Here is a 144179-nt window from a genome sequence, read left to right as displayed (position 1 = left end):
ACTATGAACAAAGATGTTCATAGTAACAAATATATCACTAAAGATAAAGAAAAGTGGTTCAGGATACTGGGAGCCAAAAACCTGAAGTTCACAATGAGTACTCCCAAGTCAAATTATTTCTGTATCTGAAACCAGCATTCAAAATTTCTAGTACGTGTTAATTTACATATGAAAAATGGTGGAAAATATTTACTAAGAGAGCACTTGCTAGTAAACCTGGGTTTATGCCTAGCTGCTATGTGGAGAACTTGGTCAATTCATCAAACTTCTTTAGAACTTGATAATATCTATAACATGTTAAGCCATCCCTCAGAGATTGCTACATTAGGGAACAGAATATGTCAGAGGAAGTTTGAACTCTTTGGAAGATGGCAAAAAATTAAAGATGGTGGTTAATGAACTCCTAGGCAATTCATAGCTTTCCGTAAGGTAGTAGTACACAAGCTGGTAGTACACAATACATCACAGTCTCAAACTCTCAAAGACACAAAAGAGCCACAGACTCACCTTACAAACTGATCTCGTCCACCCACTGCAAACTGGTGGGTATTGGCAGGATTCACATAGATTGTATACAGCCCCACCTTCTTCTCCTTTTCTTTTGTCACCACCAGTTTCCTTCAAGAGTAGAAAAGTATAAAAGTTATATTCTCCAAAAGATCCAGATAGTCATGGCAAGTGAGAATAAAGACAGTAACACACACACAGCTAATAAGAAACCAAACAGATTCTCACTTGGAAAGAAAGAAAGAAGTGGTTTTCTTTGTTTGTACATTGGAACAAGAATAAAAAACAAAACCCACCACCATATATATTTACTAAATGCTACTTTGGAGATGGAAAAAACATGTAGTAATTTTCTGGTGTTCCTCAAGAAGTATAAATTAAAGGTGTATGTAAGTATTGCTCCTCATTAGCCTTAGCTTGAGTCTAATATGATGACAACCAATCATTAAAGAGACAATACTACCCACATCTTCCTATCCTTTACTTGTAAGTACATCTTCCCAATCATCTGGGAGCAGGGAGTGAGGGAAGGATGAATCACAGAAACAGTGGATAGAAAAGACCTTAAGGGGGACTTCCCTGGTAGTCCAGTGGGTAAAACTCTGTGCTCCCAATGCAGGGGACCTGGGTTCGATCCCTGGTCAGGGAACTAGATCCCGCAGGCATGCCACAACTAAGGAGTCAGCATGCCACAACTAAGGAGTCAGCATGCCACAACTAAAAAGTCCAAACGCTGCAACAAAGATCCCACGTGCTGCAACTAAGACCCCGCGCAGCCAAAATAAATAAAAATCAAACATTAAAAAAAAAAAGGAAAAGACCTTAAGGTCAGAATCTATCTCCCAGATTCCAGAGAAGTGTCATTTAAAACCCAGCTTTAAAAATGCACGATGAAAAACAACAAGCAACGGTTAATACAAAGGAAAACAGTATTAGTCTTCCCTTATTTGAAGCATATTAGGAGCAGAGGTTCTTGTCAAGACAGCTGTTTTTAATGCTGAAAAATTATTTCTAAAGTATTCTTCTGGTTGTACCACAAAAAAGGGTGATTCTTAGGAGGGCATGGGACCCCGAGGAAACCTTTAAAATTTCAGAGTTTTAGCCAGAAGATTTTGGCCAAAGAGCCATAGTTTTGTCCCACCTTAAGGGTGGCCCTATTAATACTCCTCCCAGATTGAAGCGTTCATCCTGTCAAATATGACATCATAAAGATTAGTAAATTTATAGAAAAAGGAAGACAGGAAAGGAAGGGACTGGGCTTTAGCTTGCTTGCTTTTTTTTTTTTTTTAACTGCTGAATAATATTCCATTATCTGGATATACCACAGTATATCCATTCAGCTACTGAAGTACATCTTGGTTGCTTCCAAGTTTTGGCGATTATGAATAACAGCTTTCATTTTTAATTCTAAGCTTTTGCTCATTTCTGGTGCTTACAGAAAATGAAAAGAACTATAACTATGACAATAAGTTTCTTTGTAAATGATGTTAGCATCCTCTCTGAATGGTCAAAGTCACTCCATCCTAGACTGCTCTAGGCAAAGGAGAAATTTAATTTTAAAATCTCTGCAGCCTTCCGTTAAAAGAATAGTGTACAAAGGTCATTAAAAATAAATGTCATTAGGGAAAACACAAATACACACATACCCAAAACACAAGGCAGAAAACAAGTCAAAAAAAAGTTTCAGGAACAAAACTAGCAATGGAGAAGAGGCAGCTCTAATTTGGGCTTTAGATATAGAAGAGGAATAGGAGCAGCTGCTGCTCTTTTTCAGAGAAACATCTCATTTCCTCAACAATTTGGATTTTTAGGAGAGGGTCAGACAAACATAACAGTTACCATGCAGAAGCAAAATGAAGAAAGTGAGGGGATAGATTATGAAGTACTGGCTCCACTGTCATCTAATCCTGACAAAGAACTCAATCTTCTATGCCTCCATTTATTCACCTAAAACAAACAATTCTCTCTCCTAATGCATAAATGCACAGAGCACCTTGAGCCCTATGGGGAAAATGCAGAGGTGCTATAAAAATGATTGATAGGGCTTCCCTGGTGGCACAGTGGTTGAGAGTCCGCCTGCTGATGCAGGGGACACGGGTACGTGCCCCGGTCCGGGAAGATCCCACATGCCGCAGAGCGGCTGGGCCCGTGAGCCATGGCCGCTGAGCCTGCGCGTCCGGAACCTGTGCCCTGCAACGGGAGAGGCCACAACAGTGAGAGGCCTGCGTACCACAAAAAAAAAAAAAAAAAGATTGATAATGGCAGCAGGAAAAAAAAAGTTTTGACACCAGAGCAAGGCAGCGCACAAAGCCATATGAAACAAATTTACCAAATTCTGCCTTAAAATTTGCAGTCTTTAGCGGGCTGGTATGTTCCAGGAAAAAGGGAAAAACAATTACAGATCAAACCAACGGATTCCTCTGAAGAATATCTCAAACTAGCTTCCGCTGGCTAAATGAATATCCCACCCACAGCTCCAAATCCAACTCCTCCTATGATGTTAGCCAATATCACCAGATTCCAGAATCTCAGCTATTATGTACATACAAAAGAAAAATTCCCCTATGCCAACTTCACACACAAAAGTGTCTCTGATATAAGCAGATGTTCAGGCACCAGCTTAACACATACGGATACACATTCTAGCCATGACCTTCACATTCAGTCCTCATTCTAGCCTTCCACTAATTCAACCCCTAAAGCAAAAACTTTCTTAAGGCCAGAATCTGGACCTCCTCCTACTCTAAGTTTCTCCTATGTTCCCCCTTTTAGTTTCTATCCCACCTATTACTGCTTGCACCTAGATCCACTGATCAACTCTCAGCCAGACTTTCTGCTTACACCTTTTCATTACACATTCAGTAATCTGCCAGTCATGTGTACTCTGCCCATTACTTGAACCAGATTCCCAATTTCTTGTGGCCTAACAGTAGTTTTCCTCTGAACCTGATCCATAGGATCTCATTCAGCTTCACAACACTGTACCAGAGCAGACCAAACAAACTCATATCATTTTTTCCATCTCAGCCCTTCCACTCCACTCTGGAAAACTTGCTGATGTTCCATTATCAGCACAGAATCATGGAACTTGAGAACTGAAAATAACAAACATCATTCAGTTTAAGAGATTAAATGATTTTCTCAAAGCTATATAACTGCAGGCTAGTACTAGAAGGCAGATCCCTTGTCACCCAGGCCTGTTCACTTTCCAGGAGAAATCCATTCATTATCTCTCAATCTTCATCCTCTTAAGTTTTATATAAATAACCAGTATATCCTTTCCACAAGCCAAAAACATTTGCATCCTTTAACCACTATTTTAAATTCTTCACTTTCTAGACAACTTTTTGCATACTTATCTCTCTAAAAATAAAAGTCTAATAATAATCAGCCTTAAGATTATATTCCCTATATCAACTTATATTTTACTTGTATGCTATGTAAATTAGGGACACCCCTTACTCAATATTGGTATTGACATGTAAGATTTAAGATAATTTTTAAGGGGGGAGAGTTCTGAAAAGTTGAAATCTTGAGTTCTTCCTCACTTTGTGATCCTAGAATAAACTTCCAGAATCGCATATTAAAAAAAAAAAAAGATAGTTTTTAAGACTAACAATACAATAAATAATATAGATAATCTATCAACTAGGCAGTCGTTAAACAAACTGTGGTACACCAATGCTATGACACAGATGTCATGGTTAAAATTGAGGTAGGCCATAGGGACTTCTCTGGCGGTCCATGGTTAATTAAGACTTTGCCTTCCAACGCAGGGGGCATGGGTTCAATCCCTGGTCAGGGAGCTAAGATCCCACATGCCTCTTGGCCAAAAAACCAAAACATAAAACAGAAGCAACACTGCAACAAATTCAATAAAGACTTTAAAAATGGTCCACATAAAAATAAATAAAATGTTTACAAAGAAAAAATTAGGTAGGCCTTTTTGGTCTGATGTAGAAAGCTCTCCAAAATACATCATAATGTGAAAAAAGTAAATTGCAGGAACATATGTGTATGTAAGTTTATATACACGTACAATTATCCCATGTTGGAGGGAAGAGTGTACATGTATATAGTAAGACACATAAATGTATACAAAAAGGATTGAAAAGGTATTCAAAATTTTTAACAATGGTTATCAATAGCTAGAAAAGTGGTGGGCAGGGGAGGTATACATGAGGGAGCATTTACATTTTGTCCATATACTTCATTATTTGAGTTTTTAAAACAAGATATATTTGTTTATTATAAGAGCAATAAAAATGAAAAAAGAAAACTGAAATAATTAGTAGCTACAATTCAATAAGTTCCAACCATGGTGCCAGACACTATGCTGAGGTATCAAACACATTTATCAATAATCCTCACAGAAACGAGAAAAAGAGAGAATAAGACTGACTGATTATACCCATAGTGAGGCTGAAGAAACTGAAGTTCAGAAAGGTTATATAGGTCATTACTAGTAGTGCCCAAGTTGAGATTTGATCTAGGTCTGCCTGGATCCAAATAAGATGCTATGCTCTTTCTATGATATCACATAGCTAAAAGGGGATATAATTTATCTATGAATCTCTGATTCAAGTAAAAATGAGCTGTGATATGATAGAGTTCTACTACAATTACCAATATTTTTGTTCAAGAATTATCATTTAATTTTTACATTTCTACACAAAATTCAAGTGAAAACTACATAGGAGCATATCTCTAAGTTGCTAGGAACATGCTTCTTGTGGGGAAGCTGAGTGGCACCCAAGTGAATGGAGAGTGGAAGATCATCCAGTTATTAAAGCCCACATATAATAAGATAACTGAACCCTGCTTTAGAAATGAAGACAGGCGAATAGTATTTTACTGCTGAGAAAGAGACAACAACAAAGAAATAAGGAATTGCCCTAAACTCATCTGTTTCTTATCATAAATACAAAGGAACCATTCTGATGGACCAGAGAGTTGAGCATTACCTAGGACACATGCAATATTTTCAAAGCCAAGAAATCCAGTTCTGTAAAAATACTATTGCTATACTTACGAAGCTGGCCGGTCTTGTCTGAGGTCAATGGTGAAGACAACTGCATCTTCACCTGCAGATAGGAACGTACAGGGAGAGTCTGGTTCCAGGGCCAACTGAAGGAGAAAAAAGGGAAAGCATGAGGTTTCTAAAGATTAAAATTAGAGGTTGTCTAACTCATTCCTTTATCTTTACAAAGGGCTGCATTTAAAATGTCTCAGCAAGAGAAACATCTGCCCTTTTTGTTGTAAAATCCCAGGAAAGAAGATAATTTAATAAGCCCATTCTCTCTTGCTCTGTGTGAATTATTCACAGCTTGTTTATTCTATACAAGTCAAAAGGACAGGTGATTTGCTATTTTAATTAAGTCTCCAAGGGATCTGAACAGTGATACCAAAGGAAAACACCGCCATTAGGGCTCATCCTCAAAATCAATTCCACACTCTCAGGTGGGGAGAGAAATGGCACCCAAGTTTCATTCCCTACAGCTTAGTTCTAAAAGTTAGTTATCTAGTGGGTTGGGGGTAGTCTTAAGAATCAAAGAAATAGTAATTTTCATATTTCTTGAGCCATGGGGGAGGAAAGCATACTCCAGGTCCACCTACATATTTGCTTAGGGTTTGTAAAAAAAAAAAAAAAAAAAAAGAGGACCATCCTCCTTCCACGGCATGGAAGAAAACAGTGCCTACTCTGAGACTAGGCAGTTCTTGGCTCCTCACTGGCTGCCATCATGATTATTTGGCCTATATTCCCAGCTCTAAATAGGGCTTCCAGAAATAGTACTGTTTATGCACTGAGAGTTGTGAGCAGAAAAGCTGGAGCTCTCACATATGAGAAGCCAACAGCTAGCACCTTAGAGCTGTTAAAATGTTCTAAATACAATAGGAGTAAATTTTAAAGGTTTGGAAGGCACAGGAGACCTCAAGGATCTCCAAACCAACCATGGCTCAGCTTAGGAGTTAAGTATTATCAGGTGAATGTTGCATGTGCAAGATCTAGAGATCTCTCAAATACTTGCCTTCTGAGAAGTTTAGTGTGGCTGCTTTTTCTCCCATCTTACCTACAAATCCTAGGACTGAAAGAAGTGATGGAGGTGACCACAACAAAGGGGACACAATGGACAGAGATACTGGAGGGCTTTGGCTGAGATCCACAGAGGAGCTGAACTGCACAACCTTTGGGGCAAGGGCTTACTTACCTTGTGGGATGCTCCCTTGTGCTGGGCCACACGCTTTGTATTCTTGCAGCACTGTGTAGCAGACAACTCTGCTACCCGAACCTGCCCATCACGGGCACACATGGCCAGGGTGGAATCGCCACTGTTAGGAAGGAACTTGGCCTGGGATGTTAAGAATAAAAAAAAGGGACAAGAGAAATTGAAGAGGTGAATTTGAGAGGGAAAAACATGATGACAACCCCAAATCATCCACTTTTGCTACACAACAGCTGGAAACTTAGACCTCCTGCTCTTATACAGTTGGCTCAAGTCCAATTTCTTCCAAGGGTTAAAGGAGAGGAAAAGAAAAAATTTCTGATATGAGAGGATTTCTGTTGCTTCTAGAAGGCTGAACTGGTATGAGTGCTAAGGTGAACTAGGACTATACCCAGTAAGAAAGAAAGGTAAGGGAAAAAGGAGAAAATCTTCCTTGACTCAGGAAGTAAACATAAACTTGCTACAAAGAAAAAGGAAACTAGAGGGGATATTGGGGAAGGAAAGAGAACATGCTTAGGGATAAATGGCTAGTACCATATGATGGATGGGGCTGGTAAGTAAAACTTCCAGAGAATAACAATATTAACAATATTTATCAAACGTTTATTAAGTACCAGGCACGGTTCTAACTGCTTAGCTTCTACTGTTATTTAATCCTCATAATCCTGTATGTTATTAGCCCTATACTATAGGTAAATAAACTGAAGACAGAGGTTAAATAAGCTTGCCCAAGATCACACAGCTAGTTAAGGGGTTGGACCAAGATTTAAACTCAACTAGATTGGTTCAAGAGCCTCTGCTCTTGTATTATAACGCCTCCTAGCACGGCACTTAGTGCCTTCCTGATGATTTCCAAGCACCCTTTCTATTATAATGAGGCTTCTAACAGTCTCTGTGCTCAAGGAAACAAAAGGGTGCCGTGAGTCTTTCAGTGTATTTAACTCCTCTAAGTCATTATGGGAGCCAAGGAAGGACCGAGTCCTGATATCTAAATCCTACCACAACTCACTATCACTCCTACTCCAGGCAGCAGCTCAGGTTTGTCTAACTCGTGCCTGATTTTCTCAGTTGCCAATCTGCTCCCTTGCCTCACCTGGAAGACATTGCTTTTGTGGCCGCTCTCAAAGTCCAATACTGGCTGTCGCCGTACCCAGTCCCAAACCACCACTTTCAGGTCATCGCTGCCACTGGCCAGCCAGGTGCCGCGCTGGTTAAAGTGCAGGGTATTAACACAACCAGTATGGCCCTCAAGCCCGTGCTGCAGGCGGAAACGCTGCACAAAGACTCTTGCCCCACAAGCCTCATACACAAAGCGGGCACTTGAACCCAGCTCCCGCTCCCGAAGGGCAGGAAGGGCTTGCCAGCGAGGTCGGGGCAGGACTGAGGTCTCCGAGGACACCCAGTCCTCCAGGGCCCGCTCATCATCTGATGAGTCCTGGTCACGGTTTGCCCGCTTGCGCTGTACACGACGACGAGGATGCTCTTCTTCCTCCTCTTCTTCATCCTCTTCTTCCTCTGAGCGGTCATGGACTTGGTTTTCATCATTGATGGAGTAATGGCCAGTGTCCTCCATGCTGTCAGAGTCCTTGTCTTCACCTGAGCTCTCTGTATCTGTGCCTCGACTTTCTGTGCTGGTGCGGTTGGGGCCACCATCATCCCCGGTCAAGCTCAAGCTCAGGTCTGAGGCCTCCACTTCAATGCCTGAGGATGTCTCCCTCCCCTCCTCAGCACCAGACATCTCCTCTGGACTGCTAGACAGGCTTCCTGCATGTTAGTGAGGAATGGGTAGGTGAGGGGGAAAAATAAGGAAATAAGATAGTGACCAGAAGGATTCCCACTCCTTAGTCTAAAAAATCATCACACCAAAAGACCCAGAAACCAACTTTGGTCAAAATGTTTTCATTACATATGCTTATAAACAGTACCTTCTGAGAGGGAATCTTGAAAAGATTAAAACCAAAGTCACACACAAATAAAGAACTGCAGGACAACCAAAGATTATAATAAATTCTCAAGAAGCAAAGCACTGGCAGATTTTATAAAAGTATGCCTGATACAACTACCTTAGGCTCTATTTTGCTAGATGGGCATCCATTAGTTATAGCACATAATTAAGCTGAACATAAGAAAAAAGAACAGCCATCCCTGAGCTTCCCTGGTGGCACAGTGGTTAAGAATCCGCTTGCGAATGCAGGGGACACGGGTTCAAGCCCTGGTCCAGGAAGATCCCACATGCCGCGTAGCAACTAAGCCCTTGTGCCGCAACTACTGAGCCTGCACTCCAGAGCCCGCGAGCCACAACTACCTAAGCCCGCACACCGCAACTACTGAAGCCCGTGCGCCTAGAGCCCATGCTCCGCAACAAGAGAAGCCACCCAATGAGAAGCCCGTGTGCCGCAACGAACAGCAGCCCCTGCTCGCCACACCTGGAGAAAAGCCCGCACGCAGCAACAAATACCCAACGCAGCCATAAATAAAAATAAATAAATTAAAAAAGAACAGCCATCCCCAGCAAGAGTTGGACTATTTACCACTTCGAGAAAGCACCACTACCTCCCACCTCTTAAACCCTACAGTTTCTTCCCCCAAGGATCCAGAAGGAAGTGCAAGGGACAAGTGGAAATTGTGACCATTTGAGTGGCTTCTTGCTCTCTTTTTTGCTGATAAATGTATTCTGCCTTACTTCCATTAATTTAATAATCGTATTACTAGTTTTAGATATAGGAATTCTAGTGAGACAAAGTTTTATCAGGAAGCATAAATAAAATTGATAAAAAGCAGGGCTACTACAGCAGGACCTGAAAAGAAAAGTTCATATTCTAGGTCTGCCATATTGGTAGTTATAAAATAACTGGGTCACTTTGAGCAATATAATCCCCAAAATTAGATACCGAATTCTCCTATCTAACAGCCAAATCATATTCTAGTGAGCACTTTGGCAATTATCTAGGGCCAAAAGGACCACAACTTCCAAACTAAGGTCAAGATGTAAAGAAAGGAAGGAGGTGAATGAGGATTTTAAACCTGCTCATGGCCTCCTTTCCTCAGATGACAATAAATTTTATCTTGCCAGAAGTAAAGGCTATTAGGTAGGAAAGGCTGACCAGCTATGTGTGACTGGTATAAGCTATTCAACTCCAATACCACATTGATGTTTAAGGATTCAAAATGGGAATATCTTCTTGCTTAGTCATCTGGATTAGAGCAGTAATTTCTGAAGATCTTTGAAGCAATGGAACCTCTTTTCAATGAACTCTTAGGCAAAGCCCAATAAAGAAAACAGATAAACAATACACACACTTTTTGGTTCAAGTAGTGACAGAAGGTTGGGAGACACACACAAACAGCTCTTTTCAAATAGCACCTCAACTAAGAGCACAGTGTGAAAACGACTAGGAACTGGAAGAAAAAGGGGAAAAGTGCAGCAATTTGCTCCCAGGAACTACATTTGCTGAGGCTGCTGTATATGCTGAGAAAGATTAATAATTGTGGTTTTTGAAATGAAATTGAGTTTGAGATTGGGAGTGGTGAGAAGGGATAAAATATCACACCCATCACTTCTGTGAAGAAGAAAAAAAAATGAAACATCAAAACTCCTAGCATTTATTGTTAAAATTAAGATGACTTTGGGGGCCCTACCACATTAAGATAAGGGCCAGAGCGTATCACAAACTCAGCAAGAGGACACTAACAGTCAATGACCAAGATAATAGCTAGGGGTTGGCAAATTTTTTCTGTAAAGGGCCAGATAACAAAAAGTTTAGGCCTCTAAACTTTGGACCATATGGATGTATGGCACAACTACTCAACTCTACTGCTGTAGCACAAAAGTAACCATAAATACTATGTAAATAAATGCAGCATGACTGAGTTCCAGTAAACTACAAAAACAGCAGCCTGCAGGCCTGTGGATTTAGCCTGCAGGCCATAATTTGCCAATCCCTGATCTAGCTAATGGCCAAACTCCAAATCAATTGTATACCTCCAACCCCTCTAGAATCCTGTGCCTTTCAACTAAGCCTAGTGAAAAATCTGAATCACTCTCCTTTAGAGAAGATAAATGAACACCAGTGGTAAGAAAAGAACAAAGGGGCAGTAAAACATCATGCTGAAAATCTCCCTTTCCCTTACTCACTTCATTGCTCTACCAAACACGTCAACTAGAATTTAGACGATAATCTTAAAACTACAAGGTGCTGAGGAATGCTGAACACTATACTGCCCAACTATATCCATTTGAAGGACCTTCTCTAGTTTGGAAGTTGGCTCAGAGTGGATGCACTGGTCAAATAACCCAGGTAGTAGCTATACTTTACCAGAATCATGATATTCTGCCTTCAAATCTGCAGTAGACCCAGTGATTTAATACTTGGTAGCACTGGTGGAAGGAAGGAAAGGAAGCAGGGAGGGAGGGAGGGAAGGAGGAAGGGAGGGAAGGAGGGAGGGAAAGAAAGAAAGGAAGGAAGGAAAGGAAAAAAAGGAAGAAAGAGAAGAAAAGAAAAAGAAAGAAAAAAGCCCCAACTGCAGCTATTTATAACTTCATCTCTTATCTAATTATCTCTACTGAACTATGATCTACTGTGAAAAGAGACCTCTCCTTATAACTGGGGAGCCTTGCCTTCCCAACAACTCCCTTGGTTCCACCACCAACTGGATCTTCTTTTTCTCCTTTATTAAGAGCATCTCCTAGGTTTTGTCCACCCTTACAAAATTCCAAACCACTTGACCTCTTAGAGGGACAACTCTATTATTGATCTTCTGAAAACAATCAGATAAAAGCTGAAGGAGCAAAAGTACCAGGTAGTCCAAGGTGTTTCCTGTGTAGTTTCCTACACTCAAAACAACACAGGAAGAGTTCATTCTTTTTTTTTTTTTTTTTTACATCTTTATTGGAGTATAATTGCTTTACAATGGTGTGTTAGTTTCTGCTTTATAACAAAGTGAATCAGTTATACATATACGTATGTTCCCATATCTCTTCCCTCTTGCGTCTCCCTCCAAGAGTTCATTCTTAGGAAAGATTTCCTTCCCTCTGCTAAAATCCAAGTCTCCACTCTCTTTGCAGGAGGAGGAGAACCTCAGTCGATAGCAAAAATAGCTTCACCTTCATTATGGCCCCTTACCATTAGCTAAGTCTGTTTTGCCATCTGTGCTGCTCCCTTTGCTGGACATCTTGAATGATGTTTACTGCAGCCAGCCTGGATCGAGAAGAGTAAGAAAATGAAACAATTAGGAAACAATCTGGGAAAGATGATAAAAGGCACCAGGAGATTTAACAATGTACAGCCTTTGTCATTTTTACAAAATTGATTTTTTTGTGTGTTCTCAGCAGGGCTTCTCAGCTGCTGAAAATTATGCCAGATATTATCCCCCCATGTCTAAATTCCATAAAGAGACATATCTTTGGGAGGCTAACTGCCATTTCTTCTCACTGAGTAACTGGCAGTGATTTTTCAGATGGGAAAGAAGGAACTGAAATAAATCCTGGAACAGCAGGTCTATATCAAGTGACATGTATTGCAAGCAAGCAGAGTCTTAATTCAAAAAGCTAGCTTCAGCACTACCCTCTAAGGCAAAAACTTTCTGTTGTAAATAATCATCGTATGTATCCACAAACTCTATGAAACACTTGCCTTCACAACATGAAGAGGAAGGTCAGACTCTGAATATCATTTCACACACAGAACAGCAGAGATAGAAGAAATTGAGCTCTTGGGATAACAGCCTGAGCTTTATGGTCATTCAGATGCCCAGCTTCAAACATACAGGCACAGATATTAACTAAGGATTATAAGAAGCAGAGTCAAATTAGAACTCAGGAGTATCCTACCCCCTAAAAAAGAACCTAAAAGGTTTTTTCTTCCCTTTTATGACTAGTAAGTCAGTCACCAAGTGCAAAGCTGGAAAAGAAAGTGCAACATTTCCATTAAAACCATCTCAGTCCATTTCATACAATGGCAAGCACTATTTCACCTAGTTCCACCAACTTTCACCAGGTTTGTCTGTTTAGCAAAGCCCTAACTAGGAGTTGGGGTACCTAGCTTTATTCCTTTTATACCACTATAATACAGTCATTATTTTTTCAGGGCCTCACTCCCACCTCAAGCAAAGTCCAAAGAGCAAAGAATAATATTATTCAGACCAGAATTTTGTTAAGCCCTTTCAGTGCCTTGGACAAAAGGCACTGAAAAGACAAAGTATGATTATGACTCCAGTCCTTGTACCCAGGCACACTGGCCTCTAATCTTTCAACAGTCCTTTCATTCCCATAACAATTATCCCAGAAGCAGCCCCATCCTTATCTTTACCCGCTTCTCTCCTCTACAAAAATCCAAGTTGCTTCAAAAAATTTTTTTAAAGTGTCCTCTGCCAAGAGACAGCTGCCCAAAGCTTGCTCACATTAGGCCAGGGTGGGGGAGTAGAAATAATGCAAGAGCAGGACTGAGGCTGAATTTGAGGGAGGGACACCTGGAAGGGTGATGATGAAAGACAATGCCAACAAAAAACAGATTTGTGAAGCCACATAAAGAAAAACAGTGAAGAGCTGTTTGCAGAGCAGGCTGTTTTCCTCCTCCTACTTCAATGATGTATTTTTGTACAGCACTGCTCACACAACACTTGTTTTTTTCCTCTCAGTAGTCCCTGTTTATATTCTTCAGTAGCTCAGCAATATCTTCTTCCTCACCTAGGGTTTAAATTAATTACATTAATTGCAAAAGTTCTATGAAGCAGGGAAAACAACTGTACTACTTTAAGATTTAAAACTAAGGTCATAGGCATACCTTATGGTCAACTGAGAAGAGAACTGATGCCTTCTCACCTCCACAATCAAGACCGTCAACCACACCATACTTCCCATCTCACTGTTATCCACTCCTAGAGAAGAAGTATTGAGCAGCTCCAGAGACCGTTTCTCAAAACTGAATCTCATCAACTTCTACAGAAGCCCAGACTGCCTGAACTTTAGACTCATAGTGGCTCTAGAAAACACATTTGCTAGGCAGGAGGTGCCAAATGCCTAATGCTTACCTAGCTCTGAGAACCACTTCTCAGAAAAGGAGAGCCATGAGGTTGAACCTATACCCAGAGGTTGTAAAGCTCATCTTCTGGGACACTGGTTTAAGGTTCTTGCAAGAAGCGATCTTTTCTTTGAGGAAAAAAGTTCACAGAATTTATTCCTAAATTCAGAAACAGAACAAAACCTATGAATGCTTATGTCAACTCTGTTTAATCACCAAGCTGATAGGCAGAGAGCTTCTAAAAGTCACATTTTAGGGGCCACAGAGTTTAGTATAAGTAGTCCTAGGCTGAAAATTTGAAGTCCAGGGTTCTAGTACTAGCTTAAGTTATTAACAAACTTTGTGATGTGACCTTGGATGTGCTGCTTAATCTTCTCTGGGCTTCATTTTCTTCTTTTGTAAAACAGTATTAGTAATTCCAGAGATGGTACAGTTAAACAAAATTATATGTTAAAACTTCTGCAGAAGGACACTCAGAGCAGTGATCTCAAAACTGATTATGAACTTCTATCAGTGAAAACTCTGAGCATGAATCCACATTTAATCAATTCACATTAAATATTAAGCTTGATTTTTCTAGAAAAAGCTTAAAATTTCAACATTCCCTCCCTATAAACCACTGGATCATCTTCCATATCCCTTGGAGTACATACATTCCCATTTTCGGGGATCACGTCTCTAAAAAGCCAAGAAACTTCGATGACACTGATAAAATACAATTACTTTGGGGATGAGTTGTTATCATATAAATGTCTGTCAAAATGAAGAAACTTAAAACCATCTCAATTCTGGGGTAGAAGTTAGAGTAAGTGCCCAAATTAAAGCAGGCTAAGGTGCTATGACTGTGCCCTAGGTCTTAAGTACAGGAGTCACTCTAGAATTTCTTCCATCACCAAAGAATACAACCTTATAAATCTGAGGTAGGGACCATATCTGATCCCAAACTTAAATTACCTTCTTCACTCTTTAATGCACTCCATTCCCAACAAATCCACTGTTTTTACCTTGATCAATTTCCATGTAAAATCCAGTCCAGAGCAAACCAATCTGAGCTTGGAAGAGCTGATGAGCTCACTGCCCCAGGTAGCTGGGGGAGTTTAATTAGATTAGCTCTACTGCCTGTACTCTAAAAATAACCATAACCCCTGCCAAAGTGAAGGTTAAAGAGTAAACTATTGGAGGATGGGGAAAAAAGACCCAGGTGTCATTTTAATTTCTACCTAAGAAATTCCAGTGACCTAGATTCCTCCTGTCTTAATAAGAAAAAGGCCTTAAATTTTAAACCAAATACATGACAAAATATTAACTAAAAATCAAGCAGAGGGGGAGTTAAAACAGGATGTAAGAGTACTTTGTGGAAGAGGCACCAAACATCTCTTGTTTAAAACCAATGGGGCTGCTTTCTTATCCTAATATTGATGAAAGATTTATACAAGAAACCGGGTATACTAGAACAACAGGACATCCAAATTTAAAAAAAAGAAACTCGACTTGGACATTGTACAATATACAAAAAGTAACTAACTCAAAATGGATCACAGACCTAAATGTAAAAGCTAAAATAATACAACTTCCAGAAGAAAAACAAAATAGATAATCTTTGTGACATCAGGTTAGGCAAATATTTCTTTTTTTTTGGCCACACCGTGAGGAATGTGGGAGCTTAAGTCTCCTGACCAGGAAACGAACACGCGCCCCCTGCATTGGAAGTACAGAGTCTTAACCACTGGATCGCCAGGGAAGTCCCCTAGGAAAATATTTCTTAAGATAGAATGCAAAAAAGCACAAACCATGAAAGAAACAATTAATTAACTGGACATATCAAAATTAAAAATCTAGTCTTCAAGAGACACATAAAAAAACGAAAAGACAAGCAATGAACTAGAAGAAAATATCTGCAAAAGACATATTTGAGGGCTTCCCTGGTGGTGCAGTGGTTGAGAGTCCGCCTGCCGATGCAGGGGACGTGGGTTCGTGCCCTGGTCCGGGAAGATCCCACACGCCGCGGAGCGGCTGGGCCCGTGAGCCATGGCCGCTGAGCCTGCGCGTCCGGAGCCTGTGCTCCGCAACGGGAGAGGCCACAACAGTGAGAGGCCCGCGTACCGCAAAAAAAAAAAAGACATATTTGACAGCAATCGGAATATATTTAATTTCTCTCACAACTAAATAACAATCACTTGAAAAAGATGATCAACATTATTAGTCATTAGGAAAATACAAATTAAAACCACAATGAGAATCCTCTACACACCTATTAGAAGTTAAACATTTTTAAATAATAATAATGAAAGTTTACTTTATCAAGTGCTTACAAGGAGTAGAGCAACTAATGTCTCACACACTGCTCAGAGAAAGGTAAAATGGTAGGTAGTCACTTTGGAAAACCGTTCGGCAGTTTTTTTTTTAATAAAGTTAAACATACACTTACCATACAACCCAGGAATCCTACCCAGGTATGTACTCAAGAAAAATGAAACTACATATCCACCTAAAAATCTAAATGTAAGTGTTTTAGTGGCTTTACTTAGATGCATCAAAAACTAGAAGCAAGTGGTTTTCAGCCAGGTCATGGATAAAAATTGTGGTCCATCACACAATGAACTACTGACATATACAGCAACATGAATGGATCTCAAATGTGTTATGCTAAGTGAAAGAAGCAAGACTCTAACAGCTACATAACATGACTCCATTTGTAGAATGTTCCAGAAAAGATAAACTATAGGGACAGAGAGCAAATCAGTCCTTTCTGGGATTTGGGGGAAAGGAACTAACTACAAACAGTCATGAGAAAACCTGCTGGAATGATTAAAATGTTCTATGCCTCCATCACGGTGGTGTTACATGACTATGCATTTGTTAGAATCCAAAGAATGGGTCAGTGAAACAAAAGGTAAATTTTACTGTATGTAAATTATCAATCAATCAATCAATCTGGCCAGAAAAGAGAATGAGAGAGTGGGGGGAGGGGGGGAGAGAATCATGCAAAGTGTTAAATGACAGATACAACCCAACAATTAAAAATACTAGATTCTCAAGCCTGTGACTATTAATAGAAGTTAGCTAACACTGGTCAATAGGCCACAATAAAAGAGAGCAAAATGTCTGGTCTTCTTGCTTGAAAATTAAAATGTGGAATAATTTTTGCTGCAAACAAAGCTGCCTTATCAGAACCACATTAAAGGCAAGATGAATCCTGAACTCATAAAAAGTCTTCAACCCTACTGTCTAGGTGACAACTAAGAATATCAGAAGCTTAAAGTAGTCCAAAGTAGTTCTAACGGTTGTACTATTAATTTGTATACATACGCTTTTTATTTTTATTTTTTAAATTTCTCTCAAGTTCACTTTAACTCCTTTGGACTCTAGGGTCTATGGAAACTGGTCTGATAACTCTACCTTACCTCAGGTTCAATGGAAACATCAACTTGTAAATAATATTTCTGTCCTTGATCCCTTTACTAAGACCTGAACTCATGCTCAGTGAGTTCCCTTGAGTTACATAATCTCAGCATTCTCTTGGGTCAGTCCAGCTGGGTCAGTCCAGCTGCCTCGTTTGGCATGTCTCATTCTGCAACTGAAGTGCCCAACTCTCTTACACAGACACCCATGTTTAAATGAGACAAGGTTTCAGAATTTCCTCTTAAAGTGAAAGGTGATGGTAGAAACTACTTCAATTATTAGTAAGATATATCTGAGAGCCACACAATCCCTGGTTCCTCTTGGGAGGATAGATGTCCCACACCACTCGTGACTGAACAGCTGTTCAGGGTTGATCTCCATCCAAAGTACAAATTTGCTTTTCAGTCTTAGGTCCCACAGTCCATCTGGAATCAACCAGTCCTATTTTCTCCATCCCCAGTTTTTGCTTTTAAGCTGAAATGGCTCAATTTAAATTCATTCTGCTTACCTTACTGTTTTTCTACTTCACAATAAACACTTCTCCAAGCCAACTTGCCCAACTCCTGCTGCCAGCCCCACTCTAATAGTACAGTGTTTATTAATCAGAGAACTTCAGACACTGAATTCGAAGGATGACCCCAAGGAAGCTGAAACTCATACTGTATAAACATGTTTACAGGGGGGCAGGCCTTTAGTTCTGGGCTACTCTCTATTAAAGTACTCGGAGGAGTTAAATATACTACACTGTCTCCTCTGGTAAACGGGACAGAGGAGCAGAGACTATAAACGTTTCTGGATCAGGGAAATTAATCTCTATTCCTATCTTGCAGAAGATGTAACAGCACTGGGTAGCCCAACTGTATAGCAGCTCCAGCCTCCCTTTTTTCTCTAAATTATAGGCCTCTGGCACCACCCAGTGGCCCATTTGTACAGAGACATGCTAGTAATGCAACAATGTACAAGGCAATACAGGATCTACAAATATAAATAAGGCAGTCATAATACCTTTTGTAGCCAATAAGCAATTAGGAAAACAGGTATACAACTATGATACAAGAGACACAAGTGTCAGTACCATCTTAAAAAAAAAAAAGGAATCTCCTAGCAGTCCAGTGGTTAGGACTCAGCTCTTTCACTCCCATGGCCCGGGTTCAATCCCTAGTCAGGGAGCTAAGATATTGCAAGCCGAGTGGCATAGCCAAAAAAGGAAAAAAAAAAAAGAAAATATAAACAGAATGTTGTTGTAGTTCAACAGAGTAAAGGATTATGTTTAGTCAGGGAGAAAGGAAAAGCTTCTATGGAGAAATTAGCTTCTAAACTGGACTTTGAAGGAAGGAGAGGATTTCAATGGGTAGAACTGAGGAAGCTATCCCATCAGGACCACCATGAGAAAAGACATGGAAGATGAAAAACCTGATTATGTTCAACAAAATACATGGGTAGTCTGGCTTGGCTAGATGCTGGGGTACAGTTCATTAGTTAAGAAGTACAGTAGAAGGGGTGTGTGTGTGTGTGTGTGTGTGTGAAGTATAGTAGAAGGGGTGTGTGTGTGTGTGTGTGTGTGTGTGTGTGTCATCAGGAAGATTTTGTTAAGGATAATAAGATGGACTGAAATGTACAGTTGCCAAAGTTAAGAAGCAATGAGATCCTGTCTTAGGCTGATGGCAGAGGAAATTAAAAGAATGGGGTCAACGTGTGAAACACTGTAGAGGCAGAATTGATAGAATTTGGCTCAATAAGCAGTAACAAAGCTCAAAAAATAAAAAAGACAAGTTTGAGTCTGGGTGCACAGAGGAAATCTAGTGCCATAAACGAGAGACTGGCATGTGGGGGAAGAGAGGAATTTGATTTTGATTACGTTTAAAATCCAAGTTGACATGTCAGGAAAGTAAGTGGAAAATCAATGTATGTCTGAAATCTGAGAAATAAATTAGGGCCAGAGATACAGGCTTGAGAATTATTTGTACAGATAAGCTTCAAAATCAAATCCCTTGTAAATTATACCTCACTAAAAAGCAAAAATAAATTAAGGACTCAAGAAAGGAAAAAAATCTTGGGAAATACCTATCCTTCAAAAAAAGAAAGAGGGAGAGAAATGCTCAGGGAAGTTGAAAGAGTAACAGTTTTAAATGACTTGGAAGTCAAGAGAGGAAAAGGTTTCAAGAAAGTGGGGATGGTTCTTGTTTCAAATGCTACAGAGTACAGAAAGGTGCAAACTGAGAAAAGGCTGTAAGACTCAGAACTGCTTTTCCATGGAATTACCTCAGGAATGGATGCTGGTTTTCTCCCTATTCAAGTATCATAAAATAAAAGGATTCAGCTATCTCTTCAGTTAAGTCCATTAAAATTATTTCCATAAAAAACTTATTAGGCTACCAATTAATCATAACCTGAGACCCATGTTTAAACAATTCAAAAATGTGTTCATTCATATTGTCATTTGGACAGACCTTTTATACTTTAAATACACTTTTATAAGAAGTACTGATGGACTTCCCTGGTGGCACAGTGGTTAAGAATCCGCCTGCCAATGCAGGGAACACGGGTTTGAGCCCCGGTCCGGGAAGATCCCACATGCCGCAACTAAGCCCGTGCGCCACAACTACTGAGCCCGTATGCCACAACTACTGAAGCCTGCGTGCCTAAAGCCCACGCTCTGCAACAAGAGAAGCCACTGCAATGAGAAGCCTGTGCACCGCAACGAAGAGTAGCCCCTGCTCGCCGCAACTAGAGAAAGCCCATGCGCAGCAACGAACATCCAACACAGCCAAAAATAAACAATAAATTAATTAAAATAAAAGTACTGATCTACCTTTCAGCTCAATTTGCTTCATCACTTGGCACTGAAGAGCCCTGGTTTTTTTTTTTTTTTTTTTTGGCGGTACGTGATCCTCTCACTGCTGTGGCCTCTCCCGTTGTGGAGCACAGGCTCTGGACACGCAGGCTCAGCGGCCATGGCTCACGGGCCCAGCCGCCCCGCGGCTTGTGGGATCCTCCCAGACCGGGGCACGAACCCGCGTCCCCTGCATCGGCAGGCAGACTCTCAACCACTGCGCCACCAGGGAAGCCCTAGCCCTGGTTTTTAAAGACAGCATATGGTATAATGGAAAAAAAAGAGCTTTGGTGTCCGTCAGACCTCAGTTTGAATTCTACTTCAACCATCTACCCTTGAGTTTGTTTCTTCTTTTGTAAAATGGGACAATATCATTACCCTGAAGGAGCTGGTTTAGAGGATTAAACACAACATTTGCAACTGGCTGTCTGTACGCGGTAGGCATCTATATTATTTTTCTAGCTTCTCATCTCTGATTTCAGACTGCATTTCCTAGAGAAGCCTGGGCTTCTTCACCACTCAACAATGATTCTCCAAACATTGTACACAAATCAACACACAGCTCCAAGTCTATAAAATCTGCTTACCTACTCTCACTGGCCTTTTAAAGAATTCAGAGAACTCCGTTAATACCTTCTTTTGAGCACATTCATGTTCTATGAACTGGGGTAAAGCAATATACACAGGAGCCCACAGCATAAGTCTCTTTAAGTCTTCTCCCTTTCTAAGGTTCAGAAGATAGCCAAGATGAGAACTTCAAAGCAATCATCACAAATGATGATAAGGAAGGTAAGAATTTCTACATCAACTATACTACAAGCAAGGAGCTCTGTTCCTCCATTGGATGAATGCCTTCTCTCCCTGTCGGTAACACCAAATGCCCTGTGTTTATAGTTTATTGGCTTTAATTCTACTAACAGTATTTCAGAGTATGTTAGGAATGCACTAAGTGCTATCTCTAGCAACAGAGCTAAGGAATGTTTTATAATAACATTTAAGCACATTCATCTCAATTTAAATCATTTTAAGGAAAACCCACTTCTTAGGAAATTTCATTGTGTTTCCACTATGAAATGATTTATATTTACATCAGAATCCAGTCCCCATTACCAGTTTTTGCCATTCACATTTCAAATTTTTCTTAAATTGTCTGAAAGGACACTACAGAGATGAAAGGGTACACTTATGATAAAACAATAAAGAAAGAGAGGCTAAAAACATCAAGAAGTGCCCTCCTATCTGCACGAGACTAGAGAACAGAGTATAATGTGGGTCCTAAGTAAGGTTAAAAACATACCTGATAATGTGGCAATGCTTAAAGTGCACCAGAGGAATATAGCCTCTTGGCTACCACTAGAGGTAAATCCTATAATAGCTTTCAAGATGGCTAACAAAAAAAAAAAAAAAAAAAAAAAGATGTGAGGCAAGCATGGATGCTTCACATTAGAACTTGCCCAGACCTCCTTAAATAGTATCCTCAGAGGATAAGAGCAAATATCTAACCTCTCAGATACAATGAAGAAAATTTTTGCAATAACCCAATCCATTTAGACACACTACGATTCACTAATAAGATGCCATCTTTGTCAAATTAATCATTCACCATGCCCTGTTTGCAAACTCAGGGCAGCCTTAATTCATTAGTTTATCTTTGGCATACACATTCCTTGGGTTAAGGCAGTACTTGAGAAACTGGGCTTCTGGCCCAGAAACTACGTCCTGTAGAGGTAGAGATAAAGACTGCTATAAAGAAGTGACCAATTCATAAAATGTATCACACTCTAATTTTTAAAGACCTTTCAAGGACTTTCTTCTCACTCCAAGAATAACTGAATCAGTAAACAAGAACAGGTAGCCCCTTTTTCTGACCAATTTTAACAGTGATGAAGTTTCTTGGATATACTCACAAAAATGAAAGATGAAAAGCTTTCAATATTACTGTAAAGCTAATCTAAAATCACCAGCATTTGGCTCTGAAACTAAGATATACATAGTCACTACTTCCATGACTGTTGCTGATTCAATTCTTTCAGTTGCCTGGGTTCCAAATGGCTGAGGGTAAATAACAGATTACCTTGGCTCACTGATAATCTGCTTTAAAACAAAAAAACTAATTCAATCTTAAAAACTAACACCAATGTGATGCAATAAAAAGCTGTCTGGATAACTCTGTATTTTATAATCTGGACACTTCCTAGACATGTTTAGAATAACTTTTCTACAGTAGAAATAAACCAGAAATAAATCTATCTACTGAAAACAAAGGTCAACCCGTCACTTCATGATTTTTAAAGCCTGTAACTCACCTGATAGAATACAGGACCTAGACCATGAAACTCTGAAGATCTCAGTCTCCCACAACAGGGCATACTTCTATAGAACGTCTTCTATTGGAGTCCGTTTGCTTTTGAAATGCCAGTATTGTTTTAAACTGGCAACAAAAAGACATTTCTTTTAGCTTTCTCTGAAGACAAGCTTCTGTCTTAGGTTGATCCTAGTCAAAACTAAGGATCATAGCACTGAGGCTGATTCTTATACATTTAACAGGCTGCTGAATAAAATGCCCTGTCAGGTTGGTGGTGGGAACTAAGGTCATAAGCATACCTAGCCTCCCACTGCAGCCACGGTAGGAAATACTTCTTAGCAAGGTGCAACAATTCTTATGCAACACCCTGAAATATAAAATATCTTCAGAAATATAAGAATTTTACAGTTGTGGTCTAAAGACTAAAAATATTGATTCACTGTATACACAGGTGTCACCTGGAGCATAAAATGTGAAGCCCTTCTTGGGAGTGGTGATGGTGGGAGTGGGTTCTTACCCAGCACATACAGTAATAAGGAACAGTCAAAATTATGCCTCTTTCAACATACTGCCTTTTCTCCTCCCACACCCACTCTCGCCCTGCTGAACACAGAACTCTAGACCTCATAAATAACACAAATAATAAAATGCACCTCACTACCCTCCACCCCAAGAGTCTTTACCTTTGAACAGAGAGAATTTAGACCCTAGATGGTGGTAATGAAAGTTGGTCAACTCTAAGTTGATCACTGGCCTGAATGAACACAGTTGCTTTCATAGCAATGTTATTATCAACAACTTTCTTAATTTTCATGTGCCCTTACCTCCCTCAAAAAGATGTGAAAGAAAAACCAACAAGAGGTTAAAAACTTTTTATCTGTGCTGTCATATTATTAAGATGGTCCAGCTGGGGAGATGAAATAAAAAACTCTGCATTCCTAACTCCCTAGCCCAGATTTATTTCAGAAAGAAAGGAGACCTTTTCATGGTCTAGTTCTTTGATTAGCTATTGATGAGGACCACTGCAGAGCCCAACAGCTTGGAAAAAAAATGTATTCCTTCTATGGCAAAAAGGAAAAGGCATAAGAAGTAGCTGGAGCTGAGGTGGTGAACAACACTGAAGCTGGAAGGAAAGGAATTACAATACTTAGGTCAACTCTGATTAGGTGAGCTAAAAGAGAGACCAAGAGGCAGGAGCAAAGAACAAAGGAAACTTATTGATGTTTAATTTAAGAATGCAGTTAGAAATATACATACATCAACATCTAATATTCCTGTCCTCTGGTCTTGAACTCCCACCAGACTAAACTGAATCATGTTCAGAAGACAACCCTAGGTGGGCACCTACAAAGAACACATCTAAGCTGACCAATTAAAAATGAATCTGAAGGGCTTCCCTGGTGGCGCAGTGGTTAAGAAGATCCCTGGTCCGGGAAGATCCCAAATCCCGCGGAGCAACTAAGCCCGTGTGCCACAACTACTGAAGCCAGCGCACCTAGAGCCCATGCTCCGCAACAAGAGAAGCCACTGCAATGAGAAGCCCGTGCACCACAACAAAGAGTAGCCCCCGCTCGCCACAACTAAAGAAAGCCCACACACAGCGACAAAGACCCAACGCAGCCAAAAATAAAAATCAATTAATTTAAAAAAAATGAATCTGAAAAATTAACCAGAAAAACGTGTTCAAAAGCAAAATGCAAAGAAGTGTAAACTAACGTATAACTTATTCAAAGCTATATCAATGATGTGCAAAGAAAAGAGAAAGTATTTTTTTTAGTGTCCATCTTGGGCTAGGCATAATTTAAGACCTTTATATAAGCTTCCTCATACAATACTGACAATGACACTAGGACATAAGCAGTATTATCCCACTTTTACAGATGTGGAAATTAAGACTCAGAAAAGTTTAAGTAACTTGCCCAAGGTCACATGGCTAATAAATCTTAGTACAGTATTTAAACCCAGACCTACCCAGTTCTAAAGACTGGATTTTCCCCTTTTTATCTTATTGATACACACACATACTGCCAATAATAATCTTATTCTAGTTCATAATGAGCAATTTCTAGTCAGAACACTGTGTGGAATAAAACTCACCAATGTCACACTCAAACTCTTCCTACTACAAATCATAAAGATATTAAGAATCAGCCAGGCCTACCTCCCAGAGCCACTCAGCTCTCCCGTCACAGCCTATGAAACTCAACCACAGCACTATTCTCTGCTACCAGAAATCCAACACCCTTACAAAAATTACGTTTACAAGTATGTCCTAACTCCCTCTGTGGCACTGGCCCATGCTGCTGAATGCACAGGATGATTCCTCTGCTAACCAAGAATTCTTCAGACCAGATATAAAAGAGCACCACTACTTCTTTTTTTTTTACCCAAAATTTATCACTGTGTCCTGAAAAGTTGGAATTCTGAGGTAGATTGGACACAGTCACCAACTAAAGGCAGCACCACTCATCACTCACTAGTTTTTAGTTAAAAGCAGCTAAATATTCTCCATAGCAAGAAATGACAATCTAAAGTCCTGAGAGGCAAAGAGACTTGATTTGACAAAAAGCTAAACAGAACTCAGGCAAACTAGTTCCCAGCTTTTAACAGTGTAAGAAACACGATCCGCACAAAGGCAAAACACAAGGCAAATGAATAAAGAAAGAGGGAGATACATTCACTTCTAGGCTTAACTGTAGTCATGTGAAGATATACAGCAATAGTTTAGGACAGAAAGTCAAGAGGCGCAGAGCCAATTAAACTTGTAAAAGTAATTTAACCAGAGCTGGAACAAAGCCAAGAACAATACCCGACTCTTTGGGAAACTGTGGTAGGAATTTTATGACTAGTGGTCAGCACTTGAGCACCAGGGTAGGGTCTGTCTTGCACTCAGGAATTTAAATGCCTTCAACTCCTACTCACCTTTCCTCCTTTATCACTGAAGTAGGGCCAGGCTGAGCTCCTGAGAAAATAGGTCTGTAGATTCACTGAAGGACTGAGAAAAGTTAAAGTTTAAATGGCAAAGGTGTCTCTTCTACTAAACATAATAAAAAATATGTATGAATACGTGTTAGTATTTTTTAGACCTCCTCAGAACTATTCAGAACCACCGTAATTTATCTAATTCTGACTACTGTACAAATAACTTACACTGTTACAGAAATTAAAGGAACCAGGCAAGTAATCTCCCAGCTCCACTAAAACGTATAAGTCATTTAAAAGGAAAACCTGAATCTTTTCAACGCTAACCCCTAACCAAACCTCTCAACAAGAAGCCACAGAGCAGGGGGGAAATCCCGGAGAGAACGTGATAGCGCTAACGCCGGTTTGTTTACAGAGACTCCAGCAACAATCATATGAGTCAGAAACTCAAGCCACCAGATGCTTTCCAACTAACAGGGACCAAATGGGACCGTTCTACGGTGTCCTGAAAGATTTAGGGGTGAGGGGAAGCAGGCTACGAGAATTACATTACAAAAGGTACAGGAACAGACAGCAACAACTGACTGCGGGGTAATCTTGGACCTCGGCCTTCCGTACAAGGTGCTGGGCCCGAGAACTCGGGATGGGGGAGGGGGCACACTGCGCGGTGGTCCTGAGGTGACGGGGAAACGCAGGGGAAGCCGCGTCCCCCAATCTAAAGGGGAGAAAAGCGCACACAAATGGGTCACCCGACGAGGCAAGACGTCCCTGTAGATTGCGGGGCAGGCTCCTGAGGTCAACCCTGGGGCTGACCTGAGGGAAAGGCAGCCAATCCTCCCGGCGGTGACTCAGGTCAGGGGAAGAAGCCCTGAGCCCTGGGAGCTTGGGAAAGGAGTCAAACCTATCTTGAAGAGGAGTGGGCCAGGGGAGAGGGGGGCAGGCCAAGCCGGAACGAGACACGGACCGGGTAGGTCAAAGGGGGGGTGTCCGGCTGGGGCAGTTACAAGCACGGAAGCCGGCGAGGCTCAGCAGCCTGCTTCCTGTCTTGGGTCATCCTTCTGCCAGAGGCTGCTCCGACTCTTCCACGCCCAGCCGCCCCGTCCACTGCCGCCACCACCGCCGCCGCCATCTTACACTGGCCAGCGGCCGCCACCACCACCGCCTCCGCTCTCTGCGCTTGCGCCTGCGCCGCCACGCTTTCCGGCCCCGTTTGCGACGATGTGCTGGAGAAGACTGGGGGAAGAGCGGTCGCGCGAGCTCTCCGCTCCCAACCCTCCTCGAAGGACGCACAGGGGGCGGGGCTTAAGACCAATGGAAAACGGAGCGAGGGGCGCGTGCGCAATACTGAGGAGGCAAAGAAGTTGTTTTCGCAGTGTTTCGGGCGGCTGACTTTGATGCTGAAAAGAAATACGAATTAGACGTCTCCCGGAATTGTGGTGGAAATCAGCTTCATTTCTAACAGGCTGGCAGGCAACCTCCTGGGCGACCTCCATTTTTGCCCTGTTTTTTTATACTGAGAACAAGCAGTTCTCTCCAGAAGATTTCTTCTGAAAACCCCATTTCCTTTGGGGTTGACCTTGTTAAGTGGTTTCTATGCCCACGAGAACCATTTACCCCCGAGACCTCCATTTTCCTTTTTTTTTTTTTTGCGGTACGCGGGCCTCACTGTTGTGGCCTCTCCCGTTGCGGAGCACAGTCTCCGGACGCGCAGGCTCAGCGGCCATGGCTCACGGGCCCAGCGGCATGTGGGATCTTCCCGGACCGGGGCCCGAACCCGAGTTCTCTGCATCGGCAGGGAGATTCTCAACCACTGCGCCACCAGAGAAGCCCATTTTCCCATTTTTTAATAAGGGATTCAGAAGCCTGAGGTGTAGCTGAGCTGTTCAGGAGGTTCTTTCCTCTGAAGGGGGGTAGTGTGTTGAAGTTGCCCAGAAATTGGACGGGGTATGTACACTCTGCCTCGTTCTGACACCTGAAGGAAGAGTGCAGAAGGCCCCTGAAAAGGTTACTCCCAGCTGCCAGGCCAGGGGGTTTCTAACCAGTAGCCCAGGGTGAAAGGCTCCTTGTCACCTCTTCTACCGCTACCCTCCTATTATAAGTCATTATATATTACCTAGACTGTTGCAATAGACGCCTAGCTGGTTTGTGTACTTCCATTATTGCCCTGCTAGTTAAATAAAGGCAGCCAGAGTGATCTTTTAAAATGTAAGCCAGGTCATATTATTGCCCGCTCAAAACCTCCAAAAGCTTCCCATCACACAGTAAAAATCAAAATGATCAAAAGGGCCTCCAAGGAAGGCCCTACATGATGTGGCACCTATTTCTCTGATTTTATTTTCTCCCATACTACCTAGCTCTGCTCTAGCCCTTTTGGCCTTCTTGTTGTCACTCCAACCAAAGCATGGACAGCCCCAGGGCTTTTGCACTTGTTCCCTCTTCTTAAAATGTTCATCTGCCATATCTTTACTAGACTTGTTCTGTCCACTTAATCAGATATCTACCCAAATGCTACTTCCTCAGAGACACAGCTCTTAACTATTCCAACTAAAATTGTACACTACCATCTTCCTCTGTTCTCTCACTCTGCATTTTTTCATACCATTTTTTACCTATAACACTTAACCTATAATATATTTGTAATCTGACAATACTATTAGAATATAAGCTCTATAAGGGCAGGGGCTATGTCTTTTTTCATCTTTTTAACCCCAGCACCTAGGAGGGCTAGGACACAAACTATCTATTGCCCTACCATTCTATTCATTCTTTCATTTACTCCATCAACAACTATTGGATTCCTGCTACGTGTAAGGCCCTCTTCTAGGTACTGAGGCTGCAGCAGTGAACAAAACAAACCAAGATTCCTGCATTCATGGAACTTATTTATTTGCACAAGGGTTGGGAGTGTAGGGGGAGGAGAGGGGCACACAGACAATATTAAATTACGAAGAGTACTGTAAAGGAAAATAAAGCAGGGTAAAAGTGGGTAACCTGAGTAGGTGTGCTCTTTTACATACGGGGTTCAGGGAAGGCCCCTCTGCTGAGGTGACATTTAAATAGCGATTTGAAGTGAGAGAATAAGTCATACACACTAGGGAAAGAATCTTCCAGGTAGAGGAAACAGTAAGGTAAAAAGACTTGAAGCTTGAGTGTATGGTGTATTCAAAGAACAGCAAGAAAGCTAATGTGGCAAAAGAGCAGGTAGGAAATTAGTTTGGAGAAACACAATGGGAGCCAGATCACTTACGGAGTTATAGGCCGAGAAGGGGACTTTGGATTTTATCCTAAGAGTACTAGAAAGCCATGGAGGGTTTTGAGTAAGAGTGACATGATCTGATTTATAAATGAAGAGATTCATTCTGGTTGATTCTTTGAGAACTACCGGCAGGGAGGCAAAATAGAAGCTGAAAGACCAGTTAGGAAGCTATTGCAGAAGACCTGCAAGACTACTGCTGCAGTTGAAGTGGTAGGAAGTGGTTGGATTCAGGATGTACTTTGAAGGTGGCAGAGGTGATCTGCTAATAGATTGAATATGGGGTACAAGAGAAAGAGTCGAGATATCTCAGGTTTTTTGACTTAAGCAACAGGACAAATAGTAATGCCATTTACTGACATAGAGCTCAGGGTGGGGGTGGGGGTTCAGAAGGAGAGTTTTTTGGGGAAAATGTCCAGTTCTATCTTAAACTGGTTAAACTGGAGATGCCTATTAGATTTCCAAATGGAGCTACTGAGTAAACAATTGAAATATGAATCTGAAGCTCATAGGAAAAGAGACAATTGGTGGTATAAATTGGGGAGCTATTAAGGTATAAATGGCATAGATAAGCACTAGATGGGGAACATTCACTTAGTTAATGTGGAAGAAAAGAGAAGCAGTCTATAGACTAAGCCCTCTAATCCTGAGGCACTCCAACTAGTAGGGGTCAGACAGAAAACCCAGCAAAATTTATTTAAAAGGAGCAGCAAGGAAATAGAATTTAAAAACCAAGAGAACAAGGGATCTTAGAAAACAAAATTTTTAAATGTTTCAAGAAGGGCACTATAAACTGTCATTCCTGTTTGAGAGTTTGAGGCTAAGATGACTGAAAATCGACCGCTGGATTTGGAAACATGGAGATTATTTAAGAGGGACTAAAGTGGAGCTGTGGAGATAAAAGACTCCCCCTCTGTGGTGTGCTTTCTGCGCTCGCTGCTTTGATAGGCACCATTGCTATTACCATTAAATCAATTGCTATTACCAACTCTTCTTTTTCTTATTTTGGGCTTTCCTATTGCGTTTGAGGTTGTGATAATCATTACCCCTTCTAGATATTCAATCCCACTGATTTCTGTGACACTACATTCCATACTTCTATTTATATCTCTCTGACCATTTATTTCATGAGATTCTCTTCCTCTTCATTCTACATTTTTTTCCAAAGTGATCTTATCCATTCTTACAGTCCAAACTACTATCCACATAATGATGACTCCTACGCCTTTATTTCCAAATCAGGATTCTCCTTCAAGCTTTAGACTGGCATACCTGATAGCCAATGGCACTTTCTAAAAAACAGCTTTGGGGGACTTCCCTGGTGGCGCAGTGGTTAAGAATCCGCCTGCCGGGCTTCCCTGGTGGCGCAGTGGTTGAGAGTCCACCTGCCGATGCAGGGGACACGGATTCTTGCCCCGGTCCGGGAAGATCCCACATGCCGTGGAGCGGCTGGGCCCGTGAGCCATGGCCGCTGAGCCTGCGCGTCCGGAGCCTGTGCTCCGCAACGGGAGAGGCCACAACAGTGAGAGGCCCGCATAACGCAAAAAAAAAAAAAAAAAAAAAGAATCCGCCTGCCAATGCAGGGGACACGGGTTTGATTCCTGGCCCAGGAAGATCCCACATGCTGCGGAGCAACTAAGCCCGTGCGCCACAACTACCGAGCCTGCGCTCTAGAGCCCAAGAGCCACAACTACTGAGCCTGCGTGCCACAACTACTGAAGCCCGCACGCCTAGAGCCTGTACTCTGCAACGAGAGAAGCCACCGCAATATGCAATGAGAAACGTGCACCGCAAGGAAGAGTAGCCCCCACTCGCCACAACTAGAGAAAGCCAGTGCGCAGCAACGAAGACCCAACGCAGCCGAAAATAAATAAAATAAAATAAATAAAAAACAGCTTTGTTGAGATGAAATTCACATACCATACAATTCATCCATTTAAAGTGTACAATTGAATGGCTTTTGGTACATTCACAGATATGTGCAACCATCACCACAGTCAATTTTCAATCATTTTCATCTCCTCAAAAAGAAACCCAGTCCCCTTTAGGTATCACCCCCCCCCCCCATTTTCCCATCCCCCACCAGCCCTAAGAAACTAGTAATCTACTTTGTCTCTATGGATCTCCTTATTCTGGACTTTCATATGAATGGAATCATATAGTATGTGGCCTTTTGTGATGGGCTTATTTCACTTAGCGTGCTTTCGAAGTTCATCCATTTTGCAGCATGTATCAGTACTTCATTCTTTTTCAGAGCCAAATATTATTCCATTGTATGTGTTCATCCGTTTATCTGTTGATGGACCTTAGGGTTGTTTCTGCCTTTCGGCTATTATGAAAAATGCTGCTGTAAACGTTTATGTATACGTTTCTGTGTGGACATAAGTTTCATTTCATTTCTCTTGGGTATATACTTAGGAATGAAATTGCTGGGTCATATGGTTAACTCTACGTTTAATCACCTGAGGAACTGACAGACTGCTTTTCAAAGCAGTTTTACCATTTTACATTCACACCAGCAGTGTATAAAGGTTCCAGTTTCTCCCCATCTTTGCCAATGTTTTTTAAGTTTTTGACTCTAGACATCCTAATGGGTGTGAAGCGGTATCTCACTGTGGTTTTGATTTGCACTTTCCTGATGACTACCAATGTCAAGCATCTTTTCATGTGTTTATTGGACGTTTCTGTCTTCTTTGGAGAAATGTCTATTCAAATCCTTTACTCATTTTTAAATTGGGTTGTCTTTTTATTATGGAGTTATAAGAGTATATATTCTAGATACAAATCCTTTATCAGTTACATGATTTGCAAATATTTTGTCCCATTCTGTGGGTTGTCTTTGCAATTTTTTGATGGTGTCCTTTGAAGCACAAACTTTTTAATTTCGATGGGGTCCAATTTATTTATTTTTTTCTTTTGTTGCTCATGCTTTCGGTGTCCTATCTAATAATTCTTAGCCAAATCCAGAATTATGAAGGCTTTATCCCTATGTGTTATTCTAAGATCTTTATGGTTTTAGTTATTACTTTTAGGTGTTTAAATTATTTTGAGTTAATTTTTGCCTATGGTGTGAAGTAAGGATTGAACTCATTCTTTTCCATGTGGTTACCTAGCTGTCCCAGCACAATTGTTGAAAAGAATATTCTTTCCTCATTGGATGGTTTTGGCACCTTTGTGAAAACTCAGTTGACCATAGATGTATGGGTTTATTTCTGGACTCTGAATTATACTCCACTGGTATCTATGTCTATTCTAGCTATGTGCCATCACCACATTGTTTTGATTACCATTGCTTTTTTCAGGATTATTTTCTTATCCTGAGTCCACTGTGATTCCATATGAATTTTAGGATTAGCTAGTCAATTTCCACAAAGGATTCAGCTGGGGTTCTGATAAGGGTTGCATTGAGTATGGAGATAGGGAGTACAGACAGTCCCCAACTGACAATGGTTTGACTTACAATCTTTTTACTTTATGGTGGTGTGTAAGTGTTAAACATTCAGTAAAAACTGTATTTTGACTTTTGATCTTTTCCTGGGTTAGCAGTATGATCCTCTCTCATGACGCAGGGCAGCAGCAGTGGGCCACAGCTCCCAGTCAGCCACGCGATCACGAGGGTAAACAACCAATACACTTGCAACCATTCTTTTTCACTTTCAGTACAGTATTCAATAAATTACATGAGATATTCAGCACCTTATTATAAAACAGGCTTTGTGTTAGCTGGTTTTGCCCAACTGCAGGCTAATGTAAGTATTCTTAGCATGTTTAAAGTAGACTAGGCTAAGCTATAATGTTTGGTAGGTTAAGAGTATTAAATGTATTGGCTTAAGATATTTTCAATTTATGATGGGTTTATCAGGACGTAATCCCATTATAAGTCGAGGAAGACCTGTATGGACATTTTAACAATGGCAAGTCTTGTGCTCCATGAACATGGGGTGTTTTTCCATTTATTTACATCTTCCTTCTTCCAACAATGTTTTGTAGTTTTAACAGTATAGTTTTGCACTTCTTTTGTTAAATGTATTCCTATTCTCCCCCTCTCCCAAGTATTCCATTTTTTAAAAAAAATTAATAAATTAGTTTATTTTGGCTGCGCCGGGTCTTAGTTGCGGCACGTGGGATCTTCCTTGTGGCATGCGGGATTATTAGTTGTGGCACGTGAACTCTTTGTTACAGCATGCAAACGTTTTGTTGCAGCACGCGTATGGGATCTAGTTCCCTGACCAGGGATTGAACCAGGGCCCCCTGCATTGGGAGCGTGGAGTCTTACCCACTGGATCACCAGGGAAGTCCCCTCCCCCAAGTACTCTTTTTGATGCTTTTGTGAATGGATGTTTTCTTAATCTCACTTTTGGATTGTTCACTGCAAATGCATAGGAATATAATTAATTTCTGTATATTGAACTTAAGTCCTGCAACCTCGCTGAACTCATTAGTTCTAATAGCTTTTTAGTGGCTTCCTTAGGATTTCCTATATCATGACATCTGCAAATATAGTTTCATTTTTTTTCCCCTTTCCAATCGCCATGTCTTTTATTTCTTTTTCTTGCCTAATTGTCCTGGCCAAAACCTCTGGCATAATGTTCACTAGAAGAGCTGATATCCTTGTATTGTTCCTGATCTTTAAGTATGATGTTAGCTGTAGATCTTTTGTGGTTGCACTTTATCAGGCTGAGGATATTCCCTTCTGTTCCAGCCAATGGCACCTTAACATTCCTAAATTGAACTCACCTTTGCTCTTTGCTCTACCTTCTGTCAAACTCAAATCTCTTAGTTGCCGCCACTATTCTCCTGTCTTGGGCTGGATTCCCTAGAAGCAGAGTCCAAGAAAGGAATTCTGTGGTCTGAAGTGGTCTATTGAGGGAGTGCTCTCAAGTAAAAGCTGGAATAAAGTGAGTGAAGCAAGATAGGAGAGGGGGCAAGTTAGGCAAAGATATGGGTTCAGCAGATAAGTTTAGCCTCCACTGGGAACTCTTTGCACATAAATGGCACATTTGTCCCACCCTGAGGAAAGCAAGAAGGAATTCTGTACCCCAGTATCATTTGCTGATAACACAATTACTGATTACATATCATCACTGATAATGCAATCCCTATCAGAATCCCATCTGACTTCTTTGCAGAAACTGACATCATTCCATTGGCTGTGGTGTTATCCCTGGGAAGGCACAACCTTCCAGGAGTTTCCAGAAGTTGGTCCTGTTGGCAGAGGGTGATTCTAAAGAAAATGCAGCAGTGAGCTATTAGCAGCTGACACTCACTTCCTGGTAAAGGGGATCTGGACAGGGTACCAACAATGTCTACTACAGTTCACCTCTAGCACCGCTCAGATCCATTTGCTTTGTACATTAAGTTCACTCTCTCTACGCAGTTTCTCCAGCAATCAAGTTAGTCACAATTTCTGGAAACACAAGACGAGTTGCTGCAGTTGGTCCAGAAACTGCAAATGATATTCACCATCTCCCTTCTATGCCACCCATTCCAGATTCATCTCCCTCTTGACTACAACTTCTGTTAGTCTAGATGGCTTACCTAATGGGGTGATCCAGACCTTCATCCCTGAGGGTTCTGAGCCCCTGGAGATCATGCCCTATCAGGCCATAATTGTTTACTTATTCGCAGTTAAAACTGAGTATAGTAGGACCAAAAGACAACCCAGGGATCACATGTGCATCAAACACTTTCCTCCTTGCATTCATAATGTAGCAGCAATCCTACCTCCTCATAACAGAGTTAATTATCCCAGACAGTATGGCAACTTCTTTCTTTGCCTGATAGTTTGCTGACATTAGGAGCCCAGAGTGACCAGATGACAGCCATACCTTTAAGTTTATTGAGATTCTTATGCGGTGCCTGGTAGAAGCATCCCCACTCTGAGAAACAGGACCTCCAGACCCACAGAATTTAAAGTTGCAGGGACTCCTAGGAAGTACAAATTCCTCAAGTGGATCACTGGAAGTGATGTTGAATAGGGTCACTCCTATTTCCACCCCTTGGTTGCAGAGCCCATGAATTCTACCTCTTGGGGATAAAGCACCCTATTATGGTCATATAGGTTTATACTGTATTGTGAAGGACAGCACTCCATCCCTGCTGGCACCACAAATGCACCTTCAAAAGGCCATCTCACTACTGTACCAGGTCAGAGGCTTCTGGGTGATAAGGTATTTGGTAGGAACAGTGGATCCCACTGTCATGTGCCTGTTGCTGTACCTGCTTTGCCATTAAGTGGGTACCTTGTTCCAAGGCATTATTATGTAGGACCCAGTGCTGGTAAATCAAACATCTCTGAGTCCTTGGATGGTAGTACTGGCTCAGGCACTTATAAGCAAAGCAAAATATATATCAGTCCTGATCAGAATACACTGTTGTCTTTTCCAGAATGGAAAAGGTTTGATGTAACCAACTTGCCACCAAATGGCAGGCTGTTCTCCTTGAGTAGTGGTACTTAACGAGGGGATCAGCATTGTTCTTTGATGCTGACAAGATGGACATTTAGAAATAGCAGAGCTAAGTCAGCCTCGGCTAAGAGAAGAGTCCATGTTAATAGGCCAAAAAACAGCCTCCACCTCTGCCACCGTGGTGATTCTATTTATAAACACACTGTGCAAGAACTGGGATAGCTGAAATTTTCCTAACTAAATTATCCTATCCATAGTTATAATTTAGCACCCTTCTGGTGAATACTTTCATAAGTCCCCCTCTCATAAATCCACCCAAAGGCTCTTCACCAGACCCCATTTTCCTATCTTGCTCCTTCTGGGCCTCTGACCAACCAGCCCACTGACTGTGAGTTCATGTATATACTTGCCTCCAGCCACTACTCTCTCCAAAGCAGATGGTCAAGTAAATTGCCTAAAGCCCTACTCATTGAGAGAATTTCCCCTCATCACTGTCTTTCAGGACCACTCAGGAAGAGGCGGTTGAGAAGCAGTAGTCCATACTTGGCTTGCCCTAACATGATCAAGACAAAGCATCCACAAACCAGACCTGGATTTTTTCCTCCTCTGTCAAATGGTTGAAGGAATTCTTATGTTGCCATAGGCATGAGCTAAGAGAAAGGTATTAGTGCAACAGATGCAGGTAATATGGAGGCCCGGGGCCCTTTGTTCAATTTAACTTACTTGTGCCAAATTTGCTTGGGCTTCTTCCAAACTGTACAATTTCCATTTTAATATGTATTGCTATTGTATCCACCCAATCTTATGATTTGAAACATCTGACAATAACAGGCTGTTTATATGGGCAACTGGTCACATAGTCACTTGATATTTCGTGGTTAGGCACTGAATCTCTATCAGGACCTAACAGTATGCCAGGAGATGCTTTGCAATGGTAAAACTTTCTCTACTGCAGGAAGCATCACCTTACTCCAGAACCCAAGAGGTCTGTGCTGGAACTCTCCTACTGTGGATTGCCAGAGAATCCACACACATATTTTCCTACCACAGATACCTCTAGTACCATGGAATTTTCTGGGTCTTATGGCCCAAGCAGCAGGACTGCTTGCATCATAGGCTGGACCTGCTGTAGAGGCCTTTCTTGCATTCCCAAGTTCAAAAATCTGCTGCCTCCAAAACTGGAATATGCCTACCAAGGTATTTTGCTACTTTCTTATGGTAAAAGACACAAGATACAATAACTTACCTTTACTAGAGAGGATGTCCCAGAATGCTCCAGATCACTGGACACCTGAAAACCTAACCAACATGGCAGGGCCCTGCATCTTTTGAAGAATTTCTCTCTCACCCTCTGGAGTGTATGTGTCTTACCAAGGAATCCAGAATACTTGACACTGCTTGTTCCTCAGATCTGATTAGCATATCCTTAATACCTGAGTAGCATAAGCTTAATAAAGCAAACAAATGTGATATTCTACAGAATATCCAGGTCCTTTTGGACTATACTGTGAAAGAGAGAAAAATTAACATAGCTCTAGATCAAAACCATGAACATAGGGACTTCCCTGGTGGCACAGTGGTTAAGACTCCGAGCTCCCAATGCAGGGGGCCCGGGTTTGATCCCTGGTCGGGGAACTAGATCCCGCATGCATGCCGCAACTAAGGAGCTGGCAAGCCACAACTAAGGAGCCCGCCTGCCACAACTAAGACCTAGCACAACCAAATAAATAAATAAAATATTTTTAAAAAAAGAACTGTGAACATATACTGTTGCCCATCACTTGCGATTCCAACTGCTTCTGATTCTTCCTTATTAGTATTGAAAGAATATATTCACTAGATCAGGAAACTTGCTGTAAAAAAGGCCAGATGGTACATATTAATAGCCACATAATATATCAGAGGCTGCGTCACTCTCCAGTAAAGAAAATACATCTGGCCTCTTGCCTTCTGAGATGGCCCACACTCTTGTCTGTGAAGTGTGTTTCTCTAAATATATCCACTTTTTACCTATCACTTTCTCTCACTGAATTCTTTCTGTGATGAGACATCAAGAACTTGAGCTTCCTTAAGTCCTGACACCAGGAAAGAGAGCTGATGTTTTCTCAGACTGAGTGTGGACTCAACATGTGTTTGCAGGTGAAGTGTCTCGTTAACTACACAGGCCAGAGATGAAGCTTGTCTGATGTAAAATTGGTTGTGTTCAACAGAAAAATATCAAGACCTACTTGTAAGGGCCAGAACAGCTCCTGCTTGCCAGTGGCTGCTTTTCTATTCTATTTCTCAGAATAAATGTATAAAATCATATTATGAAGTTACAATGCAAAAAAAAAAAAGTAAGAAAAAAAGAAAATACATCCATCACAGTACTACAATCAGGACTACTAACTGCTTAAGTTTACAGCAGTCCATTGTAGTCCATTACATCCCACCCAATGTTTGCAAGGACCAGAATGGTGAAACTAAATGAGGATATGATGGGGACCAACATCCCTGCACCCTTTTAAGTTTTTAAGAGTGTAACGAATTGCTGCCATTTCCCCCAGAATGCAATATTACTTTTTATTTACTATTTTGGCAGAGGTGCGGGTGCAGTTTCAGGGACTTCTACTTGGGCTCTCTGCCAACTACCAAATATGTCCATTCTGATTATCTAGGGAAACTGGAAAAATGACCATAAAGTGGATTTTGGGACCCACTGTGAGACAGACCTAGGCAAGCACTCCATTTATTATCTGACCCTATATTTTCCTACTGTAATTGGGGTGAGGTGGGGCAGGGGGAATGCAGGAATGGGAGGTACTGTGATGGTGCTCTGGGTCCCTGGTATCAGTGTAACGCAGACCCCGTATCCCTGGTTTTCCAACTCAAAAATTTTGGGTAGTCTTCTTTCCCTAGTGTATGATTAACTAAGTAAATTGTGCATTCAATTGATAGATTGAGTCCGACAACTGTCTCAGGCCTATAAACTAGGCAAGGAATTGTGACTTTTCATTGAAGTTACTGACCTCAGCCTTCTGTTCAACCATTCTTGGTCACTCTTAATTATATGTAAATCAATACCCTACTTGACTGTCCATCTATATGGTCCCTAAGACCACCCACGTTCCATTAGCCACCTCCACCTTGACCGTGCTGCCCTTATGGAAATTCACCCACCCTGCTTCTGAGAGTTAAGTGTTGCCATTTGGCCTCTGCTATCAGGGCCCAATGCTAGGATCCTATTAGCCCCACCACTACCAAGGAAACCAGTTCTTAAACATCCTCTTCCATCAGCCTCCACCCACAGAGACAACCACTTCTTAACTTCTCAAACATGCTGGTGACCCCTTCATTAGTGCCTTTCTTTTATACAAAATTTTCCTGAGGCCTTCCTGAGAAACATAGTCAGCAGGTGGGTTTTCCAGTGAAATATACATTCATTCTTTCATGCACACTTCCTCTAAGCCTTTTGATCATTTTTCATATGGTCTGTCATCTCTACTTCATTTACTGTGGGCCATCGTTTCTCCCAAGCTCCCAAAAAGCCATCTCAACAGCACATTATAAGCACCTCATGGGGCCCCTGCCAGGATGTTCCAGAATCATAGGAACATGATTATCACAGTACTAACTTGATTCTTAATTAAACCATCCAAACAATTACAAATTTGTTTTCTAATGTACAGAATTTTGGAACAAAGGGGCACTTCCTTTAAAGTTTGAGAGCAGCATAAACACTCTACAGCTTAAACCTAAGCTTTGTGATGGTTATTTTAAGCAGCAAAGGAAGGCTAGAAAAATACTAGAAACGTCCTTATAGCGACACATTCTTGCTGAAGAAAAGGTTCAGTAGAAGCAACCCTCACATGGAACAAGTATAGAAATGTATCCCTTTGGCTGATGCAACTGTGGAGAGACTGAGGAGGGCCCTAGAGCAGTGTTACTCAGGTGGTTGGAAATTTGTGCTGGTCTGTGAACAGTTTTTCACCAGTCTGCGACAAGAATGAGTTAGAAATTAAATGTGTTCAGAAACCTTTTAGCATTTTGTTTTTTATTTTTATTTATTTATTTATTTATTTGGCCGCGTCATGGGGCATGCGGGATCTTAGTTCCCCAACCAGGGATTGAACCCATCCATGACCCCTGCAGTGGAAGCTCAGAGTCCTAACCACTGGATTGCCAGGGAAGTCCCTAGCATTTTGACTGCTATAATATCCAAATGCATCATCAGTGGCCTTATCCTGCGGAAGAGGTCTGTCAGTTTGGTGTTGTCAAACTTGTGTGGTGGGTAGCCCACAGTGTGAACTGCACATATGGAACACATATTGGTGGACAAAGGACAGGATACTTATAAAACAAAAAACCTGGTCCTTTACCACAGTTTGAGAAGGACCGCTCCATCTTTCCACAAGTCCTAGAATAATTCAAATAGTATTTTTGGAACAGAGAGTAACCTGAGGTCAATTTGTTCATGTTCAATCAAAATCAAAATGAAAATGAATGGCCTGGGAACAAAACTAAGGTGGCATCTGTTTAGGTTCCTGGCGTAAGCCCTGGCCAGGCCAGCAGAAGTGAGAATGTGTAAAGGAAAACTGGCACATAGCTCAAGGTGCAAGGCCCTTTCGTTCTTCCCTCCTTTTTCTCTTTCCTCATCCAGTTTTTGCTAGTTATAAGGAGAGAATTTTGGCCATTCACGTCCTGTGACCATCATCACAACTCTGCCTGCACTTTCCCATCTCTTGCAGAGGAGAGGAGTCTCAGATTCAGACCCGGGCTCTTCTGTACTTTAAGGTACAGTAGCTGGACCTTCCCAAACAACCTCAGGCCTTAAGAACATTTCCTTCCTCGCCAATACCACAGAATGTGTGGGATATTAAGGGGTGAAAAGTCTTAATCCAAGGGAAAGTGACATGTCAGGAGCTCAAAGTGCCACAAATGGTAAGTACAAATTTGCTCTGGAAGTTATTTTCTCAGTGCTGAACCAGGACAGCCAGCTGGTCTGATCAGAGTATCCACCAATATGTGGCAGCCAAGGTCTACAGATTCACTGGTTCCCACAGAGAAAAGCAAGGTCAGCTCAAAGAAAAATAATTTAGTAAACATGTTAACAATGTATTACTAACATTAATAATAATACTGTGAAATGTTAAAATACAATACCAATCGAAGGGCTTCCCAAATTGAAATATTCAGAGAAAATGAGGAAATATGGCCATTCAGTCTCCTTTGCCAACTGAGGTGCAGACTGAGCTGGGGAAGGGAAGTGGTGGTAGAACCCAGTAATGCAATGGTATGCTAACATTCCTCACACGGCAGCTTAGAGAAGCTGAGGAAGATTAGGAAAAGACTTGGATGAAAAACAGGCTCAATCCCTCACTCAGAATATTTATTAGTCAGGAAAAAGGACCCAGGCTGCATCCCACCCCCCCTTTCCCAAGCTACCTCCCTGAATCAATGAACAGGATTCAAAGGAATCAGATGTCTCAAATAAGCCAAAATGTATCTGGGGAAGAACAGTAATTCATTTCCTAGACCTGACACTATAATTATATACATTTGCCAGGGAGACAGGGGGGCCAGTGAGGGTGGTGGATAGACTAGATGAGGGGAAACAGGATGGGCCCTTCTTTGTCACAGTTTGGGCTCAGAGAAGGGTTGGAATAAAGAGGTATTTAAAATAGAGAGATGAGAGGAGAGGCAGGGGGTAAAGGAAGGTCAAGGGCTGAGTTCACCCAGATCACATAGCATTATAGAAAGAACAGGGCAGCTACTTGAGTTCTCAGGCTGGAACAGGCAATTGAGGACTCTGTACCTGGAGAGAGGAGAATCCCAGGGCTTCTCTTTCAACCTACTGTGAAAGAGTAGCACTTTTAGATGCAAAAGCCCCCCCACTTACTTTCCCTTCAGAGAATTCAGGACAGTCTGAAGGCAAGAGGGTGTGGTGACAGACCTAAACCCCCAGCCTAGGCTAAGTTTCTCCCCATTCATTCCCACAGGTGCTGCCCAAGAGAACTATAGAAATATAGAGTCCTAGGACTCTGTCCCTGCTCCCCAGGTCCAAGACAGGGAGTAGACACAAGGCACGAAGACCCTGGGTACAAAAGTAACTCAGTGTGGCCCTGTATAACATTATTTTGGGAGAGGAAAGAAGGTGCATGCCCCAAAAGGGACACCTTCCTTCACCTGGTAGGTAGCTGGGCCTTTGCTAGCAGCAGAAACCACAATGGAAAGGGTTCACAGAAATGATCTGCAGAACAGGCCTTATTCCTAGAAAGACAGAGAAAAAGCCTCCGCTGGTATGGCACAATCTTGGGTGGGATGACAGATGGCAGTGGGCAGACCACTCCTGTAGACGACACTCCTGCCTCAGCTCCCAGTGGTTCTGCTGACTCCAGACGTTCCCCCACGGCTGGGAATCAGGGAAGAAAGCATGTTGTGTTTCACATGATCAGACACTGTTCGCCATTGGCACCTGGTGGGCCCGAGAGATTGAGGGCATCCAGGTCAAAGTTGAGGCCAGGAGGCTGGAGAAGAGATGAAGGGACTCAAATAACTCCTCCTATTTCAGAAAGTTAGAGCTTTTGAAGGTCCATCCCCAGCAGCCACAATTATCACCTTAGGTGAAATCATTAAAGGTTACAAAATACTGGAAACCGGGGCTAAGATTAAAGTATATGAGAAGGTATACTCACCATCTCCCCAGCAAGCTCTTTTGGAGGATGGCCCAAATCCTGTAGCTGGAAAATAAGGAAAGAGGAACAAGAGATAAGACCATGCTATGTGGCCTCTCCTGTGTTCCCTCCTCCACCTTGGCTGGGCAGGGAGGCATCCTTCCAGGACACCTCCTCCACTGAACACGCAAGCAGATAGCAGCAGCGGGCAGACGGCAAGAGGAGGCCTTACCTGCTGCATGAGATCCAGCACCACCTCAAAACGAGCCTTTTGAGTGGCCTCACTATCTGTGGGGGTTTCTGCCTCAAACTGCTCACATATTTTGCCCATGACACTGTGTTGTTCCTGATATTTTTCAAACTGCTCTGGAGGTAGAGATTCTCGGTGAGTCTGCAACCATTCTGGATACTAAGCAAAGAGAGAATGGGTGGGGAGGAAGTAAGTGAACAATGAATAAGTAAGGGCAATAAAATATGAGGAAGAGTAAAACATGAAGGGGACAGGAACATAGGAGAAGGAAAAGCTAAATCAGCGAGTTCAGCATGAGAAGTAGCACTCACTTCAATCAGATCACCTGGCTGTGCTAGCATTTACGGTCACCAGAGGACAGTAAACATTTCTGTGAAGAGCCAGATAGTAAATATTTGAGGCTTTAAGGGCCACATATGATCTCTGTCACATATCCCTTCTTTTTTGTTTGTTTTAACAACCTTTAAAAATCTCTTCAGTGACACTATAAGCTCTGTGATGGCAGAGACCATCATTTAAACTACTCTTAAAAATTGTTAACAGCATAAAGCCAGTAAATCCTCAGTGAAACCTTATTGGAGAAATTAATGAAGTTGGAAATGCAAGAAAGGTTTATCAGACAACAACAGAGACTTAGACCAATTTACAGAAAACTAGAGCTGAAGGATTTCCCCTTTTCCTTAAACATCCTCAGTATGGTAGCTTTATTCTCTTGGAGATGCAACTCCTCCCTAACTCTCCCCCTCCAAATAAATAAAGGAGAAAAAAATAGATGAACCTGTACACTAGAGTTACTCTATCTCTGCAGGCTCTAAATAGACAAAGCAGCTCACAGGAGCTGATACAATGGGGAACAAAGAGGAAAAGCATAAATAGAAGTTCACAAACCTTTTCTGTGATCTCCTTCAGTGACGGGTACAGCACATCCTTGGACAGGAGGTTCTGCATGATACTCTGCATGATGGGGAGGATGGTCCCTTCCCCATCTCCTTCGTCCATGCCCAGCCCTTCCATGGCCTTGGTCAGCTCCTCTTCTGACATGCCAGAGTTCTAGAAAGGACAGGAGGGAGGTGAGCAAGTATACTACCTTCTTGGGATGCTCACCAACCTTTCAGGTGGGAAAGAACTATTTAAACTTGCCTGTAGCAAAGTAGTCAGGCAGGGACAGACTTGAGATGATACCCAAGAGTCTGCCTTTTGAGACTCTGCTGGTCAAGTGTCTAGGAGTGGGCCCCCTGTGGTTCCCTATCTCTTCCCCCTCACCTGAAGGTCAGTGGCATTCTTGGCTAGTCCACTTAATGTCTCCTTTAGGCAAGAAGTGAATTCTTGTTGGGAAGTCGCATCACTGCCTAGGAGAGATGAAAAGAGCCAAGGTCATTTAGGATTTTAACTGTTTGCTTGCCTAGACTGACCTGGTTACCAGCTTGGATATGGAGCATTTATTAGGGAATCACTAGCACTCCACATCTTTGAATACTCTATGGTTATCTTCATAGTTATTTTCATAAAACTACATGAACTGTGTGTCAGTTTGTTCTCCACAATGACACCCACATTAACACTGTGACCTTTAAAATGGTCACTTTTTAATAATCTTTTCTGTTACTTTCCAACTTATCTCATGCTTTTCATTAAACAGGGTCTCATGCCTCCTCCCATCTCCTCCCCCATCCCATGGCAGTGGTATCATAATTGCTGTCAACTTTACAAAGTTTGGTGTCCTCAAGCAACAATGACCTAGGAGGTTTGCGCAGACATTTTCAGTTGTCTGGGGTCCCCTCCTCACCTACTCTCCCAGCAGCCTCTGAGAGCTTTTGGAACTGCTCTACCAGGTGGGGCTCTTCCTCAGCCAACTCCTTCATTGCTTTCTCGAACTCTGCAGTGGCTTGGGAAGCCAGCTCGCTGTCAAACAGTTCCTGGAAAAACTTCTCTTGGGAGGCGAAGAGGGCATCCTGCAGAGGAGAACGTGGCCTAAGTGCATCTCTTACTTGGCACTCCACTGCACATGGCCTCTGACAAAAGTCACAGGCAGTGGCTCTGGGAAATGCAGTGCTTCCCTCCTACCCACCTCCACTGGACATTCTGACTACCTCTCTTACTAAGAGCAGCAAAAAGGTATCTGGCCACTGAGGGAACGGTATGGAGTGTCACTCCCAATCCAACCATTTAAATCTGCTCTTTTCTTAAAGAACTTCCTTGAGATCCCTCTACTCAATCTGAAGTCCCTGTTTCACAAGGACTAAGGCCTGCAAGAGCACTCAGCAATGTGAGGCCAAGGCACCTCCCCCCAACTCCCCTCTGGCCTACAGGGGCCTGCCCAACCTCTGCTCAGAGCTGCATGCCCATTGCCCGCCCCCCCATCCCTTAAGTGGGTGGAACGTATACTTTGGCAGTGTCTCCCGGCGATCTCTTCTGGGACCCCGAAGCATCAGGGGCTGTGGCGGTAGGAGGGGGTGCTGGAGAGGGTTTGGCCTTATCAAAATCATCAAGAGCACCTTCAGAAACAAGAAACACGGCGTGTATTCGGGGATTGATGAGGATGCAAGGCTGGGGAGTTTCTGGGCAAAGCATTAAGAGGACAATCTTTCAAACTGTCAACTTTCCTAAATTTTCTCCTTTTTTTGAGTCTCCCTTTCCTGACCCACCCCTCAATAAGCCTCCCACTTCCCACCCCATTACCTAATTTATTGTCATCAAAGGGGAAGAAATCTCTTAAGGTGGAACAAGCATCTCTCTCAGAGCTGGGAGAAGAGAGTTAAAACTTCTGCAGAGACATCTCCATCTATACAGTGCCTTCCTTGCCATTCTTTAATGACTCCTAGAAATCCCGTACAGATATCCAAGGGGAGCAGAGAACACAGATGTCCTTAACCCCCTGAATTCATTCTGGAGCCCTAAAGGGAATAATCTTTGGCAAGAAAGCTGAAGCCACAAGATGTTTCACCTAGCTCCCCATGGGTCCTGGTACTAGTATGAACTGAGGGACTCCATATTACACTCCATAGGAGTGCACTGAACTCCCTTATCTTCCAGTTTCACTCTCCCTCCCCAAAGCTCTTAGAGCTCCCTCTGGCCTCCTCTCTGCAGACTCACACAGTCACTTAGCACTTCTCACAATTTCTGTTCATCTTTCCGCCTGCCCACTCTGTCTGTGACTGAGCAAGAAACAAAAAAATATTCACCTCTTGCCTGAAAAGCCTCTGTCCTCACCACCATTCTGCTGGCCAGACTCTAAGTGTCAGGGGAGGGCAGCGGCCCCACTCTGGGCAAGAAACAGGGCTACGGAGGAAAAGTACAGCCACCCTCCTTTAAGAGGGTGAATTGTCTTCCCCAGAGGCCGTCTCACCCTGTTTTTCAAAATAATGGGAAGGGAGTGTGTTTGAGCTCTGACATGATGAAAGAACTGGAAAGGGGCCTGGTGAGAGAAAGGTGAAAGGACTGGGAGAAGGAAAGGCGTGTCTTCTGTGTTAAGGAGAACAGGACAGTGCACAGAAGGACGCACTTCGGGCTCGCTAAGAGTTAATGGAAGCGATCCGTGGATGTCCGGTTCGCGGCCCACCGAGGACCGAAGGCTGCTGCCGGCGGGGAGAAAGTCAGACTTTAAGAACTTGCTAATCTAAAAAGTAAGGGGAGTTTGGAGTGGGATCGTGAAACATCGTCCTCTGGGTTAGTTTCCCCTCCAGCAAGGAGATCAACGGTCCGGGCCGCTCAGGGACCCAAAGCGAGCTCCTCAGCTCCCGCCGCGAAGGAGAGGGTGACCCAGAGATTATCTCGGGGGTCGCAGACTCTCCGCCGCCGACCAACCTTTGGAGAACCTCTCCTGCTCCGCCCCAAATACCTCAGGTTCACCTAACCCCCTGAAGGGATCCTTACGCCCGCCCCCTTCGGGCCTTTCCCATTACGGGTTCTTACTTTCCAGAAGCTCTTCCAATTCCCGGTCGGCTTCAGCCGCAACACCACCGTCCTCCTCGGCCGCGGCCATCTTGCCACCTCCGCCGTGCCGTAGGAGGCAGGACTCTGCGCCCCACCCCCCGCGCCCTCCCCCTCTGCCTCGTGCAGCCAATGGCATTGTTGGCCCGTGCCGGGCCGCCATTTTTAAAGGGACAGGAAGCTTCGATTCTTTTTCTTTTTTTTTTTTTTCTTCCACTCTTTCTCTAGGAACGTAGAACCAACAGAGGGGAATTTACTGTTACCTTCTGCCAGGTTTCTTACTGGCTTGGCTTCCTTTCTTTCAACTGCCCGCATTACCTGGCTTATTATTCCTTCCTGAACTGTGGGTAGGCCAAATTGGGACAAACTGCCTATGAACAACCAGAAGCTGTGCGTGTGTAATCAATAACGATAGTTAACGGCATACCCAACATGCTAGTTTCCTCTCACTTCCCTCAGTATTTTACTCAAACGTCATCTTCTCTGAAATGCCTTATTTGGCCTCACTAAATACAATTGCAACCCCTCCCACACACACATATACACTTCCTATCCACTTTTCCTCTTTATTTTTCTCAACACTTACCACTATCTGACATACTATATATTTTATTTATTTATCGTTATCTCCTCTCAAGCCCCTTGGAATTTAAGCACCATGATAGCAAGGATTTTCATCTGTCGTGTTCACTGCTGCATCCCCAGCTCCTAGGCTAGGGACTAAAACTTGGGCACTCATTGGCTGCTCTTTGCTCTCCCAGGCCCTGATGAGGCATGTTTCTCTGCAGAATCTAGTGGATATCTCTGATTTCCCTGCACCCCATTAAAACGGTCACAGTGCCAATAACTTAGAACTCAATGTTGGTTAATTAAATCAGGCCGAAAAAGCGACTCTTGGACCTTGGACTAAGCAAGGAGGCAATTGGAATGTAGTGGTAATAGACCTGCCTTCCCTGACCTATCTCCTTTTCTCTTCGCAGAACTCAGTCGAGTGTAGTTGGAGGACACTCAGATAGACAACTCCAGACATCCCTTCCCTCCTCTGGAATTGTGCTATTCAGATCTGTGAGAATGCATCAACTGCCTGACAAACCTATCTCAGCCCTTGGAAGGCATCTGCTGTTGTTTAATATCCTATGCTGGGCACAGTGGAGGGCAGAGAGAGAAATCAGGACCAGCCCTTGCTGTAAGGTAGTTGACTGGGGATTAGGCTGGAGGTAGGATTAGACATACACACAGTAAGTATGGCACAAGGTTAAGTGTCTTATAAGAAGTAAGGATAAAGTACCATAAAGTTTAAAAGGGAGAAATCACACTAAATGAAAAAAGTTACATCATGACTTTCATCCTTAGCTTCCAAAACACACACTTGAGTACTTGTGTCAAGCACCAGTTTAGGTACTTACTCTTTCCTTGACATACAGGGCACAGACTTTTAAAATCATACCTGTGCAAAACCTACTGTGTTCTTCCAGGCACAAGTACTGTGATTTGGGAGAAAACACTCTGGAGTCAGAAGACCTAAATTCCAGTCCCAACTCTTAAATTGCTTTGTTCAAAACCCTTCACCACTCTAGGATTCATATTACAAATATGTAACATTACATTTGGGACTCTAAGGTCCTTCCCTGATTAATCTCTTTCTCCCAAACATCTGTAACATCTATTCCAGGTTAACTTTCTCATTCAACTCCAAACTGCTTACATGTGTAATCTCTAATATGACTATATCAAGCACACATTACAGGTATTTATATTGGCTTTACATTAATATGGTAATATCAGTATGTTAATAAGGAAAACATCAGATGGTAAATAAAAGAATTAAGATGGAGTTGAAAATAAGCACGATTCTTCCTTTGCACTATTTCTTAAACTTCCTTTACTGTTGATAAGCCTAACACCTCATCTCAGTATTTACTCACCTCCCACCTTTCATGTATAGTGAACACTGTTGCAAAACAGTATTTTACAATATTTTCTTTATATCACTCTCTCAAGTAAGGACTTAATGGCTCTCCACTGTTTATTAACCAACTTCAAATTCTTTCCTGGTATTTAATTATTTCACATGTATCCATTTTGTTTCCCCAATTACATAAGCTTCATGAGGACTGTCCACTTTTTTCATATCCCTCAGTTCAGAATGTTTATGTTGGTATGCAAAATTAATTTTATAATTTATTTTAAATTTACAGAAAATTTTGCCAAATTTTTCATCAACTTGCCTATGGTTACAGAAAGAATGTTTATAACTTGAGAAAGTGTTATGAAAATAGTGTGCAAATTTTTGAGAGGGCAGGCTTAATTTGGGGATTCTGTTTAAGAAAGTATCTTTTAAAGCTAAAAAGATACAAAGCCCTGCCCTCTTTGACAGCAGGAATTACACTTATAGTTTATCCTCAGATTCACTTTCCACAGCTGTCCAATGTATGTTCAAGTTGCTCACTGCAGCACTGTATATAATATCCAAAGAATGGAAATAACTCACATATCCATGAATAACAAGGCAACTTAAAATCATTAGTATGCTTCCATTTAGGTATAACAGGGGGATAGGGAAGAACATATTCATAACTGCTTGTTTATACATCAAAAAATCTCTGGCAGGATATAAGGAAGTTAACAATGGCAGTTACCTGTTTTGGGGAAAGCGATAGGAACTAGGTGGCTGACGAAAGAGGTGGGAGGAAGATGTTACAGAATAGCTTTTTACATTTACTGATTTCTGAACTATATGAATGTATTGTTTATTGAAAACATGAATTTAAAATGAAAAAAAGTATATATTTTAATCAAAGGCACAGTACATCACTCTATGGAATTAATCTTAGTACATGACAAGCAAAATTCTGTATTGCCATTGTAATTGCTGTACTATATACAATGTATTACTAATTAATCACATATATATCACATAAAACATCTAGAACAGTACCAAGTACATGGCAGGTGCTCAATGAATACACTCTATAATTAGCAATAAATGGAAGGTTGCAGTCAATAATGGAATAGGGGAACTACTTGCTTTCTACCATTCTCACAGCAATTCACTATATCCTATGAAAAATATGTACTTTAAAAAACATATAGGTATTTATTACCTTTGTAATTAAAAATAATTTTTGAAGGAAAGGTATCTGCTTTGATGGGGCAGCTACATGGAGTAAGTAGGAATATGACAGTATCCAGGAAACAAATGGCAAGCCACAAAACTCTCGTAGAAATTTATTTATTTAGTGTGAGAAACAAAATACAAGAACAATCTTTGTAAAGAACAAGTCAACAAAAAGTGATGTCCATTTCTGGAAAATCAAATAGTTTCTTCTCAGACTTTAAGTTTCTGGCCACACAGAAGATATCTGCCTCGGAGTTTAAATGCCCAAGGAAAACGGGGATGGCTGACAGCTTGTTATGACTGAGTAAAAGATGCTATCTTATTTATTACATCTCATTCCTTTCTAACAAAAAGTACACAAAGGTGGTGGGGAGGGAAGGAATAAATATAGCAGGAATTTATTTCACAAATGTTCATCACAAATGTTCTTTGAAAGATCTAAGCTGGGAAGGCAAGGCCAGTCATGACCACAAGTGTAGTTACCTTGAGATGAGAGGTCCTCAGAGGCAAAAAAAAAAAAAGTCAGGTTTAGACATTTTGATTAGCCATAGAAGAAGAGAAAAGGACATTAGGTTTTAGGGTAGAGAGAGCTAAACATCAATAATATGAAGGGTAGTTGAGGAAGAAGGAGTTAGAAGGATATAAAGACTAACTGCGGGAAACCACGGTGCTTAACCCTACACACATGAAGCAGGCCTTAGCGAAACTGCAGAGGGCTGATCCTTAAACCAATCACATCTTTGCCAATCTCTGTCACCTATGGAAGAAGAAATAGAAGAAAGTTAGGGATTTGTGAGGGTGAGAAGCCTAGAAAGCCTACTCCCTCCACACCTCAATGAGCACAGTAGAGTGGTTTGTTATTGTTACTGACTGGAAGGAGCAGTGGGAAGTTCTACCCTCCTCCAGTGTCACTGCCTCAAGGTGTGAGGGGGAAATACAGGAGACAAAAAGGACCAACATGCTAGTTGGTCCTTCCCTCAAGACAGAATTCTAGATGTATTTCTCAAGGACAGTACTTACTGTAGTGACCCTGCAGATCTGACCCTTAAACTCAGGCGAATAGCAGGCCCCACTGAGTGGACATTTCTCCACTGGCTTTCCACGGTAGATGGGCCGATAAGATGCAGCACAGATGTCAAAAGGGTTGTGCATGTCATAATTGAGCTGGTAGGCATCTGTGGGGTTCTTCTCACAGGCAGACAGGATTTTGCGGGTCTAAAAGAGTGAAGGAATATTTTATTTACAAGGACTGATAGCTGCACACCACAACTCAAATGATCTCATCACCATGGTTTAGTAGTTTCTTTGACGTAGATGCAATTGTACTGAATGAATACAGAATACGTCCTCTGTATAGGTCATATGTGAAGGGGTAACAGTTGCCATTCCTGTTGTATCAGGCTTTCTCCTTCTCTATCCCAAAGTGGCTCCATGGATCTAGACCCATACTCCTCCACTAAGTCTGAGAATTCTCAGGGTTAGCCCTGAAAGGGTTAAAACTGGCTTTCACTGCACAAATAGAAAACTTTTGGAAAACACAAGTAATGGGACATGTATATGGAGGCTAGTGGTGGTGGTGAGGGGAAATCTAGAACTTAAGGACAGGACTGGGTTGATTTTCAGGTACAGAGGACCTGTTCCATATTGCAGGTCACACTCTCACAGTGGTACCATGTCTGAGTAAGATATTAGTTCAGTTTCCAGGAACAAAAGGAGGTCCCCATGCCATTAAGTAGAGGATGGTATTTTGTTGGCTCTTTTTGTTGAATGCTGTTATACAGCACTTTGTTTCAGAGACAAGGACCTTGGTCTTCGACTCCCTCCATGTAAGAGCAGATCTAGTTCCCCTACGCTCACTAAAGGAGTTCCCATATACCTGTTGAGCCACCTCTGGTTTGGGCCCAAGTTCCAACAGGCGCCGAGCAAAGGTGGCAGCAGTCTTAAAGTTCTTGAGCTTGAAGAAGAGGTTGAGGGCTGTACGCAGCACCAGGATCATGTGCACTGGCTGCAGGTTTGAGTGGGTGAAATAGGCTGCCATCTGGTGGACAGAAGGAGGAACACATGCCATGCTGATGCTAAAGCTGGGATAGGTCATTTATAAGGGGTCACATATGCATTAGAAACACGGCAAAACAACCAAATAAAAACAGGACTGGCTATACAGCAGAGAAATCTTCTGCCTCCTAGTTATGGAGGACTGATGAGATGAGGAAGACAGGTGGAGAAATATATCCTTTCCTCACAGAAATGGGCCCAAATTTCTCTTACTCCCCATATTGAGACCTAAAGAATTCAGACCTAATAGTGGGTAAAAGGGAAGACGCCTCTGTACTGCTTAGAGGCCCAGAGGTCTTACCTCACAGATGCGCTTCTGCTGTTCTAGAGACTCTTTGGGCAGCTTCTTCCTTTCTATCTCCATGGACAAACCCACAATGTACTCACGGCAAATGGTGATGAGCTGCTGAGCCTGGAGAGGGGGCAAAAGAAGGTCATGGTACAGAGGCAAGAAGGTGGGGGTGCCCAGCACTATGACAAGTGTGACTATGACACTATGACTGCTCTTACCTCTGCAGTCTCCTGTTTATTGTCCACAACAAGAAGTGGCACACTGAGTAAAATGGAACGGAATTTTTCCACAGCCTCCTCAAACTTGCCCACTGTGGTGAGCTGGTAGCACAGTTGCAACCGTTGGATGAGGTCATTAAGCTTCAGGCCCACAGCTGGTACACCATTCTTCAGCCCTGCATCCTTCCTGAAAGGGAAAGAAGACAGGATAATCAGGAGCCCACTAGGACTTAACCTCTTCTTCTGGCAACATGATCACAACACCCTACTGTGAAAGAAGCTAGGGAAATGGATGCAGCAGGTGTAAACCAAACCTGACAGAGTGCCAAGCCAAAGATCTTTTCCTACTAGGAAACCTCAGCTCTGGGACAATTCTGTCTCTGAGGTTACCATCTGAAATATCTACCCTAAGTTGGAACAGAGAGAAGCCAGCAGCAAGGGACCTTACCAATTGCGATTAGGGTAGCCATACATGGAGGGCAGGCAGGGCAGAGCCTGATAGGTGGTACGGCCTCGGACATAGGTCTGCAGGAACAGTTGCTTGTAGGGGCCAAACTGGGTTACCCCTACTTGGTCATGAAGGAGCTGGAATACAAGAGGAAAGAAACATAAGATTTGGGCTCTGCTACTTAAAAACTAGTTGACAGTGGGCAAGGTACTTAACTTCTCTGTACTTGTTTCCTCATCAGTAAATTATATTTAATTATAGGATCTACCTCATTTAATAATACCCATAAAGCATTTATGATAATGCCCGGCACACAGTCAACACTGAATGTTAGTGGCTGTTGCAGTTGTGGTTGTTTTTGTTATTGCTACGATAGCAGATGGCTTAGTGTTCAAAAACTACACCTGTTCATTAAGGGGTGCTCACTTCACTGATATGAGCCAGAAAGCACGCTATAAATGGGTGGAAGATGGCTGGAAGAATCCACCTTACGAGATTACTAAGTCAGACTGAAAGCATGTAAGAGGAAGGCCTTATGAGGCAAGTTTCCTTAGGCAAGACCAAAGACTTCCACGTTAAATATACACCTCTGCCCTTGTGGGTATAATAATTTCCATTTGGTTAAGATGAATCAATCATCCCCCTGGGACCCTAGGCAAGGCACACTCAACAAAAGCCAAGGTAGCTTTAAGACTTACCCGCATGGCTGTTTCAAAAGAGCCTGCCAGGATGTGATCAACTGGAAGCTGAGAGTTATTGCACCAGATCTAACAAGAAACAGAAAACCCAAGATAAGTGAAATTTTGGTCTTTCTCTTCCCAACAGTCCTACTCTATATCTGTAATAGAAGAGTGTCGATATTCTTTACACATTAATCAAGTATAGCCAGCTCAGAAACACTTATCCCTACAGGACTGTTTCCCTGCTTACCTGAGTTGGGCTGGTTCCCTTAGTGGGGGGCACAAAGAACCCATCCTCAGCCCCACCAGCTACACCAGGGGGTATATCCTAGGGGAAAAACAAAGAGTGAGTCATTTTTTAAGCCATTCAAGCAATTTGCCCTGATAAATCTGAACACAACTCTACCTTATTCCCAGCCTCTGTTGGGGAGGAGGGGTGGTGGTTGTGGAAGATGACTCTCAAAATAGGAGAAGCTTTCCCAGTAACAAAACGATACACCAAAAGCCCCAATCAGGCAAAAAAGCTTGCTGCCTTTTCATCAGATGACACTGGCACAACCCTAGTTAATCTTATTATTCTTTCTTTCAAATGGGAGTTAAGCATCAGACTAGGAGGATCCAGACCCCCTCCCGTTCAGGGACCTCAGGACAGGTTTTGGGGGGGGTGATAAGGCCACCGGCCTCCACAGGGAGAAATGGAGAGAACCTTACAAGGGTGAAAACGCCACATACCAGCTCAGGAGGAAGCTCCAGATCTTCTTCCACGTCCCAGCCACCTCCTTCTTCCTGTCCTTTGCCAAGAGCATCATCCCCCAAACCTTCTGTAGCCTCCACAAACCCATCTGTAAGGAAAATCCAGGCTCAACATAGATTCTCAAAGTGACACAATTTTAGCCAAAGGAAAGAAAAACACTGGGATCCTTGTTGGTCCTATGGTCCAGCACCCTGCAGAACTGCCCCACAACCCAGTCCCACTCCAGGGAGCCCATCTGCCCAGAACACTCCTAGAAGAACATGCATACCTTCGTCCAGCTGCAGCTCCGCATCCTCTCCCCAGCCCTCAGTACCAACGGTGTCAATGTCAATGTCAGCAGCCAGTGCTCCTCCCTTCCCTACAGAGGGAAGGAACAGAAAGGAAGAGCTGGTTACAGCCAGCTAAGTCTAAGATATGGCCTCCTCTGCTGGCAAATTGTTGCATCCTTACAGAAGCAGGTGCCAATGTTGTGTCCACTTACTGTTTTTGTTTATTTTTGTGATATCTATATTATGCTAACCTGGTTAGCATAGGTTTCACAGAGAGAGGGAATAGAAGAGAGATGAAAACAACTGGCCTTCCTGCTACCAAAAACTGCCTCAGACAATTTCTTACTAACCAGCCTTTGGTGCCAACTCTTGGCATTTCTTGCTGAGATCTTTGCTAAGTTACCACCACTACAGTGTGTACAGGGCATGAGGACAAAGGCTAGATGAGAGGATATGGAAGAAAGAGCAGGACTGGGCACGAAATGCCCAAGGGTCTATTTAGGCTCTCAGCTGGGAGAAACAAACTAGTAGACATAGCCGAGAAAACAGGAGTGTAAGGGTGGGAGTGGTAGTGGGTATACCCACGTGACAGAATTGAGGTAGCTGAGTTAGTACCTTAAGATTGTATGTCATGAATGATAAAACACAGAACGGAAAGTATGACTACATATATGGTAAAATCTAAGAAAATACACCAAAATGTTAACAGTGGTTGTTAGACCCATGGACTAAGAAACATCTCTCTTTTTCCCTCCTATCTTCCAAATTTTAATGATGCCATAATGCTTTTATTTAGTTTTTAAAAGACTTTAACTTTAATTGGCATCTCAGTGTTGCATGAGGCATCACACAGAAAAAAGGATAGAGGAAAAGGATAGAATAGTTAATGGTACTCTCTAGGACAGCTTTTCAGAAAACAAGCACACAACAAAAATGCTATGGAAGAAGTGGGCACTTACCCTTGCTGGCAATGGAGCCTTCAAAGAACCCTTTAGATACAGTCAATAAGGGCCAATTGGTATCCAATGGCATGATAGGTGCAGGTGGCTGAAGCAGCTTGGCATTAGGGTCAATGTCTGGGATCTGAAAGATAGAAGGTTAAAAGCAAACAGCTCTCAGGAACCATCTAGGGAAGGTTATGGAGCCTCCTTTGATCTCATTTGTTTCTCTGCCTCTCCTGGTAACCAGGTGCGGAGTAACATTTGTAGGTTTAAATAGTCCCAAGATCTCAGAGTTAATCCTGTAATCAGAGATACTTATGTAAATAAAGACTCACTGCCTCCTTCTCTGGGTCAAATGTCTCCTTCAGGCTCTCAGCTTCTTCATCTAAACCATGGGTAGCAGCTGTGAGATAGGCCAGTGACTCTGTTAAGAAAACAGACTTTATGGTATAGGTACATTTCCAAGTGAATACTGGTGTCCTGATGTCTGCCTCCTGGTCAAGTCCCTGCATAAGTCCTTCCCTTCAGTGTGGGCTGGATCTATTGACTCGCTTCTAATGAACAGTATGTGGGAGAAATGATGGGATGTCACTTCTGAGATTAGGATACAAAGACTATGGCTTCCATCTTGGGTGCCCTCATTTGCTCTAAGGGAAACCAACTGCCATACTGTGAACTGCCCTATGGAAAAGACTACAGAGCAGAAAACTGAGGTCTCCCAGCCAATAGCCAGTGAGGACCTGAGGACTGCCCACAGCCACAGAGCGAATGTGGGAGTGGATCCTCCCCTACTTGAGCCTTGAAATGTCTGCAGCCTTGGCCAACACCTTGACTGCAGCCTCATGAGAGACACTGAGCCAGAGGCACCCAGCTAAGTCATGCTGCAAACCGAGATAATCAGCATTTGTTGTTTTAAACTACTAAGTTTTGGGTAATTTGTTATATAGCAATAAATAACTAAAACAGTTGCTTATCCTTAAGATCTATCATCAGTGTTAACAAGAACCTTGGACTCATCCCAGTCTGCTCTCTCTCACATCCCCCCAACCAGTCCCCTTCGACAAATCATGTTGGTTCTACCTTTAAAATATATGCCGAATCTGACCATTGCTCACCCATTCACAGCTAGCACCTTGGTCCACACCACATCTTTCACCTTTCTTATTCCCTAAGGTATCTCAAGTGCTAGTATAATGCTTGGTATACAGTGGGTTCTCAAAACATACCCCTTAAATATAAAATGAATAAATAAATGGGTGAAACTTCCAGATTTGAAGTAAAACGATAAAACTCTAATGGCATTCAACCAACCACATTTACTACGGTATCTGCTCCAGGACCTTTTAAAACCCATTTCCCCCAAGATATTAACTATTTTCCTAAGAGTGCCTAGCCAAACTATATTTTCTGGCTGTCCCTCCATTTGGCTTTGAAGAAAGTCTCTGAGCATGGTAGGAGCATGCAGTCTCTTTTGAAAAAATGTGCAATGAAGGGAAATCCCTCACTACTACATATGAATAACTCACCATAAAGAGAAAATACTTCCTAAGGCCCCAAAGGAAGTGAGTCCTGGATACTTACTTTGCCCACAGTTCTTCAGGATCCGTACCCGCTCTGACACATCTCCCAGGTAGAGGGCATTCTGATAATGGCCACTCATGTCCTTTCGGATCTCAGCTGCACCAAGTCAATAAGAGACACCAAGTTAGGTCTTCTCTCTCAAGTTCTCTCTTGCCTCTATTTGCCTTCTTCCTTCCCCCAAGGACCCCTTTTCCCATCCTTAGTTTCTGGGGTCTCACCAATTTTCATCATCTTGCGAAGTTTCTCTAGATTGCCAGTGATAAGGTACAAGAAGGAAAGTTTGTCAAAGTTTTTGGTGCGCTGATAACACATTTCCACAATCTGGTGGTTCCCCTGTAGTAAGGCCACTTCTCCCAGCTTTTCCCAGCAATTCTTGTCATCCAGTGCTTTGGCTGCTTCCAGAGCAATCTAAAGAATCCCCAGAATTAGAGTTAACAGGTTGGAGGTTATTGTGACTCAAAACCAGGGACTACAGTCAAAACGTCTGTCTCTAAGTAAATCTCCCAAGGAACTCTTTACACTTTCAATCCTCCTAGCTTTGTTTTCAATCTAATAGTACTGAAAATTCAATCAACAAATAAGATCCCTTAGGATCCATGGATAGAAGAATCACATCACATTATCCTCCTCCTCAGAAATTTACTTTTACAACAAAATCATCTTCTAGCAGTTGCTGATTCCATAAGGCCAATTTTTGCTTAGCTATCATATTTCCCATTTGCCAGGTTTGAAGATCCACAGGGGCTCCTCAGAAGAAATAAGAAGGAAGTTCAGAAGTAAGAAAGTCAATTTTCCTTAGGCTTCTCTCCATTTAAAAATAATGCCTATAGACTCTAGGCCTCAACATTTAATAAGTACTCCTTCATCTAAGCCGCCAGTTAGCAAGTCAAATGTCAAGGAAATAATGAAATTTTCCAAATTCTATGCTATCTTGGTTCTGTTCTAAAAGTTACTGAATTCAGACTAACTCAGAGCGACAACAACAATAGAAATGCTGGGGCAGAAGCAAAGATGGGCAAACAGCAACAGGAAGATAGCTCAATCTAACAACTAAAAAAATTCTAAATTCCATTATATTGGCTGAAGAAGCAAGCCCAGAATAATGTCTTCCCAATGCCACCCTAACCCTCTCACCTCCTCTACAACAATATGGGGCTTATAACCATACTTCTCTCACCTCAATGTTTCCACACTCCAGTGCAAGACTAAAGCGAGTTTTCTCATCTTTGACGAAATGCAGTGCCACTTCAGGATATCCCTTCTTCTGGAGATACGCAATGATAGACTGGCCTACAAGTTTGGCGTTCCTTACCATGTGTAGTACCTAGACATTTGGGGAGGGTTAGGGCAGGAAATAGAGATCACTTATAGGAAAAAAGGAGTGCTCCCCTTCTCAATACTCCTAATATGCTTCCTCATTTCATACCTCATCGTATTTTCTGTTGATCAGGGCCAGCTTGAACTTGAACTCAGTTGGATCAATGGTGAGCACCCGAGGACGACACTCTCTGTCTAGGCAATATACATTGTTGCCCTTCACCCGTGTGACATAGATAGGTAAATCCAGAGTTCGGATGATCCCATAGTCCCTAAGAATAAGAGTTAGAGAGCACAGCTTTAAGTCGGTGTAAGAGTAAATCCAGCCTGTAAAGAAATAAAACAAGCCTAGGACCCAGCCTTTTATCTTCTCATTACCCTTTTGTCAAGTGCCATTTAAACAATAGTGTAGATAGGAAGTGATTCAAAAAAGAGCAGAACCAAATTAATTTATTTTATTCTCTTGTATGAAGTGGGAAAAGATGGGGCAGATGGTATGATTTCTCTTTATAAGCTAGTACTCTAGGATCTAACAGACACAGGTATCGGAACCAGACCTAAAAGTTAAATCTTAAGTTCTGATATATAATCACTAGGCCACTATGAACAGTTAAATCCTTCCTTATAAGTTATAAGTGAAAGTGGAAGAGAGGTAGATGTGAAGACTTCTGATGTACAAAGAAATGATGCAAAGAACATAATATATATATATTTTTTTTGCGGTACGCGGGCCTCTTACCGCTGTGTTCCCTCCCGCTGCAGAGCACAGGCTCCAGATGCGCAGGCCCAGTGGCCATGGCTCACGGGCCCAGCCACTCCGCGGCACATGGGATCCCCCCGGACCAGGGCACACACCCGTGTCCCCTGCATCGGCAGGCGGACTCCCAATCACTGTGCCACCAGGGAAGCCCAGCACATAATATTTTAAACTGAATAAAAATTAAAAGTTTACAGATTAAAACTTGTGGCTATAGCTAACACAATACTTGATGGACAATTTATAGTGTTAAGTGCATATACTATATTAGAAGAAAGACTGAAAATTAATGAGGTCTACATGCTTAATATTTGGAGAAAGACTAAAAATTAGTAAGCATCCAACTCAAAAATTGTATGGTTCTTTTTTTTTTTTTTTTTTTGTGGTACGTGGGCCTCTCACTGTTGTGGAGCACAGGCTCCGGACGCGCAGGCTCGGCGGCCATGGCTCACAGGCCCAGCCGCTCTGCAGCACATGGGATCTTCCCGGACCAGTGCACAAACCCGTGTCCCCTGCATTGGCAGGCAGACTCTCAACCACTGCGCCACCAGGGAAGCCCTTACGGTTCTTTTTAAAGTTAAAACAAAGAGTGTACTTAGAAGGAAAAAATAAAGTCAATAGTAGAAATTAAGAAATAGAAAACAAAAGTACAATAGAGAAGTTCAATAAAGGCAAAAGCTGGGTAAAACTGATAAACCTCTCATGAAGCTAATTAAGAAAAAAAGGATGGGAACTTCCCTGGTGGTAGAGTGGTTAAGAATCCGCCTGCCAATGCAGGGGACACGGGTTTGAGCCCTGGTCCAGGAAGATCCCACATGCTGCGGAGCAACTAAGCCCGTGTACCACGACTACTGAGTCTGTGCTCTAGAGTCCGCGAGCCACAACTACTGAGTCCACACACTGCAACTACTGAAGCCCGTGTGCCTAGAGCCCGTGTTCTGCAACAAGAGAAGCTACTGCAATGAGAAGCCCATGCACTGCAACAAAGAGTAGCCCCCGCTTGCTGCAACTAGAGAAAGCCTGCGTGCAGCAACGAAGACCCAACACAGCCAAAAGTAAATAAACAAAATAAATTTCTTTAAAAAAAAAAAGAAAAAAAGGATGAAATGGCAATAATAGGGATGCAAAAAGGGATATCACTATAAATCTTGCAGAATGAGGATATGCATAAATGTTTTTAAATGATCAAATTCCCAGAAGAGTAAAATTTACCAAAATTGACTAAAAAGAAACAGAAAACTCCTACAGTCCTATAATTATTACATAAAATTAATTGAATCATATTTTTAAATCCTCCTATAAGTACCAGGCCTGAATGACTACACTGGCAAATTCTACCTACCATTCAAGGAAGAATTAATTCCAATCTTATACAAACTCAATGAGAGAACAGATGAATAGAGTATATTATTTTGCCTATTTTATGAAATTAGCACTACCTCAATACCAAAGCCTGACAAGGACAGAAAGGAAAAGGGAAATCACAGGGCAATCTCACACACATATATATACAAAGATGCAAAATCCTAAACAAAATATTAGCAGACTGAAACAAGCAATATTTGAAGAGGGTAAAACATCATGACCAAGTTAGATTTGTATAAGGAATACAATGTTGGTCTAACATTTAAAAAAAAATCAATTTAATTCACTACATTAATCAACAAAAGGAGAAAAACTGCATGACTACCTCAATATATGCAGAAAAGGGGTTTAAAAAAATTCAATACTCATTTGAGATATAGCGAAGAAATTCCTCAGTAGATAAAAAGTATCTATAAAAAAATCTACAGTAAGCTTACATAATGCCAATACACTGAAAAGTGACACTGTAAATTGGGAACAAGACAAGAAAGTTTGCTATCACCGTGTTTATTCAGCACTGTGCTGGAGATCTTGGTCAGTGCTGTAAGACAAGAAAAAAACATAAAAGAATAAGCGCTAAAAAAAAAAAAGAATAAGTGCTGGAAAGAAGAAACAAAAGTGTCATTACCTACAGATGCTATGAGTATTTGAAAAGAAAATATAAATGAATTAATAGAATTAATAAGAGTCTAGCAAGGTCTCTGAAATAAAATTAATTTAAAACTTAGTTATGGGGCTTCCCTGGTGGCGCAGTGGTTGAGAGTCCGCCTGCCAATGCAGGAGACATGGGTTCATGCCCCGGTTCGGGAGGATCCCACATGCCGCGGAGCGGCTAGGTCCGTGGGCCATGGCCACTGAGCCTGCGCGTCCAGAGCCTGTGCTCCGCAACGGGAGAGGCCACAGCAGTGAGAGGCCTGTGTACCGCAAAAAACAAAACAAAACAAAACAAAACAAAAAACCCCCAAAACAACTTCGTTGTATTTCTAAATATCAGGAAAAATTATAAAATTGAATTTTTAAATGGATACTATACATTTATAAATAGCATTAAAAACTATCAAGTGCCTAAGAATAAATCTAACCAAAGAAAATGCAACATCTCTATGGATAAAATTATAAAGCTTTATTTAAAGATGTTTCAGAAGCCCTAAATAAATGAAGAGCTACTATATCATGTTCACAAATTAGGAAACTTAATATTGTAAAGATAACAATTACACCCAAAATCCCCAAATCACATACAGATTCACAATCCCAACTGAAATCACAATAGGGTTTTTTGCTTTCTGTTTTTTTGGGTTTTTTTTTGCCATGCCATGAGGCTTGCAAGATCTTAGCTCCCGGGGCTTCGCTCGTGGTGCAGTGGTTAAGAATCCCCCTGCCAATGAAGGGGACACAGGTTCGAGCCCTGGTCTGGGAAGATCCCACGTGCCATGGAGCAACTAAGCCCGTGCGCCACAACTACTGAGCCTGTGTGCCACAACTAGTGAAGCCCGTGCGCCTAGAGCCCATGTTCCTCAACAAGAGAAGCCACTGCAATGAGAAGCCCATGCACTGCAATGAAGAGTAGTGCCCCCCTCACTGCAATTAGAGAAAGCCTGCATGCAGCAACGAAGCCCCAACGCAGCCAAAAATAAATTAATTAATTAAAAACAAAAGAGAGAGAGAAAAATCAACTTTCTAAAAAAAAAAAAAAAAAAAAAAAAGATCTTAGTTCCCCGACCAGGGCCCAGGAACTCTCGTTTGTCTTTTTTTTTTTTTGGCATGGAATTTCACAAGCTAATCTAAAATTTATACTTTTTCAAGACAAAAAATTACTTGAAAATATGCTTTTTCAAGGCAAAACTAATTTGAAATAGCCTAATAACTTAAAAAAAAGTAAAACAAAGTGGGTAAGATTTGTGGAACTGCTTTACCAGTTGTAAAGACTTACAAGACTATCATACTTAAGACAGTGTAGAATTCAATCAGAGACAGACCACAAAAAACAGATCCTTGGGACTTCACTGGTGGCACAGTAGTTAAGAATCCGCCTGCCAATGCAGGGGACACGGGTTCAATCCCTGGTCCAGGAAGATCCCACATGCTGCAGAGCAACTAAGCCCATGTGCCACAACTACTGAGCCTGCACTCTAGAGCCCACGTGCCACAACAACTGAAGCCCGCATGCCTAGAGCCTGTGCTCCGCAACAAGAGAAGCCACTGCAATGAGAAGCCCGCGCACTGCAACGAAGAGTAGCCCCCACTCACTGCAACTAGAGAAAGCCCACGTGCAGCAACAAAGACCCAATGCAGCCAAAAATAAAAAAACAAAACCAAAAAACAGATCCTTACATTTTTTTAAAAGGGATTCATATATCACAAAGATGGCTCTGCAGAACTATGGGGAAAGGCTGGTTTTTTCGATACATGATGTTGGTACAAAACTGAGTGTCCTTATGGAAAAAGTAAAGCTGAGCTCACGACACCTCACACCATACAAAAAAATCAACTTCAGGTAGATTATAGACCTAGATATAAAAGGTAAAACTATAAAGTTTTCATAAGAAAATATAAAAGAATGCCTTTATTATCTTGGAGTCAACAAAGATTTCTTAAATAGGACACAAAACCTGATATCCATAAAGAATAAGATTCATAAACTCAACTACATTAAACTAAGAACTTCTGTTCATTAACGGATATCAAAAGAGAATCAAAAGACATACTATAGAATGGGAGGAGATATTAATATTTGCAACACATAGCCCTGATAAAGGACTGATATTCAAATATATAAAGAACTCCTATAACAAAAGAACAAGAATAACTCATTTAAATAAAGGATAAAAGACTTGAACAGAATTCATAGAAGAGGAAATCCTGATGGATGGCTAAATAAAAAGTTGTCCAATCTCCTGGGGAATCAGAGAATAGCAAAGTAAAATTACAAGATACATTGCACATCCACCAGACAAAAATGAGTCTGACAAAGGTCAAGTACTGACTAGTGTGACAAGCAAAGAAACTTTTATACAACACTGGTGGGCATGCAAATTGGTAAAACCACTCTTTCACATTACCTAGCAAATGTGAAGATAAGCACGCTCTATGACCTAGCAATTCTGCTCTAGAGAGAAATGTACGTGCATATGAACAAGAATTCATGGAAGAATGTTTAAAAGAACATCATTTATAATAGACAAAACCTAGAAATCACCCAACTATCCCTCTAGAATAGAACTGATAAACTGTAGCATATTTATATAATAGAATATTATACAACAGCAAAAACAAATAATCTAGAGCTACAACATGGATGAATCTTACAAACAATATATTGAGCAAAATAAGCAAAATATGAAATAATACATTCAGCATGATTTAATTTACATGAAGTTCAAAACCAGGCAAAATTAAACCATTATTTTAAGACACACACTGGGTGGTAAAATTGCAAAGAAAAGCAAGAAAGAAATTATCATAAAAGTCAGAATGTTATCTTTGAGGAAGAGAGAGGGATGTGATCAATAGGGACCACATGGCAAAGGGCTTCTGGGGTGTCAGAAATGTTCTATTTCTTGACTTGGGTGGCAGTTACACAGATGTTCATTATGTAACTATTTGCTATTTCATATATTTATAACCTATGTAATTTTCTATATTTGTGTCATATTTCACAATTTTAAAAGAGTTGAAAAAAGAATGTTTTGATGCTCCTAGCACATATATGCCAGACAAAGCTTTTCCATGAAGACAGTTCAAGGAGGACTTCAGTATGTCTCCTGAGACACGACAGTGATTTTAAGAAGCCACTTTCTCCCATTCTGTATCTCAGAGAATCAACTTACCCAGTGGTGACAGCATATTTGATGTGGTTGCTTGTGGTATAGATAAATACCCCACTCTCATCCCAGGCCCCACTCTTGACACGAATGTTCTCATGAATGTTACATAGAGCCTCCAGTTTGCGGTTACAGATCACAATGGCTGTAAGAGGCAAAGGACATGAGTGCTCTGCTGGACAGGGTGAGTGAAGTAGACTGGCAGGGATGGGGAGGGAGGGACTGGTCTCTAAATCAGGGTGGACATAATGAAGACTTACCATGTTTGGCCAGTAGTGCTACATGGGACATGTCTGCTGACCAGATAACATATTTCACCTTGGAAATCTTCACAGATGCCAGAGTCCTGGGATAGAGAGAGAAGGGCAAATATGAGTGGACCTGATTCCCTTATTCCAGGTTATGACCTAAACTCCTTTTCATCTCCTTTTCATCTCCAAATTAATGTAAACCGAAATTTCTTAAAATAATACCAAATAAACATTTTCTGTATTACAGTTCAGTGACTTAAACATTTGGCTCACATTGTATACTTCCCTCTTCCTCAACTCCCTGCCCCTCATTCCCATGTATTATTAGGGACTTGTGTATGTCTGTTTTCACCAATGGACTGTAAGCTCCTTTAAGTACAGGAACTATGTTATTCATTTCTGTGTCCCTATTATTCTAAGTCCCAAGAGCATTCTTTTTTCAGATAAATGCTCTGAAAACAAATAAGCCCCTTGTTGTAATGCTAGTGTGTATGTACAGGATGGAGAGTGATCACAGAGGAAAAAAAGTGGTTAGAAAGAGTCTTGGAGTTACAGCACAAGAAGTGGCTAAGCCACAGGTCAAACTCACTTGGGGGAAGAAAAGCTCCCACTAAAGATTTCCACTCTCCCCCACAATATGCCTATCTGCTTAGGGGCATCTGACATGTTACCGCTTCTGCTGTACGTCAAAGAGCGTGATGGATTCTGCATCTCGAAGCAGGAGGTTGCCTGTGCCAGCGTAAAAAATCTCATCACAGTTGGGCACCTGTACCTTTTTGGTGATCTCATTCTTCAGATTCTTGATCAGAAGCTGAAATGAGTACATAAGGTGGGGTTAAGAGAAATACATGTAAGATGATGCCAGCTGACAATGTCCCTCAGCAATTATTCCTTAGCTTCAATAAACAAAGTATTTTTTTTTCTGTCTGTCCAGTTCAATCACCACTCTACGTAGACCACTCCAACTAAGATCCTCTCCAAGGGTCTTGATAGCTTTTTTTTTTTTCAATTGAAATATCCTGAGAAGTCCAACTAAAATCTAAATTCCTCAACCAACCAGGGACAGAATACAGCACTTCTGAGGCTTAAATTTTTGTTAAATATTTTCTTGAGACAGCTTTGCTTAACTTTTTTAGGACCCATTACATTTTAAGTACCATCAGAGGTAGTAGGATAAGAGGATCTACTCCTTATCTAGCTCACCTATTTCATTTTTTTGGTGTTGAGGGGGTGGGGACTTGCCACGTGGCTTGCAGGATCTTAGTTCCCAGACCAGGGATCGAACCCGGGCCCCAGCAGTGAAAGTGCCAAGTCCTAACCACTGGACCGTCAGGGACTTCCCAGCTCATCTATTTCAAATTTGATGTTTTTTGGCTCCTGTGTTATCAAGAGTGACTTTAGCTTGGTTCTTAAGCCCAGAGCCACAGTGACAATCCACCCAATCAAATCAATTTTAAGGCCTTTTTTTTCCCAAGGGGTTTGGGGTAGAGTTAAGGAGAAAGCAGCCAACACACGAGGACCACAGCTGCCCAGGGCAGAGTAAGGGGAAAAAAAATGCAATTTATTCTGCCATACACAGGCCACTGCCACCACACTCTCCAAATTAATTTCCCTTTTTAGTCTTAACTCACCGAATGCATCCGATCTAGGACAGCAAACCGATTGCGAGCAACCCAAACAGCTGTCAGGCCTGAGGATCGTTTCCCTTCAGGAGCTGAGAAGAGCAAAACCAAAGGGCAGGAACATGTAGTAAGCTACTGCCAGGTGACAGAGTCAGGTGCCATGAAGCTGCCAGTCTTGCTGGCTGCCATGTTGGCTTTGCCAGTTCAGCTGCTTCCTAACTTATTCAGCCATAACCTGAGGCTATTGTCAGTGACTTTTCCCCACCAGTTCCCTCCAAACTCCAACCTCCACCCCTGCCAAGCCTCTCTTCTCTAGGCCAAGTGACTGCATTTCAGCCAACACCATATACTGGCAGAAGGACCACCCCCATCTTGGGAGACAGCACATTCCATCAAGCTAACGAGCAGGGCCTCGCTGGCCAAGCTGCGGCACAAAGCAAGCAGCCTGTGAGTGTCTTGGACCTCCTATCTCAACAAGCTGGAGTAGAGACAGAGCCCCCTCTCCAGGACGCAGCTGCTCTGCTGCTTTTAACATGCAAATGCAGACCTCCTAGCAGAGTAGGATGGGGCAGAGTGCTCCTAACTAAATCCAGGCAGCTCTATGCTGGGCAGTATTTAGCACCAAGCTGATGCTCCATAAATGTCAATCAATCACTCAACAAAGTTACAACATGTTTCTCAGTTTCCAAACATTTCACTGGATGATTAGAATTCCGAATGGGTACTCCACACTCTGGGAAACTTCAAAGGAGATACACAGAAGGATGCGTGGAAATACTATTTTACCTATTAGTATCAGCAGGAAACTGGACAATACGTGCTGGCCAGCCTTGCCAGGCCACCCCTTGACAACCAGGGGTGTCAGGCAATTTACAAAATTAATTATTATCATAACCAACACTCCCATTTTCCAGGGGCCGAAGAACCACACTATTCAAGCCTTTCCTCTTTCTCTTCCTCTGTGCTGTACCTTTATTCCTTTAATAATTATTATCTCCCTCAAAAAAATGGAGAAGATAAAATAAAAGTGGTTATAAGACAAAACAAAAATATTTTAGACTATTAATTGTAAACAGATGGGGAAAAGAAGGGGATGGGTAAGCAGGACCAAACAAAAAAAAAATGGTCAGAAATGGCTTGACTGATTAATTTATAGGGGAGACTTTGATTTATGGATATCAAAGACATACAGGTTTTCTCTCTTTTCACCATGACCACACTTATAGGAGAGTGATGATATTAGCAGCAATAATGACACGGTGGCACCCACAATAGGACAGAGCTAGCAAAATATTTCTCAGAATCTGTTGATTCGATCTAAAATATCATGGAAGTATGGTACTAAAAGTGGGGACCTGAGGAACAAACCTCTGACCTACAAACCAACTAGAGGGAGTACACTAAAAGGAGCATAAGTGAGACTCAAATCTATTCTGAGAATGTTTTGTCAGCAAGTTCTAGCAGAAAGGACTAAAGACGGATGGTGGTGATGGAAGAGGCAGGCACGGATCTCAGCTGGATCCGGGATCCCTGGTGCGGTGAGGGGCTGTTAACAGCCTCATCTTTCTGACATGCAAAAGGAAGCAAATCGGATCTGGATATGGATGGGAGAGCATAAATCCCTAGTCCCAGGATGAGACGCTGCAAGATTGGAACCATGTTTTTAAATAAATGAAACTACCAGGGTGAAAGTCACATCAGCTGACAATAAACTAGGATAACATGCTGTGCTGAAAGAGAAAATGGAGAGTTTCTAATAACCAAATTATAAAATATATATATCTAGCTGGAGTAATAAAATGGAGGAGGAACATGAATATTTCACACCACAGTTGCCTCTGATGCAACTGTCAGCAGCACCTGCCAACAGACATGAGTGATGTGGCCATGGCCTGGGGACAGAATGTGAAAAACTTGAAGAGGAGTGATGATATGGGTGAGGAAAGCTAAGAGCAGAGTCGGGTATACAAAGAGAATGCCTACCATCAGGATTCTGGGAGTCGGCATCCTTGGGGATGGTGTACAAGTCATAGGTACTATTCTCTAAATTACTGGCTCTCTGTAGAGGAAAGGGAGGAATTGTTAGTAAGAGAGCACCCAAGATACCAGTTTACTCTGACATAGAAAACAGCACCATTATACAGACAGCAACCTGAAACTATACTTTTCACACCTTTCCCTCAGAAGGCATTTGAACGTTTCTACAGCTAAAAATTATAGGGCTCGTTGCCAAAGAATTCAGCATTCATGTCACCTTATTTTTCTTTTATCTTCCAAAGATGTAGATATCTTTTGAATGAAAGCAAGGACTGCTCTCTATTCCACAAATTAACAGATTAAGACTCCAATATTCCAGTGCCCCACCTGAGTTTATTCATCAACTTAAAAGTCTGTTTGAAGGTAAAAAAAAGACATCAAAGAAAAAACATTAAAGAAAAGTGCCAGGAGGAAAATATGGGGCTGTTAGATATTGAAGAAGAACTGGGATCAGACACTAGACGTCATATCGGGAAAGACAGGTTTTCATTCTTCTGACTTGGCAATGAAGGCACTAAAATTAGAATGCCATTTCTTTCTTTTTTTTTTTAATTGTATGGCAAGAAATGTGGAGGGCTACTTGATGACCCCCAAAGGTAACACCACTGAAAGGAACTCTTCTCAAAATCAGCTCTACTATTTTCACCCAAATGGAGGGAATCAAGATAAGCATCTCCTTTGAATAGGATATAGTCCCAAACATTCTTTCAAATTACTTTCAGTGATTTGGGTGATTCATCCCAACGCTCCATTAAGTTTAGAAGTTGTTAGCCATATGAAAGATGTAAGTACACAAACCCTTAACATGTTTATGACAGCTGAAGCCTACCTGGTTTGAGCCTCTGTTTACTGTTTCAGCTCTCTCAAAATGACCATTAAATGGTTTCAAAGAAGCCATTAAAGATCCTCTAAGGGCATGAGAAAGAGACCTATGGGAAATGAGGAGATCCTAGGAGGTTTACTTACTGTACACAGTAGGACTGCATTTTCTGCTGGATTGTACGACATGTTGAACACTGGAAACTTGGAACCACTAGAGATATATATACAAAAAACAGAGAAATTAGTAAAAAGACATAATGACAATAGGAAAAAAGGAATTACTCCTACTTACCTCATCTTTACAGATATACTTATCATTTTTATAATCAGAAATAAAAATAAATGAATGTTGCATCTATTTCTTCCTTCCTTTAAGGCTTAGGGACTCCCCTATTTCAGCTTTGAGCATAGAGTTTTAAAAAAGCACACCTAGTACAAGTCTACTTATTCAACAGAAGGTATGGCTAGCACTCACTGTAGTGAGTGGGATTGATTCTTCTTGGGTACAAATTCCTACACATAATTGCAGTGGATACCACAGAGTAACATGATGTGATTTGTCTCTGGCTAGTTTCTCCTGTCCCTTGGAGTGATAACACAAACCGATTTTTTTTATTGTAGTAACGCTGGAGGGTGGTTATCAAACCCTTATGCCAAAGTCTGCCACCATGAATGTTTCAGCATGCTGATACATCTGGCTTTCCAAGAGGATAGTTCCTTTTGCCAGGCACCCTAGATATTATCATATCTTCAGAGTTAAGAGTTCCCAGAGACATATATTCTGGTTTAGAGTTGCATGCATTTTGCTGAAAAGCAAAGGGAGAGGTATAGAAAAAAAGTGCTAAATAAAGGCAAAGAGGCCTGTCACCAAGTTGGGCTACTCTCAACCAGGAAACTTTCCCTGGTTTTCAAGACACCTGGCAAACTTGGCAATATGATTTCCTTTCCACAGGGTCTCTAGCATTGTCAACAGGGAAGCCCCCATTGGCCTCATGGCCACCACCATGCTCCTGGGGATTCTATCTGTGACAGGAGATGAGATCCAAAACGTTGTTAAAAGAACAGACTCCAGTTTGTGAGTATTGTTTCATGGTAACAGATGAGACACTTTGGAGGGAAGAAACAAGTCTGATTTACCTCCGCAACTGCATCACAGCTACATCTTTGGAGCTGTTGAAATCCAACTGACGTAAGAATCGGTCCTTGACATAATGAAGCATATTGCCATGAACAGCATAGGCTGGCCGTTCCCGTTCCAGTTTAAATACAATCATGCCACCATCATGGCCTGGGCCACAGGGAAAAGGGAGGAAGAATTAGCTGTAGGCAAGAAAGAAAACTGGAAACAGGAGATACACAAAGATGACGACTGTATCTGTATGCTAAAAACAAAGTTAAGACACCTAAATGCATTCTTTATTTGCCTAAATTCTCACAATTCTTGGAATCTTTATTCAAGTAAACACCTGTAAATCATTTACCAATACTCACTCTATCATACTGCCACATTAGACAAACCCTCCTCTGTGTTCTCCTAACTGCTTTGTACAAACCTCCGTCACAGCACGTACCATTCTGCACTGTAATTGTTTAGGTATATCATCCCCAGTATACACTGAGCTCCCTGAAAACAGAAATTACAATAATTTCCATCCTTTCCCAGTCACTATCAAATAACAAACATAAAAAGTAAGTGCTGAACAAATGGATGCTAGTTTAAAAAGACTTTCTGGTTCTGTTTTTTAAAAATGTTTTGCTTTTCCCTACTAACATTATCCATCACTCAGAAAAACCTTCAGTCTTTGTCCTCCTAGTATACACTCCACACATAAATCAGATCATGTCACTTCCCTACCCAACACCTTCCAATGGCTTTCCATTCTTTCAGAATAAAGTCTTAAATTCTAATGGTCTACAAGGCAATGCCCAATCTGGCTTGGTCTTACCTCCTATTACTTAGCCCCTTACTGTGCTCCAGCTGGCCACTCTGATGTTCCTCAAACATGTTAAACATTTCTCATATCACGGTCTTTGCATTTGCTGTTCCCACTGTCAATGTATTTGTCATTCTCCTTCACTTTCCTGAACACCCAATATAAAGCAGCAGTCCCTACACTCTTCCCTCTCTATCCCACTTACTTTTGCTTAACTTTCTTTTAAAGCAGTTTTCACCATACATTGTTTTATATATTTATTGTTTTATGGGTCTACCTCCCTTCACTACAAATAAAAGTTCCATGGCCTCAGGTGCAGTGCTTTCCAGGGACTGCCCCACGCCCACTCCAGCTCCAGGCACTCCACCAAGAGACCACACTCCCCAGGGACTATGCCTGCCCAGATGCACTCCAGCCCCAGCAAGCCTGCCAAAGCTGCCAGGTGCAAACAATCTACACAGGAATGCTTTCACCCTTTAAGGCCACTCCTTAAAAGACCAGGAGAGGTAGCTGTTTTGCTTAAATTCATAGAAACAAAAACAAAAAGTCAAACAAAAGGGAGACAGAGGAATATGTTCCAAAAGAAACAACAAAATAAACCCCCAGAAAAAAACCCTACTGAAACAGAGATAAGTAATTTATCTGATAAAGAGTTCAAAGAAAGAGTCATAAGGATGCTAACCAAACTTGGTTGAAGAATGGAAGAATTCAGTGAGAACTTCAACAAAGACTTAGAAAATATAAGAAAGAACCAATCAAAAGTGAAGAATACAAAAACAGAAAAAATATGCTAGAGGGAATCAACAGCAGATTAGATTATATGGAAGAACAGATGAGCAATCTGTAAGACAGAATAGTGGAAATCACCCAACTGTAACAGCAAAAAGAAGAAAGAATTTTTTTTTTAAATGAGCAGAGTTAAGGGACTTCTGGGACAACATCAAGCATACTAACTTTCACATTATAGGATTCCCAAAGGAGAAGAGAGAAAGGGACAGAAACCGTATTTGAATAAATAATGGCTGAAAAGTTTCCTAACCTGAGGAAGGAAGTAGATATCCAGGTCCAAGAAGCACAGAGATTCCCAAATAAGATGAACCCAAAGAGATACTCACCGTGACATATTATAATTAAAATGGCAAGAGTTAAAGATAAGGAGAGAATCTTAACCCATTATTGGCCGGGGGATTTTTGCAGAAACTGGTGCCTGTGGCCAGCGATTTGTTACGTAAGTGAATACTGAAACATACACGTTTGAGTATAACTATCAACAACTGTTTTTGCACTTAATGTATTTTTTTGAAACTTTGTACATGTCTTACTAAAGCATTCTAATATTTCATTAGAGTGTGATAGGCAGTACAGCAGGCACCTCTGTGCAGGGGAACAGAACATCTATTACAAATATATCGTGTTTCACTGTGCTTTCCCCTGGAAGAGCAGACTCTACACTTTCTGGCGGCATTGTTTTTTAAATTTTATTTATTTTTGGCTGCATTGGGTCTTCATTGCTGCACATGGGCTTTCTCTAATTGCGGCAAGTGGGGGCTACTCTTTGTTGCAGTGTGCAGGCTTCTCATTGAGGTGGCTTCTCGTTGCAGAGTACAGGCTCTAGGTGCTTGGGCTTCAGTAGTTATGGCACGCAGGTTCAGTAGTTGTGACTTGAGGGCTCTAGAGCGCAGGCTCAGTAGTTGTGGTGCATGGGCTTAGCTGCTCTGCGGCATGTGGGATCTTCCCGGACCAGGGCTTGAATCTGTATCCCCTGCACTGTGCCACCAGGGAAGCCCCGCAGCATTTTTTTTTAGTCATGTGGGTATTATTTCCTCTAGAATATGTTCTTTTATTTTACCTGATAGTCGACAAGGTGGATCTTTGTGGAGGGCTCTTTTAGAAACACCACAAGAAGGACCAGGTGTGGGACTACCACTATATTCACCAGAATGGTCAATTACCCATCCTCTAGCTACTGCTAACAAAAATTGCTTGTAAGTCATTTTATTCTGTGCACTAAGGCTACAATAAATTTTAAACGCATTGAATAAACTGCAATACTAAAATAGCAACCCACTTTCTTAAACTATTTTCAAGTTTTCCAGAGGATATTGCAGTTTGCCAGGTATTGACTGGATCAATCAACTCCTTTCATAGATTTATTATACTCTAATATACAAGTGGGCTTAGTCATCTGATGGTCAGTCCTCCTGTCTTCTTTTCCTGTAGATGCTATGGAGGCATAATGAATAGTTGTCACCACGCAGACTAGCCTTTTGTCTTTCCATATAAGAAAAATCACTTTTCCCGTCCATAAGAATGTCATTTCTTCCCTCTGTAGATTTTTACGTTTCTCTTAATTGGTTTGGTAGACCATGATTCTCTCTTATAGTCCCACAAACTCTGATTTTATTTTTCAACAATATTTCAGATGTGGACACACTGTTGTAACAATTGTCTTGGTAAATACGGTGCCATGAACCAAGATAAGGCTGTTATAAGATTGTTTCTTGTAGTTTCTATCCTTCACCCATGTAAATCTCAAGGTTGCATATATACCCAGTTTCACTTTTGTTAACCATCCTGACCAAACTTATTTTGTAAGTTTTCTGGGATTATAGGTTTTGAATCTGAGTCGTCCTCTCCACTTTATCACTGCCTCATCAAGCGATAGCTCTTGTTTGGGTATACAGATCGATGGAAATTTTTGTAGAAAATAATCCAAAAGAGGTTTAACTTTTGAACCTCTGTCTGCAGGAAGTGGAGTTTCTGAGTTATTGTTAAAGTGAAGAAACATCATTATTTTTTCGAACCTTCTTCTCGTCATAATCTTTGGCAAGATAGGTGTTTCAAGTAAGGGATCAGTCGGCCAATATTCTTTCCAGTATGACTTTCTTATTTGTCCCATCAAAATTATTAATCCATGGAAGCAACCTAAACGCCCATTGACAGACGAGTGGATAAAGAAGATGTGGTACATATACACAATGGAATATTACTCAGCCATAAAAAGGAATGAAATTGGGTCATTTGTAGAGACGTGGATGGACCTAGAGACTGTCATACAGAGTGAAATAGGTCAGAAGGAGAAAAATATCATACATGAATGCATATATGTGGAATCTAGAAAAATAGTACAGATGAACCGGTTTGCAAGGCAGAAATAGAGACACAGATGTAGAGAACAAACGTATGGACACCAATGGGGGAAAGTGGTTGGATGGAGCGGTGGTGGGATGAATTGGGAGATTGGGATTGACATATATACACTAATATGTATAAAATATATAACTAATAAGAACCTGCTGTATAAAAAAATAAAATAAAATAAAATTCAAAAAATAAATAAAGGAAGCTTCATACCTCTTAAAAAATTATTAATCCAAGAAACTTCTTCATGTCACTATTGGTTACATCAGTCCATTTTAAAGCCTTATCATACTTTTTATATGCTTTTTCATTCTGTTGGTGATACCAGTTTGTTTGAGAAGCAACCAACTCAAAAAAGTTATTACCAAAAATTAATTCTGTTATTTCACTAACACTTTGCAAATTATTACATTCAATAGTTACACCTGACACACCTGTAAAGTCTTCTAATTTTTATGAAATGTTGTCTGCAATCCACTCTTCTGCAGAAGCAAGGGAGCATTCTCCAGCACCATGAGTTTCATTTTCACTTTCCATATCAGAATCAATCACTAGGTTTTTTTGTCTTTTTGTTGGTCTAACATTCACATTGTCTGAATCAGAACTATATTCTGAAGAACCATCATCTTCTGAGACACTAGTATATATGTCACTTGGACAATCAGAGAAAGTATCTGCGTAAAATTCACCGAAAAATTCTTCTTCACTCAAAATCTTTCGATGCATCATTTTTGAAAATTTTATGGTAACAAACTTGTGTTTATAATATACACAAGGTTGGAACAAAAACCTAATGGAGCAAAATGCAAATGGTAACGACAATTGTAAGTTGTATAATGAACGCTTGATCAATTTTAAGCTCTAACAACTTTGCATGGTGATGTTAATTGTATCACTCTCTAAAAACGTATTGATACGTCTCCAGTCAATAACATTCAGGTAACAAAAGATGTATTAATACATCTCTGGTCAACAATGTGTTAAAGGCAGCAAGAGAAAAACAACTAATCACATACAAGGAAAACCCCATAAGACTCTCAGCTGATTTTTCAGCAGAAACTTTACAGGTCAGAAAGGAATGGCAGGATACATTTAAAATGCTGAGAGGAAAAGACTTACCACTTAGCATCTATCCAGCAAGGTTATCATTCAGAATTGAAGGAGAAAGAGTCTCTCCAACAAGCATAAACTAAAAGAGTTCACTACTAAACCAGCCTTACATGAAATGTCAAGGTCTCCTTTAAGCAGAAAAGAAAAGGCAACAACTAGAAATAAGAAAATATATGAGGGACTTCCCTGGTAGTGCAGTGGTTGAGAATCCGCCTGCCAATGCAGGGGACACAGGTTCAAGCCCTGGTCCAGGAAGATCCCACATGCTGCAGAGCAACTAAGCCCGTGCGCCACAACTACTGAGCCCACGCTCTAGAGCCAGCGAACCACAATCACTGAGCCCATGTGCCACAACTACTGAAGCCCGCACACCTAGAGCCCATGCTTCACAACGAGAAGCCACCGAAATAAGCAGCCCATGTACCGCAACAAAGAGTAGCCCCCACTCACCGCAACTAGAGAAAGCCCATGTGCAGCAATGAAGACTCAACACAGCAAAAAATAAATTTAAAAAAAATTTTAAAAGATAAAAAAAAAAGAAAATACATCAAAGGAAAAATCTCACTGATAAAAGCAAATACATAGTAAAGGCAGTGGATCAGCCACTTAAAAAGCTAGTATGAAAGTTAAAAGACCAGAGAACAGTTGACCCTTAAACAACATGGATCTTAACTGCACTGGTCCACTTACAGTTCTCTTTCACTAAATATGTACAATAATACTACACAGTCCACTGCTGGTTGAATCTGCAGATATGGAACCACAGGTACAGAGAGTCAACTGTAAACTTATATGCACATTTTAGACTGCACAGAGGGTCAGTGTCCCTAACTTCCATGTTGTTAAAGGGTCAAGTGCAGTATAATCAACTATAATTACAAAAAATAGTTAAGGTATACACAAAATAAAGAGATATAAACTATGAAATAAAATACATAAAATGGGGTACATGTAAAAATGTAGTGCTTTTACAATGCCTTTGAACTTAAGTGACTATCAGCTTAAAATAGACAAATATATATATACAGTTCAATATTTATGAAATTCATGGGAACCACAAACAAAAACTTACAATGGATAGACAACAAATAAAGAGAAACAAATCCAAATGTAACACTAAAGGAATCCATCAAACCACAAAGGAAGAAACCAAGAGAACAAGACAGGAACAGAGAAGAACTACAAAAACAACCAGAAAAAAATTAACAAAATGTCAAAAAGCACATACCTATCAAAAATTACTTTAAAGGTAAATGGACTAAATGCACCAACCAAAAGACTTACAGTGGCTGAATGGATAAAAAAAATAAGACCTATTTATATGCTGCCTACAAGAGACTCAAGTCAGATCTAAAGATACACATAGACTGAAAGTGAAGGGATGGAAAAAGATATTTCATGCAAATGTGAAAGAAAAGAAAGCTAGGACATTACTCATATCAGACAAAATAAACTTTAAAACAAAGATCATATCAAAAGGCAAAGAAGGGCATTACATAATGATAAAGGGGTCAATCCAACAAGAGAATATAACATTTGCAAACATTTATACACCCAACATAGGAGTACCTAAATATATAAAGCAAATATTAATAGAAATAAAGGGAAAAATTGACCATAACACAATAATACTAGGGGACATTACACCCTACTTACATCAATGGACAGATCATATCAACAAGGAAACACTGGCCTTAAACGACACATTAGACCAGATAGAATTAATAGAGAGAGAACAGTCCATCCGAAAGCAGCAAAATACATTATTTTCAAGTGCATATTGAACATACTCCAGGACAGATCTCATGCTAGGCCACAAAACATGGCTCAATAAATTTAAGACTGAAATAATTTCAAGTGCTTTTTTCATCAAAACAGTATGAAACTAGAAATCAACTACAAGAAAACTAGAAAAAACACAGACATGTGGAGACTAAACAACATGCTACTAAACAACAAATGAGTCAACAAAGAAATCAAAGAGGAAATCAAAAATACCTGAAGACAAATGAAAATGGAAACACAAGTGTTCAACATCTATGGGACATAGCAAAAGCAGTTCTAAGAGGAAGTTCATAGTGATACAGCCCTACCCCAAGAAACAAGAAAAATCTCAAGCAATCTAAAAGTAGATTTAAAAAACAACCAGGGCTTCCCTGGTGGCGCAGTGGTTGAGAGTCCGCCTGCCGATGCAGGGGACACGGGTTCGTAACCCGGTCCGGGAAGATCCCACATGCCGTGGAGCAGCTGGGCCCGTGAGCCATGGCCGCTGAGCCTGTGCGTCCGGAGCCTGTGCTCCACAACGGGAGAGGCCACAACAGTGAGAGGCCCGTGTACTGCATTAAAAAAAAAAAAAAAATGAAGAACAAGCAAAGCTCAGTGAGTATAAGGAAGAAATGATAAAGATTAGAGCAGAAATAAATGAAATAGAGACTAAAAAAACAATAGAAAATACAATGAAACTAAGAGTTGGTTCTTTGAAAGATAAAATCTACAAACTTTTAGCCAGACTCATTAAAAAAAAAAAAGAGAGCTCTAATAAAATCAGAAATGAAAGAGGAGAAATTACAACTGACAGCACAGATATACAAAGGACTGATTGTAAGAGAATACTACAAACAATGATATGCCAACAAATTAGACAACCTAAATGGATAAATTCCTAGAAACATACAATCTTCCAAGACTGAGTCATGTAGAAACAGAAAACCTGAATAGATCAATTACTAACAAAACTGAATCAGTAATCAACAAACTCCCAAAGAACAAAAGTCCAGGTCCAGATGGCTTCAAAGGTAAATTCTATCAACATTTAAAGAAGAGTTAATATCTATCCTTCTTGAATTATTCCAAAAATTGAAGAGGAAAAAACACTTCCAAACTCATTTAATGAGGACAGCACTACCTTGATACCAAAACCAGGCAAAGATCGTAAGAAACCAAAAATTATAGGCCAATATCCCTGATAAGCATAGATGCAAAAATCCTTAACAAAATACTAGCAAACCAAATACAATGATACATTAAAAGGATAATACACCATGGTCAAGCACAATTCATTCCAGGGATGCAAGGATGGTTTAACATCCATAAATCAATGTGATACACCACATTAACAAAATGAAGGGTAAAAATCATATGATCATGTCGATAGATGTAGAAAAAGCATTTGACAAAATTTAACATCCATTTATGATAAAAACTCTCAGCGAAGTGGGTATAGAGGGAAAATACCTCAACATAATAAAGGCCCTGCGTGACAAACACACAGCTAACATCATACTCAATGGTGAAAAGCTGAAAGCTTTTCCACTAGGATCAGGAAAAAGAAAATGATACCCACTCTCGTCACTTCTATTCAACATAGTATTGGAAGTCCTAGCCACAGTAATTAGGCAAGAAAATGAAAAGGCATCTAAATTGCAAAGGAAGAAATAAAACTGTCACTATTTGCAGATGACAATACTATATATAGAAAGCCCAAAAGATTCCACAAAAAAACTAATAGAACTAATAAATTAATTCAGTAAAATTGGAGGAAACAAAATTAATATACAGAAATCTGTTGGACTATCAGAAAGAGAAATGAAGAAAAAAATCCCATTTACAATTGCATCAAAAAAGAATAAAATACCTAGGAATAAATTTAACCAAGGAGGTAAAAGACCTGTATTCTGAAAACTATAAGACACTGATGAAAGAAATTGAAGATGACACAAATAAATGGAAAGATATACCATGCTCATGGATTGGAAGAATCAATATTGTTAAAATGTCCATATTACCCAAAGCAACCTACAGATTCAGTGCAATCCCTATCAAAATACCAATGGTATTTTTCATAGAACGAGACAAATACTCCTAAGATTTGTATGGAACCACAAAAGTTGCCAAATCACCATGGCATTCTTTAGAAAGAAGAACAAAACTGGAGGTATCATGCTCCCAGACTGGAAACTATATTAGACATCTATAGTAATCAAAACAGTATGATACTGGCACAAAAACAGACACATAGATCAATGGAACAGAATAGAGAGCCCAGAAATAAATTCATGCTCACATGGTCAATTAATCTATGACAAAAGAGGCAAAAATATACAATAGGGAAAAGGCAGTGTCTTCAATAAATGGTGCTGGGAAAACTGGATAGCTACATAAAAAAGAATCAAACTGAACCACTTTCTTAAACCATGTACAAAAATAAATGCAAAATGCTTTAAAGACTTAAATGTAAGACCTAAAACCATAAAACTCCTAGAAGAAAGCGTAGGCAGTAACCTCTTTGACATCAGTCTTAGCAATATTTTTTTGGATATGTCTCCTCAGGCAAGGGAAACGAAAATAAACACATGGGACTACATCAAACTAAAAAGCTTTTGTACAGCAAAGGAAACCACCAACAAAACAAAAAGGCAACCTACTGAATGAGAGAAGATATTTGCAAACAATATATCTGATAAGGGGTTGATATCCAACATGTGAAGAACTCATACAACTGGGAATTCTCTGGCAGTCCAGTGGTTAAGACTCCACACTTCCACTGCAGGGGGCCCAGGTTCGATCCCTGGTCAGAGAACTAAGATCCCACATGCCGTGTGGCGTGGCCAAAAAAAAAAACTCATACAACTCAATATCAAAAATCAAATAAGCCAATTTAAAAATAAGCAGAATACCTGAATAGATATTTTTCCAAAGAAGACATATAGATAGCCAACAGGCACATGAAAAGGTTCTCATCACTAATCATCAGAGTAATGCAAATCAAAACCATGAGATACCACCTCACATCTAACAGAATGGCTATTATCAAAAAGACAAGAAACAGGGCTTCCCTGGTGGCGCAGTGGTTGAGAGTCCGCCTGCCGATGCAGGGGACACGGGTTCGTGCCCTGGTCCGGGAAGATCCCACATGCCGCGGAGCGGCTGGACCCCTGAGTCATGGCTGCTGAGCCTGCGCTCTGCAACGGGAGAGGCCACAACAGTGAGAGGCCCACGTACCACAAAAAAAAAGACAAGAAACAAGTGTTGACATGGCTTTGGAGAAAAGGGAACCCTTGTGCACCGTTAGTGGGAATTTAAATTGTTGTAGCCACTATGGAAAACAATATGGAGGTTCTTCAAAAAAATTAAAAATAGAACTACCATATATGATCCAGCAATTCCACTCCTGGGTATTTATCAAAAGAAAACAAAACACTAATTCAAAAAGATATATGTACCCCAATGTTCTTTGAAGCACTACTTACAACAGCCAAGATATGGAAGTAACCTAAGTGTCCATCAATAGATGAATGGATAGAGAAAATGTGGTATACATATAAAATGAAATATTACTCAGCCATAAAAAAGAATGAAATCTTGCATTTGCAACAGCATGGATGGACATGGAGGGTATTACGCTAAGCAAAATAAGTCAGAGAAAAATAATTACTGTATGATTTCACTTATATGTGGAATTTGAAAAACAAATGTACAGGGCTTCCCTGGTGGCGCAGTGGTTGAGAGTCCGCCTGCCGATGCAGGGGACACGGGTTCATGCCCCGGTCCGGGAAGATCCCACATGCCGCAGAGCGGCTGGGCCCATGAGCCATGGCCGCTGAGCCTGCGCGTCCGGAGCCTGTGCCCCGCAACGGGAGAGGCCACAACAGTGAGAGGCCCGCGTACCGCAAAAAAACACAAAAACAAATGTACAAACAAAACAAAATAGAAACAGACTTTTTTTTTTTTTTGGTGGTACGCAGGCCTCTCACCGTTGTGGCCTGGTCTTATTGTAGTGATCATTTCATTATGTATAAAAATATCAAATCAGGCTTTCCTGGTGGCACAGTGTTAAGAATCTGCCTGCCAATGTAGGGGACACGGGTTCGAGCCCTGGTCCGGGAAGATCCCACATATCGTGGAGCAACTAAGCCCGTGAGCCCCAACTACTGAGCCCGTACTCTAGAGTCCGTCAGCCACAACTATTGAAGTCCATGCGCCTACAGCCCGTGCTCCGCGACAAGAGATGCCACTGCAATGAGAAGCCCACGCACCACGATGAAGAGCAGCCCCCACTTGTTGCAACTAGAGAAAGCCTGTGTGCAGCAACGAAGACCCAACACAGCCAAAGACAAAAAAATAAAATTAAAATTAAGAAAAAAAAATCAAATCACTATGTTGTGAAACTAATAAAATATTTTAAGTTAATTATAACTCAAAATAAGTTCTATAAAGTAAGAGACATTGTTTTATGCACTGCTAGAATACCAGCACCCAGACTAGGGCTGATACTCAGTATGTATTTGCTAAACGAATGAATAAAACTCAGCTTCTAGCTCCTCAGTCTAGGAACCTCAAGTGTCCAGTATTAGCCTCTAAGTCTCCTAGGAACTAATCAAAGAGAATGGGCTTTAGGGGAATTCCCTGGAGGTCCAGTGGTTAGGACTCAGTGCTCTCACCGCCAAGGGCCCAGGTTCAATCCCTGGCTGGGGAACTAAGATCCCACAAGCCGTTCGGCATGGCCAAAAGAAAAAAAAAAAGGGAGAGAATGGGCTTTATTATTAAATGAATTTTGGTGGATAAAGAACACTATACCAAGAAGGTAAGGGAGTTAAAAAGGAGAAAACCTTCAACTAGGTGGCTCTGAGACTTCTATTTTTCCTTGTCATCCTACTATGTAGTTGCTGGAGACAAAGCTAATGGAGAATCACTCTCAAGTCTTATAAACTTTGAACCAAAGGAAAAAAGAGAAGAAATGGCCTTTACCTGCTGCAAAGAGGTTAAGGTTAGGGTGGGCAGCTAGGACCCAGAAACGATCATGGTCCCTGCGGAAGGTCTGAACCCCAGTCCTAGGAAAGTAAAAGGTACACAAAGAAAAATATTAATTTCCAAGGAAACTTCAGCCTATCACATACAAGAGTATTAAGTGGTAGGCCGGCACACTGATTAAAAAGCTAAATCAAGGACAGTGAACTGCATATTCTAAATAAAGACAGTCATGATAAATTTTACCAAGGAACAGAAAGAGGACTTCAGGGACTTCCCTGGTGGTCCAGTGGTTAAGATTCCAAACTTCCAGTGCAGGGGATTTGGGTTTGATTCCTGGTCTGGGAATTAAGATCCCACATGCCACGTGCAGCATGACCAAAGAAAAAAAAACAAAACAAAACAAAAGAGGACTTCAAACTGACTCTACTATTTTGATATTACAACTCGTCCCACTCATCATAATTTCCTACTGTACTGTTTTCATTTAATATTTCTTATTTCTGTAGCTACAGAAGAACCTGCTTAAATTTAGAGGAGAAAAAGAACATACACAGAAATTTCTATTTCATGGAAGATTTGTAAATGTTGGCTAACACTAGGTCCCTGCACGTTTTCATAATATATTATTTGATTTTTCTACATGCTGAGGATGATGAGAAACAAAAAGTATTCTAATCTAATTTTTAAAAAGAGAGAGTAAGAGAAAGGAGCTTTCCCCTGGGTTTGGTCACACACCATTGTCACCCCCTTACCGCTTAGACATGTCCCAGACTCTGATACTCTTGTCTTCAGAATTGCTGAGGATCAACTCTTGGCGAGGGTGGAAGACAGCACAAGATACATTGTTGTAATGGCCCCGGCAGGTATCAACTTCCCATGCCTTTGATTCTGAAGGACAAAGAAGAATTAGGTCACTACAACTCCCTACTACTTTAAGTTTGGGATTTCAAATTATGACATCCTCTAACCAAATGCTAGGTATTACTACAAAATGTTAAGTTACCAACTCCTTTCTAATAGGGCAATTTTCTTCATTTAAGACTCTGAATCTTTACATATTTCTTTGTTATTTCATTCTCACCCTCTTATCAATTACAACACCTCTTCTCTGTCATTCTTTATCTCCTTACCCTGCTCTGTCACTAGCTGCCACTATAGAATAAATGGACTCTTCATGGGGCAGGAATGTTATCTGGTTCAGTCATCACTGTTATCTTCAGAACCCTGAACAATGGTTAGTACAAAGTAGGTACTCAATAAATATTTGTTGAATAAATGAATTCTTATTTTTAATTATGTTCACACTCCTCAAAATCAGGATGCCATCAAAGGAAAAAAAGGGAATAAGGCAATTGTCATGCTCCCAGGATTAGCTTAACAACCTAAGGTAGGAAAATGCGTCACTAAGTCTGGAAAACCTGGCTACTTCACCTTGCTGGCCAGCAGCCAATATTTTAGGTATGGTGATACTGTCACTGGTTCACTCACCATTCATGCGCCAGATCTTCACTTGACGGTCATCTGCCCCAGATACAATGAGGGGCATAGTGGGGTGGAAGGCAGCCCAGTTAACTCCACGATCATGACCCTGTACAAAAAAAGGTGGTTCTTCTAAACTAAAAAAGTCATTCTTCTTTATATCTGTTACTCAAAGCAAACCAATGGACCATGCTAGTGGTTATAAACGATCTCTCTGATTTTTACTCTTCACGTGAAAAGACTCAAGGGACTGCTGCTCTAAGATCTGACCATGAGAATTACTATATGAATCTATCTAATATTATTCCCAAATTCTCATGGGAATTCCCAAATCCTTCTACTCCCAAATTCAGCTTCATTTGCATTTGGGATATACTACCTTGTTTTGTTACTTGTCTACTTATATTTTATTTCTCCAACTAGTTATTAGCATCTCAAGAATAAAGGCCAATTTTATAACTTAATGAAGAAATTCTCAAAGTGTGCTCAAGAAACTCTTAGATGAGCTCCAAGAACCTTTCAGGAAATCTGCAGGGTCAAAAACGATTTTCGTAATAACACCAAAACGTTATTTGCCCCTTTCACTCTTATTCTCTCATGACTGTAGAGTTTTCCAGAGGTTACATGACATGTGATGATGTCACTGCTTTGGTGGCTAAAAGACTTTATCCTTATATAGTCCATGTTTTAAGAGTTCTTGGTTTTAATTTCAAATATGATAAAAATTGAGATATGCACATAAACAAAAACTCTCCGGGGTCCTAAATAACTTTTAAGTGTATAAAAAGGTCCTCAGACCAAAAAGTTTAAGAACTGCTGATTTTAAGATATCTTTTACCCTATTTGTAAGTTTATACTCTGTATCATAACAGAATCAGAGATAAGGTAGTTTCGAATTAGCAGTATTTTTGAGAGGTACCATTCTGTGGTGAAAAGCAGCTTGGTTTGGAGTCAGATAGATCCAAGTTCAAAGCCTAGTTCTTCAACTTAGTAGACTTGTGTAGACTTTGGTAAACCACTTAATTTCCATAAATCTCAGTTTTTTCATCTGCAAAATGAGGTTAATAATATCTCTACCAGTAGATAGCTGTAAGGATTATTTTTTAAAAATCTAGTTTGTTTCCCTTATGCTTTTCTATTTTCCCACCATGCATGCAAGTTATTTACACATGGTTGGTTCTCAATAACTTTGATGAACTATCCTCCCCTTCCCCTTCAAGAGGCTTGACAATGGGCTCTGCTTTGGGATGGTGATGGAGCTTATGCCAGCTTTCATGTTTATAAGGTAACATGACTCTCCCTCAGGTAGCACATAAGCTTCATTTCTCTGTTGGCTCAACCACTATTCTATTTTCAGTGCCTCAAACAGTGCCTGGCACTCAGTAAACCCTGCATAAGTCTTTGTTGAAGGAATGAATAAATGAACGGCATATTGTCACTGTTTCCCTGAGAGATAAGTACCTCCAGTACATGCTTCACCACTGCATCCGTAGTTCCAAACAGATCAACCCCAGTTATCCCTCTCACATCCGACTCCACTGCACCAGGAGACAAGTTTTTTTTCCTTAGACCTTTGAAGGGGTAAGGAGTGGGATGAAAAATGTAAACATAATGTTACCAAAAAGAGCACAGTGACAGAAATGCAGAAAGGTACAGTGATAGACTAACATGAAGGAAAAAGAAGGGAAAAAGAAATTTAGAGAGACTAAAGAAAGATGCAAGAGCTTCTATCTATCTCTTTCTAAAACTGTTCGAGGGACTTCCCTGGAGGTCCAGTGGTTAAGACTCCACGTTCCCACTGCAGGGGGCACGGGTTCAATCCCTGATTGGGGAACTAAGATCCTACGTGCCGTGCGGTGCAGCCAAAACAAACAAAAAAAACCTGTTCAAAATAGTGAAGTACATTCACTATCTTCTCTTCTCCTCCCTTAACAGACCCATTACTAGGACTTCTTCCCAGAGGAGGACAATCCAAACTTCTGACATAGCCAATTTCTTCAACAAACCTCATCTCAAGAGCTGTCTACTTGAGAGAACACCCATTTCCATTCTTCAATATTCTTGAAATTTGGTCTCAAATGGTAAACATTCAATTTCTACTTTCAACTTCACGAAATCTATAGCAACTTTTCTTCTATCATCTCAAAAAATTTTAAAAGAAAAGTCATTTGGGGAGGACGCAGCTCAGTGTTTCTCAAACTAGAAGCTTCTAGGCAACTCATGGGGACGTTCCAAAGGAGTTAAGGAAACTAAAACTATCAAATATAAAACAGCTTATTTGGTGGATGATATTGTAAAACTACAAATTATGCAAAAAGTGTACTCATATCTTCTTCTTGACTCTTGAGTGTGGGACAAAAATTATTAAAACTGTCATATCCCTTTAAACACTTGCTCAAAAGACTGGTTATAGATCTGAATATATGTATCTTGCTATTAAAACTTTTGGAGACTAAAGGGAGAAATCAGCCCATAATTCAAAAACAACAGAAAAGGACTTCCCTGGTGGCGTAGTGGTTAAGAATCCGTCTGCCTATATGTATACATATAACAGATTCACTTTGTTATACAGTAGAAACTAACACAACATTGTAAAGTAATTATACTCCAATAAAGATGTTAAAAGAAAATTAAAAGTAAAAAAAAGAATCCGCCTGCCAATGCAGGGGACACAGGTTTGATCCCTGGTCCAGGAGGATCCCACATGCTACGGAGCAACTAAGCCCATGTGCCACAACTACTGAGCCCGTGTGCCACAACCACTGAAGCCCGTGCGCCTAGAGCCCGTGCCCTGCAATGAGAAGCCACTGCAATGAGAAGCCCGTGCACCGCAACGAAGAGTAGCCCCCACTTGCTGCAACTAGAGAAAGCCCACACACAGCAACAAAGACCCAACGCAGCCAAAAATAAATAGATAGATAGAAGGATAGGAAGAAACCAGACGAAACAAAACAAAAAAGACACCAAGATAAGGAGAGTCTTATTTGTATAGGGCCCACATTTATGGCTCAACCACAACCTGTCTTTAAAATTTGATATTTTGTGCTATAGTCAGAACCAAAATTACAGTAACACTACTACCTTACAGGTGAAAAGCACTTTGTGTTTTCAAAGCTGATCTGGGTAACGACGCTTCGAGGTAGGCAAGCAGGGATAATTATACCAGCTTACAGAGAGAAAATAGGATTGGGACTAAAATCCTATCTTTTGGAGTATTTGGGGGTGGGGGGAGAGGAAGATGAAACTACCTGGCACTTATAAAGTAAAAAGAACAAATATCTGTAATAGGGGGGAAATAAAAGCTATCACTTAAAATAAAACCTACATAGTTTTAAGCCTAAATTTTGGCACCTGTAAGAAAATACAAAAACTTAAGTTCAATGATTGTATTTATCTCCATTGTTTTAAAATTACAATGTATCTCTTCTAGTACAATGGCACCTAAACATCAGCATTAGAGAAGCAAGTGCCTAAAAGGACATGACAGTTTTAATTATCTTGTACTCTGTCCATGATAAGCATTTAGCCAACAGGTAGAAAGAAATAAAACCAATGCTTTAAAAAAAATTCATTCTCCTAAGGTTTCAAAAATACATCATCATAGGGATGTCTCCTTTCACTTATTTCAGTTATCCCTTTAATGGGATCTGTCAACTTTTTAATGAGTCTGGTGCAGGAAACAGATTCAAAGGAAGATACAAAGACAGACAGCTGCGAGGAACTTCACCTCCAATAAGCTTCAACAAACACATTAAAAGGAAAGCTGTATGACAGAATGGAAGCCTTTGTTGCACTTGCTTGTAATGATCCAGGAAAAGGGGAAGAGCAAAAACAGAGAGATGAATAGTGACAGGCAGTGAAAAGATACTTAGAGAAGAAATAATTGAGCCTTCGACAAGCTACTCACTAGGACTGAACGACAGATGGAAAATTTCTACAGCAGCTACTCAGATCCAGAGGGAGGGGAGGACACACTCAGAATGGACCAGTTTGACGCACACTTCCCAGTGGGAACCAGGGGAAGTAGTAAAAAGAGAGGGATGAGGACAGGATTTGGCAGCAAATTAATACTTTTTTAGTAGTCATTTCAAAGATTAAGGCTGAATTATATGGGCTTGACATGCAAAAGTATAAGCACATTAAAATAATTTCACTGTCAGTTTACCTGGAAGCTCAAGCTAAAAAAGTAACCTATCTTTTAAATCTAGGTTGTAAATATATTCCCTTTTAAGCAAATATTTTTTGCCAGGCTAATACAAAAGATCAAGTTAAGCTAAGCCCTGTGGGCTAATCCTAATGGGAGGGGTATCAAGAAGACAGGTTTTCCTTTAAGACCTGTTTTCTTATTATTTACTTAGTTAAGAGAGTGTCCCCCTTCAAAGAGAGTCACTCAGAAAGATTAGAATTTTCACCAGTCCTCTAAATTTGAGGGTTTTTGTTCTCTGACTCAGAACTAACTTTTTCCCTCCTAGAAACACTGGAAATATTAACTCTGGTTCCTAACAGAGCTGACTGCTAATTTCTCTTCCTGTGTTCAGATTTATTTGAACCCAGGCAAAATAACTCTGCTAAAAAGAGTATGCTGACTTCCAGAAAAGGAAAGAATGCGTAAGTCTAACCAAAAGCTCCTTCCACTTGGTTAAATACCAAAGCATCTCCTTCCACTCTGGTTAAAGGGTTACTGGAAATCAAAAGAGTTGTGAATACAGAAAAACACTTAGAAATGGTAAAGAGAGAATTAACATTAGTAACATTAGCATAAAATTTCAGTATCACATATACTAGGTATAGCAATTGTAATGTTATTATATAGTAATCCATGCACTTCACACATTCAAGAGCAAGCATAAACCCAATGGGGTCAGACCCTCTCCCTCTCTTCTCTGATTTTAGGGCCTTTGATTCTGATGCAAATATGTTTTCCTACAAAAGTGAAGAAAAGGATTTCTTGCCTTGGGCATTTCATGATGACCAAAGAAAATCCATTCACCTAAGTGCCCCAAATTGCTTTAGCTAGGCCACAGGGAACCTGCTCTGTCAGAATCAGGTGGCATAAACAGTACTCTTAAGAGTGGAGCAGTATAAGGCCCCTCCAACCCGATGCACTATGAAAGAATTAAGCCCCAGTGGCCAAACCACCAGTCTATGCACGTAACAAATGAACTTCTCTATGATCTAGAATGGCATTACCTGTATACCATTCCTAGAAGAACTGAGAAAACAGTCACTCAAAGTGTTTGAGTAGCACATAATTCTCCCACAGATCCCCAGTTGGGAAAGGCTATTCTAAGTAATTGCCCGTGATCAGCTGGAACAGCATGACCTGGGATCCAACCCCATCAGGCTCCCATATCCTGAGACAGAGAGGGTGCTTTGAATGCGTGCACAGTGAAAAACCATGGAAAGCCATAGCTAGGTTACTGCGGGAGTGAAGAGTAAGCTCCCTGGTACTAGCAGTGAGGAGAGGACACAGGCTCACAGTGCCTGTACCTAACACCTTCTGCTGGCATGGCTGGTCACATCTGGGTGTACTTCAAAAAGCCTAGCCAGTCTGACGAAAAACTGCAATGGCAAAAGCCCTAGCAGAAGAGAGGACAACTGCCCTATCTCCAAGACAGTCTTGTTTATACCACTCCCTTCTAATTCTGAACCTTTGAAACTGCAAACACAGCATGATGCAGAGGTTCTACTTCCAACTGTCCTCATCTTCCCCTTGGCTTGTCTCTATACTACATGAATCTTAAACACCTGCTATTATAACATTTCAAATGCTACACCCAGGAATCCAAATTGTCTATCCTGCTTGTTAAAACAGCAAGTATCATACTGCCCCAGCCCATCATGCCACAAGGGAGTTGGGAAAAGTTATCAACTTTCTTTATTACCACAAAGAACCAGGCAAGGACCTATGAGGAGTCCTTCCTTTTACAGAATGAAAACAGTGTTCTGTGGTCTAGTCATGGACCTTTCAGAGAACCCAATCTCTAAGAATTTCTAAGGCAACAAACAACTAGAAACAATTCAGGAAGTGATAAGTAAATTTAACTGGGCAGAGAACCATAGCATTTAGAATTTCATTTCCCTATTCCATTTCTCAACAAAGCACTTCCATTTTTCCAGCATGTCAATCTCACAGGTACAGTCCTTCCTCTGCATTTAAATTCTCAGTTCTCCTCTATAAAGCACTAAAAATTTAAATCCTTATCCCAAAATCAAGACACTGTATACAAACTGTGAAAGGAGGGATTATGACAACTCTCCAAAATCTACAAGCTATTTTTCATCCTAGAAGTCTGCCAGTTAAAAGGTTTTCTGGATGTGAAAATCCCTCGTCCAACCCTCATGCTCCTTACACTAGAAGATATATAATAGAAGGATTTTCCTATTTCTAAATGAAGCCACAGGATCCAAGAGCCCTGCTTCCCTGCACTAATCTACTCCCAAAATTTATTTTTGTCAAAGATTTTTTTTATTTTAGTGGAAAGCTCGATTCTTAATCAAATACTCCCTAAAACTGAACTAAAAGGTGAAATTTTCTTCAACGTAAAATGGATTTTCTAGAGCAGCCACTTTTCTTAGAATACCTCTAACATGAAGAACCGTCAAAGCAGATTTAATACCCTCAAAATCAAAGACAGTATTACATGAGAACAGAATATTCTAAGTTTTCCTGTTCTAAGCCAACTACCCTCCCTATTTTAAGCAATTGCAGTTTTGCGCCAGACACCACTAGGTTGTCCCCTGAACTTGGGCAGCTCACCAGAAATATCCCAAACGCGCACAGTCTGGTCCAGGCTGGCTGATACAACCAGGTCTTCTGAGGGGTGGAACTGAGCACACATTACATAATGATTGTGCCCCGTTAACACACTGCAAGAGGAAAAAAGAAAGACAATACCAAATTAGAGGCAGGAATCTACAGATTCCTACATGCTAAATACCATGTTCCATATTGAGCAGATGCAGGTCCAATTATACTTTTTTGGAGGCAAAGGCAAGTCATCCTAACAATTCTGAACTAATAATAATAAGCAAGGTCAGCTGTTCCAAGAGTGGCTCTCTTCTTGCCTGTAATGTTTTAGTATCTACATATTACTAACTTCAGGAGAACTGAGACTGTACAGCTTTCCTCTCAGATTAAAGATGCATTAAAATACTAAAATAAATGAAATCTTAGTAATTCATACTGGAAGCTATGTTAGATTTTAGTGGGGTATCCCTCTTAAAGGCCATAACTTTAAATGGTCCTTACATACTTATGGAAAGCTCTACACCCAAATACAAAGCAGGACAGAAGTCTAGATCTTGACTCAGGTTTCACGGGAACAGAACTGAAAACCAGCCAAAAATTTTGTTCTAAAAGCCTAGCTATATGACCTCCTTTGCCTGGTAAGAAATGACCAGTAAATCCAGGTTCATATATTACTAATGAGATTGCTTCTGTATTTATCATTTTATACACAAGAGTGTCTTACAAATATAATCAGTAATTAATCAGCGGACATAGCCCATTAGTGAAGGGAGATGATTATTCTGAAGAGAAGCTGATTATGAAAATACTAGGAAATGAAAGTTTTTTGAGCTGTCTCCTGCTTTACCAGACACAGGTCCTAGATTGCCAGTTCCACACTCGGATGGTCTGATCATCTGAAGCACTCAGAATCCAAGGATATTCCTGAAAAATATTCCAGACAAAGGGTTTGAACATGAAACAAATGTGTTCTTCCAGGCTGCTGTAACCCATTTCTCTCTTTGGGAGGAAATATTCCGTTGCCTAACGTCTCAGCTAGTTTCTAAGCGATTTTGACTTATCAGGCTAGTTATCTATTCCTCCTTACCATTCTACCAGCTTTTCCCAGCTTCGGCACTTTCAGCTATAAGGTTTAAGAGCGGAAGCCAGACATAATAGGTTCTCAGAGGCAAATAGTATAAAACATATTTACATTTACTTTTACATATGTGCATATGTATATATGATTTATATTTATAAATAATCTTGTAAATTAAGATCTTGTGAAAGGATTTCTTCTCTTTAACCCTAAGATTATAATATTGTTTGTTTTTTAATAAATTTATTTATTTATTGTTATTTTAAAAAATTTTTGGCTGTGTTGGGTCTTCCTTGCGGTGCACGGGCTTCTCATTATGGTGGCTTCTCTTGTTGCGGAGCATGGACTCCAGGCACGCAGGCTTCAGTAGTTGTGGCTCTCGGGCTCTAGAGCACAGGCTCAGTAGTTGTGGCACATGGGCTTTAGTTGCTCCACGGCATGTGGGATCTTCCCGGACCAGGGCTCAAACCCGTATCCCCTGTATTGGCAGGCAGATTCTTAACCACTGCACCACCAGGGAAGCCCCTGGAATACTGTTTTAAAGTCTGACTTCTCTCTGTCAGACCATCCAGTCTCAAAAAATTCCCAAGTCTCAGTAAACAAAGCAGAAAGTAACGTGTAAAAACAATTCAGCCCTTTTAGAGTCTTCAAGCTTTTTAAGAAAAGGAAGTATTTCTTAGTCACAGTTGTATCTCCAGTGTTCAGCAACGAACTTAATAAGCACAAGGTACACATATACTTATTAAACTGAAAAAATAAAAGGAAATAAGCTTTTCATAACTTTCCAGCTGAATGGCAACTTGTTCTAGGCAAGAGCCTTCAGCAAGCCCTGAATGGCAATGACGATTAGTTCCTTCTGAGTAAATTATCTTATTGAATGGCCCTCATTCTCAAATGTTTCAGCTATAATTTTAGCATTCATCGTCTCCTATTCTATCCTAAAATTTTTTTAATTTTAAAAAAGGAAATAAAGTATTATTAGCCAGGAATTTATTGCTTATTTCATTATATTCTTTCTTACTTAATTCAAGAGACTTAGTTTACTCAGAGTCAAGGAATAGTAGAATTCTAATAGCATATAATTATAGAGAAATCCAGTCAGGTTGGGACTAGATTAAAAGGTTGGGAGTCTCTAATCTGTAACTCAGTATCTGTCTACTGTGATACCTAACAGATCAAGAAAGGTAGTAAGCTTGGCTAAAGGAATAGCCTCTACCAGACCCTAAAATCCTAGGATAAAAGCAGAGGATTGTTAATGTTTCAAAACATTTGTTAGCTCATCGAAATGGCATCTTACCTTGACCTTCCTCTAGACACACTATTTAATAATACCCTACATGTGATTAGCCTGCAAACTTTTGTGTGCTAGCTCAGCAAACCTAAAATCAAATCTCTGCTTTTCCCTACAGAGAATCAATGCCTTCCTCATAAAGCCCACTGAATCCAATTAAATTAAATTCAAATATAACCCTGAGTGCTTCCTCTTGAAGAAGGAAACAAAGCAGAAAGGTCAACACCTCACAGATCCTAGAAAAACAAATAACATAATTCTGTTATAAAGCATGGATGCTTGAGGAGCAAGTAGAAGATTCCTACAGGGAAACTGAAGAATGCTCTAAAACAAGAGCCACAATGGCTACTTACATGATGAAAAAACGTAGTGCGGATGTAGTCTAAGTGCCCAAGCAATGTGAAGAGACAGCGCCGAAGCTTGTAATTCCAAACCTGCAAAGAGAAAAATTCAACTAAGGAATAGGACATAAGGTCTTGCACCTCTATAAGGCCCAGGTTTCTCAATAAACAAGTTTGGATTTATATTTTGTCATTTTTAAATAGGTAAGAATCTTGATAGGGAATCTTGTTTAAGGTTTGAGGGGAAAAGACCATGAATGAAAATATAAGTCAGCTAAACAAAATGTGGGGAGGGAAAAAGGGCAAGGCTAGGGAAACCTAAAGATAAAATTATGGAAAGGTTTTTCTTTTTTTCTGGTAAGAAACCATCTGTATTTGATAACGTAAGACAAGATGCTTATCTAAGGCTCAACTTGAAATTCTTCTTTCTACTGCATTATTGTGTTCTTCGCTTGAATACAGATCCCTTACTTAGTGCTTACCTATCACCTTAGCTCAGGATAAGACAAAGTAGGATGGATATGACTGCAAAGGAAACAATGATATAATATATAGCATCATCTTTTGTTAGACTCCTAACTTGATGGCAAATGATGCCCATACATTCATGGTCTGTACTCATCTATCACGCAAACATATTTTAACTCATCACTATGGAAAATACTGCATTGCTCAGTTAGGCTGAGCTAAGCAGAAAAACATCATATTCAGATAAGAAATTAAGCCAACTACCAAAGTATTAGGCATCAATGGACACAATTGAGGAAGACGCTGAAACCAGGACCATAAGTGTACAACAGCTCACACTTCCCATCCAGAAAAACTCCCAAAAATGTAAAAATAAGAGGTCAGATGCCTTTTTTTCCTTCTATAACATTTAACGCTTGTTTATAATCTATCTAGGCCAGCTTGTTACTATTCTTTCCTATTTTTACTTAAAAACTGTTAAATTTTCTTTCATAAATCACAAAAGGTAATCCCATTTCCTGTAACAAATGTGAATAACCCTTAAGTCTGATTGTCCAAAAAAGAATGTAAGCTCCCTAAAGGTGGGGTCCTTGTCCATCATGCTCAACACTATACCCCTAGCACCTAACATAGCAGCTAACACTTAGTACATGCTCAAAAGGTATGTGCAGCAGAAATGAGAAAAGGTAAATAACATGAAAAGTGAAAATATTCCAGTACCTTCACCTTCATCTGTTGAGTCATCTATAAATAAATATACATGTACACAGTGGAGTTTGAGTTTCACACAAAAATTAGATCATACCATAAATACTATTCTGTAACTAGCTTTTTTTTTTTTTTTTTTTTGCGGTATGTGGGCCTCTCACTGTTGTGGCCTCTCCCGTTGCGGAGCACAGGCTCCGGACGCGCAGGCTCGGCGGCCATGGCTCACGGGCCCAGCCGCTCCGCGGCATGTGGGATCTTCCCGGACCGGGGCACGAACCTGTGTCCCCTGCACAGCAGGCAGGCAGACTCTCAACCACTGCGCCACCAGGGAAGCACTGTAACTAGCTTTTTTTCCTCTTATAGAGTTCAGTATTTTAAACTTTTATATTTCTAGCTTCAAACTGTCTTGACTCCTTTATAGTCCTCTATCAAATTCCAGCACTGTGAATTCTGAAAGACCTATAGGGTTTTTAGACCGTGGCCATTTGTAATTCCTGTCTTTCTCTTTGTAAATCAGGATTATACTAATATTACATTTATCTGAGTATAGCAAACAATATTATGGTCCATAAACATAACTTTTCGAGACAATCCCACTTTCATTAGAGAAACATAAATTTAAACCACAGCATAATAGCAGTACACACCCAACAGCTAGCTAATTTCTTTATTTAATAACAGCTCTAAGATATAACTCAAATCCCATCTAATTCACCCATTTAAAGTATAGAATTCAGTGTTTTTTTTAATACATTCATAGTTGTTCAACCATCAACACAATAAATTTTAGAACATTTCATCACCCCCAAAAGAAAACTATACCCATTAGTAGTCCTCATTTTCTCCCAACCCCCCACCAAACTCCAGACAACCATTAATCAACTTTCTGTCTCTACTGATTTGCTCTACTGATCTGGGTATTTTGTATAAATGAAAGATAACTCCTTTTCAAAAATTTAATGATTTGGGGAAAAACAATTTTTTCTTCAATGTCACTCAGTCTTTCTCTTAAACAGATCATAAGGAACCCAAGTTAACCATTATTAATACTTAATGGTCATCACTCTACTAGAAATATTACAAGGAAGTGATACCCTTAGGAGCTTTTGAGGCCCATCAGGTGATTTGAGCTTTCACTAACTGCCCCCAGGATCAGTGCCTGAAACCTAGAAACCAGAAAGAACTGTCCTTCCTATAATTCTAATGCCTCTTTTCTCTACAGGCAGCTGTCACTTTTCACGCCTGTCACCTAAGTTCTTCTGTATAATTTATAACTCCCTGAGGTAGCTTATGAAGACTATTTTTTTCATGAAGTAAATTTTTCTGGTTCAGTTAGATACAACCATCTCCTCTCCCATTTATTTGTTTGTTTATTCATTTATTTATTTATGGCTGCGTTGGGTCTTCACTGCTGCGTGCAGGCTTCCTCTAGTTGTGGTGAGTGGGAGCTACTCTTCGTTGCGGTGCATGGGCTTCTCATTGCAGTGGCTTCCCTTGTTGTGGAGCACAGGCTCTAGGCACGTGGGCTCAGTAATTGTGGCTCGTGGGCTCTAGAGCGCAGGCTCAGTAGTTGTGGCACACGAGTTTAGCTGCTCCGCAGCATGTGGGATCTTCCCAGACCAGGGCTTGAACCTGTGTCCCCTGCATTGGCAGGCGGATTCTTAACCACTGCACCACCAGGGAAGTCCTATTTATTTATTTATTTATTTGGTTGTGCCATGTCTTAGTTGTGGCACGTGGGCTCCTTAGTTACAGCTCACGGGCTCCTTAGTTGCAGCTCACAGCCTCCTTAGTTGTGGCTAACCAGCTCCTTAGTTGTAGCACACGGGCTCCTTAGTTGTGGCATGCATGTGGGATCTACTTCCCTGACCAGAGATGGAACCCAGGCCCCCTGCATTGGGAACGTGGAGTTTTAACCACTGTGCCACCAGGGAAGTCCCCCATCTCCTCTCCATTTTTAATGTTACTGCCTAAGCTCATGCTCTGTTCATTTCCCACATGGACTTTTGTAAGAGTCTCCTAACTGGTATCTGCCTCCAGTCTTGCCCAATTCATCCAATCTTTTCTCTATGCTGCCACTCAAGTAACCTTTTCAAAAAAATGTGAATCTGATGTCACTCCTCTACTTAAACGCCTTTAATGACTCATTGTTTTTTGTATGATAACATCTAAACTTCTGAGCACTACAAAGAGATACTCCATAATCTGGCCCTTCTCATCTTCTGCTCCTTCTCTCACCTTTTGTCCAGATTTTATCCACACAAAACTAATTATAGTTTCTCAAATGTATCCAGCTATGTCATACCTTTTTGTCTTTGTACCGACATTGTCCTTCCTATTTCACTTTGGTTATCTCTCTATTGTATTACTCACTAAACTGTACATGCTATTATTTGGCTATATATTTAACTCCTCCATTAGAACAAAAGCTCTTCAGAGCAGAAACCATTTCTTATTTATTTTTGAATTCCAAAAATATAAAACAGTGCCTGCTACACAGTAATAAATGTCTGCTGGACAAGTGCTCTGGATAATGTCAAAAGCCTGAGCTCTGTATGAATGAGATGTCTGGGTTTTTAGTCCCTTCCATAATTCCCAAACTTCACATTGCCTGTCTTTTACTCCCAGTCATGACAGACCCTCTATACCTTAATCTTATAGTCATCTCCTCCAGAGACAAACAGTGGCTGCTGCTTATGGAAGTCAATGCCTCGTACTGGACCTGGGGAAGAAGGCAGGCAATACATGTTAAAGAGAGTTATGCTTCCTAGTCTCTAAGGTGATTCTTATTCACAATTTTCCAGTTCTATCCCTCCCATGCTCTATAATCCTAAAGAAAGTTGAAACTACTCCAGAATACAATAAATATTTATATCTCTTTTAGCTTTCTCCTAGAAACTGTTATCTTACCATCATGTTCATCAAACTTGTCAATGAGGGTACACATCCGATAGTCCCATAACTGAATGACCCCATTGTGTAAACTGGTCAGGATCCAGGGTCTTTTGGGGTGAAAACTGAGTCCTGGGGGAAAAAAAAACAGACAATGATCCAATGAGCTAAATAAGCCCCACAATGTCACCTCCTGTCAACTCTGATAAGAAAACAGGACAGCTAGGTTGACCCTAGGTTCATACATTCATTGATTGGATGCCACACATTGTGAATTTTATGGTATTAACATGCTGGCTTTTTGTTATATTTCTTTAGATACCGTTGGGCTTTGGTTTAGGATGCAGTTACTTGGAATTAGTTGGTCCTTTTGAGGCTTGCTTTTTAAGTTTTGTTAGGATGGGTCCATAGCAGCCTTTAGCTTAGGTCTAATTTGGCACCACTATTAAAACAATACCCATTTGAAATCTCTATATAATGCCCTGTAGTATCAGGAGGTCTATATTGGCCAGTATGTGAGCTCAATATGGCATTGTTCTGCCTTCTCCTCTCTAGTGGTTCTTTCCCAGGCTTTGGATCATTTCTTCACATGCATGTGCAGATTAGTACTCAAAGTCCTGACAGGATCCCCTGCAGAACTCTACGGTTCTCTGTGCAGCTCCCTCTTCTCTAGTATTTTGCCCAGCAACTTCTAGCTGTCTTGACTTCCCTGAACTCTAAACTCTGTCTCCTCAGTGAGACCACGGGGCTCTTCCCCCCTCCCTGTACTGCAGCCTGGAAACTCTCTCCAGGTAGTAAGCTAAAACAATCATAGGACTCATCTTGTTTATTTCCCTTCTCTCAAGAATCACTCTCGCACTGCCTGTTGTCCAATGTCTGAAAACCTTTGTTTCACACATTTTGTTCAGTTATGCAGGTATTTAAGGTGGGAAGATAAACCTGGTCTCTCTTACTCCATCATGACTGGAAATGGAAGTCCACAGAAGTAACAACTGCTAACAGTTTGGACTGTAGTCTTTCAGGTTTTTAATGCAATCCATATCATTTTATGAAAATGGAGATACCATTATAATGTTCTGCAAACTTCTTTCCTCACTTAACTATATACAATGAATCTCACTACATTTAAGTACATATAAATGTAGACTCATTCTTTTTAGTAACTGCAAAGTATAAATGCACCACATTTTAAAATTATTCTACTCACGGGCATTTAAGTTTTTTCTCCTAACTATTATCTACCAGAAAATAGGACCTAATGAAGATGCTTCCACACATAATCTAGCCTATTTGCATTATTACTGATTTAGGCTAAAGACTGAAAATGAGATTGTTCAGGAATAGGGTATGTGTATTTAACATTTTGGTAGATACTATCTGATTGCAAAAAGACTGTATCAACATACAGTCTCACCAAGTTTCTGAAGGTACCCATTTTGCACACATTGGTCAACATGGGATGTTATCACTTATTTGTTGTTTTGCTAAGTGCTAAGGCCACTTCTTTCATTATTAGTGAGATAAAGAGTATTTTCATTTATTTATTGAACATTTTAATTTCTTCTTCTAAACTTTCCATTAGGTTGTTCATTACCCCCCCCCCCCGTTATATACAGGAACACTCACTAATGGATATTTACTCTCAAATATTTTGATATCCTCCCCCCCATCCCGACTTTCCTTCCCTACTGCCCGATAAGAAATTAGAAGCAGAAGAGAAACTCGAGGATTATAAAGACCCATTTCAACCATCCAGGAATTCTTAATGGTACTCTTCTTCATAACCAAGATTCCCAAGAGACTTAGAATTTGCTCAGAATCTATTCTTACATTAATAATGGCATCCAGTTTCTGAGCTATTGAGTCTAAGCCAGTCACCTTTCATATAGTTTCTCATTTTAATTCTCTCTATAAAAGAATGTTAATTATTCACATATTACAGATGAGGAAATAGATTTAGAAATGTTAAGTTGCCCAAGGTCGTGCAGTTCGTTACCGAATGTTTCAGGATTCCAAAGCAAGCCCACCTGACTCCAAACAGCAAATTTCTAACCACTTTACTATGCTACATTTAAAAATTTTTTTATTTTATATTACTAAATATTCAAGATACAAATCTTTTCCCCAAGTCTCTGCCTTTCTTATTCTAACATTCTAAGAGACTACTATTGCAATTTCAGTTGTTTTTCCTCCACCTCCATCCACTGATGCACAAGTTTTAGAGTTGTCATATTCAGGAAATAAAAATAAAGATGCCCAGTTAAATTTGAATTTCAGATAAAAAGTGAACAATACTAAAAAGTTATTCACTTTTTATCTGAAATTCAAATCCAATTAGGCATCCTCTATTTTATCCGGCAACCTGTGCAAACTGAGACTTAACAATGTCCTGTTTCCAGGTAGGCAATAGAGCCCAATGGAGGCACTGGATGTTGATATGGTGCAGCCCAAGGCCTCCTTAAGAGAGGTAGCCAGTGCTCGTCTCTGAAAAACTTAGAGTTGGACACGAATAGCAGAGGTCGAGACTCGATCCCCAGGGCCACTCTCTACAACACAATCATCAAAAAACCAACAGGTCACAGGGCCTTGGGAGCAGAATAAAAGTCGCGGCACAGGCCCTAGGAGAGGAGGGGAGGAGAAGCGAAGCTAAGGAACCTCCTGCGGTTCGTTAACCACTACAGGAAAATCAAATCCCGAGGGCACGCCAAAGAAAACAGGACTGCAGGTGAACCGCCCGCCAGGCCTAACCTCCCTCGGTCCCATCTTCCTCTGGTTCGCACGGTGGGCCCAATTCAGCCCGTTAAGTCTACCTTCTCTCTCTTCCCCGGTGACAGCGCCCGCCCCTGACATCCAGCCTCCGTTCTCCCCTTTTAATCTCCATTACCTTTGACCCGCGCACTCTTGGTCTCGAATTTGGTTAGCATCCTTCAGATCTCCGGCTTCGACCTGTTAATCCGAGCCCTGACACTCCCTGCTGTCCTTTGGTTGCCTCCACGTCAGCGTCCCCCAGCCGCGACTCCCGGAAGTTCCCCAGACACGAACTTCCGGCCCCAGGAGCTCCGGGCCACAGAGACGGCGCCATTGTTGGCCTAGAGAGGCCACTGCCGGACAAGGAGGGCACCAAGGCTTCCGCTCAACCGAAACGCAAGATGGCCACAGATGGCGGCGGCTCTGTGGCCGACCTGGGAAGTCGGAGTCTCCTTCGCCTTGTGTCTTTCTGCGTCCTACTGGCAGGTGAGACCTACCCCGCCCGTGAGCTCCAGTTTGTAAGAAGAATCCTCCGGATCTGGCCGGCCCGAGCGCTGCCGTCTCCCTTCTGGTCCCCGCCGCCCCTCCGTCCCCCCACCCTGTAAATCCTCTTTCTCTTTCGTTCCCACGACAGAAGTTCCCCCTTTGCCTGGACCTGAAGGTCCCTTCTCCCCCGCGGCACGTCGTGTAGACCAATTTCCTCCTCCAGGCCTCTTCCTGGACTTCCAGCCTCACTTTCTCTTACTTTGTCCGGGTATCTCGTTTCCCCCACGGCCCCAGCCACCCCACGCACAATCAGAAAGGACAGGTGTTAGTTAGCGTTCAGCTTTCTTCCCAGTGCGTTTAGACTTTTAAGATAAACGCGCTTGGTTCTGTGGGTGCATTGCGGCGCTTAGGAAGGTAAATGCCTTATTTCTTTCTCTGTTATTCCACTGTAAACCCGCGTCCCTGTCCTTCACCTCAGTTTGTCCCATCAATAAAGTGAAACTAAGGTAAGATATTAATTCTCTTAACTGTCTATGCCGTGAAATAATGACTCAAGAAACTTTAGCCATGTATAATGTGCACAGGTGTTTGCTTACACCCATTTATTTTCTGGTATATGGCTTTCTAGTTGGTCAAGCCCTAAAATACAAACATGCTTGTTTATAACCACGACGATATCTTCCCCCAAATTGAGATTGTTTGTTTTAAAAATCCCCAAAGGAGAAACTAGCTGCCTCACACTGTGGGCACACACAAATGACTTACTGATGTTAGATTAACTGACAGTGTGTTTGGCATAAGTTTTCTCTCCCAGTTCCATTCAGACCCCTGGAAAAATGTCTCAAGAAGATTTTTTTGCTGTTGTGATCTATATTCTTAGACTGGCACCCATTTATTAACTAATTAGTCATGTACATACAGAAGAGAAAAGCAGAAGTGTGGTTGTCCATGCAACCAGAAGCAGGTACACCTGAGGTTAAATACCTTTCCTTTGACAAATCAAGTTTTTTGTCTTTTAGCTTCAATGTCAGTTGCTTTATGATTTGTAGTAACTCTCTGTGGTACATAGCTGGGTGCATTTATTTGTTCCAATAATGTGCCCAGGAGGTGAGAAGAATAGACATTAGTCCCATTTTAGAAAGTATGATATACTCAAGCCATACAACAAATGTGTGACATGATGAAGGCTAGTACCAATGTCTCTCAATTTCTTCTTATACTTTTTATCTTCTGATCAGGTTTGTGTGAAGGAAACTCAGTGGAGAAGAAGATCTACATCCCCTTAAATAAAACAGCTCCCTGTGTCCGTCTGCTCAACGCTACTCATCAGATTGGCTGCCAGTGTGAGTTGAGGTTGGGATTTGTGTTCGTGGCCATTGATATTTCAGTCTGTGCCCTAGGTATAATAATCCAAGTCCTGCTTGGGAGTCGTAGCACACAAATTAGGCAGTGTGGGTAGTAGGTGATAGAGAACCATTTGTCAAACCAGGTGAGATAATTAATAAGAGCAAACATTTAGGAAATGCTACATACAAGGTTCTTACATGTACATCTCATTTAACCATCACAGCAACCCCATAAGTAGGTCCTGTTATTACCCCCATTTTACAAATGATGAAACTGAGTCTTAGTGAAGTTGAATAACTTTTCCAAGATCATTCTGCTATTAAGTGATGAAGCTTGGCTTTGAGCCCCAGTGGTCTAAGTTCTAAACCAGGACTCTTAACCACCCAGTTGGTTAGATGGAAAGTTATAGTCTTTTGTAAGGAGTAAAAGCCTCTTATTCTGTGAAGTCCACTCATCACCTGCACTCTGATTGCTCTTTTTGGAACTAAAATGGGCTTCCTTAAGGCAGTGAACTCTTTGAAGAAGAAGGCATCGAGAAACCAAATAGTTACAAAAGGAAATAGTAAAGGGTTTAGATTTGTCTTTATGTTTTGTAAATGTGTTCCAAGACAGGCTACCCTGTCAATGTGGTACAGGTTGATGACAAGTGTTCCAGTGTCTTGGTTTAGAGCCATAATTCTCATGCCTACTAAAGGACCATGTGATGTGTTTTGAAATTACACATGCTTGGGTCTCACCTTTAGAGATTTAAATTGAGTAGATCTGAGGTAAAGCACAAGCATCTCTATTTTTTAAAACTCCAAAGTGATTCTGATATGTGGCCAGGGTTGAGAAGTACTGCTCTAAAACAATTTATGAGTAACACATCCAGTTTTGAGTGGGGAGAAAACTTGTGGGGAGACCCTAGGATGTCTCTACATGGATCACTAGGGACTTGAGGGTATTGCTACATAGAACTCAAGGCATTCTGGACTGGATCGTCCATCCTCTAGAGCGGTGCCTTCCAGTCTTTGTCATGAAGCATATAGAAAATGTTATTTGGGACTTCCCTGGCGGTGCAGTGGTTAAGACTCTGAGCTCCCAATGTAGGGGGCCCAGGTTCGATTCCTGGTCAGGGAACTAGATCCCACGTGCATGCCGCAACTAACGAGCCTGCCTGCCACAACTGAGACCAGGTGCAACCAAATAAATAAACAAATGTTTAAAATAAAAGAAAATGTTATTTGTAGAGCATCCTGGGGTAATGGATGAGTCTGCTCCTGGCCTGGGGTGACCAGTGTAGGGTTTTTGGAAACCCTCGGTCCCCAGCAATGAGAGGACTCGATATCAGCACACCTAATCTATTCAAGGCCCATCATTTGGGAAACTATTCTACAGAACTCCTTGAACTTCTTGATTAACCTTTCCCAAAACTGGCCAAAAGCAAGTAAAGTCATTTCCAAATAGGGCAAAGGAATGGAGATCCAAGGAGGCTATGAGGTCAAGGAAATCTACACATATGTTTTCACAAAGGAAGATTCAGTGCTAGAACTCTAAGCTTGAGATCTAGATCCTGCCATTTCATGGAGAAAATGCATGTGTAAAGACTTTGGTGTCTGCTGTTACAGAATCTTGTATATGTGGCTAAATGAGGTTGAGGGAAGAGGGCAAGAAAATGAAGATCGTAGAGCCTTTCTGACATTTAACAAACAAGGCCTCTAATGAGTAGACTCCGGGCCTCTTTTGTCCTCCATTCCCTCCTAGTAGCCTTCAAATGGAGCCAGGGCAATTCAGCCTTTCAGTTACAGTCCAGAGTTCGCTGCATTACGCAGTGTCTTGTGACATTTTGTGGGGGGGATAAATGATCTGCAGAGTCAGTGAAGCAAAGTCAGAATGGTCAGCTGTGGGGGCTTTAATTTGACCCATTCTGTTCTGGCAGCTTCTGTCAGTGGGGACACAGGGGTTATCCACGTAGTACAGAAGGAAGAAGACCTACAGTGGGTGTTGACCGATGGCCCTAACCCCCCTTATGTCGTTCTGCTGGAGGGCACGCTCTTTACCAGGTAAGAACTCTGTGTTCCTGCTGAGGAAATGCATCCAGAGAGGGGAAGTGTCAGTGAACAGTCCTCACACTTGTGAGTGAAAACTTCCCTTGGCTGCCCTGGTCCGATCAGGGCAGGGGGTGGAGTGATCCTCTGAAGAAAAGATGGGCCATTAAAAGGAATCGTCTCGGTGACCTCGTAAGTAGAGCTCTCGTTGAATACGGACCCCAGGGAGGAAGAAGGGGTGCACAGAGACAGGGTAGATGAGATTAAGCCCTGAGTTCAGATCAGGTCATGGTTCTCACTCAGAAGCTAAGAGACCGAAAAGACAAGAAATGAGTCGACAGTGTTGATTCCCCTAACTCCCCATTTGTTTCCATCCTAGGGGGCAGGATGTCGGGCTGCCTGATAACCTCCCTGCCTTTGTTCATGGCATTGTCACCCTATTCCAGGAATCTGATGGAGAAGCTGAAGGGGAGAACCAGCCGAATTGCTGGTCTTGCAGTGTCTTTAGCCAAGCCCAGTCCTGCCTCAGGCTTCTCTCCTAGTGTGCAGTGTCCCAATGATGGGTTTGGTAAGAGCCCCAAGGGATCAGGGGAGCCTGCTGTCACCCAAAGCTCATTGTTGCTTCATTCTCACATCTTGGAGGGCTTGGGAAGAGGTGTGCGTCTGTCTGTGTATAGTGTGAGCAACTGACTCCCAAACAGAAGATTCGTTTCTTTGTCTTTACCACTCATCCCTTCTCTCTCCTGCTCACCTTTCTTCTGCTTACCTTCCATCCTCCCTTTTTGTCACATGCTCAGATCCCTAACTGCCCAGCTTAGGGCTCCCTGATACCAGTGTCTGTTTTACTGTAGGTGGTGATAGGTTGATACTTGCTTTGAGTCACCGCCTCCTTCAGAACTCTTAGTCCCAATCCTATGATATCCTAGCCCTCCTTCCTTACCTGGTCCCTGAGTGCTTGGTGTCCCAACATCCTATCCCCTGTCCTCCCTTTCAGGTGTTTACTCCAACTCCTATGGGCCAGAGTTTGCTCACTGCAGAGAGGTAGCATGGAACCCCCTGGGCGATGGCTTGGCTTATGAAGACTTCAGTTTCCCCATCTTCCTTCTTGAAGATGAAAATGAAACCAATGTCATTAAGCAGGTAATGACTCTGCCAGCTCCTAGCAATCCCACTTAGAAAGAGAATGATTTTTTAGGCTCTTCTCCTGTTTAGAGAGAGTCTTATTCTACTAGTACACCCTCTGAAAAACAGTTGCTTCAGGAAGAGCCAAGAGGTTTATTTTTCTCACATTCCCCTGTCTTCTCTCCTGCCTGAAATTAATAGCATTAAATATAACATTTAGACTGGAAGAAAACATAAAGAATACTTAATATGAGATAAGGTATAGAGTCCTGGTTAAGAACCCTTAGTGTGGTAAGAAAGAGCATTGGACTAGAAATTGAGAGATTCAATTCAGTAATTTCTGAAATTCTTTTTAGCTCTAATGTTCTCTAATTCTAATCTAATGTTCTCTGATTTTGATACATAGAGCAGTTAAGAGATTTGTCTAAAGTTACATGGTGAGTTGATGTGCAAACATCTTGAATTTCATTTTTCATCTCTCAATTTGGTCCTCTTTACAGCAAATCACATTAGGAACAGTGGCTGAAGCTCCAGATTGGGGCAGGCCATTGGTATAGGGTAATTTCATCTGCCCCAACTAAGTCATTGACTCTGTGCCCCTCGGCACCTCTTGGTGAGTTTTTCTCTTTGACCTTATAGCTCCTGTGGTTGTACCGGGACAACTATAGCTCAGGGACAGATGTGGGAATGGAGCTGGGCCCTCCTCCTTCTGGGAGTTATGGGATGGACTCCACAGCTAGCTGCCTCATCAGGGTTCATCTCCCCTTGTAGTGCTACCGCGATCACAACCTGAGTCAGAACGGCTCAGCACCGGCCTTCCCACTGTGCGCCATGCAGCTCTTTTCACACATGCACGCCGTCATCAGTACCGTCACCTGCATGCGACGCAGCTTCATCCAGAGCTCCTTCAGCATCAACCCAGGTAGGACAGGTCCGAGGCGAGCTGGGTGCCCTGGGGTGGGGAGGAGGGGTCAGGCCAGGGAATGTGGGCGAGACCACAATCGAGATAGAGTGGGCACAGGTAGGGAGCACTGGGTGGGAGAAGTGGAAACAGTTCTACACAATCGAGGCAGCTTGTCCCAGAAGTGGACAGTGGCAGAGAAACCAACGTGGAAGAGTGGAGACAGAAAATGACTTACAGAGAGGTCTCCTGGGCCTTCTCTGTAGCTACCTTCTCCCTTACCTGTTGATCTCTCACTGTCTGTGTCCTGCTCAGAAATCGTCTGCGACCCCCTGTCCGACTACAACGTATGGAGCATGCTTAAGCCTGTAAATACCTCTGAGACGTTGGAGCCCGATGACAAGGTTGTGGTGGCTGCCACCCGGGTGAGTGTTGGCCCCTGATCAGGGTGAGCAGGGCTGGCACAGAAAGGGCAGGCAGGCCTGTTTTGGGCATATGAGGTGTCTGAGTTGCTACAGTGGGGAGCCTCAGACAGAGAGGGATCTGGGCTGTGGGACTCTGGGGTTCTAGCCATCGCCGCAGGATATGAATATTTTCTTGGCCAGAACAGGAGAGGGGGACTGGGGCCTGCCCCGAATTTCCCTTTTCAAAGTGTACCTCCCCTGCCTTGTCTGCCGTGCCCAGCTGGACAGTCGTTCCTTTTTCTGGAATGTGGCCCCAGGGGCTGAAAGTGCCGTTGCCTCCTTCGTCACTCAGCTGGCTGCAGCTGAAGCTCTGCAGAAGGCGCCCGATGTGACCACCTTGCCCCGCAATGTCATGTTTGTCTTCTTCCAAGGGGTGAGGGCTCTTTGGCTGGGGTGGGATGGCTGGGAAGGAGTGGGTGGTAAAGATGGGAGTGGCCATTGTTTGGGGAAGATCTCAGCACTTGACTTAATTGTTATTCACCAGAGAGCTTCTAGATGTGTCTATGTGTGTCTCCCTTTCAGATTCCCCCACTGTAGGAAGCCTTTGCACCCTGACCTGGAATTGGTATACTGCCAACTCCCTCACTCCCCCACGGATACGGTCTATTTGAAACATTCTTTTACATTCTCTGGACCCTTTCCCTGCCACCTCCACCCAGGAGCCCTGAGGCTCCTGCCTCTCCCCACTGCCACGACATACTGGCCCTAGGTAAAGGAACAGCAGCCGTGGCTCAGTCGGCGGAGGTGGGGGAGAAGCAAAAAGCAGACAGTTAACAGCTGATGTTTGCCTTGGGCCTCCACTTAGGCTCCTCTCCCCACGTCTGGGCTCGAGAAGTCCTGTGACACATACATGTGGGGCATAGCCACAGCTGGGAGCTGGGGTAGGGAGGAGGGCAGAGTCACATGACTAAGCTGGACAGCAGTTGAGATGACACAGACAGTAACCTTTGTAGCTACAGCTTTGATGATCTGGCCCCAAGGCACTGAGACTGCCCTAACACTTTGGAGTCTCTGTTCCCTTTCCCACCCATCTCCATCCCTCAGGAAACTTTTGACTACATTGGCAGCTCAAGAATGGTCTACGATATGAAAAATGGCAAGTTTCCTGTGCAGTTAGAGAACATTGACTCATTCGTGGAGCTGGGACAGGTGTGCAGCATGTATCCTCCACCCCTTCCTTCCTACCTCCTAAAGCTTCACCTCTGCTGTTCTCTTGTACCCACTGCAGGTGCCACCACCTCTTCCCTTGACTTCTGATCCCACTCTTTTCTCCCCGATATGGGCCAGAATGGGAGACTAATTATAAATGTTGCTTCTTCATCTTCCCCTCAGGTGGCCTTAAGAAATTCACTAGAGCTTTGGATGCACACAGACCCCATGTCTCAGAAAAATGAAACTGTACAGAACCAGGTAATCTGAGCATCTCTTCCCCTCACTTCCTGTTTCAACAGCTCAGAATATGGGCACCCTCTCGCCCTGGCCCTATCCGCACCAGCCTCCAGGGCCTGTGAAACAGGACCTTAGGTTGGGTGTTGGCCAAAGGGTGAACACCCGGCTGTTACAGCTCCCCGGGAAAAACCATGAGTTCAGCTCCTGTCACTGGTTCCCTGGGATGGATGGTCCTCTGATCATTCGGTGCCTAGTGAACTATCACTGCCCATTAAGGACAGGATGTGAGTGGCTCCTTTCTCTCCTGCTGCCCCAGGGACCCAGCTGTCCTGGCTGCCCTTCCTCATCCTGGCTGTGTAAGACTCCTTACCCAAACTGTCTTCCACTTTCCTCACTCCTTGTTCAAGACCCTCTCTCCCTCAAAATAGGTCTGTTTTTTTCCCTGAGGTCCTCTTCCTGCCGTGCCAGCTTCAGTGTCATCCCTGCTCTGGCTTCTTACAGCCCTTACAGAGTGGACTACTGGTGTGGCATTCAGCATTGTTTTGTATTAGTTTTTGCTCCTCCAGTTCTACACAGCAAATAATAAGTAAAACATCAGCTGAGGATAAGACAGTGTCCTGAGGACAGTGGGGTTTACCTGTAAATATGAAAACAAAGAACCCACAGGCCTCTTACTTCTCTGTGCCGTAAGTTAAACAGGATGGTGGGAGCTGCAGGAAAATTCAGAGAGCCTTGATCCCAAAAGGCTTGAAGGATTTAGATCTAGGAGAATTTAGGGCTGCTCAACAGATTGGGGACTTGAAGTAGAGAGTGTTTCAGGTCTAAGAGAGACCCTTCCTGCTTCCTCTCCCCAGTGCATCCCATCAGCTAATGCCCCTCATCCCCCAGGTGGAGGAGCTCCTGACCACCCTGGAGAAGAGCGGTGCTGGCGTCCCTACTGTAGTCCTCAGGAGGCTGAATCGGTCCCAGCCTCTCCCACCATCTTCTCTGCAGCGATTTCTTCGAGCTCAAAACATCTCTGGCGTTGTTCTTGCTGACCACTCTGCTGTCTTCCAAAACCAGTAAGAGTCACCTAGCCTGCATCCTCTTTGTTCCCAAAGAGAATCTGTTCTGCAGCCAGAGGTCCATAGAGAGAAATGTCTCTGTGTCAAGAGAGATCACTGCTCGCCCCTGTCCCCACACGACCCTCACCAAAATCTCAGGTCAATCTGTGTTCTTTGCTCAGTGTCTTTTTCACATCTAACCTGGTCCCCGCGTTTGACTTGACATTTCATCTTAGAAAACAGTCCTCACCCTGAGCCCTTTCTTAGCACAATCCTCCTCATTTGTGGTTCCACCTCTCCAAAGCTCTCCAGGGGCCTGAGTTCCCCAGGGCTGCCAGCAGAGGGCATCATCTCAAACGCGCGGCGGAATGATGTTGGAGGTTCTTTGGCTGGAGCACAGAGAGCTGTCCCTGCTCTCTATGACCCGCCCAAGGGTGCCTATGGCCCGCCCAAGGGTGCCGCAGACAGTACTCATACTCTGTGAAATGTAACATGTTCTTGCCATGTGGTAAGTGCGCGTGGTTCAGTGTCGGTGTAAAAATGTCCCTACAGCTGAGGGGGCTCCAGCAATAAAGGATGAGGCCCTGGTAATCACCTCTCTCCTGGTCCTAGGCACCTCTAAACTGCCCCTAACTTGAGGCCTAGGGTAACAGGGGACTTGACTCAGGCTGGATTGCTAAGCCCCCAGCCTTCCTTCCCTTCTCAAAACAGGCCAAGTGAGTTTCTGAGTAAAAATGCATAAGCTCTGGTTCTCCAGCCCCCACCCAGTAGCACCTTCTCATTTATTTAGGGCGGTGACGGTTCTGATACATAGGGTCAGCTCTCTTCTCCAGACCTGTCTTCTGTATCACTTTGTGGTGAGGGGTGATTCATCATTTGAACATATGTTGGACTTGGCCGTGAGGCTGACTTGATTCTGTGGGGGGCAGGCATTCAGTGATGGTAGAGGCTGGGAGCGCTCTCCTCTTAGCTTCTCTTCTAAGATCTGTCTTGGGGCTTCCCAAGGAGCATCAGGGTGGCTTGACCCAGTGTAGTGTTACATATTTGTGGACAGACCTGCTCGTCCCCCTCTACTCCCAGCCACCTTCAGTATGAATGTACATTGAAACAATCATATGATTGCTCTGATAACGTATGGCAGGGTTCTCTGAGAGTCGTCTTAGCCACCCTCCTGTATCTCCGACCCAAATGACACGGAAGTGTCTCTTACGTTTAAAGATCTCCCAGGAAGGAACGGTTCCTGCATTGTGATCTTATTTACCTTTTCTATCTTGTCGGTCAGGCGAGTCTTTGTATTTAAGCACTCCCACGCTCACTCCTACTTCGCCATTCTCTACGCCTTTTCAATGTGGAATCCTGATTTTCTCTCTTCCCTCCTCCCTGTATGAGGAAAACTGAGATCCCAAGTTCCTGCAGAAGGGACAGTTGAGGGAGGAAAGGGCAGGGCCCTGGCTGAGTGCAGCCAAGGCTCATGCTGGCTTTCCTGGCAGCTATTACCAGAGCATTTACGACACTGCTGAGAACATTAATGTGACCTACCCTGAAGGGCAGAGCCCTGAAGAGGACCTGAACTTTGTGACAGATACTGCCAAGGTAGCACCCACCCGGGCTGGGTGGGAGCATGGGGAACACAGTGCAGACGGCTAGCATGTTCGTGTTGGAGGTCAGAGAACCTGGGCCATTCAGCCACCTCCTCACCTACTACAGGCTCTGGCAGGTGTGGCCACGGTGCTGGGACGTGCACTGTACCAGCTCGCAGGAGGAACCAACTTCAGCGACACCATTCAGGCCGATCCCCAAACGGTAAGAGCAAGTGGGCCCTGGCTCCTTTCTGTCTGTTTACACAGCAGGCTACCCCATCCTTTATCCTGGTCCCTTGCCTAGTTTCCCAAACCTTGGCATTCAGCGGCCCTGGATGTGCAGGTGAGGATCACTGATGCCCCAGAGAGCTCTCGGGTGAGCCTCATCTGCATCCTGTGACCAGCCACCGTCTCCCCAACCCCAGTGTCTGGCCAGTCTGGTTCCTACCCCATGACTGGATCTCCACTAATAATTCTTTCCTTGGGCTCCAAGTCACAGGGGTCTCTCTTCTCCCTGTCCCAATCCTAGGTTACCCGCCTGCTCTATGGGTTCCTGGTTAGAGCCAACAACTCGTGGTTCCAGTCTATCCTCAGACCGGACCTAAGGTCCTACTTGGGTAAGCACCTGGTGTGCGATGGGACCCTTAACGAAGGGAAGGGATAGAGAAAAAGTCATCATTTTGATTTAATCTTTCCTTTCTCCTTTTTCCTATTTTCTTTACCCCCTGTTTTCCTTTCTTCCTCCTGATATCTGTTGGATCCTTTTCTCTTTAACTTTCTCCTCTCTGGCTCCTGCCTGTCCCTGGGCTCTTCCTATCCCTGACCATCTGCACCCCACCTTCCACCCACCAAATCCTCCCTTCCCTTGTGGTATCTGGTCAGGTGACGGGCCTCTTCAGCATTACATCGCCGTCTCCAGCCCCACCAACACCACTTACGTTGTACAGTATGCCTTGGCAAATTTGACTGGCAAGGTGATCGACCTTACCCGAGAGCAGTGCCAGGATCCGAGTAAAGTCCCCACTGAAAACAAGGATGTGAGTGGTAGTGGACATTGGAGGCGCCCCAAGGGTCCCCTTCCCTTGGGAAAGTTGGTGGATCTCCTAGGCCCAGTTGGACCCAAGAGATTGGGAAGGAGAGGTGGAGGGTTGCAGCCCTTTGAACTTGAGTATTGAAGAGGCAGTAACCTGGGTAAAAACGGACCATCTAGAGGGTAAAGGGAGTGAGAGGGAGAGGATCCTGTCAGCTCGTTTGCTGTGGCCTGTCTTCTGTGCAGCTGTACGAGTACGCTTGGGTTCAGGGCCCTTTGAATTCCAATGAGACAGACCGGCGTCCCCGGTGTGTGCGTTCCACGGCACGACTCGCCAGGGCCTTGTCCCCTGCCTTCGAATTGAAGCAGTGGGGCTCTACTGAATACTCTACATGGACTGAGAGCCGCTGGAAAGACATCCGCGCCCGGATATTTCTGATAGCCAGCAAAGAGCTGGAGGTGAGACACGGGTTGGGGAGGGTGGGGCGTGGGGGAGGTGGCAGAGGTCTATTTGACCTCTTTTTATTGCCTCTTGTCTCTTACCCCCTTCCATCTCCCATTTGCCCCAGATTTGCCACAAAAACCTGCTGCAAATCTGTCCCTGGTCAGCCAGCATGCGCCATTAGGAAGCTTGTCTTCACTGATAGTTTACGTATGTGTTCATTCTGGACATATGTTCCCATGGAGACCCAAAGAGATATGCCTTCCCCTGTGGACCCTATGTAGCCCTTCCGCAGCTCCACTCCCATCCGGTATGTCCATGAGCCATCGCTAGGACGAGTCAATCTAATAACTTACTGAGCACCTGTCACAAGTGAGTCAGTCACGTAATTGGCCACAAGAGAATCAAAGTCGTGGGCCCTACCTTCTGGGTGCTTAAAATCTAAGTAAAAAAGGCAGAAGCAAGGACAGAGGTACTTCCCTCCTCTTTTCAAATGGGGAGACGTTGCCTATGATTGCTCAGTACTTGGTGCTTGGAGCCAGCTCTGGAGTTCCAGTGCCCTGGCTCCCAGCCCCAAGCAGTTACCCACAACTACACTGAGTTCTGAGAGCACCTTTCTCCTTCCCTGCCCACCCCCTCCTGCAGTTTATCACCCTGATGGTGGGCTTCGGCGTCCTCGTCTTCTCTCTTGTCGTCACCTACTGCATCAATGCCAAAGCCGATGTCCTTTTCATTGCTCCCCGGGAACCAGGATCTGTGTCTTACTGAAGAGGACCCCAGCTTTTCCTGCCAGCTCTGCAGTTCACTTCCTAGATCATCTATCCCACTGGGACATAAACCACTAGTTTGTCACTGGAACCTCTCTGGGCCTGGCTCGGACTGACATTAACATAAAGTGGAACTGCCCAAAAGAGACAGTGAGAGAGAAACGAGTTATCTGCCGCCCCCATCTTCCCCTTCCCTTCTCCCCTTCCCTGTGTCTTCTTCCTCACCCCTGCCAAATCCTGGGATGACAAATAGAAGCTTCTTGCTCCTGTTTTGACTCCTGGCTACCTACCCTAACTTTCCCTTCTTCAGGATCCCTCTTGTTTTTCCGTCCCACCTTATACCTCCTTCTGCTCCCCGCCCCTCGCCCCCTTCCTGACCAGGAAGGACATGAAGGGGTGAATGCCAGGAACAAAGTGCAAGGAAGCCCTGAGGAGGACAGGAGCCATCTGTGGGCTGAGCCTCCTGTCTCCCTCCTGCTGTCCCGTCTCAAGGCCCTTAGATGGCACGTCAGGGTGGGTGTGCTGCTGGGTGGGTATCCCACCTCCAGCCCACAGTGCTCAGTTGTAATTTTTATTAAGCTGTAATATCTATTTTTGTTTTCTTTTTTCTTTTTGTGTGTGTACGTGTACATGTATACAAATATATAAATAACGAGTCTCATTAAAACAGACTCTCCCACATGTCCTGTACCATTACCTGTTATTCTTCCTGAGCCCCCTTGTTCAGTGATCCCAGATTGAAGTCGTGGAATCGTAACCTCACATGCTCTCTTCTGAGTCCCCAGAGAGCCCGAGTAGTAAGGCTCTGTCAACAACAGTGGAAGTTCTGGCAGAAGGGTTCCTTGTGGAGCCCTGGAATCCCAGTTTCCCTCTACAAGAGCGACATTAGCACGGTTTCTTCCCACTTTGTATTCGACAGACATTTCTCTCCTTATCTGAGGCCCGGGCTGGGGTCCAGAGATGAAGGGAATACAGCAGCCTTGACCCTTGAGTAGCTCACATTTGGGCTAAAGGGAGAAACATACACTCACAACTAGGTGTAGTAAATGGAGAAATTGCAGCCTCTCCAGAGTGCTTTGGTAGCACATGGAGGGGTTCAGGGCAGTGGGGGTGGCATTTAGAAAGGCTGCAGAGAGGAGGAGGCACTTGGGTGGTGATTTAGAGCTCACCAGGTGTGGAAGCATCGAGCCAAGAAAAGGCATGGCTCACGCTTGAGAACGGTAGGTTGTTCAGTGTTCCCGAGCCGTGAGGATCCGCAGGCAGGCTGGGGCCAGGTCACAAAGGCCCTTGGGTGGCACGCTAAGCAGTTTGTGCTGTCAGTGGGCGTTTTGTAGACCAAAACGGGTAGTTTTGGACCCTTCTAGAAAGGGAATCTCTGCTCTTTGGAGATACGCTCATTCCCTGGGTCTTCACAGAGGCAGGATTCTGGAGGATAGCAGAACTGCTAGACGATGGGCAGGGGCTGAGTCAACTGAGGGGGGACGTGAACCAGTGGGAGTGGCGCCTGAAGCCAGCCTTCTCCGCTAGCTGCTGGCCAAGGGCCTGTCTGCAACGTGCCTGAAGACGGCAGAGGTGGAAGAGACCTGGCCATTTTCAGAGCCCCAAGCACTCCTCTTCGTTCCCTGATTAGACTACCTTTTCAAATCCTGCTGAGAGGAGGTGATTTTTCTCGAGGTTTCCCTCCAAGTTCCCTCAGGGGGCATGTTTGGGATTCTGGGGTGTGGAACTATACCCCGCTGCTTCCCCTCCACCACACCCCTCCCAGTTTGAGCTGGAGAAGCTGTGCACTGTGCTGGCGGGAGTTGAGCACAGCTGCCGCCGTCGCCTGGGCCCACTCCATGCCTCCCTCGGCCAACAGGTCTCCCAGTGGACAGAGCGCTAAGCTCCCTCATCCTGCTGGCAGCTTCTGGAAGCGAGGAAGTGGCTGAGAACCAGTGAGAGGGCTGAACAGGGAAGCAGAGAGTTAGGCAAAATCAGTGGATGGGGTGGGCAAGAGAAGGGTACAGGATGTAGGGTTTTCTGTCCTCCGGTCTCCTCCTGGGGAGGAATCTTCAGCACCAGCTTGTCTTCCGCCTTCCATGCTACCCCTACGTCCCCCTCCCCCCAAAAAAGAAATTACAGAACCAAAAAACATGTCTCCTGAGGAGACCAGGCTCCATGGAAGGGGCAATAGACCCCCAGATAACCCATTGGGGCCCTCTTTCTGAGACCACAGTCTAACTCCTCCCCAGCCACCTCCTGTGTCCTGGAGACCGCATGCGATTGGCTAGCAGCATCTTAGGGCCACAGACTTAACTCTTAACTCGTTAGCCTCCCTCTTCCTGCTTGCTCCAGGCCCTGCTTACCTCTGTGCCACCTGAAATTTGTCATTTTCCAGCTCCTCCTCTGCCCACAGGGCTTCCCTCCCTCCCTAATCCTACCCACTGCTAGTTCTCACGGCACCTTCTCTTCCACCCAACCCCCGTGAACTGTTGAATAACAGACCACCCTGCTCCAGGACCCAGTCTGTCCTGTCTCTACCTCTTGTGACACCTGGTCCCTCGAGACTAGCACCGAAGGCTTTTCTATTAGCTGGTTTCTCTTTCCCAGCTTCTCTGAGTAAAGGGTTTACTCTTTTCTGTCTCCCACATCCCAGAGGCACATCCTGGGAGGAGATAATTTTCACCCAGAGTCTGGTGTTCTGTACCAAGATTCCACCTTTTTCAGGGAGCATGTGATAAGCCCTGGGACCATATGATAAGCCCTGAGAAATTGTGTGTATGGCCTAACTCATTTGATAGATGGGGGAAACAGTAGCCCAGAGGAGTGACGTGGCTTGCTCAAGGTTACACAGCATGTTAGAGCAGAGACTGGAACATTTCTTGTATCTGCACTGGTAGCTACAGTGGTAATAAACATTTATGGAGCCTGACTACAGGCAGGGCACTCTGTCCCAGCATCGTAAAAGGGTATGAGATATAGCACCTTCCCTTAGAGACTTAGGATCCAGAGTCTAGATGGCTGGATGGGACATGACACGAGATAAATAACCAGGCCAGGCAGCATATGTTCCATGCAAAATCAGTGCTATAGAAAGGTTCTACCCGAGTTCAAAGGATGGAGGGTTTGCTTTGGGTGGGGCCAGTAAGGAGAAGCTTCATGTTGTCGTGGGAAGAGCTCAGGACCAGATTTTCTGGAGTGCCTCTAATGCTCTGTGTGACTTTGGAAAGGGCACTCCCCTCTCTGGGCCACAGTGTTCTCATTTGCACAAAGTGGAGTCAGAGGAGGCTGCTGTCTGAGGCCCCGCCCTGCTCTGACAGTCAGCCTCTCTTCCCTTCTCCCTTTCATCCTAAACCCTTCAGGGCAGCGGATGGCTTGAAGGGTTGGCCAATTCATGAGCTTTTGAAAGTAGTTAGAAAGTTCTCCCACTGGAGAGGGAGGCCTGGGGGGCACTGATTGCCCTCTAACCCGGGGACAGTAGACTGCGGGTAGTGGCATAATGTTGTAGAAAAGCCATCCTGAAACTCAGCATCCCATCCTCAAAAAAGCTTGGTGGGAGTTGTTGAGTTGGTGGGAGTTTGGGAAGCAGAGAGCCTTGGAAGGTCAGGGTCCATGTGGGCCTCAGGTCAGCTTTTGATTCCTTTCTGAGTCCCACACTCAGAAGGTAGAGGGGTTGGCACACTCCTGTTGTTGAGAAGGGCAGCTGGAGCCCCTGTTCCCAACCAGAAGAACATGGGACAGGAGCGGAGGGGGCATCTCAGGAGGCTTGAAGAGATGATGCAACTGTGAGTAAATCTTACCAGCCTCTGACTCCGGCTGGCTGGCTGCTCAGGGGCTGGGGGCCAGGACCCTAGAGTCCCTTGTCTCTTCTCCCATCAACTGAGGAAGAGTTAGAGAAACTGGAGGGGAAAAAGGAACAACAGAGATGAAAGAGGGTATCTGGAAAAAGAATAAATGAGTGAAGGGCAAGTGGAAGTAGGCAATCCTTGATGGGCTGAAGGAGGGAAGGAGGCTGGGAGTGCTCTGAGGGAGCTGAGCCTGAGGGGAGAGAGGCCAGGCGGGTGTGCTGCGGGGGTGGGGGGAGTGGGCCCAGAGCTGGTGGTGACAGATGGGTGGACACAAAGAGGAGGGCTTCGGGGAAGACAGATGGATGGGGGAGGGAGGAGGAGAGGTGGGGGGGCAGTGGTCGGAGGAGGCCTAATGAGATTGGGATGGGCTTGGAGCTGGGGAGAGGTGAGCGGAGAGGAGAGAAGAAAGGAGAGGCTGCCTTAGGAGACAAAGGCGACAAGGCCTAGGGGGCCGGGGGTGAGAGCGGGCTCAGGGCCTGGCGCTGAAAAGGGGCTTCCAGCAGGGCTGGAGGCAGAGAAGGGGACAGATTGTGGAGACCCGCTGTCACCTAGAGGCACACAGAGGTGGAGACAGGGAAAGACAGACTGAGGGAGAACACGTGGAAGCAGACAAGGAGGGAACTTCAAAGAGGGAAGAAGACCCAAGACGAGCCTCCGCTTCCCAGGATCATAACAGATCCTGCCCAGGAGCTCCTGTGACCCAGAACACACATGATAACACCCCTGCCCCGGGCCACTCCCAGGACGGGTCGCGCAGTGTGGCACAGTGAGGGTTAATGCCGTCTGCTCTCTCTGCCAGCCGCTTGCCTGGTTGGGTCCCCAGGGCTCCCCACATATGTCACCCCCTCTCCTGCCAAACCCACGGCTTCCCAGCTCCTCCAGGCCCTGCTCCCACCCTCAAGGACCAGGCCCCCTGCCCCCATGTCTTCCCTACATCCCAACCTCACTCCCCCACCATCTAACTCACAGGCAGGCAGTGTGGCGATGAAAAAAGATGGGGAGTAACAATCTGAAAAATTGAACACCTATCAAATGCAAAATAACAATAAACCACAGAGCCCCACTCATCCTCCCACCCCCTCCGCATCTTCCTGCCCTGCTTACAGCAAAGACCCCAACACAACTCCCAGGGTTCTCCTCCCCCCGCGGGGCCTGGAGCTGCCGGCAACCTGAGTTGACCTCAGAGCTCTCCCCAGCCTCCCTCAATCATCACGCCTCATATACACGCATGGACGATTTCTTGCCACCTTTGAATCACTGCACAAATGTAAGGGTTTGGGGTACCTAGCACTTTCCCACGCACGGTGGGACAAAAGCCCTACAAGGAAGGCAATATTTTTCCCATTTCACAGATGACAAAATAGGTTCAGTCAAGGTTAATGATATGTCCAGGGGATCCCCTGGTGGTCCAGTGGTTGGGACTTCATGCTTTTGCTGCCGAGGGCCTGGGTTTGATCCCTGGTTGGGGAACTAAGATCCCACAAGGCTGCGCAGCCGAAAGAAAACGGTTAATGTTGTGTCCAAGGTCACCAGGACTCGGACCCAGGTCTACTGGCCCCAAGTTCAGTAGAATTAGTAGTTCTTCCCACCACGCCATGCTTTTAGCTCCTCCTCTTTATCATACACTATGTCCTTTTTAGCTACACCCCCTAGGTGCAAAAACGGAATCCCTGAGTGAACACTGGGGCTGGGGGCCCCAGAGTCCAGGACCCTGGAATGACAGATGCAGAGGAGGCAGACAGAGGTGGTCCCAGAGCACTCTCCCACCCCCATGTACCATCAACCCTCAGCTTGCACTGGGCACAGCCTGGGCTGGGTTGCAGGGTTGAAGTATCTGAGCCGAACTGCCTAAAAGGAGGGAGGCCGGGAGCAAGGATTTGGTTTCTCTCTCCCATCTCCACCCCACCAAGTTTCCCTCCTGCTTCTGCGGTCTCTCCAGGTTCTGTTTCTGTTTTTCTCAATGTCTCACCCTTGGGGAACCAGGTCTCCCCATTTCAGTAACAGTCCCTCATCTCTATAGCTGTTTGTCGTGTCTCCCCTCCTTTTCTCCCTGTCTCCAGTATTTTTTTGTTTCCTCACAGCTGTCTGCACTCTGCTTCCCACATGTCTGTATATCTCCACCCTGTGTTGGGGCTTCCCTCAGGACCCTCTCCCAGTATCAGTACCCGTCCATCCCTGAATATCCATGTTTTCTCCACGTCCATAATTCACCCAGGTCTGTGTCTTCCCTAACCATCTCCTCTTTTCATGTCTCTCCCCATGTCTCTATCCCCCTGTATCTTGCATCCCCGAATCTTCCACAAAGCCTTGGCAACCTGGCAATTCTGCTCCCATCTTCTCTCTTCTATCTCTCTGTCTCCCCTACGTCTCCATCTCCCCGTAACGAGTCTTCCCATTTCTCTATATCTTCCCCATGTCTGTAACCTCATGACTCTGTTTTCTCATCTTGTTCCTCTCTGTGTGTGTCTCGACATCTCCCCACGTCTCCCCCTTCATTTCCTCTGTTTCTTCTCCATCTCCCATTTGTTCCGTATCTCTCCTCTCCTCCATGGCCCTCTCTCCTGAGTCTCTCTGTCTCCCAATTTTCTTGGATGAGGTAGAGGGCAAGAGGGTGGGGGAGGTAGGATTGTTGTTGCTGGGGGCTCATTAGGTAGAGATTGGTTTTTAATCAGCACCATGGCAATGATGATGCAAGAACTGAGATGCCACCTGATCCCCTGCCCCCCAGCCCCCCTCCTCAAGCCTCCTTTCCCCTCCAGCTCAGCCAATCTGCTGGCGCCTGGGCACCTGTCTGGGCCTGCCCAGGTGGGAGTTGGCACCTCCCAGACCTGGGGGTGGGGGAGCTTGGGGAAGAATTACAGGACTCCCCTTAGGGAATGCCTTACCCTGGAGAAAGCCCAGAAAATGTTGATCGGCAACAGGGAAATGGCAAATGCTTCCAAAAGCCTGCAGGTGGACTGTGCTCCTACTAAGGTCCAGACCCATTACGTGCATTATCTCGCTTAATCTCCGTGGCAACCTAAGCGGCAGCTATATTTAATCCCATTTTACAGAGAAGGAAGGTTGAGGCTCAAGAGGTTGAGTTACTCATCCAAGGTCACACAGCCGACAAAGCTTTCTTCGCTGTAGCAGTGTAGCCGTCTCTGCAGTCCTCCCAGCCATGGTTCCTTCTCGATATTCACAGAGGTTCAACGAAGACATTCAACAGCTGAGTGGGGAAGAGAACTTCAGATACGGAAACGTAGCCCACTGCCTCTGTGCCTCCCTTGCTCCCTGCTCCTGCCACCCTATATCTCACACACACCACACACACACACACACTCAGACACGCATGCACATGCACACACAGGCTGGGGGCAGCTGAGCTATTGATGTGAACGTAATCAATGCCCATTCGCATAGGACTTTGCAGCTAGTTTTCTTATTGCTTATTTGATGCCCCGGCGCGCTTGAAGCCTGCCTGGGTGCCCTGCCCTCCTCCCCCAGTGTCCATCCAACCCTGGTTCCTCCTCTCCCCGCACTCCTGTATCCTGCTCCTTTTAGCCTTTACCTCTTTCCTCCTGAGAGCCCCCAATTCCCGGTGGGTCAGGTTGGGCCAGCCAGCCTAGAAAAACTCCTTGTAGGATCTGTGTCAGGAATCTGACCCCACTCCTCCCCTGGTGATTGGGTAGGTGGGAGGCTGGAGGCTGGGATAAGAGGGTGTGGGGTGATTGAGTCCCAGGGTGACAAGGGCAGGGGCCTGAGCAGTAGCCACAGGCAGCCTGGCAAAGGGGCTGGTGGGAACCAGCTTTACGAAGAATGAGAGCTTGGTGAGGGCAAGGACTCTAGGGACCTCTTCTGCGTTTTCGTGCTGTCCACTTGCCCTTTTCTCGATCTCCCTGTTAGTACCTCGGAGAGCCTTTTTCCCAGGGAAAAGGAGATGTGGGAAGGGGCTGTCAAAGCCCAGCTGGGACTCAGAATGGGACCATGGCACTTAAACCTGGCTTGCTGGGGGCCTCTGTCCCTGCCGCCTCTGGTGTGGGAGACTGAGGGGTTTCATCTGTGATCCTGCCCTGGCTCTCGCCCCAGCCCCACCCCTTCCCCAGCTCTCCATTTCTTGCTTATGAAATATGCATGGAGAACAGATGTCCCTGCTCCCCCACTCCTCGCCCCCCCCCAGGGCCAGCCCCACCCCCAGCTCCCAGGGGGGTTCCCAGATCCCTCTGCCAATGGCTGCCTGGCCTTACTGTTTAATATTGATAAGGGGGGGGGCTGGGCCAGCCAATGGAGAGCTGGGTGTGTGTGTGTGTAACTCCATATATATACGTAGGGCTGGGCCAGCTCAGGTGTGTATGTGTCTGTGAGCGTGTGGTGTGTGTGTGCGTGTGAGTGCGGGTGTCCCCAGTACCTAGCCAAGCTCAACCCCTCCACCTGGGCCCTATATCCCCAACATGTGTACCCCTCTCCTATGCCCCGGAGCCTGTACAGCCACGCCACGCTGCCCCGGAGAGGTCTAGAAAGCTGGTCAATAACTTTGCAGACGGATGAGCTCTGAGCAGCCAGAGGAGACTGGGGCTGTCAACGCTGCCCCCCTGTCCTGCCAGCTTGGATCCCCTCACAGGCTCCTCCTAGGTAAAGGGGGAACCAAAGGCTGGGGAGGGGTGGGCGTGTCCCTCCCACTCTCTGGCTCAAGTCCCCTCCCAGAGCCTGACTCTAGTTTTCTCTCACGCTGTGTCTCTCTCTGTCCCTGCACCTCCCTCTTCCCCACTTCTCCCCTTTGACTCTTTGTGCCTATCTATTCTCAGTCGGGTTGGGGATGGCAGAAGTGGGGCAGGAAGTCCTATCCTGGATGCTTGGAATTCTGATCCTCGGAACCTGCAACTTTGAAACCAGAAGTGGATTTTGGGGTGAGGACTGACTTGATGGGTGAATAGAAGCTGCTGCCAGGACTGGAGCTGGGGAAGACAGTGGGTCCAGGTGGAAATGGGACTGGGGTCAGATTGGGAGCAGAAGAGGGGAAGGGAGGGCCAAGTGATCAGGGATGAAGGAACATGGGGACCAGGCAGGGCTGTGATAGATGTGCCGAGAGCCCCATAGCTGAATTCCTGGGTCATGGGGGTGGGGAGTTGGTGCACTAAACACATACTGGGAGGTGCTGACTTCGGGGCCTCCCACGCTATTGCCATCTATCCCCTCATGTTCCTTTGGACCCTGGAATATGCGGTGTGTTCTAAATTTCAGCACTCACCCCCGTCTGTTTTGTGTTATGGCTGTGTGCGTACATGCTGTCAGATGTTGATGATCTCACACCCCCAACCTCAGAGCTTACTGTTAGTGGACTACTCATTTGAGCCTGTTTTCTGCATGGTGGGGCGGGGCAAGGCTGGGGAGTCCTGACCCCTGTGAAGGTGTCCATCAGGCAGGAGAACCCGGGCTGGTGAGGAAGGGGATATGGTGATTGCGAAGGAACCTCTGTGCTTCTGTTTCTGCCACTTTAGTCCGGCTGAGCTCACAGTGAGTGGCCCACTGTTCCCACTTGACATTCCCCCACAGCAAAGCCCTTTCCCCAGCCTTCCCCCAGACCATGTTCCTGCTGCCTCTTCCTGATTTCCTCTGGTCCCAGGGACAAGCAAGCTTCGCCAAGCCCCAAATGGTGGCCTCCAAAAGCTACCCCTATCCGTCTCTGCCCGCCACATCTGAACTGGCCTTGGGCTGGGGGAGGATGTGGAGTGGAAAGCTGATTATGTTCCCTTTCCCCAATCTTCCTTGCAGAGTTGCCAAAACGGCCAGGGAATGGCAAGGGTTGAGGGTGTTGAGGACAGAGCTGGAGGAAGGGACTGTCCTGAGCAGGGGGATTGTGGCCAGAGGACATACCTCCCCCTGATTCTAGTGGTCGGGGTGGTAGGATCTGGTGTCTGCAATGGTCCTGTTGTGGGGTTTGGGGGCTGGGAGGGACTGAACTGGGCAGCTGTGCCGAGCTCCATATGCCCCAGTCCACTCTACAAAGGGCAATCTGTGTGTTTATCATCCTCTCCCCTCCACACACACATACAGAAGCAGCCAGGGTGGAGACAGGCCCTGGGAGGGAGGGGATGGTAAGGCCAAGGCTTGCAATGCTCCCCTCACAACTGGGAAAGGTTTAGAGCCACAGCCAATCTCTGTTGCAGCTGTGGCTCCAGTCTCGCTCAGTTCCCCCCCACCCCTTTTTAATTATTAAAAAAAAATCTTTGTGATAAAAACATATAACATAAAATTTACTATTTTAAGTGTACAGTTCAGTAGTGTTAAGTATATTCACATTGTTGTGAAACAGAGCTCCAGAACTTTTTCATCCTGTAAATCTGAAACTCTATACCCTTTGAGCAACACCTCCCCTTCCCGACCCTCCCCTCAGCCTCTGGTAAGCACCATTCTACATACTGCTTCTATGAAGATGAATACTTACCTATATCATATTAGTGGAATCATACAATATTTATGTTTTTGTGACTGACTTATTTCACTTAGCATAATGTCCTCAAGGTTCATCTATGTTGTAGCATTGTGACAGGATTTTCTTCCTTTTTAAGGCTGAATAATATTCCATTGTATGTATATGCCACATTTTCTTTATCTGTGTATCTATTGATGGACATTTGGGTTGTTTCCATATCCTGGCTATTGTGAATAATGCTGCAAAGAACATGGGGGTGCAGATATATCTTCAAGATCCCAATTTCAATTTCCTTAGACATAAACACAGAAGTGGGATTGCTAGATCATATGGTAATTCTATTTTTAATTTTTAAAGGAACCTGCATACTGTTTCCATAGCAGTTGCACCATTTTACAATCTCACCAACAGGGCAAAGGGTTCCAATTTCTCTCCACCCTTGCCAACACCTGTTATTTTAGGGGGTTTTGTTTTGTTTTTTTTTTTTTTTGATAGTAACCATCCTAATGGGTATGAGGTCATATATATCTCATTGTGATTTCGATTTGCATTTCTCTGATGATTAGTGATGTTGAGCATCTTTTCATATGTTTGCTGGTCATTTATATATCATCTTTGGAGAAATGTCTTCAAGCTCTTTGTCCAGTTTTTAATCTAGTTATTTAGTTTTTTGAAGTTGAGCTGTGGGAGTCCTTTATAATATTCTGGATATTAACCCCTTACATCTATATGAATTGCAAATAACTTCTCCCATTGCCTTTTCACTCTGTTAATTGTGTCCTTTGACGCACAAAAGTTTGTAGGTTTGATGTAGTCCCATTTGTCTATGTTTGCCTTTGTTGCCTGTGCTTCTGGTGTGACATCTAAGAAATCATTGCCAAGTCCAATGTCATGAAGTTTTCCCCCTGTGTTTTCTTTAGGAGCTGCAGTTTTAAGTCTTACACTTAGGTCTTTAATCCTCTTGCTCAGTTTTATCCTGACCCTGTCCTTCTCATTGCTTCTTCTCCTTTCGAGTTGCCGACTTTCTGGATCTCTTCCCTTCTCTCCATCTTTCCTCTTACTCCTTGACACCATGGCCTCCTGCCTGTCTCTCCTGCCTCACTGCCTCCACCCCTCCCCATGTTTCTGCTGTTCTTTCCCCAAGCTTACAGTACCTCCCCCTCTCCCAGCCCATCTTAAACCTTCCTCACCCCTCCCCATCTCTGAGCTGTCCCCTCCTTCCTCCCTCTGCCCTTACCAATTTCCCCTTCTCTCTTCCAGGCTCCCGACCAGAACGCTGACCATGGAACCCTGAAGTGGCTCTCACTTCCTTGAGCTCAGTGGCAGACCCCACCACCCCAGGCCCTTCCTGCCCCTCCCGCAACCAGCTTTCAGGCTCCCAGAGGGAGGGGTGGGGAGGGGATCCTGATCTCACAGGGCGAGGGGCATCCATCATGATGCTCAACTCAGACACCATGGAGCTGGACCTGCCTCCCACCCACTCTGAGACCGAGTCAGGCTTCAGCGACTGTGGGGGCGGGGCGGGCCCTGACGGGGCGGGGCCGGGGGGGCCGGGAGGGGGCCAGGCTCGCGTCCTGGAGCCAGGAGAGCCGGGCCGGAAAGACCTGCAGCACCTGAGCCGTGAGGAGCGGCGGCGCCGGCGGCGCGCCACAGCCAAGTACCGCACGGCCCACGCCACGCGGGAGCGAATTCGCGTGGAAGCCTTCAACCTGGCCTTCGCCGAGCTGCGCAAGCTGCTGCCCACGCTGCCCCCCGACAAGAAGCTTTCCAAGATTGAGATCCTGCGCCTGGCCATCTGCTACATCTCCTACCTGAACCACGTGCTGGACGTCTGAACACTGCCTGCCTCCCGCCCTGGATTCACTCCTCTCCCCGGGGCTTCGCTGGGGTCCCTCCTCACCGCTCACTGCTTAGAACGGCCACTCCTCCCTGAGTCCCTGTACCTTGGCATAGCATGTACCCACTGGCCCTGGGCCCAGGCAGAGTGCCCACCGGTTGGTCGATTGGTCGAAGGAGACTTCCTTTTACTCACCTAGGCAGCTGGAGGGCTCTTCTCGTGGGTACCTTCTACAGTTTGTGGTTGGGACCCAGCCGGTTAGAAATGTTTTTGCTTGGGTGGTGGGTATACAGTCTTGGAATCTCCCCTTGGCTCGCTCATGGGCTGCTGCCTCTTCTACTCCTACATCCAAATTTTCAGAGACACACCCCCTTCCCCAGACCCCGACTCTGTCTCCCATCCTGTTTGCACCCTGTTGCAGCTTCTCCTGCCCATGGTAGAGGGGGGGGGGCACGGGAACAGGAAAGGGGAAGGCTGGGGTTAGAGGGTGTGGGCTTTTTCTTAGACATCTCAGTCTAGCCCTTGGGAGGCAGGGGCATGGTGAGGTAACTCCTGTGAGGGGAATCTCAGTAGCTGGGGATTATGGAAAAACTCTTCCTGTTTTCTATCTCGTTCCTGAGGCTTAGCATATACAGACCTCGGATCTTACTTGGTAGTGAGTGCCTTGCCCTCTCTGAGCTATTTGGCCCCCTCCCTATCTCCTCCCACCCCAACCATCCCAATTTTCTTCTTCTTTGTGTGCAGCTAGAGAAAGGGAACCTAGATCTTGGGGTAGGGGGTGATGTCCCCCAAATCAGCCCAGAGTATCTGCAAAAGGCCCAGGCAGTGAGTGGACCAAATCTCATGTCTGCTTCCTCCATCCCAGTCCACCACAAAGATGTGCAAAACCCACACTGATTTCTCCCTCGGATGCAGGGGGGATGCCCTGTTGTTGCCCTCTGGGAAAGCTCAGCTGTCCCGACCCTAGGACCTGTTTATTATATTTTTTCTGCTTCCTTAAGCTGCCTTTAGCAAGGGAAGATAACCTCCTACCCCATCCCACCTCGTGGCTCTCTGCGCTACCCCCATGTTGCTGAGCGCCCCCTGCTCAGTAGCCCAGGGTCCGTGGCAGAATGAAGGGCCTGAGGACCTGTGTAGAAGAGATGAGCTCACCGCACTTCCCATGCTTCCACCTCCCTCGCACCAAACTCCTAGCTCTACAAGGATATTATTTATTTACGTATTTATTTATTTATTCATCTATTTATTTACGTATTTATTTATAAATATTACTATTTATTGCCGAGTCGTGCACTTTGGGGTCGAGTGAGGGAGCTCCTGGCTGTCCTAGCCAGGTCTCTCTTGCTTCCTCCCTAGTTATTCCCTTCCCTTTCTTGCTCCTTCTGTAACTCCAGGTGTGTGTGGGGATCCCTTTTGCTCACCACACCCATATCCCTTCCTGGGATCCATCTGTCCTGACACCCTAGTCCTCTGGGATGGCGCCCCTCCCCCACTTCCAGGGCTGCTGGATCCTTCTTCAGCTCCCTCCATCCCCAGACAATCCCACCCCAGTCCTGCCTGCTCCTTTTCTCTCTCCAGCCCTCTCCCATGACCCTCACTTCTTCTTAAGACCCCCAACAGTGGGCCCTAAAGGTCTGTGTCCTGTGTCCTGTGTGTGATTTCCTCCTGTTGCAGTTCTGATTTCATACAAAAAGAAGAATTAAAGTGACCTCGTTCTAGCACCAGGTACAGCTGTGGATTATTCAATTGGGTTGGGAAGCTGGACTGCAGGTTATGATAGAGTGGGCATTGAGGGTCCCAAGCTTTGAAGGCTCTCCTGATGGGATCATGAGAGCTCACTATGGTGAGCAAATGAAAAAAGAGAGAAGGGGTCACAGAGTAAAGAGGTGCAGGGGAGGGTGTAACAGGTGCCAGGCCTCTCCACCTAAAGTACCATGTACTTCCATCTTGGCACCCACTGAGTGAAACTTTCTGACCCCTCTGATGTTGTGCTTCTGCTCTTGGTCTCTATGGATCAGGGAAGGAGCTGAGTGTCCCAGTGGAACCCAAGTTAAACATGTGTCTGTGGCTCCACGTTGCTGGGTTATGAAACATTTCATGCCATGGCTATGAAATATGGCCTTCCCCATTATTGTCTCTGAGCTGGATCAAAATTCCTTGCAATCACGGTTCTTGGCCCATTTTGTGTTCCCCAACTTTCAGATACTCGAGAGAACACAGTGGAGGACCTGGTACTAAGAGAAGAATAGGGAAAGGGATAAAAAGTAGTGCTGAAGGAATATCAAAGGAATCCTGGAAGGGACTCTAAAATCAATTTATAGATGAGGAAATTAGAGCCCAGAGAGGAGAAGGACCTTGCCCGAGGTCACACATTTAGTTAAGGGCAGAGAGAAGGTTCAAACCCAGGTTCTTTTTGTCCTATACTGCCAATGCCCCTCTGCTTCTCTGAAATGAGCCAGCCTGACAAGTGACACTCTATGGACTCCCTATTTTAACAGGAACTTTGATAAACTAGAGAGTATTCAGAGTTGCGCGGCCAAGAAGACAAAAGGTCTGGAAACAACTTCACAGAAGGAATAGTTGAAACACTGAGGATATGTGTCTTTACAAGAATAGATTTAGGGACAATATGATACCCATCTTCAAATATTGAAAGAAAAAACAAAAACAGACATTCTATGTGGTCCCAGGAGGCAGAACAAAGACCAGTAGGTGGAAGTGATAGGAAACAGATTTTTAACTCCAAAAAGCGTTGCAGCATCTGGAGCTGTCCAGCAGTGGAAGCGCCTGCCTCAAGGAGGAGGAGTCCAAATAGACTGAAGAAAACACTGTAGGCAGAGCTGCCAGGGAGCCATTCCTGCCGGATGAAATCCTGGCTAGGTGAACTTGAAGATCCTATCCAAACTTTAGAAGGCTGAAGGCCTTCTGAGAAGGCTGAATGCCAACACTGGGAGGAAGATGCTGAGATGTCCTTCAGTCTCTGAAGGGTGCTGTTTTCATCTCTGATGGGCAAAGAATGACATCAGCAGCAAGAGGGGTTTGAGTTAGACTTAGGGAAGAACTCCTATACGGGAAGAGGTTGACATCTTCCCTTCCCCATCTGATTTAGATGACATGTACTCTGCCCAGAACCTGGCAAGAGGGAGGGCTGAACAGAGACCACGGAGAATCTGAGGACTACAAGGGGCCAGGGTGGGAAGGGAGCACAGAAATTGCTGAATCCAACACTTTTGTTTGAAAGGCAGGTGAAATGCTGTCCACAGAGGTGATGGGGCTCACCCATGATGGCGGACTGGGGTTACCTGGCCCCAAGTGCTTTGCGCCTTCCACCGCACAGCAGCCTCAGTCCGCTGAGCGCCCTGCCTCCCTCTCATCACTTTGCCCCGCTGGAAAGCAGAAGGGGTTACTGGGCCCCTCCCCTCAGGGATCCCTTAGGGCCTGGGGATGGTGAGAGGGGGCGGCTGCAGCTGTTCTACTGCTAGCTCCGAATTTCTTCAGATAATCAATTGGCCTCGGCTGCCGTTCTGCTCCACAGGATGGGAGAAGGAGGTGGGGAGTGGAGGGGGAAGGGAGCAGGGGACCAGGCCCTGGGAGAGGAGACTGTCAGGGAGATAGAAGTCCCTGGATGAGGGTAAAAGAGAGCGCTCCGGGTCTAGCACTCAGGGAGGAGGGAGGAACGGAAGGTTAGAAGAGGATGCATCTGGGGGCCCTCATTTCACAACCACCAAACCCCAGCAAGTGGGCCAGTGGGGTGGGGGAAGGGCGGTTGGGGGGCACCTGGCGAGTGGGGCTCTGGCACCTCACCCCTCCCTCTTCTAGCCCCTCCCCATCATGCCCCTTCGAGCCTTCCATGCCCTCTTCCATCCCCAGTTACCGCTGGCCTTGACCCTCCCATGCTGTCTGTCATAATTGCTCCCCTCTGACCTTTTTCTCAGAAAACCCCACCCCCAGTGACAGAGCAGACAGCAGGGCCCCAGGGGTTTGAGGGAATGGGGGGGACTTCTTAGCCACTCCTCCCTCTCCTCCCCTTACACACACACACACACACACACACACACACACACACACACTGTGTAGGCTGCCAGGCACATGGCCCCTTTGTGCCCACACAATGGAGGCCCTGCCTGTGCCCCTTTCCAGTCTGGGCACAGGGCTCCTCTCCCTCATTTCACCCACCTTCCTTCCTTCCCAATGCAGTGCCCGACTTCTTTGCCTTCTCTTCTTCCTCTTTCTGGAAGGCCCCTCAGGCCACCCCCTTCCTTCATCTTTCTGACTCTTTCTTGCTTTCTTATGTCCTTTCCTAAGCTCTTGAAATCCAGCTGGGTAAGGATTGGGGACAGAAGAAAGAAGCTAACAGGAAGGTTAGTCCTCAAATGCTAGTTCGCCAGAGAGAAGAAGGAAGAGAGCAGAGAGGGAGTTGGGGAGAAGGGAGGCAGTGTGGTGGCCGCAGCAGAAGCAGCAACATTGTGCTAGAGGAGAGAGAAAGCTCATACCTGGAAGCCGGAGGACACGTGTCCCAGCTCCATACTTACCTTTTGCGCTTTGTGCCATAATGAGCAAAGCACATGCCTCCCTGGGCCTCAACTTCCTCATCTGCAAAAAGGGGAAGATAATAAGACCTGCCTCAAAGGCGTGTTATGAAGGTTAAACGAGATCATTGTGGCAGTGCTTAGCATGATTAGTTCTCGCTTTGGGTACCTCAGGGGCAGCAAGTACAAGGGTCAACCTGTACTGTTGCACAGTCTGTGCACTGTACAATGTGCCAGGCCAGGGCAGTGAAGGGGCCTGATATCCAGCCCTTGTTCCACCACACCAGTTGTGCCACTGGTGCCAGTGAGGATGCATGCATCCTTCAAGAGGTGGCCTTAGAATCAAGCCCCTCACGTGGGCTCCGGAGCGTCAGTCAAGAGTCCAACCAAAAACTTAGGAGTCCTGGTCACCTTGGAAACCAAGATAGAGTGGGAGGGGACAAGAGGCTGTGGGTCCCTTAGCTCAGGCTTCTCTGGGGAGTTGGGTAGAGCCAAACCCTGAAATCTGCTAAACTGAGGATGGAGACATAGCAGCTGAGGAAAAGCGCGGTGGGTGCTGAAGAAACAGAAAAAGAGGGAGACCTGGGTGGGGGAATATGATCAGAACGCTGTGCTGGGCGGACCTATTGCTCCTCCTCTTCCCCCGTTCCCTCCCTGAAGCGAGTTTCTCTAAGCCAGGTCTGATTATTGCTTATGGAGCACTGCCCCCTGCTGTCCGTGATTAGAGATGTTCTCACTCTTCCCCCTCTCCGGCTGGGAGCTGCTAAGAAATGGGAAATGAGAAGATGGTGCTAGACTGGGGACAAAGGGTGAAGGAGATGTGGTGGGACCTGCAATCCAAAGTTCTCTTCTTGTCAGAGGTTTCCGGACGGTGGATGAGGGTTGATTGATGTCTAGGGATAAATAGTGTTTCATTTACATATATTAATGGTTTATAATTTTCGGATTGATTTTTTCCTGTGTCCATTCCATTCAGGGTGTGTGTGTGTGTGTGTGTGTGTGTGTGTGTGTGTGTGTGTGTGTGTGTGTGTGTTCTACTCTGAGGGTGCTTGCCTGCTTCTGTGGTCTCTGTACGCGCCTACATCAGTGTGCTTGTTTTTGTGCCCTTTTTCATGTTGGAATCTGAGTGACAACTTTCAGGTATGGCACAGAGACCTGAAGCTGTTTAACTTCCTTCCCTCTAGGTTTTTTGTTTTGTTTTGTTTTTTACTTTTATTGGAGTATAGTTGATTTTTACAATGTTGTGTTTGTTTCAGGTAGACAGCAAAGTGAATCAGTTATACATATACATATATCTACTCTTTCTTAAGATTCTCTTCCCATATAGACCATGACATCCTGCCTTCTAGGTTTTACCTCTGCCTTCCAGCTCCATCAGCCACACGGTTATTTACAAGTGACAGACTTCTGCTGGCTTCTGCCCTGCTTTGATCATTCCAAGAGCAGAGCCTTGTTCCGCTTTAACCTGGGACTCTTGGGTTTAACCTGCTTCCCGAGTGAAGTGAGAGGCGAGGGAGAGCCCTGAGATCAGCACCCCTTTGCCATCCACCTCTCTGCTGTCCTTACTGGCATTTAAACTCCAGACTTCTCCTTTTACAACCTTGTAGCTGTCTCCTTCACCAGTCATTCCCATTTTATTCAGTGCACCATACATTTATTAACTAGCCAACGTGTGCCTGACACTGTTCTAGGTTCTGAAATACAGGCCCAGGCTCTCCTCAGTATCTACTGGGGAGACAGACATGGAAACACATCCGTTTCCTGAGGGTGAAAAGCATATGCAAGGATCAGAAGTCAGTATGAACTCAGAGGGAGTGCTGGGGAAGGAGGATGCAGGTAAAACCTGAGCTGGGCTTCAAAGACGGAAAGGGATTTGCCATGTCTGTGAAGGTGCTTGCAGAAAATTCTGCGGTGTGCTGTCAGGAACCCCCTTTGCAAATTTCCTCCTTCACTGGACAGGGCGTTCACCTCCCCAGATGCAGGAGTGTTGACTCACAGCCGAGGAGTCTCTCTCCAGGAATTGCCTTTGGAGGAGGAAAGCTGCCTTGCTTAAGGCTGCACTCCCTCCCTAGGCAGTGTACATGCAAGGGCTGCTTGGTGCATGGGGCTACACAGCCCCATTCCAGGGACAACCATGAAGGGCTGTCCCAGCTTGAGATCCCCCATGGGATTGCCAGAGGCCTCTACTGCAATCCCATTGCATTTCAGTTTAGCTTTCTGCTTAATACAGCCTCTCTCACACCTCACAGGTATTGTCTCCTGAAAGCATCCTCCGGCATACACCTCAGAGTGTAAGACTCTCTTTCCCAGGGAACTCTACCTGAGACAGCGATATTCCAGGTAGAACGCACTGTAGGTACGAAGGCATGGAGGCCTGAGGAGGCTTTGTGAGCCAGTGCACACCATAACCAGTTTGGTATTGTTAGGACATAAAATACAAGGGGCTGGTGCGACAGGAGAGTGATGGAGAACGGCGGGAGAGGTAAGCAGGGGCCAGGCAGGAGAGGCCTTATGTGTTATCCTAGGGAGCTTGTCCTTCACCACATAATGATGGGAAACCAATAAATGTTGTTGAGTAGGGTGGATAAATGCCGTCAGATTTACATTCTAGAAATGTCACTTTAAGGACGGTTCTGAAGACAGATGAGGAAGGGTAAGATCTGTGCAGGGAACAGTTTTAGAAGGCTATTGCAAGGTCAGCTGAGAGAAAAAGAAAGTCTGTTTAAGCAGTGGCAGAGGGAATGGAGAGGAGAGGACAGATTTAGGAAAAGCTGTTTAAATGTGGATTCAACAGAACTTGGCGATTTATTAAATGTGGGAGGCTAGAAGAGAACTCCCAGGTTTCTGTCTGGGAAGCCTGAATGAACAGTGGCGCTGCCTTCCAAAATAGACCAGATAGGAGAAACTGTGAGGGATTGTGGTGGGGATGGTGGCAGCAGTGGTGACATACTAAGGACACATTGAACAAGAGCTGTTGAGGAGTCTTCCCATGGAGTGTCCAGAAGGAAGCTGGCTCTCTGGGTTTGTGACTAAAGAGTTGGACCTCTTTGCTAGGACGTGTCGCAGAAATCTCCAACTCCACATCCCCAAAGTGGCCTCTTTATTCTCTCCTCCCCTCAACCCGACTTCTCCCTTGTTGCTCCTCAGATGATGAAATGGCACCATCAGCATTCAATTGCCCTGGCTCCCACCTCCAATCCGTCATCAACATCCATCCATTTTGCCTTCTAAACGAGACTTGGAACCGTTTCTTTATTTCCACCAGTACCACCCCTGCTTTCCTTTGCCTGGACTAGCGCAGCTGCCGAGCTGTCTCCCTGCCTCTTGGCCCCCTCTCCTTAAATCCACCCTCCAGACTGCCATCAGAGTGACCTACCCCCAGTGCAAATCTAATCACGACAGTTCTAGACTCAAATCCTTTTAATGGCTCCCCATTATTTCCTGAATAAAATCCAAATTCTTCAACATGGCACGAAATTCCCTTCATGGTGCAGCTCCTGCAAGTCTTTCCACCCCGACTGCTATTCCATCCTTCACACTTTGTCCTCTAACATTATAACGAGCTGTTGGTACGTTCCACATGGTTCCTAACTTCTGTTCCTTTGCTTCTACTTCACCTATATAGGTCCTACTCATCCTTCAAGACAACAGAGATGTCCCGTCTTCCAGGAAAGCCTCCTATAGCCTTCCTGCTCCCCCTTAGCTTTCTATGCACATCTCTATGATTGCCCTCCCCACATTGAATGGTACTGAGATCATTTACCTACTATCACATGGGTTTTGGTGTGCCTTGGGTGGGTTACTTGAAATCTCCAAACATCTGTTTCCTTATTAGAGATAACATATTAAGCCCTTAGCCCCATGCTAGTGCATAACAAAGCTCAATAAATGGTGGTTATATTAAGACAAATTATGGCTTTTATTATCTTCCACTTCAGTTTTCTGCATTGTCCCAACATCTACCTGTTACCATTCACCTTGAGAATATGTATTCATCTATTCCAGTCCATTTGACATTTCAGACGGGGTTCTCATATGTTATTTTCCTCTGGAAGCTGTGTCTTATCTTTTCACTCCACTGGAAGCCATAGGATTACTCATTTTTAAAAAACGTTTAAAAAATTACTAGACTTCCCTGGTGGCGCATTGGTTAAGAATCCACCTGCCAATGCAGGGGACATGGGTTCTGTCCCTGGTCTGGGAAGATCCTACTTGCCGCAGAGCAACTAAGCCCGTGCACCACAACTACTGAGCCTGCGCTCTAGAGCCTGCGAGCCACAAGTACTGAAGTCTGAGTGCCTAGAGCCTGTGCTCCGCAACAAGAGAAGCCACCACAATGAGAAGCCCGTGCACCTCAACAAAGAGTAGCTCCCACTCGCTGCAACTAGAGAAAGCCTGCGCGCAGCAACGAAGACCCAACGCGGCCAAAAATAAATTAAAAAAAATTAAAAAGGCAAGTTAAAAAAAATTACCTAAGTAATATATGCCTATTGTAACAAATTCAAATAATACTAACATACGTACATAGAGTTAAAAGTAGATGTACCAACTGTGTAGGTATGAATTACATAACCTTCCCCCAAAGAAATCTGTATTAACCATTTGGTCTGAAGCATCTTTCCAAACTTTACATTAAATACATAGGTGCATGCATTTAAAATTATATTGTACATCTACTGTTAGACTTTAACTTAATAGGTACTGTTACTTTTTTTTAAACAACACACTATAAAAATCTTCTTTGTCTGTACATACAGACTAACTTCACTGTTTAAACTTCTGCATAGGACATATGTATGCTAGTTCATATAACCATCCTCCTGCTGTTGGACATTTAGGTTAATTCCAGTCTTTTGTTATTAATAATGCTGCAGTGTATATCATTCTATGCATACATCTGTGCACTTATGTATATGTTTGCTCACTCAAATGTGAGCATTTTCGGAGGGTAGATTCTCAGAAATGGAACCGCTGGATTCAAGAGAATGAACATTTAAAATTTTGATAGATTCTTCCAAATTGCCTCCAAAAAGTCTTTATCGACCTCCACTACTTCCAACCATACATGAGAGTCTACCTTTCTTCACACCCTTCATAGCAATGGATATTATCATTCTTTTTTATTTTTTCCAACTTTACGGGCAAAAGAAATATCAAATTTTTCTTTAATTTGAATTTTACCTATTTGAGGTTGATGATAATAATTTCATATGTTTATTAGATAATTTCATATGATTATTTCATAGGCTTATAATTTCATATGCTTATAATAATTTCATATGCTTATTTGTATTTATTCTGTGAATTGCCTGTTCATATCATTGGCCTATTGAAAAAAACTGTTTATTTTTTATTTTTTTAAATTTTTGGGTGAAGTAGAAAAGAACAGCTTTATTGCTTTGCCAGGCAAAGGGGGACACAGCAGGCTCGTGCCCTGAAAAACTGTGTGCCCCAACCTGGGGGGATTTGGTGAGGAGTTTTATGGCAATAGTTCAAGGGTGGGGTTGCTGATAAGGATCAGGGTGCACACAGGACCTGCACTCCTTTAATCTAGTCTCAGGTGGTCTCCTCATGAGCTTCTCTGGTTCTCCAGTGAAAAAAACTGTTTATTTAAAAAAATTTTATGCAATATTTTTTCTTTTAAAAAATACAATTGAGTTTAAGGAAAACAAAAATGTTTTTGTTCTTCTTTTGTTCAACTGCTATAATCAAGTTAAATCCTCAGTTTGTTTCACGGTAAATAATTCGTCCATGCCTCCCTTTTTGTTGCTTCCTCTTCCCATCCTTGACCCTATTTTCCTTGCCACTCCTCCCATAGGAATCTACTCATTTATTTAGTGCATGTGTTTGAATCTCCCTTTCATCCCTTTATTGACTCGTATGTATCCGTGATCTGTACATTACATTATTTTACATGTTTTTATATTTCAGGACAATATTGTGATGTACATCTCAGTCTGTTTCTTTTCCTTTTCTTTTTTCTTCCTACTGAGCATTGTCTTTTAAAATTCTATTCTGCTTTTCTTATGGATGGAATTTAAAACACAATATATGGTGAACTAGTTCTTTTTTTTTTTTTTTTGACTAGTTCTTTTTTTAACTACATATACCATATGTGCATTCTATCAATACCACGTATTTATTATATAAGATTTTTCTCCCCCAGTTTTTTTCTGCAATGGATATCCTTGAATATGTCAATTCATTTATCCTTTGCAGGGTCTTTTTTTTTAAACATTTATTATTATTATTTTTTATAAATTTATTTATTTATTTTTGGCTGCGTTTGGTCTTTGTTTCTGAGCACTGACTTTCTCCAGTTGCGGCGAGAGGGGGACCCTTTTTGTTGCGGTGCACGGGCTTCTTACTGCAGTGGCCCCCCACCCCGTTGTGGAGCAGGGGCTCCAGGGGCGCGGGCTACAGTAGTTGTGGCATGCGGGTTCAGTAGTTGTGGCTCACAGGCTCTAGAGCGCAGGCTCAGCAGTTGTGGCGCACAGGCCTAGTTGCTCCGCAGCATGTGGGATCCTGCCGGACCGGGGCTCGAACCCAGGTCACCTGCATTGGCAGGCAGATTCTCAACCATCGCACCACCAGGGAAGTCCCTGCAGGGTCATTTTTGTCATACACGCCTAGGAATGGAACTGGATTAGAGACTATACACATATTCAATTTTATGAGATACTTCTAAATTGTGCTACAAAACATATCAACTCATCTTTGCACACGGCAGCTTGTGATGATCTCTATTTCCTACCACCTCACTAGCACCTGATATTATCCAACTTATAAATTTTGCTGCTCAGGTAGATGTAAAGTCATAAGTATTCTTTTATTGTTTTGTTTGATTGTTGGGAATTTTCTAATTGATTGCAGTATCTCTAGGATTATAGGATTGTAAAATCTATAGGATTATGGATTCTAACTCTTTTGCCAAGCAAAACATTTTTATTTAGTCAAATTTATAGTTTTTTTCTTCTCTGGATTCTGTATTTTGGGCCTTGGCCTTCCCTGCTCCAAGATCAGAAGATAAAAAAAGAAACTCCACTGCTTTCTTCTAGTAGTTATATTATTATTGTTGTTTTGGTGTTGTTGCTGTTTATCTTTGGCCCTTTGATCTATCTGCATTTCATTAGATATAAGAAATGACGTAGGAATCCAACTTTGCTTTCTCCCAATGGTTACCTAATTATACCAATACCATTTATTGAACAATCCATCTTTTTTTAAATTAAAAGAGCAATTTTATTTTTTCCTTTGCAATGTTTTTATATATTACTTTTTTTTTTTTTTTTTTTAGTTTTGAGAGTTCTTTATATATATAATCTGGATACAAGTTCTTTATCAAATACGTGATTTGAAAATACTTCCCCCCAGTCTGTGACTTGTCTTTTCACCTCTTAGAAGTGTCTTTTGAAAGCACAAGTTCTTAATTTTGGTAAAGTCCAATTTATCATTTTATGTCTTTTATGGACCATGCTTTTAACGTCACATCTAAGAGATTTTTTTCTAACCAAAGGTCACAAAGACTTTCTCTTATGTTTTCTTCTGGAAGTTTTATGTTTTACATTTAGTTTTGTGATCAATTTTGAATTAATTTTTGTGTATGATGCAAGGTGTGGATTGACATTCTTTTCCTGGGCATGTAGATATCCAACTGTTCTATATTAAAAAGACTATCTCTTCTCTACTGTACTGCCTTTGCACATTTGTCAACAATCAGTTGACCATATGTATGTGGATCTATTTATGAACTCCCTATTCTGTTCCATTGATCTACTTATCTTTTTTTATGCATATGTTACATTGTCTTGATTACTGTAGCTTTATAATAAATCTTGAATTTATATCATATACATCTTTCAATTTTATTCTCCTTTTTCAAAGTTGTTTTGGCTGTTCTAGGTATTTTACATTTCCATCTAATGTTTAGAATCAGATTGTCAATTTCTATAAAAAAGAAAAGATTGCTGTGATTTTGTTTGGGATTGCATTGAATCTTTAGATCACTTTTGGTAGAATTGAAATCTTATCAATATTGAGTCTTCCAATCCATGAACAATGTATACCTTCCCATTTATTTAGGTCATCTTTAATTCATCTGAGCAATGTTTTGTAGTTTTCAGTGCACATATATTTTTTTTTCTGGCCGCTCCACCCAGCATGTGGGATCTTAGTTCCCCGCACCAGGGATCGAACCCACGCCCCCTGCATTGGAAGCACAGAGTCCTAACCACTGGACTGCCAGGGAAGTCCCTTAGTGCACATAGTTTGTCACACTTACCTTAAATATTTTATATTTCTGATGCTATAAATGGTATTTTTTAATTTAATTTTTTGAGTGCTCATTGCTAATGTTATGGGTTAAATTGTGTCCCCCCCCCCCACTGCAAGAGATATGTTAAAATTCTAACCTCCAGTACCTATGAATGTCAACTGATTTGGAAATAGAGTCTTAGCAGATGTAATTAGAGTTAAGATGAGGTCATACTTAAGTAGGGTGGGGCCTTAATCCAATATGATTGATGTCTTTATAAGAAGAGGGAAATTTGGACACAGACATGCAGAGAGGGAAGATGATGTAAAACTCCACAGGGAACAGATGGCTGTGTGACAGCAGAGGTAGAGATTGAAGGGATGCATTTACAAGCCAAGGAACCCATGGCTTGCCAGAAAACAACAGAAGCTAAAAAAGGCAAGGAAGGATTCTGTCCTAGATCCTTCAGAGGGAACGTGACCCTGTCAACACCTTGATATCAGATCCCTAGCCTCCAGAACTGTGAGAGAATACATTTCTGCTGTTTTAAACCATCCCAGTTTGTGATACTTTGTTATGGGCAGCTCTAGGAAACGAATACAGCTAGAAATATATATGTAGAAATATAAATATATGTAGAAATATAAATATATGTAGAAATATAATTGATTTTTGCGTACTGATCTCGTATCTTGAAAACTTGCTAAACTCAGTTATTAGTTCTAGTAACTTAAAAAAATATTCCATTGAATGTTCTATAAAGATTATTATGTCGTTTCTAAATAAAGACAATTTTACTGCTTCTTTTCTAATCTGCATACCATTTTTTTTTTCCTTATTGCACTTGCTTGAACCTCCAGTATAATGTTGAGTAAAAGCGGTAAGAACATACATCCTTGCCTTTTTCCTCATCTTAGGAGAATCAATCTTTGAATATGATGTTAGCCATAGTTTTTTGTAGATGCCCTTTATCAGGTTGAAGATGTTCCCTTCTGTTCCAAATTTATTGAAAGTTTTTTTTTAATCAGAATTTGATATTGAATTTTTGTCAAATGTTTTTTGATAGATATTGAGATGACCATGTGTTTTCCTTCTTTTTGTTTTTTCTTTTTTTAATCTTTTAAAATGTTTTCAATGTTTCATATGTTAAGTCCATCTTGCATTTTTGATCATGATGTATTATCCTTTTTATACAGTGTTGGATCTGATTTGCTAAAATTTTGTTAAGGATTTTTTGCAACTATTCATACTGGATATTGATATGTAGTTTTCTTGTAATTTCTTTGTCTTATTCTGGTGTCAGAGCAACACTGGCTTTATATAATGACTTGGGAAGTATTCCCTGTGCTTCAATTTTCTGGAAGAGTTTGTATAAAATTGGTGTTGTTTCTTTTTAAAATATTTAGTAGAAATAACCAGTAAAGCCATTTACACCTTGTGTTTTCTTTGTGGGAATCTTTTATACTTCAATTCAATTTCTTTAATAGTTATAGGGTGATTCAGATTATCTATTTCTTCTTGAGTGAGTTTGACATTTTGGTACTTTCATGGGATTTTTACATTCATCTAAATTGTCAAATTTATTGGCATAAAGCTGTTCATAATATTTTTCTATTATCCTTTTAATATCTTTAGAATCTGTAGTGATGTCACCTCTCTCATTACTGATATTAGTCATTTGTATTTTTTTTCTTGTTTTTCTGATCAGTCTGGCCAGATTTATCTATTTTACCTACCTTCTCAGAGAACTAGCTGTTGATCTCATTGATTTTTCTCTATTAATTTTCTGTTTTCTATTTCATCGATTTCTACTTGATCTTTATTATTTCCTTTCTTTTACTTACTTGGGGTTTAATTTGCACTCTTCCCCTAATTTTGTAAAGTGGAAGCTTATATCTTTCACTCGAGGCTTTTTTCTTTTCTACTAATAGGCTGGTAGAGCTGTAAATTTCCCTTTCAATACTGCTTTAGATACATCCCACAGATTTGATTATGTTGTGTTCCTATCTTCATTCAGTTCAAAAATTTTAATTTCCCCTTTGATTTCTTCTTTTATCCATGAATTACTTAGAATTGTATTATTTACGTTCTAAATATTTGGGGATTTTCTGTATATCTTTCTATTATTGATATATAATTTAATACCACTATGGCCAAGGAATATATTTTGTATGATCTGATTCTTTTTAAATTTATCAAGACTATTTTTATGGCCCAGTATGTTCTATCTTAGAAAATGTTCCATGTGCACTTGAAAAGAATGTGTATTAAGTTGCTGTTGAGTGGAATGTTCTATAAATGTCAATTAGGTCAAGTGAGTTGATAGTGATGGTCAAGTTCTTTATATCTTTACAGATTTTCTGTCTACTTGTCCTATCAGTTGAGAGATGGGTATTGACATTTATTTTTTTAAATTTTATTCATTTATTTATTTATTTTTGCTGTGTTGAGTCTTCGTTTCTGTGAGAGGGCCTTCTCTACTTGCAGCAAGTGGGGGCCACTCTTCATCACGGTGCGCAGGCCTCTCACTGTCGCGGCCTCTCTTGTTGCGGAGCACAGGCTCCAGACGCGCAGGCTCAGTAGTTGTGGCTCACGGGCCTAGTTGCTCCGCGGCATGTGGGGTCTTCCCAGACCAGGGCTCGAACCCGTGTCCCCTGCATCGGCAGGCAGATTCTCAACCACTGCACCACCAGGGAAGCCTGGGTATTGACATTTTTGATTATAATTGTGGATTTGATAGAGCTCAGTTTTTGCTTCATGTACTTTGAATCTCTGTTATTAGGTACATAAATGTTTAGAATTGTTATGTCTTCCTGATGAATTGACCTCTTTATTATTATGAAATGACCTTCTTTATTCCTAGTAATACCTTTGCCTTGGAATCTACTTTATCTAGTATTAATATAGCCATTCCAACTTTATTTTGATTAGTGTTAGCATGGCATGTATTTTCCCGTCCTTTTCACATATTTAAATGGGTTTCTTGTAGGCAGTGTATAGTGAGATAGTACTTTTATAATTCAATCTGATCAATGCTGCTTTTTAATTGGTGTGTTTATACCATTTACATTTAATGTGATTATTGATATAGCTGGGTTTACATTTTTCATCTTGCTATTTGTCATTTATTTTTACTGTCTATCCTTGGTTTATTTTTCTCTCTTTTAATGTCTTTTTCTCAATAACACAAATAACTGAAATTCAAAATATAAAATATGGTAAGAGAGGTTCAGAGAAAAAATTGGGATTTTAGAGAAGGGAGAGATTAAATTGGTCAAATTGATGGTGTCAGGAATAACTTAACAGAGAAACTGTCACCTGAATTGGACCTTGAAATAATTTGGGTAAGGGTGATGGTGAATGTAAGGTACACCATTTAGAGGGAATGGGATAGACAAAGGGGATGGAGGCAGGAAAGTATGTATTTGATTCAGAGAAAAATAGATCATCCAGATGGTCTGAGGAAGAGTGGCAGGAGATGTGGAAGGTACTTGTGCTGTTGCCAGTTTCCTATGGACATCCTCACCCTGATGGCCTGCAGACATCTAAGACACCTGTCAAATCAAACACATTATCTGCCCTTCAAACCTACTCTCCCTCAGTAGCTCCTAATTTGATGTGTGGCATCACTATCCTCCTTAATATCTATATCAGAAGCCTGAGTCTTTTTTTTTTTTTAAGAGTCATCTTAAATGCTTCCTTATTCCTCAACTCTATCCATCCGACCTGCAGGGCACCTCTGAAATTTGAACTTTCTTTTCTATCCCCCTACTCTTAGAGCCTGCTTGCTCTGTCTTTCTCCTCAAATACTGCATTAGCCTTCTCACTGGTCTCTCCATTTCTAGATCCTTCTTGCTTCCAATCATCCCTCACTCAACAACTAACTCCCTAAATCCCCTGAAAATGGATGGGAAATTCTATGTGCATTTTTCTGGAGAGAGCCTGTAGTTTTCATCAAAATCTCAAAGAGAGCACTGGTCCACAAAAAGCTACGATCCATCTGCCCTGTATCTTTATTTCATGTGAAACAATTAATGCTCAGTTAATATGATATAGTTGACAGACTACTGAACAAGAAATCGGGAGACTTAGGTTCCAATTTTGGTGTTGCCAACTAATCAGCTGTATGATTTGGGGGCAGTGGCTTTACCTGCTCCACCCTTGTTTCCTTATCTGTAAAATACAGAAAGATTCCTTTGACATCAAATATTCCAGTTTATCTCCTCTCAGTCTCTTCTCTGTTAGGTTTCAGTAGACAAACATTTACTGTTGTGTCCCACTCACTGAGCCAAGTTCTGAGGGTAGAAAGATACCTAAAGCACTGTGTTTCTTCCACTTCAGAAGCTCACAGAACCAGCTGGGCAGACAGATATGTAAATAAGAAATTACCATACAATGCCATAAAATGCAGAACTCTGGGAGCACAAAGGAGGCTCTCTGGGGAAAAGGGCATCTAACTCTGCTTGGGAAAGTTGGGGAGGAATCAGAGAGGAGACCGCAGTGGAGTCTTGAAGGATGTACAGAATTTTCTAGGCAGAGAGGACAGGGATGGGATTTCAGGCAAAGAAAACACCTCAGAAAGGAAGAGGCAGTAACAAAGCCCTAATCTGGCAGAACAACCAGTAGATGGGTCTAGTTAGAACGTATGCGTATTGCACGTTTGGGCTTTGAATGCCCAGGGAGCAACAGGAGATAAGGCTGGAGGGGGAGACTCAAAGTCCTTACATAGAGTGCCAAGAAGTTTCGATTTCATCTTGTAGACAGTGGGGAGTCATTGTTTTAGGCAATGGAGGGACAGTCTGATTTCTCTTTCAGAAAAATCACACTGGCAACAGATAGAAAGATAGATTAGAAGGGCATGATACAAGTTTGGAAGTGAGAAAGGTCTGAATAAGCCAAGGGATTGGGGATGGGGGAGGGAAGATAATATGTTCCCTTTAAACCTATTACATTTAAAGTACCCAAAAGAATAGGCAATAAAATGTCCAATAGGAAGCTGGAAATTTGAGTCTGATGTTCAGATGAGAGATCTGGATTTAGGAGCATTAATAAGTAAGCACTGACTGAAGGCAAGGGAGAGAATGACATTACTTTGGGGGAGGATGTAGGGTGAGAAGTAAAGGGGCCAAATGCTGAATTCTGGGAAATATCGATATTCAAAGTCAGGAAGAGGATAGATATTGAGAGGATGGCTGGGTTGCAAGGAGCTGAGGAATGAAGGATAGTGGTGAGGAACCTACTCTTTTGAGAAGACTGGATGATAAGAAAAGAAGAGAGGGCTGAAGCAAGAGGAGGGTGCAGAGTGGAGGGAGCTATTTTATTTTGCTACAAGAGTTTGAAGTTAGATACAGCAGAGACTGGGGATAACGAATGGAGGTGGGAAAGGATAGGATCTAATGAAACCTGGGGGGATTAGTCCTAGGCAAGGGAGGTGGGGGCATTTCTTGTGTCAAGAAAGGAGGAAGCCTATCAAAAAAGAGTTTGATTTAGTGGTTCTCACATTAGAATCACTGAAGTAACTTAAAAAATAAATGCTGATAGCTGGGCCACAACTCGGACGTTTCTGGTTTAATTAGTCTGGCATGGGTCCTGGGTGTTGGTATGTTTTCAGAGCTTCCCAGGTGATTAAAATCTGCAGTCAAGGTTGAGAACCACTGGTTTAATTGTAGGTGACTTTTTAGATTGGTGATAATAGGATGGGATCTGAGGAAGTTCACGCTTGATAAAGATCGGATGAATAGGGAGTAGTAAAATTTGGGGATAGGTTAGGAACAGAGAAAGTGAAGGAAGTTAGAAGGGAAGGGAACTAATCCTAACTTAGTGACTTTTATGTGCCATTCATATAGAAATGAGTGAGGCTTGGTCCTTGTTCTCAAAGAGATCAGCAGCTTATCTGAGAGAGACACCTCAAAACAAACCTATTACATCCTATAATTCTTTTCTTTAAATTTTTTTAAAGTTTTTTATTTTATTTTTATTTATTTGGGTTTTTTTTGTTTTTTTTAAAAATTTTTGGCTGTGTTGGGTCTTCATTTCTGTACGAGGGCTTTCTCTAGTTGTGGCAAGCGGGGGCCACTCTTCGTCGCGGTGTGCGGGCCTCTCACTATCGCGGCCTCTCTTGTTGCGGAGCACAGGCTCCAGACGCGCAGGCTCAGTAGTTGTGGCTCACGGGCCTAGTTGCTCCGCGACATGTGGGATCTTCCCAGACCAGGGCTCGAACCCGTGTCCCCTGCATTAGCAGGCAGATTCTCAACCACTGCGCCACCAGGGAAGCCCTAAGTTTTTTATTTTTAAAAAATTATTTATTTATTTATTTATGGCTGCATTGGGTCTTTGTTGCTGCACGTGAGCTTTCTTTAGTTGCGTTGAGCAGGGGCTGCTCTTTGTTGCAGTGCACGGGCTTTTCATTGCGGTGGCTTCAGTAGTTGAAGCATGGGCTCTAGGCACGCGGGCTTCAGTAGTTGTGGCAGTCAGGCTCAGTAGTTGTGGCTCACAGGCCCTAGAGCACAGGCTCAGTAGTTGTGGCACAAGGGCTTAGTTGCTCCGCGGCATGTGGGATCTTCCCGGACCAGGACTTGAATCCATATCCCCTGCCTTGGTAGGCGGGTTCTTAACCACTGCGCCACCAGGGAAGCCCCATCCTACAGTTCTTAACCAGCTAAGGGTTTTTTGTTTGTTTGTTTTTTCTATTTTGTTTCCTTTTTCACTAAAAGTGAAAAAAAATCCAGTTATTTCACAGTACAAACTGGGTCTGGGAATACTTTTGTAAGCATTGAGACAGCCTTTCTAGGAAAGCGGGTGCTGGGGAGAGAGCTCAAGTTATCCTGAGAGGTTGAACTGTCCCCAGTTTTATCAACAGGGTTACAAGAAGATGGTGGTTCTTGTCCCACATGGGGGGTTCATTATTGGGGTCCCTGTACCTGGGAGGTGGGTGAAATTGCTAATCACTCACATTGGAAACCTTTCATGGCCATCCCGTAGGCTGTGAAGTTTCTATGTCTGAGCAAGATACTAAGGATTCCTCTTTCTCAGCAGTGGAGCTGGAAAAGGGCCCTACTTTTCACCAGACTAGAAGACCTAACCTTTGCCACTCTGGTATGGGCCTTACTTCAAGGAACAGCTTCTTGTGCACGGGAAGCAGGCAATTCTTCAGAGCTGGGACCTTCCCTTGGAGAGTGTCCACTGCCATGTCTTGAGCCCTTTGCATCTCCCCGGGAGACTCAACCTCCCAGGGCTCCTGAGAGGCCTGTGGTCGGCCTGTTCCATCACTGCTGCCCCGGGCCCATGAGCTGGTGAGGATTTGAAAGAGATTTTACTGAGGACCCCGGCTTTTGGCTGGGAGCCCCCCTCCTTGATCAGGATTCCCCAAAGCACTAGGAATCCCCAAGTCATATAACAGAGAGGGGAAGTTTGATTGGGAATTGACTGGGGCACTATGGGTATGCAGAGGGGGTTCCTTCTGTTACCTTATTATTTCCATATTATATGCAGGAATCGAGGCTTGAAGAAATTAAGAAACTTGCCCATGTGCTCCAAGCCAAGAGCTGTGCCTTTGAAGTTCAACCTGTTCCACTCTGCTGTCCTTCAGGCTCCTGTCCTCCCTCTGTCACTGTAGGTTGGCGTCTTTGGGAAAATCCTGGTTGGATGTCACCTCAGCATTCTCCTCCCTCCTAAAGAATTAGGCTAGTTCCCTTGGGCCCCAGGGCACATGGGCCTCTTCTTTGTGTATCCATTTCTTTATTCTGTGAATTAAGGATGTGTGAAGTCCAGATGGGTTTCCATCCTAGGGGTGAGGGTGGAGGACAGTTCAGAGAATAGCTGCATGGGACACACCACACCAATTAATGTTGGACCTCTCCTCTGAAATCCAGTGTTTTTGTTATAGAGATATAACAGAAAGCCCCCAATCTCACCCTCAGAGAGAGAAAAGAGGGTCGGCGCTCACTGCAGTTTGATGCCTGATTTCTGCTAATCC

At 43.1% G+C, this 144179-nt stretch overlaps 5 protein-coding genes across 9 annotated transcripts in view; 2 read left to right on the top strand and 3 right to left on the bottom strand.

The window, feature by feature from the left end:
* The window catches only part of DCAF8 (DDB1 and CUL4 associated factor 8), a 44143-nt gene extending 17710 nt beyond the window's left edge, over nucleotides 1-26433 (bottom strand). Inside the window, exons 1-7 of one of the 5 annotated variants that reach the window (XM_082833498.1) lie at nucleotides 26347-26433; nucleotides 25213-25285; nucleotides 11855-11929; nucleotides 7825-8495; nucleotides 6717-6857; nucleotides 5540-5634; nucleotides 508-618 (exon numbers count right to left, since the gene is read on the bottom strand). In XM_082833498.1, coding sequence (XP_082689624.1) covers nucleotides 508-618; nucleotides 5540-5634; nucleotides 6717-6857; nucleotides 7825-8495; nucleotides 11855-11903 — 1067 coding nt within the window. In that variant the 5' untranslated portion in view covers nucleotides 11904-11929; nucleotides 25213-25285; nucleotides 26347-26433. The other 4 variants (XM_082833497.1, XM_082833500.1, XM_082833501.1 and 1 more) reach the window with 4 other exon arrangements.
* Nucleotides 26434-38782: 12349 nt separating this feature from the next.
* PEX19 (peroxisomal biogenesis factor 19) lies at nucleotides 38783-46146 on the bottom strand. The gene is made up of 8 exons (XM_082833122.1): nucleotides 45688-46146; nucleotides 44161-44270; nucleotides 43562-43727; nucleotides 43039-43124; nucleotides 42664-42825; nucleotides 41758-41934; nucleotides 41547-41591; nucleotides 38783-41378 (listed from the first exon to the last, which is right to left on the bottom strand). Exons 1-8 carry the CDS (start codon nucleotides 45866-45868, stop codon nucleotides 41295-41297), a joined length of 1011 nt encoding a protein of 336 aa, XP_082689248.1. The 5' UTR covers nucleotides 45869-46146; the 3' UTR covers nucleotides 38783-41294.
* Nucleotides 46147-48928: 2782 nt separating this feature from the next.
* COPA (COPI coat complex subunit alpha) lies at nucleotides 48929-99017 on the bottom strand. Its single transcript, XM_082833495.1, has 33 exons — nucleotides 98884-99017; nucleotides 96018-96131; nucleotides 95756-95829; nucleotides 91944-92024; nucleotides 90069-90145; nucleotides 89231-89340; nucleotides 83932-84041; nucleotides 82480-82579; nucleotides 81744-81879; nucleotides 80989-81071; nucleotides 69194-69344; nucleotides 68201-68267; nucleotides 67181-67256; nucleotides 65207-65289; nucleotides 64247-64386; nucleotides 63585-63670; nucleotides 63331-63469; nucleotides 57488-57650; nucleotides 57239-57385; nucleotides 56280-56469; nucleotides 56062-56157; nucleotides 54816-54904; nucleotides 54499-54622; nucleotides 53539-53628; nucleotides 53249-53358; nucleotides 52767-52844; nucleotides 52535-52603; nucleotides 51837-51973; nucleotides 51389-51575; nucleotides 51180-51290; nucleotides 50700-50861; nucleotides 49844-50038; nucleotides 48929-49580 (listed from the first exon to the last, which is right to left on the bottom strand). The coding sequence occupies exons 1-33, from the start codon at nucleotides 98921-98923 to the stop codon at nucleotides 49521-49523; spliced, it is 3675 nt and encodes a 1224-aa protein (XP_082689621.1). The 5' UTR covers nucleotides 98924-99017; the 3' UTR covers nucleotides 48929-49520.
* A 109-nt stretch (nucleotides 99018-99126) lies between these two features.
* Nucleotides 99127-112127, top strand: NCSTN (nicastrin). The gene is made up of 17 exons (XM_082861613.1): nucleotides 99127-99233; nucleotides 100472-100576; nucleotides 102499-102622; nucleotides 103054-103175; nucleotides 103602-103747; nucleotides 104501-104651; nucleotides 104946-105055; nucleotides 105315-105467; nucleotides 106139-106243; nucleotides 106427-106504; nucleotides 107372-107544; nucleotides 109017-109119; nucleotides 109234-109329; nucleotides 109636-109723; nucleotides 109989-110143; nucleotides 110383-110595; nucleotides 111224-112127. The coding sequence occupies exons 1-17, from the start codon at nucleotides 99149-99151 to the stop codon at nucleotides 111344-111346; spliced, it is 2130 nt and encodes a 709-aa protein (XP_082717739.1). The 5' UTR covers nucleotides 99127-99148; the 3' UTR covers nucleotides 111347-112127.
* Nucleotides 112128-123017: 10890 nt separating this feature from the next.
* Nucleotides 123018-123419, top strand: NHLH1 (nescient helix-loop-helix 1; the record flags this gene model as incomplete). The annotated part of the gene is made up of 1 exon (XM_082832886.1): nucleotides 123018-123419. One exon carries the CDS (start codon nucleotides 123018-123020, stop codon nucleotides 123417-123419), a length of 402 nt encoding a protein of 133 aa, XP_082689012.1.
* Nucleotides 123420-144179: the final 20760 nt, after the last annotated feature.

The sequence above is a fragment of the Leucopleurus acutus genome, assembly GCF_964270905.1.
Source record: "Leucopleurus acutus genome assembly, chromosome: 2".
Lineage (NCBI taxonomy): Eukaryota > Metazoa > Chordata > Mammalia > Artiodactyla > Delphinidae > Leucopleurus > Leucopleurus acutus.
Note: the sequence above shows the minus strand (reverse complement) of the source record. Positions and strands in the feature narration are given on the sequence as shown.

Bases quoted from the DNA above. Each gene is read 5' to 3' on its own strand.
- PEX19 (XM_082833122.1), bottom strand. From the start codon at position 45,868: ATGGCGGCCCGGCACGGGCCAACAATGCCATTGGCTGCACGAGGCAGA. The intron at 41,935-42,663 runs GTTTGTGAACTT...CTCTTTGCTTAG, and splicing joins TGAAGGAGATCACAGAAAAG to TATCCAGAATGGTTGCAGAC. The intron at 41,592-41,757 runs GTAAGGCCTCCT...CTTATTTTCCAG, and splicing joins TGCTGGATCTCATGCAGCAG to CTACAGGATTTGGGCCATCC.
- COPA (XM_082833495.1), bottom strand. From the start codon at position 98,923: ATGCTAACCAAATTCGAGACCAAGAGTGCGCGGGTCAAAG. The intron at 51,576-51,836 runs GTAAGGTCCCTT...TTTCCCTTTCAG, and splicing joins GGCTACCCTAATCGCAATTG to GAAGGATGCAGGGCTGAAGA. The intron at 50,862-51,179 runs GTAAGACCTCTG...TCTGTCCACCAG, and splicing joins AGCAGAAGCGCATCTGTGAG to ATGGCAGCCTATTTCACCCA.
- NCSTN (XM_082861613.1), top strand. From the start codon at position 99,149: ATGGCCACAGATGGCGGCGGCTCTGTGGCCGACCTGGGAAGTCGGAGT. The intron at 103,748-104,500 runs GTAATGACTCTG...CTCCCCTTGTAG, and splicing joins AAACCAATGTCATTAAGCAG to TGCTACCGCGATCACAACCT. The intron at 106,505-107,371 runs GTAATCTGAGCA...CTCATCCCCCAG, and splicing joins ATGAAACTGTACAGAACCAG to GTGGAGGAGCTCCTGACCAC.